Below are 144,179 nucleotides of genomic sequence, written 5' to 3' on the forward strand. Positions count from 1 at the left end.
ATTTTCTTGACATGAACTATTTTATATTGATTCGCATCTATAGTGAGGGATGGCAAGTATGGAGAATTTATTTTTAGTGTGTGTCCTAATTATACAGTAATATCTGGAGAGCACTTCTTACAGACAGTATTTCGTTTTAAAGGTATAGACCAGTTTTGGAAACGCCCCCATCTCAAAAAATGAAATGAAAGCTCTTACTACCAATCATGTGAAAGAATATGGTTTGACTAATACGTGATGATACAAATTTTGCTGGGAAACCGCCTACTAATTGATATATTTGGTAAATTATTATATCTATCCGGAATGGATAGATATCTCGTAGTCCCATATACATCTTTCTGTGTACAGTGCTTGTAATTTTACCAAGACTGGGCCAAATTTCTTATCATTTTGATGATTCCAGAACCTTGCAGTACACACCAATACTTATATGCTAGATGATCAACCTTTTCTGATTGATTCCACAACGTTTCTTTCACAATGCAATTGCATGACCAGAACTGGTCTATACCTTTAAGCGCTATGTAACTCCAGATTTATTAAATATTATGTGACAACACACCCTCTGCCTGCATAATTTTAGGGCAGGATTTCAAAAAATATCCTGACAGCTAAACAACTACAAGAGACTAGTTAATAAAATATAGACAAAATACTTGTCCTATTTGAAAGACTTGGGAGATGGGAGGTACTAGATAAGGAGGGAAGACAAGAAGCAATTGGGAAAAAAACCATGACGTTATACAAAGAAGAAAAAAAAAAACATTTTGACATACGTCGATAGAATTGGAATTGCAAAGGAGTGTGGATAAATGTTACAATTAATCTCCAAGAAGGGAGAAGATACCATGGTAGAGAGATAGATAGGTCAATGGATGGATGGATGGATAAAGAAATAGATAGACAGACAATGAATGGATAGATAAATATGATATTTGCCATTGAGCCATTCTCTTCCATAGCTGAATTCAGATCCGTTCATGTTCATAAAGAATGTATTGTTTACACATGTATTCATTGTCCAGGTTAAGCAGGAAAAGCTACCAAAATGATGGCACTAGCATTTATCATTTCAATATCCATCTGCACCAATCAAAAACATTAACTACCCAATAGACTGATGATGCAATACAGCTAGGTGCTGTACATTACATGTAGCAGTATTAATTACTCCATGTAATCTATCCACTTTCATTGTCCAATTCAGAACAGACGAGGATCAGAATTTGGAACGTATTGCAAACGATTTAAAGACATGATGGTTGACGCTTTCTATTCTTGAACTTCATCAAAAATTGGAGACATTTTAAAAAGTTAATCATGCATTCGCCTTTAGTGCTGAATTCTGAAATCTGTGTTGCTTTAACATGGCAATGTCTATATCATTCACTGTCATCTACAAAAGACATTACAAAAAAACATGATGGAGATTAACACTATTCATTCTTCAATTTCATCAGAATAGTAGCATTTGGTGTTAATCCATTCCCTTCCAGTGTCAATTCTTTCATTGTCAGTTACAAAATGGATGAAGACAAGCAAGATGTGTTTGGTGTTATCTCATCTTCAATCTCATCAGAACAGTAGCATTTGGTGTTAATTCATTCCCTTCCAGTGTCAATTTTGTCATTGTCAGTGACAAAATGGATGAAGACAAGCAAGATGTGTTTGGTGTTATCTGATCTTTAATTTCATCAGAACAGTAGCATTTGGTGTTAATCCACTCGCTTCCAGAGTTGACTCCAGATCGGTGTATGTCCTATTAGGGAATGTCGTCACCAGAATGTAGTCAGGGGAATGTGGTTTCCTGTAACAACAACATTATGGAGGGAATTTACAGTGCTGGTATACACTTTTTTTATCTAATCTTACTCCGTAATTCAGTAACCAATTGGGTCAAAGCACATACACATGAACAACACATGCAATAATGCGCTAAAGTCTCATTCAGATATGAAGCAGCCCCCCCCCCCCCCAAAAAAAAAAAAATAATTTTGTTATCTCCTAGCTAGCTGATGACATACACAATTCTGTATGTTATAGCACAGAGCTCAATGAATTTGTGTAGGACCTTTGTTGTATGCAGTTGCCATTAATTTACACATAAAATAATAATAGCAGGGTTTTTTGGAGGGGAGCTGTTTCTTGCTTCATATCTGAATGAGCCTTTACTCCCCCCCCCCCCCACCCTATCAAATGACAAAAAATATGCAAATAATGAAAAAAATGTAATCCTAATCAGTGGTTGGCTCCCTTAAACCCACGTTCTGTAAATGAAATACACATGCATTGTGAAGCTTACTCTAACAATAGATAACACTCAAACTTTTAAATTACAAAAATCTCCTTCAAGGCCTGTCGACTGTACTAGTTTGGCCAGGGAGATTAGACCTCCCTGCAAGGTCACTGACAGGTGGTTATCTCATCAAATCAGCTCTCATTTAACATAAGAAAAAGGGGATCATGGGGGACAAACAGGCACCGATTTATAGGTATTTTTTACCCTATAGAGGGCACAAGTAGCTATCAGTAGTGCAGTGGGGCTTTAATACCTTTCTACCTCAACCCCAGTCTTTGTTAGCTAAATCATATTCTACATCATACAAGGTCACAATCAAAACATGCTCAATCAAAATGTTATTAATTTGGATATTATGTAAATCTACCTCTGTTTATCAAGATGTATCCTCAGATCTAAAGTAACAACAATTAAACAGTTGATGTTGTATATCATGTCATATCAAACCTGTGAATTAGCCATAACTTTATTAAGTTATGGCTAATTCACAGGTTTATTGTTACGTAGAGATCTGGTTGGATTCCTTAAAGATACATAAAAGTGTGGCTAGATTTGAAATTCACAGAGGATGTGATTCAAATAAAGGATATTTTAAACTTAAAAACTTAAAATGTTGTTAAAGGGAGAACCGGCCAAAAAATAGCATGAGAGCTAATTCAATATGGTTTATAAAAACATGCAAATAGTAGTCCAAGTACTTTTTGTTTACAGTGTAAAAAGTGGTCATATAATATGTTCACTAATTAAAAAAAAAAATAATAATAATAGTTTTGTTAAGTACAAAGTCATTACAAACAGGTGGTCTTTATAGAGAGTTGGCCACTGAGACAGGTTTGATTATATTTGCACTATGAACTTCAGGCAAGTAAAGATATTTATAAATAAATATACAGTGAAACGTGAGGCCACCCAAGGGAAAAAGAGAAAGTGACCACTGTAGACAGGTGGCCTAGATAGAAAGGTGGCCACTAAGACAGGTTTGATGGTATTTGCAGCATTAATGGAATTATTTTTAAAAAATGATTCTTTAGATCATTATGAATGTTATAGATTGGCTGCTAAGATGTGAAAGAGCATTATCTATATGGAATTCATTCAGCACTTTGCTGGCCCTTATCAGAAAATATATTGATCATGTTACACGACTGTGAAGAAATTAAAATTCATTGGAGGTACATATACAAAATTATCAGTTAAATACTCTGATCATACAGAACTCAAATTCCTGTGAAATAATATTGATTATTACTAAACTGGGGGCTTGGTTGTTTCTCTTAACTTGAGTGGTCCATGCTCCTGACTGACAGGTGGTCCACTGCTTGCCATACTGGTGGCCTTATCCAGGTTAGAGGGTACCAGTCTCGATGGCCCATCATTGCACCCACCAACGGCTAGGCCAGTACCAGGGAAGAACTCCCGGTTACTTTGGTCTTTAAAAGCCACATCTCTCTGATCATCCACCTTGAAAATGAGGGAATAAGAGATTTAAGAATACAAAATATAACCATGCATTTAGTGTACCTTGAGGGCAATGCCCCTAAATGAAGTCTTATGGTTGTATGATGCATGCTCCGATTTCAACATCCCACATTCACCAATTTTGTTTATCTTCAATCCTGAACCCAACACGACACCTGACCTAGTCCACTGCCTGAACTGCTTCCGTGTCCTTCGTCTGATCCGCTGAGAAAATAACTCATCCTCAAAGCTCAAAATGGAGACAGTCCTTTCATTCACTCATTCACCAGGTGTATTTTTAGTGATCGTGCAATTAATAGTAAAGACATTTCGCTCTGTGTGGGATGCGTGACAGGAAGGAGAACAAAGATGTTTGATGATGATGATGATGATGATGATGATGATGATGGTGACGATGATGATGGTGGTGGTGGTGATGGTAACGATGATGAGGATGGTGATGATGATGTTGGTGATGATGATGTTGGTGATGATGTTGATGTTGATGTTGATGGTGGTGGTGGTGGTGGTGGTGATTATAACGATGATGATGAGGTTGGTGAAGATGATAATGGTGATGATGATATTGATGGTGCTGGTGGCGGCAATGATAGTTTTGATGATGATAGTGATGATGATGATGATGATGTTAGTGATGAGGAAGGGGATGATATTGGTGATGATGATGATGATGGTGATGGTGTTGTTGATGATGATGATGGTGATGAGGAAGGGGATGATATTGGTGATGATGATGATGATGATGATGACGACGATGATGGTGATGGTGTTGTTGATGATGATGATGGTGATGAGGAAGGGGATGATATTGGTGATGATGATGATGATGATGATGACGATGATGATGGTGATGGTGTTGTTGATGATGATGATGGTGATGAGGAAGGGGATGATATTGGTGATGATGATGATGATGGTGATGATGATGATGATGATGATGACGATGATGATGGTGATGGTGTTGTTGATGATGGTGATGATGATGATGGTGATGGTGATGATGATGATGGTGATGATGATGATAGTGATGATGATGATGATGATGACGATGATGATGGTGATGGTGTTGTTGATGATGGTGATGATGATGATGGTGATGGTGATGATGATGATGGTGATGATGATGATGATGATAGTGATGATGATGATGATGATGACGATGATGATGGTGATGGTGTTGTTGATGATGATGATGGTGATGAGGAAGGGGATGATATTGGTGATGATGATGATGATGATGGTGTTGATGGTGATGATGATGATGATGATGATGATGGTGACGATGATGATGGTGGTGGTGATGATGGTAACGATGATGAGGATGGTGATGATGATGTTGGTGATGATGTTGATGGTGATGGTGGTGATTATAACGATGATGATGAGGTTGGTGAAGATGATAATGATGATGATGATAGTGATGGTATTGATGATGATGAAGGTGCTGGTGGTGGTAATGATGGTTTTGATGATGATGATGAGGAAGGTTTTGATGGTGATGGTGTTGATGATGATGATGATGATGTTGATGAGGATGGCGATGATGATAATGAGGATGGTGACAATGGTAATGATGATGATCATGATCATTAAGTTAAACATCCTTTTGCATATTGGTATGCTCCCCAAGGTTATACAGATATTGAAAAATGACATGATGCATGTTCTATTTACCCAGGGTAGCTATATAATTATTATTGCTTTTTTGCAGGCCCTGCACTCATATTGACCCAGCTTTGCTATACGTACCCTTTTAAAACACCTGGGTCAAGAGAGACAAATGTGGGCAAAACATCTTGTCCAAGGATGTAAGCACCATGTATGCAAGGATCAAACCAGGGACCTCTCATACGAGAGTCAAGAGCCTTTTACCAATATATACCACAGCGCTCCAAGTCACTGCAGACACAGATATACAAAGCTTCACTTTGGAACGATACAAAAGAGAAAGGGCTCACCTTGATTGGGACACCATCAGGATATCTAGACTGCAGCTCAGTTGGGAAATAACCACCTGTAAGATCTTGCATGCATTGCTATGACCAGAAAAAAGAGATAGGCATAATAATCATCAGGTGATCAAAATTGAAAAAAATACCTCTTTCAAGTCAAGGCCCTTGTCGATAGCTTTATTTCACAAGTTGGCCAGAAAAAGATTACAACTTCTATTACTGACACTTGCCTCTGGACTTTTGTTGATTTAAAAAAAAAAAAAAAATGTTGATATTTGGATAGTTCAAATGCACCACAATTAAAAAAAAAACACACCAAAATATACAAGTAAAGTTTTATATATTCAAGATCGCCCTTCTTGTAATAATTCATCATCGCTCATCATTTAGTATCTGGAAGCTTTGGAATAGAATGGTATTATGACAGATTATTGTGGTTGATAACAATTAAGGCTTAATGGACGGAATAATGGCATGGTTTCAAACCCAGAGCTTCCCCTGCACTGCTCTATACCACTGAGTCATCATGCTTCCTTTAAAATAGATATTGTTACCTGTGTTTCTGGTTCGTCGTACGAACGGAATGGTCCGTTGAACATGAAGATCCCGTTTGCGTACAGGATGAGGGGAATGCTATCGACCGTCTTGAAACGTGCTCCACTCACAGTGTGCTGAATCTTCTTCTCTCCTTCTCTAGCAACGATGTTCAGTTCCTAGATGTTCTTCAGCACCAGGTCAAATTTTGGAATGCAATTCTCTGATGACCCTGAGGAGAGAGAGAGAGGCGTAAGAAGGGAGGGACACTACTCTACAAACAACAAGTATTATTTCAAATGCTATAGGTATACTATCGTAAGACAGTGACTTCAGAGGACACAACTTTACAATTTTTATATTCAACCTTTTCATCACCATCTTCTACATCAAAATATAATTACATGCATCATAATTATCAATGGTATTCATAAATATTGTTTTGATTTTGCACACACATATTTACTATCATTATCACTATGAACATAAACATCACTATCGTCACAATGACAATAATCAACATCACATTATTGCCATCATCAACATCACCATCATATAATCATCATCACCATCGTCGTCATAATTGATATGAGAAAAAAAACATCATCACTATTAGCATTATCCTCCTCATCATTGTCATCATCATCAACAACACCACATCATCATTGGTTTGTTGACAAACCAGGAGTTAGCTGAATTATTTTCCTTTTAGTTCAGAAGACACCGTAGCTTATTTTACGTCTAGCATAGCGCGTATGGAATTTATGCTAATGCTAATCAGAGCAACGTGTCAGCAGATGCCATGTTTCTTTCGTTAGGAAAGGACGTTCAGGAGACGAAAGTCTTACTATGTTGTTTTAGTTAGCCAGGAAATGTCGCCACAGAAGTAAGTTTATCTTTAAAACATCATGTTTTTCATTTGTGGTGATTTAAGAATGTGTTTTGGTCAGGTTGTTGAGGTAAAATGTACGGACTACAGTGTATAAATTGCTATGCACAAAACTGTATAGTGATAGGGTCTACGTTGTATGAGTTACATTGGAAGTCTTATTGCTTTTTAGAAATGACAATGCATAACATACAGACGCGATGTTAAATATCGCTTCATCTATGTAGATATGTTTGATACCATGTATTCAGGTGGTTTAATACATGATTTAAGCTGGGGCTTCTTGTTGGCCATTTAGAGTGATAGTTTAAAGCTTATCTGCCATAGTTTACAGGAGGGATTATACAGCCCTGCAAGGTCACTGGACAGGTGGTTATCTCATCAACCCAGCTCTCAGTTAACATAAGAAAAAGAGGATCATGAGGGACCAATGGTCACCGATTAGGCATTGTTTGTTATATAGAGGGCGCAAGTAGCTACAAGTAGTGCAGTGGGCCTTTAATTGAGAAAGTTGAGTTAGTAAATACATGAATGAACAAAACAGAGTAAGCTTATAAACTGGAAATGTTTGCTCTATAAATGGAAGTTTGTGAGTTATGATGTAAACAAAGGACTAGGGGTTTAATCTTACATTTGATTAACGAGATGTTATTTTGGTGATGTTAGATTAGTATTCGTATTTAGCGGGGAAGTTTCCTTAGTCTTAGTGAGTTTGTTATAATGAGGTTACACTACACATTTCAAAAAGTTAAAGTAGTATTTTGATTTGATTTCAGTTTCAGAACAGAGCATAGAAACCGCACTGTCAGAAACTTCTAGATTTGTTTATCTGTTGATTCATCAATGATAGTAATACTATTAGTATATGTTGAGCTTGAAGTGGATACAGTTAATTTGATGTAGGCATTTAGCTTTATTAACTTAATTGATGTTTGGATATATCAGTCTTTATTTATATGTGCAAAGATTGTACAAATATTTATGATCCTTTTAATTCCTTTTCTTCAGTGATCCAATCATCATCACCTCACCTTCACTATTGCCAACATGAATTGCACGGTTATCATTCATAGATCACTTTCAAAATAAAATAAATTACAGTATCACTATCAGTCCCATGTATTCAGGTGTGCCCCAAGGGTCAGTACTCGGACCCTGCCTCTTCCTTTTCTACATAAATGACCTGCCAAACCAACTTTCAACGAAAGTCAGACTCTTCGCCGATGACACGGTTCTGTACCATACCATCCAGACACCTGAGGATGCAGACTTGCTACAGCAGGATCTTGATCAGCTTTGTAGGTGGTCAAGCAAGTGAATGATGGCACTAAATCCAAAGAAATGCCAGGTCATAACTGTCTCCAGGAAGAAGACCAAGTATGTCCATCATTATTCACTCAATGGAGAAATCTTGGAGTCTGTGTCAGCTGCCAAATACCTTGGCATTACTCTCACTGCTGACCTCAACTGGACACAGCATGTATCTGCCACTTGCAAGAAGGCAAACAACACCCTAGCCTTTCTTAGAAGGAACCTGCGTGTCAACTCCACTCGGCTTAAGACTACTGCATACCAGGCTCTCGTTCGCCCTCTTCTTGAGTACGGGAGTGCTGTCTGGGATCCACACACCATCAGATGTGTAAACCAGTTGGAGATGGTCCAGAGACCAGCAGCGAGATATGTTCTCAACCGCTATCATCATACATCTAGCGTCTCTGACATGCTGAGTCAACTTGGATGGACCTCCCTCCAGAAGAGAAGAGAGCATCAACGTCTCACCTTACTGTACAAGATGCACTACTCTTTGGTTGACTTTGACATCCACCACTACATCCAACCGGCAACAGTCGTAAGAACTACAAGATCGTCTCGTCCTTACTGTTATCACGATAACAGTTATCATGCAGTCACGAACAGAGCAACATATTCACTCCTTCTTTCCTCGCACTGTTCGACATTGGAACGCTCTACCTCTTGAGGTTGTCCTGGCTCCATCAGTGGAAGCCTTCCAGCGACAACTAAAGACCGGGGGGAAGTAAATTCTGGCAATGTTTTTTACTGGCACTATGTATATATATATACACCTCTCACCTGCACACCTGGACATCCCCATGTCGTCACACACATGCACTCGCACACATCTGCAAGAATCTTCAGCAGTGAGGGAGGCAGATTATTTTGAAGAAGAAGAAGAAGAAAGAAGAAGGGGAAAGAAGGGTATTCATCTGCAGCGCGAGTGTGCATGTATCATGTTTCTAACAGATACCATCAGTACAAGATGGCAGATTGACCCATTAAAGGAGTCTCTTCCATACCTGGCCTCCATACGCCTTGGCTTTTGATAAAAGCATCAGAATCTAACTGCTCATATACCTTGGAAGTTCTAGCTTCACCCTCCTCGTGTGTACCACCTACCCACACCATGCCATAATCTGATAAAAAGTCCTGTCAAAAGAGAATCAAACATGTTTAAGTGGCCAGCTCTCTGATAACTTATAATGTGTCTTGAGGAAAACATATTTGTTGGAAAAGCCACCTGTCTATCCAGTGTGAGTCAATAAAAAGTTTACACCTAGAAAATTGCTAATTATTTTAAGAATCATCTATGAACAATAAATTATAAGCTCTTATGAAAAAGTGTTTTATCCCAAATCTTTTAGTATCATTTTTGTGTGGTATGTGTTCACGCCTGGATGAACAGGAGGCATTGTTTACGAGAGTGCAAAAGTCGACTTGCGCCAATGTTGCGTATGTGATGTTTGAATAAAACAATTGGGATTTCGGTATTAGCTCGGTCTTTGTTAATCATGCCACACATATCAAATATCGAATATCAACGAACATTTGTGCGCACGTGTGTGTGTGTGACTTTGCTTCTGCAAAAAGCATATGCAATGCATTTCATTTGATACATTCAAACTAATCCCAACATAATACATGCTGTGGGCATCACTTTGGCGCAAGTCGAGTTTTGCACTCTCGCAAATGATTTGGGATAAAACACCCTTACATAAGATTTATAATAATTTACTATTCATAGATATTTTTTTTAATAATTAGCAATTTTCTGGGTGTAAACTTTTTTTTGACTCACACAGTAGGGGTCACTTTTCTGTTTGAGTTGTGAGGCCTCTGTAGACAGATTCACTATATCTAAAAGAAATACAGTGAATCCTGTATATAAAGACCACTCACAGGACACATGAAAAGTGGTCTTTACAGGCAGGGGACTGCCGAGAACCGACACAGTGTACGACCATGTTCTTCCTGTGGATTTCCAATCCAGCGGTACTTCGGGCCATCCCTCGGCCGTGTCTCTGGCAGGGGACAGCCAAGAACCGACAGTAAACCAATATTCTTCGGAGGATAACCAGGTCATCAAGACCCCAAGTCTATCCTCGGCCATGTCTCTGGCGGGGGACAGCCGAGAACCGATGGTAAACCAATATTCTTCGGAGGATAACCAGGCCATCAAGACCCCAAGTCTATCCTCGGCCGTGTCTCAGGCAGGGGACTGCCGAGAACCGACACAGTGTACGACCATGTTCTTCCTGTGGATTTCCAATCCAGCAGGACTTCGGGCCATCCCTAGGCCGTGTCTCTGGCCGGGGTCAACCGAGAACCGATGGTGGACCAGTGTTATCCGAACCCAATCCAGCAGGACTCGAGGTTAGACCTCGGCCGTGTCTCGGGCAGGGGACGGCGAGGCACCGATAGTGGCTCAGTGGATCTTCGAGAGAGTCCCCTCCCTTACATATACTTCACGAGCACGAAACCCCCCTTCCATTTTTGCCCCTACAACACGCAAGTCAGTGGGAAATTTTCATTGAAATTTGAAAGTCAAGGCCTCCAGCGGGACTCCGGGTCATCCCTCGGCCGTGTCTCAGGCAGGGGACTGCCGAAAACCGACACAGTGTACGACCATGTTCTTCCTGTGAATTTCCAATCCAGTGGGACTTCGGGCCATCCCTCGGCCGTGTCTCTGGCAAGGGACAGCCAAGAACCGATGGTAAACCAATATTCTTCGGAGGATAACCAGGTCATCAAGACCCCAAGTCTAGTGTCCCTTTATAGAAGAGTTACGACAACTCAGAATTTGACGCCATGTTGTTGCCATTGTTTGTGCCGCGCTCTAGCGCACCACAGCTGTGTGTGTATAAACTGTGCGCGCGCTATACGATTTATAAGTTACACCGTCTCCGAAGCTTTTGATACAATCTCATCTTGGTCCAAGATGAAAATCTGATGATTTTGTTTATTATTCGATACTAAATGTTTGTTTTGCATAGAGCTAGAGGAGCGGAGAGAAGGAATACAGGAGAAATGATGCAAACCACACTGAAAACATCGTGGCCATTGGAAATGGCATGCAGATATTCATGCATATAATTCTGTTTCTCCACATCTTTCATTAATTAATTTCAATCTTAGTTGCTTCCTTCCATGTCTCTCTCTTTGTCAATTTCTGAACTAACCTTGCTCTCCTGTATAACTTTCTTGGCTCTCAGTCTTGTGTCTTTCTTTCTGGACTACCATGCACATCCCAATTGCATAAATTATCATAAATATGCAAATGAGTGATTTGTTCCAAAAATTGAAATTACCATATTATTCTATACACTTCACTTGACATGCACACAAATTTTTGTGGCGAAAGGCTGGCCAACTATTAGCATGATGCTCTACAATATTAAAAAAGGGGGCAAATTTGATCTCCCTGAAATTGATCTCCATCAGGAAATAACAAGCAGATTCTTGCTCAGTATATTTTGCAATTAATACATGAATGGTAGATTTCAGCAGTTACATAACATCCACATAATTCAATCTTTTTGTGTGTGTAGTCCTGCGGGTCAAGATAGACAGTATGCGTGCATGCTCCTAAAGAAGTTAGTTTAATGCTATTGAGAAAGAAATACAATTTTCAAGATTCAATATATCATAATGTGATATGCGCTATACAAGAATGGGTTGTTATTATCATTATCATCATCATCCTCCTCATTATTATTATTTTTATGTAAATCTGACCCGAGAAATGAAATTGCTTTTTTTCTATACAATTTGGGGCAGCATAGCTCGGTCAGATGGTCAATTTTTTCTTCTTTCTTTTTTTATAATTTTCTTCAAGAGCAGCTTGCCTATTCCTTTGACAATATTTGGTGTAAGAAATACAGTTGAAGTTGGTTCTCTAACCAAGTCAGTTGATTTAAATGATGTTTTGATTGCACCGATCACATTGAAGGAAGTGGAAAGAATGAATCTATAGAGTTTCTTAAAGCTAAAGTGGTAGAGTTTTGATGCAAATTTCTTTTTTTTAATTGTCCCAGGGGAACGCTCAACAAAATAGTGAAGTCTTTAATGTTGTACTGTAGAGTGGCTTTGTTTTCTGAGAGGGGGTCAATAGAGTCTATATATTATCTTACCTTATTTTATCTTACATTATTTTTTGATCTTGCTCCAATTTCTTTCCAGAGAAGTCCCTGCATCATATAAGATTTTGCGGAGGTGTGAATAACGAGAAGAAAATCTCAACTTACCTTGTGAGGATTTGTTTTCTACAGCCTTGGTTATGAGCTCCTTATTTGTTTGGAGTCTCTCTGCAGCAGCTCCTACTCTGGCTATCTTCTTTTTCTTCCTCAGTGGAAGATTCGAGGGTGATGGCCGGCTCCTTTTCTTTGATGCTGTGTTCTTAGGTGGGTCCTCAACTAAGCCACTTTCATTCCGGAGCTTCATTTGCACGATTATTAGGAGCAGGCCCAACTTGTCGTCCATCATGTTTAGTACATCATCTGAACTCAAGTAAGTTAGGTCTCTCAGTAGGTCTACCTTTTCCCTGCACTTAAGGGCCAATTGCTTTTTTGCAGAGGGCAAATGGCCTCGTTTTGGAAGTTCCTCCAACATCGTGTCATCAGCTGGCTGGTCTAATTGAATGGGCTGATGGTCTCCCAAGTCTATACCTTAGTCGGCAGGCACCTCAAGAAAACCGCAAACTTCTGTGTCCAAGGTGTAGAGTGGAGAGTTGCGAAACTTCTCGGGTAGAGCAGACCAAGTTGTCCCTGGAAGTAGCTCCAACACGGCAAACATGTGTTTGCAAGGGAGGTGAGTCCAACGCCAGTCCCAGCATTCACACTTGGGAATGCCATTCTTAGTCTGAAGATGAACATTGTATGAAGTTCTTGGCCATGTCGTCTCACTTTTCACCTGTATAAGATATTTTGTTGGTAAAATGTGAATACTATAAGGTACTTGATCTAGATATTCCTCTGTCTGTACCAGTTCCTCTAAATACAATGTACCTATCAAAATTGATGCATATCTAATTGAATAGACAACTTATGGTCCAAATTTACAAAGACGGTTTATATTAACATATGGTAGTGAAGTCCTTCATGGTTTGTTTTAAGCGTATATGTGCAGCGTATATATTTTCATTTAAGCGTATGCATCAGTCATATGTGCTTATCGACCCAAACCACGTATACACATAGAAAATATAAATATTTGTAATTTCACATAATAAAATACAAAAGAAAAGGTGGGTTTATGACATCACCTGCCCACTCATTTGGACACAGCCTCGTTCGCACTTTTATGAAACAATGCAAACTTCAAAATGCTGTAAATTTCTATAATTCATCCAAATTTGATAAAATTATCAATATTTTGATTGTTTAATTTTACTCTATTTATTGATTCAAATCAATTTGATCTCAGGGTGGACAATCCCTTTAAGTGGTCAACTGATTAGAATTAAAATGAGAAGTAATATGCTACCTGGAAGCAGTGCTCTGATTTTCTTATGACATCATCCTTTGTTAGCGTCCCTGCAATCTCAATTTTCCTCATGCAATGACGGATGAAATAGGATGGACGATTCTGCAGATAGGGTGGGATGGCATCATCACATGTCCTTCCCAGTGAGTCGATTGCTGTCAGATTTTCTCTGATATATCTGGGGAAGCAAACATATCGGATTTGAATTAATCATATTTCCACATAGGTTGGCAATTTACGATCGTTTTATAAATTAAGTATCTAAGATTCCTACCCGGTTTAGAGGAAATACTAGTAAATACTGGAAAATATCTAGTCTTCCAAATTACTGATGAAATTGCTTATTTTGGGAGTATTTTCTAGCTACCGGTATCTCTTTGATTGCATATACATGTACCTTTTCAAAGCACTTATAGTATCCCATAACATGAAAGAGATATTATTGCTCTAGGTGTTTAATTGTTTTTTCCTCCATAGTCTGGATGTTTGGCTCAACTTTGCTTGCGAGAAATATTCTTAGCAAGGTCAATATCTACTGAACATTACTTTATTTTAACACAGCCCTAAACCCACATCATATCCATGACCCCATCTTACAAAGAGTTACGATTGGTCCAAATCAATCGCAAGTCCTCCAACCAATCGCAAGTTTGCAGTCTTATATCTCTTATTTACATAGTTGCGATTGAAATCAATTGCAAATGTCCTATGTGAGTTAACTCCTGCTATTATAACCATAAAAAGTTGGAAAATACAGCAAAGAGGTTATCAATATTTTGCTTTGACATGGAAGTGTGAAAATATAATTCATTAATAACAATTAATGCTATATTACAACTACAGCTTATTATAATAATAATAGTGAACATTTATAATGCGCCATGTCTGTCAAAAATGACACTCCTGGTGCAGTTGAGTGGAAGTTGTATAATTGTGGGCAAGAATTCAAGAAAGAAAGTAAAATACACATAAATTACAGTTTAACATACTTCAGGACATAATTTGCAATAATACAATACAATACAAAGCATATTACAGTAAATCAAGTTATATAAGGGTAGTACAATGTAAGACATTATACAGGCCTTATATTTCAATATTTTTAGGGTAAGGCCACTTTTCTGTAGGGCACATTCCTATATTGCAGAACAAATAGGAAGAATTGGAAAGGGCACAAAAAATCTCCAAGGCCATTGAGGCCAATCAAAGGGGCATCCACGGCCATGGCCTTGGTGGCCTTGGATTAATTCAAGCCCTGGGCATAATTAAAGAAACTAATATGTTGAGAACAGAAACGTTTTTAACAAAAACTTGAACTGTGAGTAGGAGTTCTCATTACGGAGGTGAGGAGGGAGTGAGTTCCACAGTTCAGGGCCAGAACTTGAAAATGAACGCCTTCCCCAGGAGTGCCGTGAACGTGGGATGCAAAGAAGTTGGGTGTGGTTCGTAGAGGTGTACTAGGTCTTGTATGTATGAGGGTGCAGTGCAGTGAAGTGCTTGATAGACGAGAAGAATGACTTTGAAGATGCGTTGGCGGACAGGAAGCCAGTGCAGTGCCTGAATGATGGGTGAGATGTGAGTGGTGCCTTTAGTGAGCGTTACAAGTCTGGCCGCGGAGTTCTGGAGTCGTTGGAGGCATTGCAGCTGGTAGTCAGGAAGATGTATCAGAAGAGAATTGCAAAAGTCTAAGCGAGAAGAGATGAGGGAATGAACCATGGTTTCAGTAACCTTAAGTGTCAGGAATCTTCGGATGTGCGAAAGATTGCGGAGTTGGAATCTAATGGCTTTGCATGTGTGAGATACATGATGATTTAGAGTCAAGTTCGAGTCGATGACAACACCAAGGTTCCGGCATTTAGTTGATGGGCTGATCTGATCATCACAAACTGTAACGAAACTTTCCGGGATCTTGTTCAGCATGACCTTCGAGCCTAAAATCATAAACTATTAGCTTAATATGTAATACTATACCCAAGATCACTCAGACTGGATGTCTGGAAAATGTGTGTTACCCCAAAATCCGATTGCAGTTGACATATTAAAATATTAAAACGTCTTTTTCATTAATTTGTACAAGTCATTCTGAATTCTAGTTTCAGTTAATTATTTACATCAATAAGTTTCACTTTTTGTATTTATGTTGTAGGACCCAGCTAGTGTTCATCAGTAACCAGTGATCATGGAGTCACCCTATATACTAAAACAAGACTAATATCAGTAAATTAATAAATAAACAGTAATAAATGTTAATTACCTGTCTATAAAGACGTTGAGACCACTAAATGTGGCCACTGTATATAGACGGGTTAAATACCACACATATCTTGGGAGACAAAATGCATGGCCACTATAGACATGTGGCATTTATAGAAAGGTGGCCACTAAGACAGGTTTGACTGTATTTAGACATATTGATCCATATTCTGAACTCCAGTTTAATGTAAACTGTGGTCTAAATCTGTGGTTTAACAATGGGTAGCCAAAAGTGATACAAAACTGTAACAGTACTGTAAAGTGTTGTACACTAATTATGATTTATAATAAGAGTCTTCTTGAGGCTGGATTTTGTAGAACTCAACTAAGAACAACTTGTTCTATTTATTAGATGTATGTGAAGCCGCATTACAATCTGCGGTAGCAATAATCATGGGCATATGATATAGGTCATTTGTTGAACATATATACATGTAGATATAAAATGATATCATATCACAATCCCTCTTCTCAATGAAAACTTAATTTCATATTTAGATCCATACTGTTTAAATATCTTTTTTTTAATTCTTTGCTTAAGAACATTAAACTTGTGCTAATATGAACTTACAAATTCTTCCCTTTCTTCGTTTGTTTTGTTTGTTTTTGTTTGTTTTTTTGTTTAACCAAAAAACACAATTAGAAAATTCTATCACATTTGTTTTTCATTTGAATGCGAATTGTTTGCTTATTTATCTAAAATGTTTTGATCAGACTTCAGTTATCATCTTGCTTTATAATGCTATAAACTTAATTAATAAACAAAACATGACATATTCAATATGTCTCTTTAATTCTAACTACTCAAAACCTTGTAAACATTGTTAAAGAAAGCAAAAGACAAAAATTATTTGACTTATCTCCAACCATATCAATATTGTACACTTTGTATCTCTCTGATTTCTTAATAGTACGACCAGATCTGGTGGTGTATGGTTGGTGGTGGTTCGATGGTGTGTCTGGTTTGCTTTGTGTTTGTTCTGTTTGTGCATTCTGCTGGTCGTGTACATCATTGTGTCTATCACTATATGCATGTTGACGGTTTTGTACCATGCTGTCCCTCTCTTGGGTTGGTTTGATGTGCCTACGATTTCGTCGTAGAGTTTGACCTGATGATGTCTCTACCTCATATGACCTTGGTTCTGGTCTCCTGTTTGTGATCTTTCCTTTGTCCCATCTACCAGTCTCTTGATTCTGGATTCTGACTTCTTGTCCTTTGTGTAGTGGGGGAAGGTTGGTAGCGTGCTTGTCGTCAAAGTATTTCTTCTGGTCATCCTGCCTGGTCTGCAGTCTCTGGTACATGTAGATGTCATCCTTTTGGGGTGACTGGTTCCGAATTCTGGTTGGTATGTTGGTTTGGATCTTCCTCCCCAGTAACAGCTCTGCTGGAGATGGTAGATGGCTGTCCAATGGAGTGGCTCTCAGGCATTGCAATGCCTTGTTGATGCCTATGTTATCTCTCTTAGCTTTCTTCATGGTGTTCTTGACAGTTTGTACTTGCCTCTCTATAAATCCATTGGATTGTGGATATCTCGGGCTGGAGGTTACATGTTGGAAATTCCAGTCTCTGGCAAACTCTATGAATATGGCACTATTGTATTGAGGTCCATTGTCGCTCATTAGTCTCTCGGGGGTTCCTTGTTCAGAGAAGATTTCCTTAAAGTTGATACTCTAAGACAATCCCAAATACTGAGATAATTACATAAATAGAAAGCTTTTAACCCCCATAATAACACCAAATGGTGTCCACCCGACAAAACAAGTTTAGAATAATGAAATTATTCGAGTAAACTCTACCAAAATATCTAAGTCTGAAACCCGGAAGTGCACGTAGAGTCGGGCCTCTATCCGTGACGTCACGAACGGGAGTCATGGGCTCAGTGAGAGTGAATGGCAGTGATATCCCTACGTAAATGCTATCCTGTCAGAGCTTAGATTTGTTGTTGTTAAGGAGTACATTTTCCAGTCGCTGATTTCTTTTTATATCCTCATATTCACCAATTGGTAGAGATTTAAGACTAGTTTACTGCTTAGGAATTAAAGTTAAATCGTGCATGTATGAATATAGGCGGATGCATTATATATTGTCATCAGATAAGGTACAGGAGCAGTTTTGTAAAACGAATAGGTCTAGAACTATGAGAGTACTTATCATAGATGTGTGTGACTGCCTCAAAAAAGGAAACAGTACCAGTTAAACATTTTATGCTGTAAAATATCAAACTTGAACGAGATCATGCAAGCGCGCTTCCTCTATAATATTTTGGCGAGTGATGCGGCTCTTGCATGAACGTTCGTGAAGCGAGCAGAATCGGGAGGTAAGACCAAGCCGCTGCTCTAGGCGCTGCTTGCTTGTGATGGAACGTATGTGCGCTAGTTATATGTTTATCGGCAATTGCAAGAGAATGAAAGCGACGTTGCCAGCTAAGAAAAACAACTAACAAAGACTTGCTCCTGACTACCGGTGTCAGAATTGGTAGATGAAGGATCTTCAGGGCCAAGGAAGGCGAAAAACATGGGAAAAAGGAAGAAGAAACTATCGGGAGATCGCTGTAGTGTATGGTAATGAACTGTGCATGGGTAGACAGCTACTGTTCACTCCGTGCCTGGGCCGATTTCAACACCAAAACAAAATTTACATGGTGAAAATATCGACTAATAGCACATCGTTGGCATGTATATGTCATAATTTTAAAAAGGGGAATTGATATTAATACTATGAAGTACTAGGGGAAGGTAAAGAATTGTACATAGAATTATGATTTATTAGACTTTTCAGCCTTTGAAACAAAAATATGCAGAAAATCGTATCACTCTGCACATGTTTGCTATGGAACATCCGGGTACATGAATATACTCTTTCCCGGACGTGAGGTCATAAATAGTAGACCAGCGCCGTGACTGATTTTCTATGCAAAGAGAGGCGGATGTTTTCGACATTTCAATTAAGGATTTCGAGTAGACAGAATTTTTTTGTGATATACTAAGTAATTGAAAAACTTAAAAATAACATATACTTGCCGTAGGTAACAAATTAAGGGACATTTATTTGCTTAGTGTATCAACTTTAAGCAGTCTGATGACAGCACTACTTGTTGCTTGCTGTGGTAACTGCTTTACAATTGGATACTTTGAGTACACGTCAGCAACAAGAAGGTACTCTCTTCCATCAAGTGTGAAGAGGTCAGTTGTGACAAATTGCCAAGGTCTGATAGGAATTTCATGTGGCTGCAGAGTCTCTGATGGCAGGGAGTTCCCATATTCTTGACATACAGAACATTTCTGTACCATCATCTCGATCTCCTGATTTATGCCATTCCAGAAGATACAGCTCTTTGCTCTCAGTTGGCATTTGATGATGCCTTGATGTCCCTCATGTAGCTTGTTCAGGTATTCCTTTGTCAGGCATTTGGGGATGACAATTCTTGAACCTTTCAGGATAATCCCGTCTTCAATGGACATCTCGTCCCTGTATGGCCAATATTTGATCAGGCTTTTGTCAAGTTTACGCCTTTCTTCTGGCCATCCCTCTAGGATTACATCTCTCAGGATGCAAAGTTCACAGTCCTCTGATGTTGCGGTGCGGATCTCCTGTAGCTTCTTGTCTGAGAACATTACAAAGTCAACTTTCATGTGCATTTCAGGAGACTCAGGAGGCAGAGGATTGAGTCTCGACATGGCATCAGACAGAAGCATCTCCTTTCCAGGTTTATATTTCACTGTCATGTCATACCCTTGGAGTCTGAGTAGTAGTCTTTGTAGTCTTGGGGGTGCAGCTCCAAGGTTCTTGAGAGTGATCATCTCTAGTGGTTTGTGATCTGAAAGGATAGTAAAACTTCTGCCGAAGACGAACGTGTGAAACTTTTCACATGCGTAGACAACTACCAGCATCTCCCTCTCAATGTTGGCGTATCGCTGCTCGGTGTCCGTGAGGGACTTTGAGGCAAATGCTATTGGTCTTCCTTCCTGTGTGAGGGCTGCTCCAACGCCTTTCATCGATGCATCTACTTCTAGGACAACAGGTTTCTTTGGATCAAAGTAAGCAAGTGTGGTCTCCTTGCAGATCATATCTTTGATGGTCTCAAAAACCTTCTGATGTGATTCAGTCCAGCTATATATCACATCTTTCTTCACAAGTTCCCGAAGTGGTGCAGTCAGTGAGGCAAGTCTTGGAATGAATGGTGACATGTAGGTCACAATGCCTAGGAACTCTCGGAGTTCTGTCACGTTCTGTGGTGCGTTCAGGGCTGATATGGCTGCTGTCTTCTGTGGATCTGGTTGTACTCCATCTTTGCTGAAGACAAGGCCGTAGAATCTCACTCGGTCTTGCTTGATGTGGCATTTGTTCCAGTTCAGGACGAGTCCATGCTCCTTTGCGACGCGCATCAGGTTGTGTAAGTTGGCGTCATGTTCCACTGCCGTCTTTCCTACGACTGCTATATCATCGGCCATTCCTATGACTCCAGGACATTTCTCTAGTATTTGGTTCATTCGTTGCTGGAACACGTCCTGAGAAACACACAAGCCAAAAGGTAGTCTTTTGAAACGGTAACAACCAAAGGGACTATTGAAGGTCGTCAAATGGCTTGATTCTTCATCTAGCTGTATAGCCCAATATCCATGTCTGGCATCCAGGGTACTGAACACTGTTGCTCCTTCAAACTGGTGCCGGACTTCTTCAATGGTTGGCATCGGCATATGGCTTCTCTTGATTACCATATTCAAGTCTTTTGGGTCAAGGCAAATTCTCCATCTTCCATTGGGCTTCTGGGTGTATGCCAAGCTTGATACCCAGTCTGTTGGCTTAGTGACACTTTCTATCACTTCAAGACTCTCCATCTCATCAAGTTCTTTCTTGATGTCATCCTTTATGCCTATCGGGCATCGTTGAGCTGCATGTATTACAGGAGCCGCATCTTTGTCGATCACGATGTGGTATTTCCCATCAAATCTATCGGGATACAAAGTCTTCAAATGCTCTCTATCTTTGATGGGACCAGCATGGCTCTCCATCAGACTGCAATTCAAGACTACTAATCCAAGATCCAGGCACAACTCAAGTCCAAGGATGGCCGGTCTTTGAGTCTTCACCACAAAGAATTCTGCATTTGCTTGTCTGTCCTGGTGGTTACAGCTCAGCATATGTAGGCCTACTTGTGGAATAACACTCTTTTCACCATAGCCTGTTATCGTTATCGGTGACTTTCTTAGCTTTCCTGTGATAGGTTCCCCATTAGAGTCCAAGTGATCAGGGTACATCTTCTGATAAATGCGTAATGGAAGAATGTTCCCTTCAGATCCTGTGTCAACTTTGGCTTTTAGAGTTGCTGGTCCTCTTCCGATCTCAACTCCGATCACAGCGAAGGCTTCGTTCTTTCTGATCTGGTCTACACAGATGGTCTCAAACCGCATGTCGTCAGTTTCTTCTGTTTCTTCCTCTTCTTTCATCTCATGGAGTCTCTTTGATCTCTGTGCTTGCGACCTTTTCGGATATGTCTTTGTACCTTGTTTCCTTTGCCACTGCTGTTTAGATTCTTGTTCCTGTTTCTTCAGTCGGCAGCATTTCTCCCAGTGATTCATTTTATCAGTTTCTGCATTTGGTGCCATAAGCAGGGCACTTCCTCGGTGGATGGTTCAGTCCACAGAATGAGCACTGTTTCTTCCTTTGGATATGTTGCTTCGTCATATCAACGTTGACGGCTTGACCATGAAGGAGTCTCATATCCGCCTCAGTTGCCTCCTGGGTTCTGGCGATGTCCAAAGCTGTATTTAACGTCAGTTTCTCATCCTTGGCCAACAATGTTTGCTGTACCTTCTTGCTTGAGGTGCCAATCTGGTGACGAGGTGACGATCTGTTCTATGAGGCGACCTTCAAGTTCAATGTCCGCAAACTTGCATTTTTGTATTTTGCATCTGGCCATGAAGTCGTCTATGGCTTCGGCTGGTTCCTGTGCCAACTTCTGCAGCTGAAATCTTGCCAGACGGAAATTGGTCTTTGGTTCGAAATGTTTTATGAAAGCTTTGAAGACCTCAGCTGGGGTCTTGAAGTCCTTTCCCCAGGATTTGTGAATCCTGATACCCTCTTGACCCAGCCACAACAGGATGTATGTACATTTCTCTTGGTCAGACTTCTTGTTAAGCGGCCCTGAAAATATCAACTCACAATAGTATTGAAAATTTCTAAATTCAGTCGGCAAATCTTTGGATGCCCAATCCATGCAGGGAGGGTTGATTCCTGTCATCTCTCCCATGTTGTTTGTTTGTGTGTGTGACTTTGTTAAACAGCCAATAAAATCTAATATAGCCTAGAAGTCTAAGTCACATAAAAAAACTAGATGGAATTTTGACTGCGCGCAGTCGAAAATGATGCCTCCGCCATAGAGCAATTTAAACAAGTTTGGAGTTTAAATCTCCAGTGGTTCTTGAGATATCATGATAACAATCTCAATGTATGGAATTTCATAAGTTGACCTCTGTGACCCTTGACCTTTGACCTATGTGCTCCAAAATCTAATCAGATTGTCTTCCTATGGTGATACACACTATCATTAAGTTTGAAGTTTAAATCTCCAGTGGTTCTTGAGATATTATGATAACAATCTCAATGTATGGAATTTCATAAGTTGACCTCTGTGACCCTTGACCTTTGACCTACGTGCTCCAAAATCTAATCAGATCGTCTTCCTATGGTGACACATACTATCCTTAAGTTTGAAGTTTTTACATTTCCAGTGGTTCTTGAGATATCATGATAACAATCTCAATGTATGGAATTTCATAAGTTGACCTCTATGACCCTTGACCTTGACCTACGTGCTCCAAAATGTAATCAGATTGTTTTCCTATAGTGATACACACTATCACTAAGTTTGAAGTTTAAATCTCCAGTGGTTCTTGAGATATCATGATAACAATCTCAATGTATGGAATTTCATAAGTTGACCTCTGTGACCCTTGACCTTTGACATACGTGCTCCACAATCTAATCAGATCGTCTTCCTATGGTGATACATACTATCCTTAAGTTTGAAGTTTAAATCTCAAATGGTTCTTGAGATATCGCGCTAACAAACTCAATACAAGGAATTTCATAAGTTGACCTCTGTGACCTGTGACCTTTGACCTACGTACTCCAAAATCTAATCAGATCGTCTTCCTATGGTGATAAATACTATTCCCGAGTCTTAAGTTTAAATCTTAAATGGTTCTTGAGATATTGTGATAACGGTCAAACGGGACGGACGTACGGACGGACAACCCGAAAACATGATGCCTCCGGCACCACCTTCGGTGGCGGAGGCATAAAAAACTACTACTAGTACTACTAGATCTAGTCATATTCAGCCTTATACATAAAGGAGTAAGGTCATATAGTGTGCCTTATCCTAAAATTCATATAGGAGTAGGGTTACATTAAAATTCACACCCTATCCTGTGTTATCAATACTGCAATGAGACAAAATATCTATGGCATTCGTTATACTGCATCCCAAAAAACATCATCAATAATACAATTCTAAAGCAATTTATTCCTTTGCCAGTCCAACTCTTCCATAAACTGAGTCTCTATTAAATATAAGCCGGTCCTTCAATACTATCCATGGATTTACTCACATTAAATGATCTTGGTCAGGTTGGTGATTAATCAACTACCGTAGACCTATTCTATTCAAACATGTGCAAATAATGAATTCAGCAAAGCGTCCATTATTTCAAAAATGTTGAATCTTGATTAAAATCTAGTGTCTCTCAGTTCAAGTTCATATCTTATTCCACGGAGATCTGTATTCCCAGGTTTCACTCTCATATAGGTCTATGTAGGTGTCGAGGTGTCCAGCTCCAGCGACGTCGTCGATCCTCCCGATGAGCTCCGAGTCCGTGTGGCTCAGTTCCAAACCAAAATGCAGGGCTGGGAGTATAGCGCCCTAGCTGTACTGTACTGTTCCCGGTCCCGGTCGAGCCTCTAGGCTCTGCTCCTGGCGAGCCTCTAGGCTTTGGTTCTGCCTCCGCATCAGTTCTGGTCCTGAATGTAGGGCAAATAATCACTTCTCGATCAGTGCTGTGCTATCGGACGGTAGGCCTATTATGGTGAAAGTCACTCGGTCTCAGTTCGTATGGGGTTTAAAATCTCATATTTGCGACTCACCAAATAATCAGTGTCATTTTCTGCAGTACTCAAACGTCCCTCAAATATATCGCTGACCTGTTCAGAGCTTCACCTTTCTCAGTTCATAATTCATCTCAGCGGAATATCAGTCCAAATTCGTTGTAGAGGAAAACTAACTTGGTCAAATCGCGAAGTTTCCGTCATTCACAATGTAAACAATCGACTCACGTACTGTTCAGTTCGAAATTCCTCCGCGGTTAGTGCGCATAATTTCTCGTACGTGCTAGTCAGTTCCATACCGCATATTTACACACGAGCCAAAATAGCACAGGGGGTCGATGCGCGTAAACGAAATCCCAACCTAGGCCTGGCCGGTAAACGGTGCTTAAATTGTCCATAAAATCCAAATCCGGGCTCCACCTGCACTCAAAACGGTCTAGCAAAGTCCTTGCACCGCTGCCACCATGTAAAGTGTTGTACACTAATTATGATTTATAATAAGAGTCTTCTTGAGGCTGGATTTTGTAGAACTCAACTAAGAACAACTTGTTCTATTTATTAGATGTATGTGAAGCCGCATTACAATCTGCAGTAGCAATAATCATGGGCATATGATATAGGTCATTTGTTGAACATATATACATGTAGATATAAAATGATATCATATCACAAGTACGTAGATGTTCAAATTTTCAGCATGGAATGATAACTACAATAGTTTTATTCACCATTAAAGCATGAGAAAAGAGCCCAGCAAACGTAAGAAACATACATTTTTGACATTTTGGGCTTCCCATAATTTTAGCACATACTTAACTAATTAATTAAGTTAAACCAGAGTTCAGAATACGGGCCAATAAGATCGTACTTTCGAGAGTTTAACCCATTCACAATAGGGAGGGCAAAAGATTTACATTGTAGTTGTTTTGAAGCCAACTAGATCTTTAGCATGATTTCCACTGCTCCATATGCTCTGCTCCCCTCCAGCTTCATTTCCTTATCAACACCCCTAAAAAGTAGCAGTCACTTTAGGTCTAAGATTTTCAAATTTATTTTATATTCTCTCTTAGTTTTTTTCTGTTTGTATACCTTACCTGCACATGCTGTTAAGCAGGTATTCCAAAATGAGAATAGAAATCATTCCAGAAATACTGGTGTCGTTCTTCTTTTCCAAGAAGGAATATTTGAATATCCCATTCTGCCTCTCCAGTCCGTTGTTGGTGTTGACCTGAACTCCTTTGTTGCAATGTTTTCCCCATACCCAGCGCTGAAATATAAAACGGATGTATAATCAATTTGTTGTCTTTGTTCAGGAAATAATTATATCATTGATGATTTTACTTTCATGTATCCAATAGGACAAAATAATTTCATGCATTCTTTACAACCCACTGTGATTTTAGGCCTGTGAACTACTTGTGAAATTACAGTAAGATCGTCTTCCTATATATATGATGATACATAGTACCGATTTGCAGTTTTTACCTCAGACATGGTTCTCAAGATATCTTGTGAACAAAAAGAATGATGGACGGACAAGCCCAAAACATAATTTCTTCAGTACAATCTTAAGTTGGCAGAGGCATTAAAATAGCTACATGTATTGGTTTGAGTAATGTGATTAAAAACGTAATACTTATATAATATTGACTGGCCTTGAGGGGTATATCAGAAATATTGACCAAGCTCAGATCATATTGCCCCCGAGTCGAAAGACGAGGGCAATATGGTCTTAGCGCGGTCAATATTTCTGATATCCCCTGAAAGTAAAGCCAGTCTATATTTGTATTGTTATCCAAATCAGACATCTAGAGCAAATACAGAAATCCACCATGACAATCTCAAGAACTGAACAAACTTTGTCAAACCAGCACTGTGCATCTAGTGCTTGACACAATTTTCGATACACTGCAAACAGTGTGCATTTGGCGGGATTATTACGTCACAATAGAGTGCGCGCAAAGTGCTCAGGTTCTCGTACGCATAATAGATGCGCAATGAAAATGACAAAATACGGCGCGGTCAATACAAGATGCCCGGATGCGAGACCGTGGAAAATACCAAGGTATATTTTCACTCGTCTCTACACGCAAAGTCAATACGCGCAGGGAGACCAAGGAAAATACAAAGAATATACCCCTCCGTTCCCACTGCTAGTGAAAACTAGGGCAATACGGTTTTGTAAATGACTAGCTCAGATGTCTGATACGGGTAATAATGGATCATATCACATTCCACGATATTCCAGTTTGAAACTTGGCACCACCAGTTTTTAAAAGATAGAATGAAACTGTGTGGCAAAAGTTTCATAGAAGGACAGACACTGCTTCTTTCTTACCTTAGAATGCGGAATCCACTGTTTGGTGAACCACTTCTGTAGTTTCGGGTTTTCCTGCCATTCTTTAGAAGCCTTGAGGTATTCCAATGCAGCATTGTACTCTGATGGCTCAGTGGCATGGGCACATCTTCTCAGCATGGAGAGCACTTTCTGCTTGCACGAAGCAACACCATTTTCTATCTTCCGGACCCATCGTGTCCATGCTTGTTCCCTGTGAAAATCACAGAGAAAGACAGTGCATGCTGCAAAAAAATAATAAACAAAACAAAAGTACATCGTTATAATTGAGTTAGCGAGATCACAAAAATCTGAAAGAAAGAAATAAGAAGAAGAAAAAGATTCTGACAAAAACAAGAGGTGATCTGCGATAGTAAAATAAAACAAAAGTACATCATCTACATATGTCTTGAATACAAACAAATCTTATTATGATTCAGTAACCATTTTTTGTATTTTATGACCATGCAAAGAGATTTCTAAATGCATCATCAACACATATATAGGGCCAGTACAATGTTATTGCTGAAGAAAACCCTGATAGACAATGCATTTAAAATTGATGGCATATCTTATCACTCTACAGATTTAAAGATTTTAATCATTCAGTATAATTACATTTCAATTGATCCTTAAATTGAACTTGTATTTTCAAAGACTGCAACAAATATTGTGAAGAAACGTACAATACTTTTATCATTGCTATTACCTGGAAAGATCTGTTCGATGGCATTGATTTCACGTTCTGAAAAATCCGTCATAAAAAATTACAGATTCCATGCAATGCCTTCCTCAGACATCCATTTCTGGATGGTACACAATCCCTGCTTGATTGCTGCAGTGGTCTCAAATTGTACGACAAACTCCCCAACTACACTATAACCGTAGTTGGTTTTCACCGCCAAAAAGAACAAGGGTAGTGCGTACTTCGTGGTGCGATACGTTGCATCCAAAAGGCACAAGGTGTTTCCATACCTATGATGAAGAAAAAACACAAAGAAAATATTACAAAAGCAATGTTCAGAGCTGCCAACCTCCAGCACAGAAAATCAGTAATCACAAGGCTCAAAATCAGTAATTTGGGGTATAAATCAGTAATTTCCTATGCGGCACTATGAATCTATAAAAAAAACGGCACGCCAATACTGCGCGGACGAATGGGCGTATGATTATCTGACATTTTTGGTGATTATACTCACACAAAGTTGTTAAATATTGAGTTTCAAGTCACCGTTTTCCATGAAAAATGGCTTCTATTAAGAGAAAACTTGATACTTTTCTGTCTTTCTCAGCGAGTTTCTATAAATCATATTTGAAAATTAAAAAAAAAAAAAAAAAAAAAAAAAAAAAAAAAAAAAAAAAAAAAAATCATTTTTATTTTTTAAATCCGTAATTTGAGACAACATTCCGTAATGGTCGTTAATTTCCGTACCAATTACGGGAAATCCGTACTAGTTGGCAGCTCTGAATGTTGAATGTGTTGACAAGATATTTCCAAGCACTTTCCTTACAATGTAACAAAAATAATTAAGAAATGTTACCAGCATTGCATGCAGGATCTTGACAAGCAAATATAGACTCAATGCAAACATTTTTTAGTTGCATTAACCATGAAATTCCATTTTTTGCCACTCCTTTCAATGAAGCTTTTTTTAAAAGAAAGAACATATGTACCATCCCCCCCCCCCCAAAAAAAAAGGAAGATTCAAGAAAACAAATATTTTGGAATATTGTAGGACCGCATATGCGTCCAATATGTTCATTTGAACCAAATTCATGACCCCATACCAAAACTTTGTATTACCTTTAAGAAGCAAATTAGATTAATTTACCAAGAAAATTTAGCTAAATTTTCTAGCGTTTATAATACATCCACAACGGCATCCAAATATATCAAAATTGTAAAGAATCACTATCCACCCAATTTCAAAATTTCCCAAAACTTTGTATTACCTTTAAGCAGGTGGTATCCTGAAGCAATGAGCATTGATATGCAACATGGTATCATAACTGACATTAGCATAAATGAATTGGTAATATCTGGTTATAGGACAATTACCCCTAGGCATTCACCTCCCCCCCCCCCCCATGAAACACTTCTCCCCTAATATTACCCATAAGGACAATTAATCCCCTCCCAAAAAATTACCCCGTTGACAACCACCCCCCCAGGACAATCACCTCGAAGAAAATTATCACCTTAGACAACCACCACGTGGATAACTATATCCCCAAAGATAATTATCTCAACAACACCCATGCCCACGGACAACTATCCCCAGATGAAAACCATCCATGTGAAAATCTATTTCAGGGGGTAATTACCCCTGTAGACATTATTAACCCCCCCCCCAACCCACTCTGCAAACTATCTATGAAAAAAATAGATACCCAAGAAAGGATTTTTTAATTTATTTATATTTGTTATGTTTGGGGGTGTTTGTTAGTTTTTCACAAGATAAACAATATTTTCCTAATAAATGTTTCTTTTAAAATTGTCTTGCTGCACCCTGATTAAATCCCTACTCTAAAGTTTAAAGGTAATACAAAGTTTTGGAAAATTTTGAAAATTGGGTGGATAGTGATTCTTTACAATTTTGATGCCCCTGTGGATGTATTATAAGCACTACAAAATTTAGCCCCTAAACTACTTCTGCTTTCGAGAAAAATTGAAAATAAAAATTACCGATGCTCCCAGTAAATTTTGATAAATTTCAAATAGCGCCTACGGCCGTACAATGGTAGCTGCGATCATGAAAATCTCAGAATATGTAGTTGTGATATATAATTTCCGAACGGGAACAACTTATCGGTAGATTTTAGTCAAGAAACATTGTTTTATAGCTTAAGTTATATCCTGACCTTGAGAGGGAGCTATACAACATAAAGAGTTTATTATTTACAATTTCATAACTTTAGACTCGATTTCAACCACGACAACGATCACTGAATATTGTAGGACCGCATATGCGTCCAATATGTTCATTTGAACCAAATTCATGACCCCATACCAAAACTTTGTATTACCTTTAAGAAGCAAATTAGATTAATTTACCAGGAAACAGATATTTATTTTATGTTTATGTGACTAATGAACTTCTCACGTATCATGAGGGTTATTGTACATGGAGGCGGGGGGGATAATTGTCCACGTGAATAATCATCCTCAAGGGTTTAATTGTCCACAGGGAAGTTTGTCCTTGGCAAGTGAATTTCCTTTTCCCTGGGGACAATTTTCCAAGTGGTATTTGTCCTTGGGGGTTCCTGGGGTCGGTTTCCTGGGGTGTGTGGCCAGAGGGTAATTGGGCGACGCCGGTAATCTGTATTAAAACACAAAAATCTAGACATCGATCAAATTATTGTAACATTAAAGGTAAAGACCAGTATTGGAAACGCCCCAATTTCAAAAAATGAAATGGAAGCTCTCATTACCTATCATGTGAAAGAATATGTTTTGACTAATACATGATGATAAAAAATTTACCGGGAAACCGCCTATTAATTCATATATTTGGTAAATTTGTTTCTCTCATGGTCTGTGAGAGATACAGGGTAGTCCCATATACATCTTTCTGTGTATAGTGCTTGTAACTTTACGAAGAATGGGCCAAATTTTTTATCATTTTGATGATTCCAGAACCTTGCAGATGCTAGATACTAGATGATCAACCTTTTCTGATCGATTCCACAACGTTTCTTTCACAATGCAATCGCATGACCATAACTGGTCTTTACCTTTAACCTGTGTAAGAGATGACTTGAAACTCTGTTTGGTGGCAGAAGAAGAAATTTGATGATGCAGAGTGTTCAGGCAATGGGAGAACTTCCTCATCCTCTTCCCAATCTTGCTCCATGGATACCTCAGTATTGTTTTGCATAGAGTCTAATTCTCCAGAGGGAGCTGAAGATGCTAGGTTGAGTTCGAACCTGTCCTGTGGATTCTGTTCTGCCCATTGCTTTACCTGCATCTGGAGGTTCTCTTGATCAAGTTTTGAGTACCTGGATGAATCATATGAACAATGTAGGAGATTAGGAGTGAGATTTTCTTCATACCATTCCTCACTTTTTATGGCAGCATCATCCTAAAATGCAGATGTATAGATTGTACCATTCAAAATTTGAAAGAAATCTGTCAGGAAATATGACCTGCAGAGCAGAGCGCACACTAGACACCCACAAAAATATGACCTTTGACCCTATAATAGTGCAAACACTAGTGGCAGCATCACCAAACACTACAGATGTGAAGAATTTGATCAAGATATACCTCCATACAAGATTTGAAGAAAATTTTTCAAGAAATGTGGCAGTATATACAGCGCACAAAAGGGACAAATAACCTTGGTATATTTTTGTTTGAATTCGGCATATAAAAGTGATATCGACTGCTTTAATACTCGAGGAATGGCTGTTTCTATACTGGCTCTGGGGGATATTTTCATCCGTTGCTATCACCCCTTGTCGCACCGTCCACCCAGCCGCACCTCATCAGGGTGATAGCAGCAGATGAAAATTTCCCCTTGAGCCAGTATAGAAACAGCCAGTCCTCGAGTAGCAGTCGATATCTCTATACTAAATAGGGTTAAGACAATTACACCAAAGATTAATAACTGCTGCAACAAGAACGTAGCCCCTGTGAAAAAACATCTTTCACATGAGAATGTATATGCATTTTTCTCCTAGGATTAACCAGAGAAATTTCCTGTGTCGTCGCTTTGGTGGCAATTGTCATAGGGGTAATTTAATTGGAGAGCAACGATAATGACTCGATCTTCATGGACATGTTTTTAATCATGTTCAAATTTCAAAAAAATATTAACTTAAAGTGAACTAAAGCACCTGATCTGAGAAAGTAATGCGAGTTTAGTATGTGTATACCCCTCCCCACATAAACTCGCACACACACACACACACACACACACACACACACGCACACACGCACACACAGACACACGCAAACACGCACACACACACACACACACACACACACTCACTTTTATAAAACCCTGGATGGCCAGATTAGCTACAGTCGAAATTAATACCTCCATAAAATCATTTCCACTCCTGTGTGCATACATGGGCTATCATTTACTTTTATGAAGCCCTTATTATTGTCACATAAACAGCTTAAATCCATATATCGGTATGTGTTTGTCAAGAGAGGGGGGTTGCAACCACCCATCTGCTTTTTAAAAGAATAAGTCCAAAAATATATCCCGGTACCTACATTCTACAGTCAAGAGTTTCAAACTGTCGTTGAAGACTACATGGTGATAGTTATATGTGTCAATTGATGAAATTTTTAGCAATTTTGACAAATGACTTGTGCTAAATTGAAAGAGGTCAATTTAGACCAGCAGTCTAATAAAAAATTCTCCCTATTCCAACAAATTTCCATTTTGCATAAATATATGCATATGTTCTGTGAGTGTAGGAATTACTTTGTGTCACTTTTAAATTTAACTTTATAATGTTCGAATGGGAGTTCTTATTCCAACAGCTGGTTTAAATTTTCCCTCTTCTTTCAATTTGGCTAGAGTCATTTTTCACACTCTAGACAATGAAATTCAGTGATTGCCAAAGCATAACAATTATATTTTAATTTAAACGGCACTACATGAGAGTATTTGGGCATCTATCGACATGAAAAATTGTTGATATATTTCTAAAAGTGATTTTGACTGATTAAAAAAAAAATAGATATACACACACACACATGTATAATATACATGTCAACATACATAATGAAATGGGGTCCTTATCAAAATGTGTAATCGGGTACTGTGACATGCTATCAATGGAAAAGGTTATATAGTCTATGAAGACATAATGATAAAACCGCATGTTTCTTATCCTGTAAATGGACTGATGAAAAATAACCACTACAAACAAAAAAAATGAAGAAAAGAGAAAATTGGGAAAATTTGCAGTTATAAGCAATTTGAAAGAGAATTGAGTGATTTCAAGTTTAGTTTTTAAGGTTTGGTGTTAGTGTTTAATAAACACTAGCACCATGCCTAAACACCGAAATGGAAATCAGCTTGTTTTAAGGCTTTGACCTCTGAATATCATCAACTTCCGGTAGCTTATAAATAGTGTTATTGATTTTGTAAAATTGCCGTCTGCTGAACCGACCTTTGCTACAAATGTCCTATTCACTAACACTAGCCCCTAGGGATTAAGTAAATGTTGCTTTCCAGTTCGGTGTTAGTGTTAGGCTATCGATATTGATATCAGTATCATGCTCTTAATTTCATTAACAAATTTCTAGCCTGATTTAATTAAGAGCTCTTGACTGCTCTAAACACTAACACCAACACCCAACTTGAAATCATACACTCATTAAACTTTATTGTTTGTCTGATTTAAGCCACAGACAAGCTACTATATAAGCACTAAATTTGCAAGCAAAAATATAAAAAATAAGTTCACACATGCTAGATAATCTGTAATCTTAGATTAGAGTCACTAAAAAGCAAGCAATTGCATGTAGATTTTTGCAAGCTATTTCTAACCAACAATGTAGTAATTGTATTATCTGCTAATTCTAAAGGCAAGCTGTATAAACTTTTACACAGTTCAGGAAGACAAGAAGAGGATGCTTTTATAGAACTTAGCACTGTGCAGAAGAAAAGGTTGTTCAGCAGAAAATTTCATCAAAAGTAGAGCTGTCAACTTCCCAAAATCATATTATTCATAATCCCAAGTACAGCTGGGATGATTTCTCCAAGGGGATGGGGTATGTGTCATTGTGAAATCTTCAGTCTTAATTTCAGATTTCAGAACACTAAATTTTCAATGCTACAATCATTATTTTTTCATTTAATTTATTAACTGTTAAAACATCAAGAATGCCAAAATTACACATGAAATATCAATCCCTTTGTCAACAGTTCTTTTACTGGAAAGTGTTCTTTGGAAAAATTGCAATATACAATTTGTATGATCCACTTTCTTTATTTAAAGGGGCCTTGTAAAGGTGGTTATACAAAGTTTATACAAATGACAAAGAGTGTTTACTAAATGATTGTGATTATAACTACTTAAAAGCAATAGTTGTTTTTACCTCTGTCAGTCCATAAACAGTGAAATGTTGACAGAAGAATTATATAAAAGATCTAGTCCACATAAATTAAAATCTAAACCACCAAAAAACAGATACCCCAAAACCAGAAAAGGATGCAGAGCTATAGAGGCATAAATAATCAGAAAAGCAAAAGCATACCAGGGCATTAATTTCCAGCATTATAAGGACATATTGTTCACAGACTGATTTGTCATTTAATAAACTCTTTTGACATGACTCTTCCGAAAGACTTTCCAGGGTAGAACAAAGTTATTCCATGAATTTTATTTTTACACTCTCAAGCAACATTTTTCATGCCATCGATTGCCCATCTCTAAAATGACATGTTAAGATAAGGGGTTATTATTCAAGTAAGCAAAGTTCAGAAGACGTGATGCAGAAGAATGAGACCATATAGAGCACGGCAAAACTTGATTAAAGCTGAAGGCATGAAACTTTAAAACTTACACTTTGTCACCACAATGCTATATCCTTGTTGGCTGTGCTAGTAATATTGATTTGAGGGTATAAATTTTGATTAAAATTCAGTTACATAAGAATTATTTTTTTATATTGATGAATGAAAAGTTTACCAGCATTTCTGCAAAACATTCAAGCATCTATATACAGATAGCTGGTAGTTGAAAAATTAAATAATTATATTAAATTCATGAATACCACTCTATACAAGGTGTATTAATTATTAAGGTATATATTCCTCTTAACTCAATACAAATCCCACAGATGCAATCTTAATATGGCAAAAAGGTAATATGAAGAAAAACTAGATGGATTCTCGACTGCGTACAGTAGAAAATTATGCCCCTGCCATTGCCAGATCAGAAATATATTACGGTACACATTTAACTTCTGAAATTTTCAAAACCTTTCATAATATTACTGTTTTATTTGCAGTTTCCCAAATTCACTTCCATTGATTAACTTTGTATAATTCTGGTATATTTGTAGACATGTTTCCATTTTGTGTGTGTTCTCTGTATATATTGTATATAATCTTTTTTTTATGTGTTTTTTGTGGATATTAACAAATATTCTTTGCTTGTTCATCTCATTCTACATAAAGAAAAGTGGTTTTACAAAGATTTACATGCATTCTACATTAATAAGTGAACAAAATCCTGTAATCTACATGATGGTATAAACACACATACAGCTATCAATAAATGACTACATGATTTTGACTAGTACACCTTGTGCATGAACAGAATAAATACAAGTCAGCAAACATCACAATATCTATAAATGTGTCTTTCAATTCATGCACATGGTTGTGTACTTATGTGTAGTTACAGAAATATGCACAGTACATTAGACTGCATTCATGAAAGCATCCATGTTTAATTTAAGACTAAAATAGTAGTTAGTTCACTAGTTGATGGAAAGCCACATGTTAATCTCTGCATCTCATAAACTAATCTTAATTCTGTAACTACAAGAAGAAACAATTAAGAAATTGATTTATCATTTTCATTTCACGGCTGGATTCATTTGTTTTACTCGTTGGCCCGAATTCACAAAGCAAGGTTTGAGCTCAGACCAAGGTTTGAGCTCAAACCTCCTTTTGTTTCGCCAAACCTCCTTTTGTTATTTACAAACCTGGTTTGTAAATAACAAAGGGAGGTGTGGCAAAACAAAAGGAGGTTTGAGCTCAAACCTTGCTTTGTGAATTCGGGCCATTGTGTTTAATACAGAAACAAAAAATGTGTATGAAATAAAGAGCATAACACATAGCACTACATAATCAGTGGACTATGTTAAAGGTACTTTGTCCCATTTGCAGGCCCAAAAAATGAAAAAGTTAAATTCCAACTGCATTTGAAAGATAATATTAATTTAGAACTGCCCTAAAAAAGGTGAGGCTTGAAAATGTCTTCAAGTTGGAAAATAATGACTATTAGTTGTCAAATCGACTTTAGGGCTATAGAGCCCAAAAGTAATAGTCTTGATTTTCAGACAATTGTACCGAATGGTCATACGTTTTATGCTGCGCAAAGATTCAATCAGTTTAATCTTGGCCATCACAAGAAGTGAGTTATTGATGTAGAAAAATGCTCATGTACCCTTTACAACTCTTTTCATGTTATTACCAAAGAAGAAAAAAGCCAGTCAGTCACTCAATAGTGTCTGACAGTGAAGTCTAGCAAGTAAACAGGTTTCCTTGCATAATTTGAATATGAGGACACTGCTAACATTTAAATTTCACAGATAGGACATACATGACATATTCATAATTCCTGCAAAGTTCTACAGAATTTGAGGTTGGCTGCAAAAGGGACATTGTACCTTTAAACCAGGTTTATTAAACTTAGTACATCTTTAAAAGAATATAAGCCATTGAATAAGCCATCCTCTGGAACAAATTGCCAAGTGACCTTCAAAAAAAATTCCATGCTTAGAAACCTTCAGAAACATGGTAAAAAGCTTTTATTTTATACTCAGAGTTACTAATGCTATTATGTTGTTAAATTCTTGAGAAAGATAAGTGTATTTTGTTTAGTATAGCGTCTTAAGTAAGATATTAGACAAGTGTGCTTCATAAGCATTTATTGTTATTATTATTATATTTTACAGCTTCAATATGAGAACCTCTTCATATTCTTTCAGTCAATTTGAAATAAACTGAGTCAGGAGTAAATACACTTGTACATTATCCTCTCTAAACGTCCCGCTTTACTGCCCTGAGCAAATGTTGCAGGAGCAAATGTCGGATCACAAGGATATAGGTACATGTATCTTGTTGAATAGCAGTAAGTGTTATTTTTTTTAATTCAAAGAAATGAAGCAGTTTCACATGAACACAATTATGCAACTGATACTATAACACCTCATCAAAAGTAAAAGTAAGCCTTGGAATATAAGCTTAAGATCATGGAATAGTAAACATGATTCTTCATACTTTTCTCTATATACATGTACAGTGTATGCTCTTGAATTGGAACACTTTTCCTATTCTACTTAATTGTCTCCTTCAATTTGTTCCCCCTTTTTTACAATTCTTTTTCTTCTTTCCCTGGCCCCATTTCAAATTTTTCTCCATTTAAATATCTTTTATTTTCCTCCACTTACAAACTTTCTCTTCTTTCTAGATTTTCTCTTCATATCTGATAAGCAACAATCTGTACTGCTCTTCTATGTAATCTACTGTGTTTCTAACCTTCAGACATTTCCCAAAATCAATAATATCTTTACTCTCAACTCTCTACAAATGCATGATACAGTGTACACAGGCAACATAACATGCAGAAAAGACATGGATGTAAGACTGGATTTCAAACCTTGAACAGTGGTAATGTCAATGGTAGAAGAGACATTGGAGACGCAAGTGAGTCCTAGTCAACGATGGGCCAGCAGTGGCAAGTAAAACAAAGTCATAAAGCCATTTTATTTATTACTCTCTAGTCTCTCAATAAAATCTTTAAAACGTTTCTCAGAGCGAGATATACATTATATTTACCATGCTTATAATCCCTCTTTTTTGCAACATACAGGTACAGGTATATGTTGACTAATGACAGCTACAGTTATAAATACTAAAATACCTGTACATAGATGCATAAATTCACCCTTTTAGTGATGTAGGTTATCATTTTATAGAGGATGCTAAATATATTCATATATGTAGAATCCATATGTAGATATTTGGCTGCACCAATTTGCATGAAAGACGTAGGAAAAAGACTTATCACTAAAAAATGAAGAGTTCTCTGAGTATCTTGACTTAAAATAAGATAAAAGAAAGAACATGAAAAGACAATTTTATGAAGTTCTAAACTAAACACATTTTACTGTCAGAAAACATTTCTGTACAGATTATCAATCTTAAAGGGGAAGTCCACCCTGAAATTAAGTTAGTTTTAATAGGAGTAGAAAAATGAGAGAAACAAGTCAGTGAAAGTTTTAGCAAATTCCGATTAAAAATAAGGAAGTTAGGAATTTTGAAGTTGTGATCAATCAAACACAAATTGGCAACTCTATGACGTATCATGCGAGCTCAACTTCCATTTGCTCAGTACTAAAAAAATCTAAAATTTTCATTTTCCCTCAAGAAAAATTTCAACCATACATGCACCCTAAATATAATAATTGCAAATATGTTTCTATACTCCCCCTGCAAGGAACAAATATATATTCCGTCATCAATAACGAAGAAAACATGATTTTATGGAATATTATGCACAAAGCAAATGAAGGAGAGCTCGTATAATAAGTCACAGAGTTGCCAATTTGTATTTGATTGATCACAACTTCAATAATTCATAACTTTCTTATTTTCATTCAGAATTTGCTCAAACTTTCACTCACCTGATTTTCTTATTATTCTGCCTCTATCGAAACAAACTTATTTTGGGGGTGGACTTTCCCTTTAAGGATTTGATAAACATACATGTAACAACAAAAAAGATATATCAATTTATCAAATCTCTATCTTATACCATTACATGTCAAAACAAGTATATGACTAGGAAACAAACTATGATGGGAAAAAAGAGTAAGAGGGAGAAAAAGAGTAAGAGATGGAAAGTGTACCTGTGACTCAAAGAAGGAGAGCTTGCGAAGTGATTCAGATTCTTCATCCTTTTGAGTGTAGCAGGAATACATAAATAGAATCAGTATATTATATCAAGTCTGTTTTTCACAAATTAGAGTGAATTTGTACTTACATTTCAAAACCAAGGGTTAAATGTATACCCAAGTCACACCACTAAATCGACCCAAATCTTGCTTTTAATCCACAGAATCTTGTTGATTGTGTGGGTAATTTTTTCTTCTCCTGTCTACTGTCTGCCTGGTGTTTCTCCCCTCGATGTGACTGGGGTATTACTATTCAGTGATGTAAAGCGCTGGTCAGATTTTTTATTAAAATGTGAATCATGTACGGCAGTCATTCTTTGTTTTATTTCTACAAAATGTAGCATGTAAAAATGAGAGAGTGGACACATATACCCTGCCCCCTCTCTCAAAAAAATATTAACAAATGAACTCCTATTAAAGTCCAGAAATTGCCAATTTGAATCTCTTCTTGCCCATCTCATGTCAAAAGGAATCATGTGTATTTTGCTCTTACAATACAAATGTACTTCAAAACAACATGGTTCAATGCCTGGAATTCTTCAAAAACATAAAAAACTAGATGGAACTTCGACTGCACGCAGTCGAAAATGATGCCTCCGTCATAGAGCAATTTTACAAACCAAAACAGAAGAAATTTTTCAAATTCAAGTTCAATTGTAATCCATTAACAGGTTCTCAGAATATCGTGATTACAAGCAATTTCTCATATACATATATGACCCTTTGATCTTTGACCTCATGACCCTAAAATCTACTCAGTTCATTGGCTCTGCAAGATGTCCCGAGTTAAATAGTAATCCATGTGTCAGTTCTAATGAGAATGCGTTCACAAGCTATTTTTGCATACATAATGAGCCCATGACCTTTGACTTTTGACCTTATGAACCAAGAATCTAATCAGTTCATTGGCTCTGCAGGATACATAAATGATCTAAGTTTGGCAAAAATCCATCAATCTGTTCTAATGATAATACGATCACAAGCTATTTTTGCATACATAATGTGCGCTGTGACCTTTGACCTCGTGATGCCAAAATTTAATCAGTTCATCGGCTCTGCAAGTAACATACATGACCTAAGTTTGGCAGGAATCCATCAATCGGTTCTTCAGATAATGCGATCACGAGCTGTTTTTGCATACATAATGAGCCCTGTGACCTTTGACCTCTTGACCCCAAAATCTAATTAGTTCATCGGATCTGCAAGATACATACATGACCAAAGTTTGGCAGGAATCCATCAATCGGTTCTTCAGATAACGCGATCACGAGAACGGGACGTACGTACGTACAGACGTACGTACAGACGGACGGACAACCCGAAAACATAATGCCTCCGGCTACTTCGTAACGGAGGCATAAAAATAATGCAATCTTTATCTTTCAATAAAAATGTTCACATACATAAATATCTTTAAAGCACATAGAAAGATTCTTATTCAGTGCTATATTATTACTATCCATGTATAAGTCTCACCTTTAGAGGAATGCCTTTGTCTTTCCTATCGTTGTACATGTCACGCATATCAATGATCTTATTCTTGAGCTTCTCCACAGACCAGATCTGTGTTCCTCTGTCCTTACGCTTCACCTGAATGGCCGGCTCACTCACTATGGCTCCTCTCTGACCAATCAAATCAAAGGTTAGAAAGATATAAGTCATCTATTCATCGTAATGGGAATGCTTGTTTATAAACTCTGAATTCCATTTTATTTACATTTTACAATAAATATTCATCACTTATGTATCTACTAAATATACTGTCATTTATCATGCTAATCCTTGCACTGCTTTCAGTAACATCCATCCAACATAATAATAGAAGTGTTAAAAATGAGAATTTTGATAGACCAATTTTACAATTTCTGGAGGATCTTTGTTGGAACTACCTCATTTAATTTTATGCTGGTCTAAAATCATCACAAACTAATCTGCTGCACTGCATCTCATTGTTGCACAGATTCATGTAGATTTGCATTCAATAAAGCCACATGTATAGGGCATACATTTTTGGAACAAAAAATAATATCAGGGCCAAAGGAATAAAACTGATGCTCCTATGCCTTTTCTACGTTTATGATTATTCAGTGGGTTGATGACACATTGTACAAAACTTTTTTTGTCCTATTCTTTTATTAGTACAGGTTTTTCTGTGCTTTCTTGAGTGATCTCAGCCAAAAGACATTTTCGTCCAAATTGCATAAACTGCAAAAACAATTACTTTCTATAGCATCATGAATGAAGGAGTAGAAGCAAGTGATAGGAGAGCTACCTTTCTATTTGGAGTAAGGTTACAGACAGGTATCTGTAGTGTGACTCTGAACTCTGTCTGTTTGCCCATTTCCTCCCCCAGGAAGTTGGCCTCTCTGATCAGGGCGTTTGCCTTGACAACGTCTTCTCTCAGCTTGGCAAGACTCTGTCTGAACATATCATCCCTAGGGAGAAAAAGCCATTTAGAGTTCATCAACTGACTTAGCAATGACAAGTACTTATAAAGTGTATTTAATAATAAATAAAATATTACAAAATTGTTGACACACACACATGCATACTTAGAAGAGTCACTAGCTCAGTAGGCAACAACTATTAGGCAATTCAGGGGTGATAGTGAGCACTAAAAACAAAAACAAATTTTTTTTTCCCCCTCTTCCACGCCCCCCTTGAGTAAAAAAAAAAAAAAAGAAGAGAATTTGTGGAAAAAATGGCACTGAACATCATTCCCCCTTTTTGAGTAAAAAAATTGGGAAAAATTAGGGAACAAGGGAAACGCTCTCGGCGGTCTCGCCTGCATAACGCAATTCAATATGATAAACCAGAACGTCAATGAGGTAGCGCTCATCGGCAGCTCGTAACAACAAATATCGTAAATTTTATGTGGTACACTTTTGAACTGGTCAAAAAATAAAAATTTGATGCCCTGGAAGGGACATCATTTCATTTCATTTGCATCAAGTACCTTAAATAATCAATGGAGCAAAATCTCACAATTCTGTGTAGAAGTTTAGTGTTCCAAATTTAGCTCTACCAGATAAGGCAAACCAAACCAAAATCGGTCAAGAAATGAGGGAAAAGAAGCAATTTTTGTTATTTTTGGAATAAATTTGCATAAATTACCATAATTAATGAATTTCACGATTCTGTGTAGACATTTTAAATCCCCCTCCTAGCCCTATCATATGAAACAATCAGAATCAAAATCGGTTGAAAAATAACGAAGAAGAAGCATTTTGAAAATCTTGATGTTGATGCCACAACAAAGTCTAAGTTTGTTGACCTTAAATGACCTTTGATCTTAACTTAGTGACCTGAAATTCTACTCACACGATTGGGGAGACTTGATAACTCTATAGTCCAAGTTTCATTGACTAAGAACTTATACTTTCAAAATTATATCAAAAATTCAAAAACTTAACCTTAGGTTAAGTTTTCGATGATGATGCTACAACATAGTCCAAGTCTGTTGACCTGAAATGACCTTTGACCTTTGACCTTGACTTTGTGATCTGAAATTCTACTCACATGATTGGGGATACTTGGTTACACTATAGTCAAAGTTTCATTGACTAAGAACTTATACTTCAAATATTATATCAAAAATTCAAAAACTTAACCTTAGGTTAAGTTTTTGATGTTGACGCCGTCGCCGTCACCGGAAAAGCGGCGCCTATGTCTCGCTTTTTGCTACGCAGGCGAGACAAAATAAAAAAAAAAATAAGGGAATAATCAGGAAAATTTGGGAAGAAAAAAAAAATCAGTAAAAAAATCAAAACAAAAATCAGGTAATTATCAGGCCTGGCAATTGAATGCTGGTGCAAAGCAAATTTCCACAATTGGGGGCAATGAATGAAGTTGTCAAGTTATCATACCAAGTTTAATACTCATTCATATTAGAAATACATACCAAATGAAGGGGGAAGTCTTTCAAACATTTAAGAAAATTTAAGAAAATTTAAGAAAAACCATTTATTTTTGCATGAACATGCTAATTATCCATCTTATGTGAGTACATCTTTTAACAACTACACAAATATTTCATCACCTAAGATCTATCTTCACTGACCTGTCTTCGCTCCATTCCTCATAAGGCTCCACCCCTAGCGACGACCCTATCCCTAACGATGACCCATCACCGCTCTGGCTCTGGGTCCCTTCATCTTCTATCCTCCTATCCTCCTGTCTGCTGTTGGGTTGGTGGTGACCTGAGGAGTTCTTGGGAACCAGCTGTTGCTTCAGTGCGGCCAGCTCCTGCTCGTAAGCCTCCCGCTGCTTGAAAAGGGCGCTATCTTTGTCCTTCTGGTGCTGGACTTCTATGAGCTTCATGGCAGCTTGTACAGGGTCTAGTGAAAGAGGAGATGTATATGATTACTACAATTACAGAAGTTATTCAAACCCAATTATGTCCATCTAGGCCAAAACTGGATTTTTATCCATTTAAGAGAAAGCTGTACAAAAAAAAAATCTGCATTTCTAGGCAGAGATTGAAAAATGGAAAATAATGTAGATTGACTACTAGTACTTACAATCAAAATATACATGCTAGTAATTTTCTGTCAATTATCATTCAAGTTGATTTACAGAAGTCAACTTCTACCTGATTACACTACATTGTATATGTAATGAATTTCATACAGCCCAATATAACACAATTAATCAATGGTTAAATATGTACAAAGGTAAAATGTATGGCTTATCCTTTTATCAAATCATAGTTCAATAGAAATAATCCATACAATTTTGAATGAGAGTATTTTATTTTGCAATTGTACACTAGCAGTTGGCACTTGACAGGTACATACATTTACTATTTTGACTTCTGTTTTATTGTGCTGTTTACCATTGTGTAGTTCTTGCATCATGACTTCATTCTGTGCATAATCAAAGTCAAAGCTTTCTGTCACTGGCTGGGCCACAGGCTCAGGGGTTGTTGTTCCACTTGATCCTAGAAGAAAGAAAAAAGAAATAAAAATACAAAATAATCATGAACATTTAAAACCATCAATTGATTCAGGTGGCCATGCTCTGGCTTATTTTGTTCTTGTCATCTATCTAACAATTTGTTCATCCTTCAATTAGTCAGCACTCCATTAATCACCCATCAATAAATCCATTATAATCGACCCATTCCCTACATCCATTTACTCTCCAATACTTTATTCATTCCTCACCATATCTCCATCCATCTCTTCCTCTTTCTATCAATCAATCCATCCATCCATCCATCCATCCATCTTTCCATCTATCTATTCATACATTCATAACCTATTCATTGCTCCCACCCTCTCTCCATCGAATCATCCATCCACACATCTGTTCTTCCCTTCATCATCCCCTCTAACCGCCATCCATCTTACCATCCATCCATTTACCTCTTTATCCATCCATCCATCCATCCATATATATTCATCTATCCATTTAATGCACACACCATCACACATATACCATCATTTCTTACCAACTCCAGGAGCTCTTGGACAGTTTATCCTTAAGAAATGATAGTTGCCTAGAAGTATCCTGTCTCCATGCCTCAACGATGTCTTACTTGTCACAGCACTTCCATTGACATATACCCTTACAAAAACAATAGAAGAAAAAAAAACACATTACAATCTCCCTCTCTGCCTTTCATCATTCAGTGGTAGCCTCATATTTTCCATGTACAACACATAGATCCCATGGATCAATTTGTTTTCATTATTCATATTGTCCATTCTAAACCTTGCTAGCTTGAAGAGTGAAACTGTAAAAGGGAATTTAAGAGAGATTTCAAATTCATCAGATTAAATGGCTCTTAAATCATTTAAATATAACAGAAGATGTCAAAGCAATTGTTTAATTTGAAATGAAAAATTAATGTGATTGCAACTTCGATATGCCTCTTACTACATTCACCTAACTTTTGATCACTTTCTGTCACTACTCACAAAAGAAATAACATAAAATTTGAGCAATGAAACTCTCCTCTTAACATTATGAATCAACTTATTCAAAAATTGGATTGATCGATTGAAACATGACCTCTAAAAACCATGAACTACTTTTGTGAAGCCCCTAACACAAAGGTCATGACTTGAGGAGTATGTAACAAACTACCCTTCCTGTAACAAACACTCCTTCCTGTAATGAACTACACCCATCCCAATCCCACATTCCAAATCAATAAGATTGTAGATTACACCTCTACACCTGTCATTCATATTGTGAATTTCAGTCCTATATTTTTAATTCAAATTCCAATGTACAGATTGCTTGTTAATATCCATCAATCATTGTACATTACAAGATTGAATTTCTCCCATATCAATCATTTTACAGTCTTTTTTTTCTTCTAAAAGGTTATTTGAAACTGCAACACAAATCGGTGTAAAATGGATACATTTTGTTTTCTCTTGTAATTTTCATTGCTGTATACCAACTATATAAACCATGATCTGATTTCAAAATTCATCAAATGTGTTGAAAACACATACAGTTTTCTAAAAATTGAATAATTGAAAAGATGTTTATTTGTTTGATATTTGTGAATGAAAAAAAAAAAAGAAAAAAAAAAATATATATATATATATTTAAGTTACCATAATAGCAAAAAGTTGGATAAACTGAAGAAAAATCTGATGCACTAAATGCAAATCTTTGACTCCTTGAATAAAATAATAATACACTATCAAACATTAAAATAGACGACATATAACAAGACTGCTGTTCAAGACAGCCTTTTAAGATGGCAGAAAATCTTTGAAACTAATCAATCTTACTTGGCATTTTCACATGGTGAGATGTAGACATCTATGTCATTCTCTACATCAATGGTACAATGTCTAGGCATGATACCAAGCCCATTTAGCTGGATATCTGTTTGTGTCTCCTCATCAGCCCTCCCAGCTACATTGTGATCCTACGTAAAGACAAAGAAAAGTCAGAAAGAAAGGAAAGAAAAGAAAAGAAAAAAAAAAAAAAGAAAAGAAAAAAAAAAAAAAAAAAAAATCAAGTTTTTCGCAATGATTGCCACTCACTTGTAACAGCCACAAAGTACATTATGATCCTCAACTGTACATACAACAGAAAAATTAAAAATTGTGAACTCTTTAGAAAATGCCCACTATAATCCAAAATATGACAAAGAAAATTGAAAATCTATAACACTCTTAAAAGTCCAAACATGTTTGGGCCATTGTCTGATTACATTTTGTAATATTGAACAGCAGCGTAAAACTCCACACATACAGAACGAAATAATTTATTGAGATTAGTCCAGTTCCTTTAAGATTATTCTGATTATATCATGGATGGATAAAGCGTGAAGATCTGCAGTTCTTACCTTGAGGTAGTAGACAAACAGTTCGTTGAGTGAAGGGTCAGCGTTGAGATTGACCAGGAAACATTTATTCCTCTCTACTTTGATCCCTGATGTCTGCACTGAGATACCCATCTGTTCTAGTGCTGCTTGCCTCTCCTAAAATCAAACATATATTTACATATTAGCACCTGAAAATAGACCAGTTCACGGTTAGCACATGTCTCAAATGACCACAATTTATCCACAGATCTTCAAAACATGAAGAGGTCCCACTTTGTACATTTTGAAATAATCACTACTACAACGATGGAGGTGCTACATAAATAGCCTTTGTTTCCCCTTTTCAAAGAATACATTGTACTTCCACCTGTGTATCATTTGGTCTGCAATGACCTTTATCTGATCATGTTCAGACTGCAACTATGAACTGACTTATTGTCATGTCATGTATACGCACTGTACCTATTGTAAATTGCCAAGATTTCTGAATGGTTTCAGGCAGACTAAAATAACTCTCCATGGGGTAATACATTGTTTTCAGTCAGAATCAAATACATTTTTGCACATCAACACTTGAAAATTTCATTACATGAATTGTAGCCATTTAGTGACAGTACCAAATGGAAAATTGCCAAGATTTTTTAAGTATTTCTGACACATAGAAATAATTGTCTATAACAATACACTGTTTTCAATCAGAATCAAAGTGCTTAACTAAGATATAAATGCAATGAAGATCAAAAGTGTTACTTTTCAAAGAAATCAGGGCTCCATCTCACAAAAATTGTCATCAGTGACAAATGACAGTTTTTGTTACAAGCTAGTGAAATCCTTGCTTCTGATTGGTTATCAGTAGATTTGTCACTGATTTTTGCATTTGTCATTGAAAAGAGGCTTTGTGAAACGGGCCCCAGATCTTCCCCAAAGAGGAAAGTTATCAAATGTTCTCCGAAAGTAACCTGAATGCATATTGATATCAAGTCAGCTGTGTAATACTGAATGGCTTGATGTCCGAAGACTTGTACTTCTCTTCTTTTTTTAATATTTTTTTTTAATATATTTTTTTTTTTTTTGGGGGGGGGGGGGCTGCAATTGAGATTTGTACACACATTCATTTGGAATTCTACCACATCCCAGGTGAACAAACACATTGTGTTGGAAAAAAAAAAACTCTCAAATTTAGCACTTTATATCGAACTACTGAAGAAGGTAATGGGCTTACTTTGTGTATTCTTTCTGTGTTGACAAGTTTCTCTTCCCAACTCAGAGACATCTCTTTCATAAGCATCTCTGATTCCTCTAGTCTATCCTTCAGACTATCTGCTTTCATACTCTAAGAAAAAAAGATGGAGAAAGCAAATTTTAAAATAATATTTGTATAAAATTTGTATAATACGTGATCATACAAATTTTGCAGAGAATTTGGTCAATTATTATATTTATTTTGACCTGATAGATATAACGCATGTGTCGCGCAAGTGTACGTAGTCCCATATACATTTTTTCTGTGTACAGTGCTTATAACTTTACCAAGACTGGGCCAAATTTCTTATCATTTTGATGATTCCAGAACCTTGCAGTACACACCAATACTTATATATATATGCTAGCTGATCAACCTTTTCTGATCGATTCCACAATGTTTCTTTCACAATGCAATCGCGCATCATTAAATTAGTGCAAGAACAAGCAATTTTCATGTATATAATGACCTCTGTGACCTTTGACCTTGTGACCCCAAAATCTAATCAGATCATTGTCACCCCCATATGCATACATGTACAAATTGGCCAAGTTTGAAGTTGATCCGTCAAATTGGTCTTTTTGTTATGGCGACAACGAGCCACTTTCATGTTTTTCATTTTCATGACCTCCTGTTACCCCAAAAACTAATCAGATCATTGTCCGTCCTATATATGCATACAAGAGCCAAGTTTGAAGTTGATATAGCGAACAACTCGTAAGTTATCAGGAGAACAAAAGAGGGATGGACGGACGACCCCAAAACATAATGCCTCCGGCAAGGTCGACCTTCGGTGGGCAAAGGCATATCAAAATAATGGATTCTGAATCTTTCAACTGATGTGTCTGATGACAAAGGTGACTCATCAGATGGTTATGAGGTCAACATTTTGTTTTTTAATTTACAAGAAAAACTTCATTTAGGTATTTATATCATATTGTGCTAACAGTTATTGCAACACTGAAATAGTTACCTTAGTTTCATGCGAGCAGCATAGATGTGGTTACGAACACATAGGTCACTCGGATAGTAAACCATATCATTTGAAGTTGGTCTAGACTTTGGGTTTGGGAAGAGAATGGTGTCAACAAAGACTTTCAGGTGCCGCTTCATCTCCTTCACATTGGTCACACCATGGCCAACCAGTTCTTGAACTTTAGTTATGAGATCCTTATTTAGAGGATTAAGAAACCTGGTGAGCTAAAAGAAAGAAGAAAAAAAGAAAAGAACAGAAATTAAGTTAAAGAAAATTAGAAAATAATTAAGATTACAAAAAAATAATGGAAATATAATTAGAAAATTGGATAACAAATAATATAAAACTGTAAATTCACTATATCTAAAAATAATTCTTCTACACACTGCAGTTGGGATAAGACCTTTTTCTCATTTGGAATTAAAAGACCTGAAAGTGTTCAAAAGGATCTGAGTTTTGTAAGGACCCAAACTTCAAGGTCGACTTATGTTGACAGACTGTACATTGTTATGTCATGCTTTAATTCTAAGGTGCCACAATAATGTGAAACCTGGTTTGACTCCTCATGGAACGGGATTAAATCATCATTAGTGTTAACAGATTGTGATACAATGTATCACATATATTCAAGAGCTTCTTCATTATCACTCCAGTGACCTATAGAAATTGAAATATTTAAAATTTCATGAAATAAAATACATAGGGAAAAGTGAGTGTGTGACATCAAAGGATCACTTATTTGCATACAGTCTATGTATTGTATATTGTTGTTTTGTGAAACTGCACAAAACTTTAAAATGTTGTAACTTTATTATTTTACATCCTATTTTGATGAAGTTTTCAGTCTTATTTTTGTTTGATTTTACTCCATTTATTCTAATCATTCTTTAACTGCATTAACAAAAAAGTGAGGGTTTTACCATTCCAATAGGATGTTTATTCTTGTGATCTTCATCTTTAGGCACAGATGTAGATTCGATGTTCAGTCACTAACTGTGTGCTACTTCTTATCGCCTCTCGTACCTACTAGCTTCTTCTTTATTCAACTGGAAAGAAATGTAACCATCCGACGTTCAAAATCATTACCCAGATTTTAATATTTTTTTTAAAACTTCCATGTAAAAGTCAAGGTTCAGTTTTCATCATAAAGTAATTTAGCTGATGTTGTGTGTCTGTCCTTCCGTTTGTTTGACGGCACTTTTCTCCATGACGGGACTAAAAAAATAGATAGTAATTCACTGTGAATTGTATCATGTAGATCAAAAATAGCACAGTGGCAGTCCATGGACCCAGACTAGGCCTCGGCTAGATCCAAGACTATTGTGCAATGTAGATTTAAACTGCATATTTAGATTTCATGAAATTTATTACACTACAATATTCTTTTAAACAAATAATGCACAGCTCTTGCTCGAGCATAAGACAAATTCTTCAGACTCTTCTAAAGTGAAGCATATGCTTTAATAAATGCAATCACAACTGCATATTATTTGTATAATAATGCATTGTAAATTAAAACGACCACCCTTCAAGCAATTTTGACTTGGCATTTGGCATTTCTGAAAGACCTGAAAGACTTCTACAGAACTGAAAGAGGGAACAGGAAGTACACAAATAAGAAATGTAAATTACCTGAAATTGAGGAAATCTAAGGACTTCCTTCATGATGATCTGAGCAGGGCATCCTTTTTTTCTTGAACCTTGGATCTTACATCTTCGTTTGGTGGTTCCTGGATGATCACTCTAGAGAGATAGATTATAAACAATTCTCATTTGTAAGAAAATGCTTTTTGTCAAACGTCATGGAATATGCATTCAGCAACCCAAATTGTCACACTATGAGGTGGAGGAATCGTTTACATACAACATTGCATGTTCATGTCAAATAATCTGAATATTGTTTTTCCACTGCAATTTGGAAAAAAGTACAATTTGGTTGAAGCTTCATGTACTTAAATGGGAAACTTAAATTTTAATGGCCAAGTCCATATCCACCTGACGCATTCGATGACTGTACTGATGTCTTGATCTAGTTGCTGGTCATGCCGAACATCTACATCACTGCAGTCATCGAATGCGTCAACAATGGTGACGCATTAATCATTTGTAGTCGAGATTGTATCAACCATAGACACTGTATTTGTATAATGTCTCCATAAATCTGAGAAAGTTTTGAAAGAGTTACCGTAAATCTCTGTGTATAAGGCACACTTTTTTGCCGCTGAAAAAATTTGAAAGTCGGGGGTGCGTCTTATACACAGGTAATTTTTTTTTTTTTTTTTTTAGTTTCGATTTATGGTGCTATGCCTGGCAATGTCTCACAGCTCAGAAATCAGTGTGTTGACTCACCACTCGGAAACTACAACAACACTCAAATTTGTCTGTCATCTTGGTTTGAAAGTAATCTTTCTAATAGATCTCAATATGTAGTTTATAATAATAATTCCTCAATTTTTTTTGATAACAAATGGTGTCCCACAAGGTACTCCATTGTCAGAAATTTAGAGGATGCTATTCATATCATGCATGACTATTGATGTTTGACATAGAACACAGTGCTTTTGCTAGGTGATATGATGAGGCTGGTGTGGGACACTTGGTATTATGAAGCCTTAGCGTCTGGACCTGTTTTTAATTTACATTAATGATCTTACACATTCTTCTACAACGACATTGTTACTATTATTTGTGACAAGTTCACAACTTCAACTGCACCTCGATGTAAAATGAAGGTCCTTCCCCGCGTGGGTTTTCGGCAACAAAACAACAACAAAACAACAGAGCTGCCATAAGAAGGGAATGCCTCCTCCACCAATGTCGTGATGGCAGCCGCATACACTGCAATTGGCTCCTCTGGCTTTCTCGGCCTGGCATTAATACATGTCTGAAAAGATGCCAGATAATCCGACTGACCAAATACCGCAGACAGCTTCTTCTTCATTGACTGAAAATCCTTTTGCTCACTAGGGGGGAGACTCTCCCAAACCGTGAAGGCTGAGCCGGATAATCGGGACGGCAACAGAATATGCAGCTTGTCAGCAACACTGGAATCCGCTGCAGCAGCTATCTCAAACCTTTTGACCCATTGCCCAAAGTCCTTCTCATCCTCCCCAGTAAAAAGTTCGGGCAATTCTATCCGGAACATGGTAAGTAGACTGCCGTTTACAGCAATATAATGTACAATAACTATATGTAGCAAACCAATAACCTACGCTAGGTGACGGTGAAGAAAGGCTGGACTACGAGGTAAGTATAGTACATGTAGATGTACAGGGGTGCGTAAAAAACTCACTCCCGATTACGTGTGAAAATATAGCTGCTCTATCAATTCCAACAACCAGACGAAGACTTAATTAAATAAGCTTGTGAAAGGTAGTACCTGAAGGAGGAAGTATGTACAACAGACAAACAGTATCAAACTGATGAAGGATGACAACATACACATGTACAGGTGGTGTACATGTAAGTTACAGATGGAAAAATGAAGATTAACTTCAAAGCTGGCTCAACAGGATCACTGCAGGAAGAATAACTGCGACAAGGCGAGCAATATGAAACGAGGTAACCCACAAGTAGTACAGTAAGACTGATATTCAAGTGGTAAAAATGAGTCTTGTACATCAACAATTCAAGAAAAGTCAGCATAACCCACATTAATGAAGAAGGGAGAACCTTGTAAAACAACAAGTATGTCCCAATTGATGAAGTAGGGTGAACTACACTTAATTATCAACTAGTGACTCACCAAAATAATTGTAGAACTACGGCGAGCTTGAAGTTGAAGAAGAGGATGTATGATGATATAGCTTGCTAATTAGCACCAAGCTTGCTGAAGGAGGGTGAAAACAGAAGCAAGGTACAGGCAAACAGCAGCAAAGATATGAAAACACGACATGGCGAAATTGGTCCGAAATAATCTGGATAAAACACAGAAACACCGCGGCCACCAATTGTAACGTGTTAAAACCGAGGGAAATTATAGCTAACCAAAATCAATCATCGACCAACTCACTTTAATATACAAAATTATAACATGTCTCTTAGTACAAATCAGGCATCATAACAAAATAAACCAATCAGGGGAAAGTCATGTGATAAGAGAAACCAATGAGGTGAACAGGCTAGATAGATCAAAGGTGAGAGGCAAAGAGAACGAATGAGAGAAGAGAAAGTGCATGTTGCTAGGGCAGGAAAAGGCAACCATGCATAGAAAATGAGAAGACAACAAAGGGAATGGGTTTGCAGGAGAGAGAGGAAAATAAGGTGTGGCAGCTAGTAGTGCAACTGAAAGACTGTGCTGTAAGAAGGTGAATGAAATGGGAACATGAGCTGGGAAAATGAATATGCAAATGAAGAATGCAAATATATAAATGAATATGTGATAATGGATAAGGAAGAGAGAAGAAATTTACTAACTGAAATATAAAGACAAATTCAAACTCTTACACTGATCCAAGTGGTTACTGGTTTATTTTAGACTCACTATGAACATCACAGACAAAGAAAGCGGACAAAATATACAGTTCCTCAGGTAGACAAAGGAACATCCCTTCACTGCTATTATGTACAAAAGGTGAATATGCATGTGACACCTGTTCTACACATTTTTACATAATAGCAGTGAAGGGATGTTCCTTTGTCTACCTGAGGAACTGTATATTTTGTCCGCTCTCTTTGTCAGTCATATTCATAGTGACTGTGCATTTAGCTTTCCACTCCGTTATGCTTCAGCGCACTTCTGACCTACATTCATTCTCTCATGTCTGCTAGCTCTTGGCTTCTATTGTTCTGTCCCTATTCATTCATCCTCATTCACATTACCTGCCATAGCACCACACACACACACACACACTCTTCCTATCTATTGCCTATTCAACCCAGCATACTATAGGCACATGGCACTTTACCTTTACAAGCTTTTCTATTGGTTAGTTACTTATTGTCCAATCTTGTGATTGGTTATTATTGTTTGATGGACTGGATGTCAGCCATCTTGGCAGCCATTTTGTGGTTGTATTAAAATCCAACAGTGCAGCTCAAGTCATCAAACATGTAAGACTACCTTTGTCTTGTGTGGGTCCTTACAATAACATCAAGTTGATTTAAATAAATTAAACTATCATAACAAAGAATGTATGATAAGATTTAAAATAAGATGGCCTTTTAAAATTTTGCATCATTTCATGAAACAGTAATATGCAAAACATATGGGCGTCATGCAGATGAGTGAGCCGATGATGTCAAATAAAAGGGAGCAATTCTTTATAATCACATATAAATTGAATTATATATACCTCTCTTTAGAAATTTAGCCATCTGATTGGTCAAAATTGGAGTTGTGATTTTAGCCATGCCCGCCTACCAGTCAATAGTCTTTAAAAAAATGCCCGCATACCGGTCAATAGATTTTTTTTAAAGATGCCCGTATCTAAATGGCGCATAAATACATTTTGCTGAGATCCCCATTGGTTTATGTGTAAAAAAATTCTTTGAGCGAGCGCAGATACCATACATTTTTTTTGGTGTGATCTTCCTCTGTGCAGATTGATGTTTGTTTCTTCCGTACATACAATTTAGTACATATGTACCAAGAATGATGAACGGAACACCATCATTTGGAACAATGGATGAGCCGGACTTCGTTGTGAAATTGAATCTTACACAGTGAGACTTCAAGGCAAGACCTTTGAAAGAAAGATAAGCAAAACAATAATTATTGGCAAGACTTCATTGCCCGTACAGAGATCTAAAACCAATAATTATTGGCGGGACTTCATTTCAGATACGAAGATCAGAAAACAATATATGTATATTGACAAGACTTTGTTGTCCGTAAGGAGATCAGAAAATGATAATTATCTGGACTTCATTGCCCGTACGGAGTTGTAAAAAACAGTAATTATTGGCAAGACTTTGTTGCCCGTACGAGATCTAAAATCAATTATTAGTAGTTAGATTTTGTTGCCCGTACAGAGATCCAACAAAAAAAATTATTGGCAAGACTGCGTTGCCGGTACGGAGATCTAACAAAAAAAATTATTGGCAAGACTGCGTTGCCGGTACGGAGATCTAACAACAAAAATTATTGGCAAGACTGCGTTGCCGGTACGGAGATCTAAAAACGATAATTATTTGGACTTCATTGCCCGTACGGAGAGCTAACAACAAAAATTATTGGCAAGACTTTGTTGCCAGTACGGAGATCTAAAAATAATAATTGTTGAGGCTTCGTTGCCAGTATGGAGATCAGAAAACAATAATTATTGGCAAGACTTTGTTGCCCGTACGGAGATCTAAAACCAATTATTATTGGCAAAAATTTGTTGCTTGCACAGAGATCTAAAAACGATAATTATTGGCGGAACTTCATTTCCGATACTGAGATCAGAAAACAATAATTATTGGCAATACTTCGTTGCCCATACAGAGAAGCCCTAACGAAGATCAATAAACAATAATTATTGGCAAGATTTTGTTGCCCGTACGGAGATCTAAGAAACAATATATATTGACAAGACTTTGTTGCCCGTACGGATATCTGAAATCAATTATTATTGGCAAGACTTTGTTGCTTGCAGGGAGATCTAAAAACAATAATTATTGGCCGGACTTCATTGCCTGCACAGAGATCAGAAAACAATAATTATTGGCAAGAATTTGTTGCTAATACAGAACTCCTTGCCGATACAGAGATCTGAAAACATTATGTCTTTATCGAAATGACTGAATACTTGAGAATTTAAACACATGTAAAAATATGTTAACTAAGTGCATGCTTATTGCTCTTATACTTATTTAAGACATTTCTAGTGTCCTTTTAGGACTTAAAATTGCTATGAAGGTAATTTTAGACTCCTAAATGTGTGAAATATAGCCAGTACGATCATACAAATTCAGCTCTACTTACAAACAAAGAATGACATAAGAGAAGGTGAAAGAAGGAAGATACAAAGAATAACATAAGAAAAAGACAGAAAAAGAAGGTTATAGAAGGAAGAAACAAAGAATAACATAAGGAAAGACAGAAAGAGAAAGCGATAGAATGATAAAAACAGAGAACAACATAAGGAAAGACAGAAAAAGAAAGTGATAGAATGATAATAACAGAGAATAATATAAGAGAAAGTGAAAGAAGCAAAAAACAAAGAATAACATAAGGAAAGACAGAAAGAGAAGGTTATAGAAGGAAGAAACAAAGAATAACATAAGGAAAGACAGAAAAAGAAAGTGATAGAATGATAATAACAGAGAATAATATAATAGAAATTGAAAGAAGCAAAAAACAAAGAATAACATAAGGAAAGACAGAAAAAGAAAGTGATAGAATGATAAAAAACAAAGAATAATATAAGAGAAAGTGAAAGAAGCAAAAACAAAGAATAACATAAGAGAAGATGACTGAAGAAAGAAACAAAGAATAACATAAGGAAAGACAGAAAGAGAAAGTGATACAATATAGAAGAAAATGGAAAGAAAGAAGAGAAGATGAATGTTAGAAAAACAAAGAATAACATAAGGAAAGACAGAAAGAGAAAGTGATAGAATGATAATAAACAAAGAACAACATAAGAGAAGATGATAAAAGGAATTACAACCACAAAATGGCTGCCAAGATGGCTGACATGCAGTCCATGAAACAATAATCACCAATCACAAGATTGGACAATAAGTAAGTAACCAATAGAGAAGCTTGTAAAAGATAGAGTGCCATGTGCATATAGTGTGCTGGGTTGAATAGGCAATAGATAGGAAGAGTGTGTGTGTGTGTGTGGTGCTATAGCAGGTAATGTGCATGAGGATGAATGAATAGGGACAGAACAATAGAAGCCAAGAGCTAGCAGACATGAGAGAATGAATGTAGGTCAGGAGTGCGCTGAAGCATATTGGAGTGGAAAGCTAAATGTACAGTGCAAAATAAACAAGTAACCACTTGGATCAGTGAAATTAAAACCTTACATAATATTCCATCTTCACAGAAAAATGTCCTCATTTTAAAAGATACTTTGTATGAACATGCATTTGTTTCCGAAGAAAATGAGTCACATAAAACTAGCTTGAAATACCTGATCAAATCAAATCATGTAGTTTTCCTTCTGTACAATTCTCTCTTTTTTTTTTTTTTTTTTAAAGAAACAGCATCTATTCATATTAGGGAAAATTAAACTGTTCAAAATGAAAGGTCATACATATAGCAAATACAAAATAATGGTATGCTTTCATCAAAGAACATCTTCGAAACAACTTCCTAACTTCAACGGGTCCTATCCTTTTTCACCCTGAAAATTCCAGTCTGATGATTTGTAGACATAAACTCTAAATAATTTCCTTTTTTTCCTGTTTCTGTCATAAATGACAAAATATCAAATATTTCATACCCAATTTGGCAATTTTCGACAAAAACTATAAACAAAATACATAGCAATGTCTTCACCTAAAAAAAAATATATCACTGTTTCGTGAATCACTGTTAATTTTTTTGTTTTTTTTGTTGAATAAGTTAGCCAATTGAATAATGAAATACAATGTACACAGAGAATATGCATGCTTTCCGACATAACTCTTTCCAAACTGTCTCAGATTTAAGGAGACATACAAATACAGTGTCTATGGTCGATACAATCTTGACTACAAATGATTAATGCAATGAAAAAACACATCGTATGAATTCATGTATCGAGAATCTGTTTTAAATCCAACTATCTGAAAACATTAATATAGGTCAAATGACTAAAAATAATGTTCAGAAAATAATGTACCCATGTACATAAACACACATTGACTAATTACATCAATTCTTTTGACACATTTATATAGTCATCGTTGTAAAATAATTCAGGTCAACCCTGTGACCAATACAATCTGAATCTCACATTTTTTTTTTTTTGGTATCTTAAAATTCAGCACAATTGCAAAATTGCAATCAAAATTGACATTTTAGTCTTTTTTTCTGTAAAATAAAAAATAGGAGCAAAAATGAGTTCACCCAATTGATGTGTAACTAACAAATTTGATGGAAAAACACATGACAAAATGTTTGACAGTTTGTCTTCTTCTTTTTCCCGTCTAAACATTAAAAAACCATTTAATCCTATCGTTACGGACAATTCCTACAAAAAATATCATAAACCTTCCAAAACGTTCCCAAATCAACAATTCCCTCAATAACATATTGTCACAAACAATGTAGCAATGCAAGGTATGACAGAGAAAAGTTAAAATCAGCATGTCTTCCAATTATCTATCACTATTGCAAACATTATTTCTCAAAAGTCTTTACAGTTCGTAATCTTGAAACTTGGCGGGTACTTTAACCTGTCGACCAGATCTCGAACGTGCGGATGAGGACGGCTGAGGTTGGGGTTGGTTAGCGGATGAGGATGGCTGATGTTGGGGTTGGTCAGCGGATGAGGACGGCTGATGTTGGGGTTGGTCAGCGGATGAGGACGGCTGATGTTTGGGTTGGTCAGCGGATGAGGACGGCTGATGTTGGGGCTGGTCAGCAGATGAGGACGGCTGATGTTGGCGTTGGTCAGCTGATGAGGATGGCCAAAGTTGGGATTGGTGAGTCGTCGACCTCAGTTGATATTGGGGTCTGAGTTGAAGTTGGCCAACCGGCGAGGACAGCTGATGTTGGGTTTGGGTAGTCGGCAGGGATGGCCTAGGTTGTTGCTGAAGTGGGGCTGAGTCAATTAGCCTGGATTGGTGGCTAGAATTGGTTGGCTGGTTTGATGCTTGTTGCTGAACAGACAAACTTGACCGTGATGGTTGGTCATGGTCTGACTGTCGGTGATGGAGGATGCGTTCTGTGGAACTGGTTGGCTGGTTTGAGGCTTGTTGCCGAACAGACAAACTTGACCGTGATGGTTGGTCATGGTCTGACTGTCGGTGATGGAGGATGCGTTCTGTGGAACTGGTTGGCTGGTTTGAGGCTTGTTGCCGAACAGACAAACTGGACCGTGATGGTCGGTCATGGTTCGACTGCTCGTGATGGAGGATGCGATCTGGTGGTCGAGATGACCACGTGATATAGGCTGGTCCATGGCTACTAGGTTGATTTGACTGCACCTTTCTCCTAGACTCGTCTTCTGCTGGGGGACCTGGTGGGTACTGTGTTGTTGTCCTCTCAGTCCCATGTATTGACGTAGGCTGTGGGGATGGTGGGGATGGCGGAGGTGACATCACTTGTGGGGCTCTAGCTCGATGAGGTCTCAAACGATTATGATGGATCGCTTGAACTTTTCATCATGGACATGAACTATGTCATAATTTAGTCCATCATCTGATGAGGAAGATACTCTGAAAGGACCTTTCCAGTTTGGTTCAAGTTTGTTCCTGATGTTGGTTGGGTCATGTAACCGAACAAAGTCACCTGTGTCATACTTTGAAATGCGTTTCTTCACATCATACTGTCGTTTCTGTTGTTGCTGTTGCTGTCGTGTATTTTGTATGGTGTACTCCCATGCTTTTCTCAATCGCTCAGACAGGTTGGTTGTGTATTCGAGGAGTGTCTTGCCAGATGACGATGGAGGGGAAGTTGAACAGGTGATGTTCGCAGGTGTACGGACTTCCCTGCCATGCATGATGTAGTATGGCGTCAAACCTGTTGAGGCATGAGTACTTGTGTTGTACGCTAACTGGACTTGATTGATGTGAGTGTCCCATTCTCCTCCTTGATGAGAAATGTACTTCGCAAGTTGATCTTTGATGGTGCGATTACATCGTTCGACTATGCCAGCTCCTTGGGGATGATAGGGTGTCGATCTAGACTTTTTGATGCCCAATTTGCTGCATAGTTCTTGCACTAATCTCGACTCGATCTGTCGACCTTGGTCTGTGTGCAAAGTCTCTGGAATATACCATGTTCTTTCACATATTCTTCAAACAGATGTTTGGCGATGGTTGGAGCAGTCTGATCTTTCATAGGGAAGATATTGACATATTTGCTGAAATGATCAGTCACAACGAGTATGTAGCGAAATCCTCGTCTTGTAATTGGAAGCTCAGCAATGTCGGCAAAGACCATCTCCAAAGGGCGAGTAGTGGTAATGGGACGTAAGGGTGCTTGATGCTTAGGGGTTGGTAACCGGAAGGACTCACAAGCAGTGCATGTGTTGCAGAAATCAGTGATTTCCTTGTTCATGAAGGGCCAATAGCACATTGACTCAGCTCTCTGTATTGTGCGATGAGCGCCGAAATGTCCGGATGATGGGTCACCGTGTAACTCTTGAAGTACCCTTGGAATGAGGGAGTTTGGTACGACAAGTTGGAATGAGAGATTACCAAGCTTGTCTTTCTTCTTCCTGTAGAGTATACCGTCTTGCAGGATGAATTTGGGATACTGCCACAAGAGACGTCTTACTCGGGGGTTGTGTCTACGGATCTGTTGAATGGTTGGCCGCTCACCATTGTTGACGCATTCGATGACTGTACTGATGTCTTGATCTAGTTGCTGTTCATGTTGAACATCTACATCACTGTCAAGGATTACACCACGGTAAAGATGAAGGACGTTTGATGCAGACTGCCTCGTTGCATCATTGGGAGTAGATGTGTTTGTTGATGAACGAGTCTCAACTGCATTACACAGTGAATTGGTCACCATGTGCTTGAGTAGCTCATCCGTCAATCTTGGAGTGACTTGGCTCTCTTGACTCGGGCGTCTAGATAATGCATCTGCATTTCTGTGTGATTGACCTTTCTTGTGAATAAGGCTGAACGTGTAGGAATTGAGTTCCAATATCCATCATGTTCTCTTCCCAGTTGCATCGTCTTGAATTGGGAACTTCCTGAGAGACAAAAGAGGTTTGTGGTCTGTCAGGATAGTGAAGTGTTGGTGTCTCAGATAATGACGAAAATGGCGAACAGCTGTAACAATTGCCCAGAGCTCTCGATCATAGGTAGACCATTTCTTCTGCGTAGCGCTGAGAGTTTGGCTGAAGTAGGAGATTACACGTTCTTTACCATCTTGAGTCTGTGAGAGGACAGCACCAACTGCATGAAGGGATGCATCCGAAAATAGGATGAACTCCTTTTCAAAGTCTGGATAGGCGAGGAGAGGTGGATTGGTTAGAGCTTCTTTCAGATGTTGAAAAGCCTTTTCACACTCTGCTGTCCATACAAACTGTTGACCTTTTTGTGTAAGGGTCGACAAGGGAGTTGCAATCTTAGAGAAACTCGGCACAAAACGTCGGTAGAAAGATGCCAGGCCAAGGAAGGATCGGACATCAGTCGGTGTCCTCGGCTGAGGCCAGGACTTGACTTTCTCAACGTTATTCGGGTCAGGTTTCACTCCTTCGGTGTTGATTATGTGGCCAAGATACGTAACTTCTTTCTTGAAAAAGCTACACTTTGAGGGTTTGAGTTTGAGTCCAGCGTCTCTGAATCGTTGCAATACTTCTTGGAGGTTCTTGCAATGATCATCAAAGTCCTTGCCCATGACTATGCAGTCATCAAGGTATACAAGGCATGTAGACCAGTGGAGGCCATGTAGAACGGCTTCCATGAGGCGCTGAAATGTCATGGGAGCGTTGACCAGTCCGAATGGCATGACAGTGAACTGGTAAAACCCTGTGCCTGTGGTAAAAGCAGTCTTCTCTGTATCTTGGGGATCGAGCTTGACCTGCCAATATCCACTTGATAAGTCCATGACGCTGAAATATGCTGAAGAAGAAAAGGAGTCAATTGAATCATCTTGCCGTGGAATAGGGTGAGAATCTCGAACAGTTACTGCATTGAGTTTTCTGTAATCCATGCAAAATTGGTATGTGTTGTCCTTCTTCTTCACCATGACGATTGGGCTCGCCCATGGGCTGAAGCTCTCTTCAATGATGCCTCTTTGCAGAAGTTCATCCACTTGCTCCTGAATTTCCACTCTCATTGCTGGTGAAGTTCGATACGCCCTCTGTCGTATTGGAGTAGCTGTGGTGGTGTCAATGTGGTGATGAATAATGTCAGTCTGACCAATATCCTGAGACGTCGTGCTGAAAATATCACTGTAGGTCTGAAGAAGATGTTCAGCTTTCTCGTACTCTGTCCTCATGAGTTCTGAAGAAGGGAAAACACCAGCAACTGGTGACTTGTTTGTCACTTGTGGATCAGCGTCAGTAGTTACGCTCATGATCTTGTATTCCTCTTCGGTATCCCCAGTAATGGAGAAGAATTGACCAAGGTAGGTGTCTGCAGGTAAATCAACTGCTTCGTCAGAGGGATTAATGAGGCGTACTAGAATAAGACCATCTTGAGGCTTGAACAGAGATCTGGCACCAATAACAGGAATGTGATCTTGCAATGTTGGTTCAAAGTAGCCATCGTAGTCTCTTGGTATGATGTCGAACTGTGGCGACGACAATCTTCCCTGGACGTGAGTTTCGCAGCTTGGGGGAATCCGAGCTTGTCCAACAAGAGAAACTTTACATTTCAGCGGGGCTTGGTATTGTTGACGACCGATGAAGGGAATAACATTTCCAGGCATGTTGAACGATGTTGGCGATATGCAGGCATTCTGGCTGTCAATAAAGTCCCATCCAAGGACAACCGAATGAGTGATGTTGCGTGCAACAACGAACTTGTGTTGTGTAGCCTTGTTCCCTAAGTGCAGAGATAGTGCAGAGATGGTACGATTGTTCCAATGTTGTCTACCAGCCCACCTGTGATAGTAGATGCCATGGATGTCAACTTTTCCGATGGGCTCCTTTGCGATGCTGGAATGGATGACAAAAATTTGGCACTCAACAGAGATATGAATGATCCACTATCTACGAGTGCCAATACATAGACATTGTCGATAACGATAGGGATGTAGGGCGATTTCTTTGGCGAAATAGGTGCTATTCGTATTGGGACCTTGGTTTGTGTAGTTGATGAATGGCCCTCTTCCTCAACTACCAGAAGTTTCCCTGCTGCTGGTCTTCGAAACGAACTTGACGATAGGGAGCCTGTCTATGGGAGTTGACTTGATAACCTGCAGTGGAAGGATGCTGCTGATTTCGACTGCTAGACGATTCATAGGGCCGTCTAGAGGGTGAAGTCCTAGATTGATTTGCGTAGCTCCGATTAGGGCTTGGAGATATGCGTCTTGCATATTCAGGAGATCTGCGTCCTGCATATTCTGGAGATCTCTGTCTTGCATATTCCGGAGATCTGTGTCTTGAATATTCTGGAGATCGGTGTCTTGCATATTCTGGAGATCTCTGTGTTGCATATTCTGGGGACCTGTGTCTTCGATAGTCACGGCTTGGTGACGGAGACCCACGACGTTCCATGTGTCTTCCCTTATGGGCACGTCCTGAAGGGCTTCAACCACGTTGCTGAGATCTGCTAGGCCTTTCAACTGTCTCTAACTTTAAGGACATCCTGTCCAGCTTCTTTTCTAACTCGTTGAGTCTTGGTAGTAGCAGTCGTAAGACTGATGATTCTGCAGGCGTCTTGTCCTGGACCCGATCATCTACAGCTGCTACTATACCAAAATCGTGTGCTTGGTGTGCTCTTTCTACACGAAGTGCAATCTTCAACGCCTCGTCAAAATCAAAGCCTCAGAGCTCGTGAATCTTCACTAGAAGCAGTTTGTCTACCCCGGGAACAAATCGTCGAAATCTCTCACCACCTTTTGCATTGTCATCATAAGATGGGAAAGCCTCTCCTACTAAGGAAGCAATGGCTGATGCAAACACTTCTAAAGGCTCACCTGGTTGGCGAGTTCGGGCAGTAATACAAGACTTGAATGTGTCAATAAACTGTGTCCGGCTGAAAACCTGAGAGAGTTTCTCTTTCATCTTCTTGAAATCCTTCTTGTCCGAAGCAGACAAGCTCTCCCACACGATGAAGGCTGATCCTGCTAGTCTTGCAGGAAGGAGGGTGGTTAAGTTGATAGAAGTGTCCGAAAACGCCTGTGCGGCAACCTCAAATCGGCGTATCCATTAACGGAAGTCTTTGCCGTTCTCTCCCGTAAACACTTCTGGCAATTCCATGCGATAAGACGCCATACTGTAGGAGTTATAAGCAATCGACTCAACAGATATGATCATCAACAAGATATCAACCCAGTAAAACTTACTGAATGAGTCAATGTGAAGGAAAGGGGGGGGGGGGGGGGGTCACTCTGAGTGCAGATGAAGAAAATGCAAACCCAACAGGTGAAATATCTGTGGCGAGCGGCTATGATGGAAGGAGGGTGTATTCTGCAACTGGTTATGTTGCTACGCCAACACTATGTAGAATATGCAGGTTGATATGGCAGAATGCTGTAATGTACGGCAGCCAAAATCAGACAACGGTATACATGCAGACTGAATGTGATAAGTTGCTTGAAAAATACAGAACTGTATGAAGGGTGAAGAAAAAAAACCTCAGTCACCGATGAAGGATGAATGTAGGAATACACCAAAATACAGCTCCAGTATGAAGAAGGGTAAAAGAAATCTCACTCACCGATGAAGGATGAATGAAGGAATTCACAAAATTACTGATGTAGGAAGAAACCAAGGCTCAAAAAGTCAAGATGAAACTTCAGTAATAATGAAGGAGGTTGAATACACACAAACACTAACTGCCTCAGCTACATGAAGGGAGGTCAATCAGTGAGAAGAAGGGTGATATCATGCTCTCAAACATTCACATTCATATACAGATGGAGGGAGAATTTTACTTTGCAACTCACCACTAAAAACACTGCAGGAATTTCTACATATGAAGGAAGGCTGCAATGACAGTTTAGTGCAGAAAAACCACTGCTGGCACCAGTTGTAAGGACCCACACAAAACAAAAGTGGTCTTACATGTTTGAGGACTTGAGCTGCACTATTAGATTTTTATTACAACCACAAAATGGCTGCCAAGATGGCTGACATGCAGTCCATGAAACAATAATCACCAATCACAAGATTGGACAATAAGTAAGTAACCAATAGAGAAGCTTGTAAAAGATAGAGTGCCATGTGCATATAGTGTGCTGGGTTGAATAGGCAATAGATAGGAAGAGTGTGTGTGTGTGTGGTGCTATAGCAGGTAATGTGCATGAGGATGAATGAATAGGGACAGAACAATAGAAACCAAGAGCTAGCAGACATGAGAGAATGAATGTAGGTCAGGAGTGCGCTGAAGCATATTGGAGTGGAAAGCTAAATGTACAGTGCAAAATAAACAAGTAACCACTTGGATCAGTGAAATTAAAACCTTACATAATATTCCATCTTCACAGAAAAATGTCCTCATTTTAAAAGATACTTCGTATGAACATGCATTCGTATGAACACTTCGTATGAACATGCATCCCACCGCTGCCACCAGTTGTAAGGACCCTTAAAAAATAAAATTCAGGATTGCCGGTAGTACAGCCTAAAGGCTAGATGGTTTTAAGACAAGGCATTGTGGCGTGACCCTGTCATCCAGCTTACAATGGAAGTTACAAACTGATTCAGCATAGGACGTTTAAAGTCGGTCCTCAGAAGTAAATAATCATATCTGATTGATACACGTCTGAAAAAGTTAACCCAATACACACAGACACACACACACACACAGACACACACATACAAGTGGTCTAGCCTTTGGGACCAGGTCTACATCTAGGCCTAGAATCTAGAGTAGACCAGTCTAGATCTAGACTGTAGACGTAGGGTTAAAGCTTACCCTAACCCTCACACTAATCCTAGGCGGGCTGGATATGATCTAAATCAAGTATATAGAAAGATATAGCCTACTACTATACTAGGCATACTTTACTCTTCAACAAAGGGGCAAAGCCCCCCCCCCCCCCCCTAAAAAAAAAAAAAAAAAAAAAAAAAAAAAAAAAAAAAAAAAAAAAAAATTAATAAAAAAAAAAAAAAAAAAAAATAAGTACAACAATTAAAACATATATGAATAGAATATAAATAGATTCAATTAAATTTTAAAAAAATATTTAACAAAATTTCCCCTAATTTGATACCAGTGATTTACAAACGTTGCTGAAAGAACATGATTTTCTGTTTTCAGTTATTGCAATGACGACCTTCGTCATTGCCTTGTTTTCGTTCACATTCTTCTTATTAATACTCTTACTTCTTCTTCCTCTTCTTCTTCTTGTCATCCGGAATCCCATTCGTTTTGCACGTAGTGCTTGTTATTCCTATCTAGGTCCTTTTCTCTTGCTCGATTTCTTTCAAACTTCGTAGGCGTAATCTCTGATATCCAATCTAGGTCACCTACTTTTTCGTTTTCTGAAATCACTCATGCATAAACGTCCAGGCGCCATTTTGTCCGTTTCTGGTCCATTTTAAGACCTTTCTATCTTCCTTCCTATCTCCACTATCCTAGATCCTACAAACTTCAAACAAATTCCTCTAGATAGTCTAAAAGATGTTCTTTTATCTGCGACGTATAACCTGACCTTCAAAATGCCATCTTCGTACTCAAAATTCAAATCTGAAACCGACTCCGTCAAAAATCTCTCAAGTTCTTAAAAAATTGACCCCTAAATAATCTAAAACTGCCATAACTTTCTCATATAACTTCCGTTTTGCATCTAAATCTGACAGTATCTTTATCTCATAATTGCACATAGCCATGCCAAATTTTAGGCTCCAATGGCTTTACAAAACATAAATAGCGCCCTCTAAAGTTCTGGGAATTGGCTTTCTTTCTGTGGCCGTATCTTTATTATGGCTTGGCAGACCCGTACCCTTTTTGGGATTTAGATACTTGAAGATATGCCCTTTCAAGCCATATACAAAATTATATACCCTAACACTGACCGACTGTAAGAAAAATGCCCTCTAAATTTAGAGTTTTAAAGAAAATTGAGAAATAACTTCAACTTGCTCTAAAATGGCGATCTTTATACGTACGTCAATGAAACTTAGCAGACACATGTATATATACGAGACAACTGTCTGCCAAGTTTGGTAAAATTTTATAACGTCAGCGCAAAGTTATCGCCAAAAATGATGAACTTGCTATGCATTACGTAATAGCGCCTTTAATGCGTGCAGTACATTGCGCGCAGATGACAATGGTGTCAAACTGACCGCAATGAAGTGCCCTTTCAAATGATACCAAGGATGGTATATGTTCACACAGACAATTTTGAGTAAATCACATTTGAACAAGGGTCACTATACAAATTCCGCTGAGTTTCCGCCCAATTATAACACGTATCGGCTATGACATCATTTTTTCAGACTGCTTTTCGCTCCCTAAACGTCCTTTTCTTTCCTTGAAATTTTGCAGTGACATTCCGAGTTGCAATACGCAGGGAAACTCGTGGCCGGATTTATAAAATTGGTCAAGGGGGCCATTTAAGACGCCATTTTGTCCTACTGTATAAATCTATTATACATGTACATCACCTGTTTCGATAGGATTATCATAGAAAAAAAGAGAGTGGTTTACAATAACAACCATGAAATTCTCTTTCTAATGATACCAAATACGGCCCATAAAAAGACATAAAGGGAGAGAGAAAAAACAAATTGACTCGTCTTAGTACAGATCCTGAACGTTTTCCGCCCATGCATTACACGCATTGTCTACGGGGCATACCGGGTTCACTCTTGGACCCCCAGAACAATCTTTATTGCAATGACGAACATGCACCAAATCCCATTGGTTTTTGCACGCAGTGCTTGCGAGCCCTTTCTAGGTTCTTTCCCCTAACCCAATTTCTCTCAAACTTCGTAGGCATAGTCAGTACCATCCCATCAAGGTCACTGTTGAGGCTTTTCTTTCGCCCTACCTATCTCGAATATCACAGAAGCTACAGACTTCGTACAAATTGCTCGGGATAGTCCGAGAGAAGCTCTTTCGTTTGACACGTACAATCATGGCGTCATTGCACGCACATCGTTGTGACACGATTGCATTTCTAGTTGCAATGACGACCTTCGGGGTGATAGAAGGGCCGGTGTGAACACCATCGAGGGAGTGGTAGTTCCCACCATCATCCGAATACAGAGCAGTCCATATTTGTTTTATATACCTCATCCTTTTTATTGATTCATGATTAGGTCTAGCTGTAGGTCTAGATCTAGCTCTAAAAAACAGGAAACGAGATCAAGAGGAATTTACTCACCAGAATAAGAAAAATCCAAGGCAAGAGTATTGAATTCCTACGCGCTGCGCGTAACCGCGTGATTGCGGTAGCCTAGCAACTCAAAAATTTGTGTGCGCAACTAAGTCGCGGGAGGGGTTAGGGGTCCTATCCCAGGGTTTGATAGTAGCTATCAAACCCTCTGACGTAATGATACTTGATAGATCGAAATGCTCCTTGACATGTGATATAGTTTTGACCAATCAGTGAAGGACAATCTATGTAATCTCTAACATCTCATCAAGGTCACTACATTCTTCGATTCTCGAAATCACTCATGCATAACCGTCCAGGCGCCATTTTGTCCGTTTCTGGTCTATTTTAAGACCTTTCTATCTTTCTTCCTATCTCCCCTATCCTAGATCCTACAAATTTCTAATAAATTCTTCTAGATAGTGTAAGAGATGTTCTTTAATCTGCGACATATAACCTGCCCTTCAAAATGCCATCTTCGTACTCAAAATTCAAATCTGAAACCGACTCCGTCAAAAGTCTCTCAAATTCTTGAAAATTTGACCCCTAAATAATCTAAAACTGCCATAACTTTCTCATATAAATTCCGTTTTGTGTTTAAATCTCACAGTATCTATATCTCATAATTGCACATAGCTATGCCAAATTTCACGCTCCAATGGCTATGCAAAACATAAATAGCGCCCTCTAAAGTTCTGGGAATTGGCTTTCTTTCTGTGGCCGTATCTCCATTATGGTTTGGCAGACCCGTACCCTTTTTGGATTTAGAAACTTGAATATATGCCCTTTCCAGCCATATACAAAATTATATACCCTAACACTGACCGATTTTGCGAAAAATGCCCTCCAAATATGCAGTTTTCAAGAAAATTGAGAAATTGAGAAATTGAGAAACTTCAACTTGCTCTAAAATGGTGATCCTTATACCAGACCTGCCAACCTCTGGAGTTCAAAAACTGTATTCTTAAGTGTCAAAAGTTGTATTTTACTGACAAAAGTTGTATTCTTGAAAATAAACATGGACTGTTACGCGGATCAATGCCTCTTACAGTTTCTACCTACAGGAAGAATTTTTTTTTATTGATCACTGGTTGAATATGCATTATTTCGTCACGACTGGTGTGTTCGATGAACCGATAAACATCCCCAAATTGCCGATGTGAGATGATTGTAGGATACTTAACAGGACAGAATGGACATTTTGCCATTAAAAATGGCGGACGCACACACAAAATATTAATTTAAAAAAAAAAAAATTAAAAAAAAAAAAAAAAAAAAAATCATTTTTTGTTTTGTTTTTTGTTTGTTTTGAAAATCATATTTCATTAAGGAAAATCGTACTGTCGTATTTGCTTCTAAAAATCGTACGAAATACGACTAAATCGTACTGGTTGGCAGGTCTGTTATACGTACGTCAATGAAACTTGGCAGACACATGTATTCATATACGTGACAACTGTCTGCCAAGTTTGGTAAATTTTAATAACGTCAGCGCAAATTTATCGCCCAAAATGATGAATTTGCTATGCATTACGTAATAGTGCCTTTAATGCGTGCATTATAGGCGCTGACATTACGCGCAGATGACAATGGTGTCAAACTGACCGCAATGAAGTGCCCTTTGGAATGATACCAAGTATGGTATATGTTCACACAGATAATTTTGAGTAAATCACATTTGAACAAGGGTCACTATACAAATTCCGCTGAGTTTCCGCCCAATTATAACACGTTTCGGCTATGACGTCATTTTTTCAGACTGCTTTTCGCCCCCTAAACCAGAGCTGCCAACCTCTGAAACCAAAATCAGTAATCTGAAAGCTAAAAATCAGTAATTTTGGATGGAAATCAGTAATTTCAAGCGCGGCGCTTTCAACGTCAAGAAGACTGCATTTGCACGTACATTGTAGAGCTGCACACAACACCACAACACAAACTACTAGTACCATGGTAATAGCATCACTCTGAATGACAGGACTTGAAGTAAAAACAAGAACATTCTGTTTATAACATCATTTTAAGTGCTATAAAAAAAACAATGGTTATTAGAGGATTGATGTATCATTACCCTGTTTCACTTACGTGTGTATATTCACTTCAGGTTTTTACAATTGCAATTTTACTGTCAGGGAAGGCATTTTTGACAAGTTGTGAAAGGTGGTCTGCTGCTGAAAACGCGATGTTGTGCTCTATCAAAAATTGAGTAAACTTCACTTCGGCGTTCGTGACAGAATTGTCCTTTGCGACGAAAAACTGGGCGATGTCATGACTGCGGGAATTGGAACTTGCCTCCGCCGCTGCAGTCCGGTGCTTCACCAACTTCAGATGTACCTGGATATCGTTCGAACCGCCATGACCAATTCCAAAATCGGATGAGCAATGTGTACAACAGGCACTGTTTGTATTCCTTTTCGACGGAACAATGCATGACCATTTCACCTGAGAAGGTTTGCAGTTTTTTAGAACGCTTCTTCGATGAAGTTGAAGTCATTTTTCTCCGTCGGTTACTCGAAGTTTGACGCGACCACGGCCGACCTGCTGCACATGCGGTAGTGTAACACTCGGCCAATGCATATTTCGCCCAGATAAATATCGTGCCACTTGTTTCAGCACATCCACCATGCATGCGCTTTCGTATCGGTCAAAACTTTGTGTGTCAGCTCATTCAAAATTTATTCGTGTATCATATTTTGTTATCAACAATGAAAAGGGGTATATGAATAAAATGAAATGAATAAACATGATCCAACAAATAATGTGAAATAAAACACAATGACAATAATTGTTGAATATAAATTCAAGTTTAATCAAGGAAGTACATTCATTTTCCTTATGACAATTATCATCATCATCATCATCATCATCATCATCATCTTCATCATTAGTCGAGTCGTACTTTTATTATCATAACAATGAGAACCCATCACTAAGGGGAAAAAAATTGTAGACCTGCTATAAACTACACATGGACATGGTACCGTACGGGTTGGTTTGCAAGGTGGCTAAATGGACTTGGGACGAGTTTGCCGTCTCCCCGATATATATTGCATGCTGAAAGCTAGCACACGCAGCCCATATAGGCAGGGCGGTGTGCATATCTTTCGATGGTAGCTACATGTGTGTGCAGTGGTCGTGGCTGAGGCGCGGATGATATTTCCGTGCGCTCAAAAGTTAACCACCGGGCCGAGGCCCGGGAAGTATCGCGATCATTACCGCTAAAACACTCGCATATGCATAATGCATTGTGTTAATACATAGGCATGTCCAGAAATCGGGGAATCCGTAATTTTTGAAGGGGTTTCCGTGCTTCCGTAATTGCCGTTGATTTCCGTACCAATTACGGAAAATCCGTACTAGTTGGCAGCTCTGCTAAACGTCCTTTTCTTTCCTTAAAATTTTCCAGTGACATTCTGAGTTGCGATATGCAGGGCACCTCGAGGCCGAATTTTTAAAATTGGTCAAGGGAGGCATTTAAGACGCCATTTTGTCCTATAAATCTATTTAAAATCACGTGTTTCGACAGGATTATCATAGAACAAAAGAGAGTTGTTTACAATAACTACTATAAAATTCTCTTTCCAATGATACCAAATGCGTCCGATAAAGAGACATAAAGAGAGAGAAAAACAAAAATTAAAGTCAGGTCATAATGCAGATCCTGTACGTTTTCCGCCCATTACACGCATTGTCTATGGGGCATATCAGGTTCACGCTTTTTGCCCCTGGAACGATCTTTATTACAATGACGAACATGCACTAAATCCTATTGGTTTTTGCACGCAGTGCTTGCGAGCCTGACACGATTGCATTTCTAGTTTATACTTCGGTACCATGGTACGCGTTTGTTGGAAAATCAAAAATTTCCAAATTTATAGTCGAGCAAAAAAAAAAGCATATTTGAAAGCCTTCATGTCAGGGCCTGCAGAACGGTGGGGCTTGGGGGCTCGAGCCCCCCCCCCCCCCCTCCCCCTTTCCCCACTAAAAAAAATTATGTTTAAGAGAAAAAGAAAGAAAGAGAAAGAAAGAAATTAATTACCTGCCAGTGTCACAAATCAGGTATCAAAATATGCTCATCTGACCAAAATTAAATATCTAAAACCCATGAGCTTCCTGGGAGCTCTGCCCCCTCGACCCCATCAAGAGCCCTACAGCCCCTAAGGCAGGACCCTTGATACTCATCTGACTGTAAAAAAATGCCTAAAACCCCTGACCTGAGCTTCAGGGGACTCAGCCTCCTTGACCACCCGCCATTTTTAGCGACGTGCCAATGGCACAAATAAAGGATCAAATATGCTCATCTGACCTTAATTTGATGCCTGTAACCCCCTAGCTTCCGGGGCCCGCTCCGCCCCCTGGTTCCCATCAGGGGCCCCTTAGACGGGCTCTTGAATCAGTGAATGTTCCGACCATAATTAAATGCCAGAAAAACCATGAGCTTCATGGGGCTCAGCGCCCCGCACCTCTAGCCAATTACTAGTGACCTGCCAGTGACAAAAATAAGGTATCTAATATGCTAATCTGACTGTAATTTAATGCTAAACCCCCTCAGTTTCTGGGGGCTCCACCCCTTGACCCCCTGGAACCCACGCCAATTTATGCTTTGCTATCCACAGTAGTACCTGATGGTTAAATAATACTCTGCAGGGCATGCATCAATGCATATGTTACATTGTAAGAGTCAGAGTGGTGGTAATATTTTCTTCTGCCTCCCAATTAAACACCACTGCCCCTGAAAGATGATCCTCCTGAACTGTCCACCCCCCCCCCCATCTCTAACTGCTTCTGACACACCCGCTCTTTTCTAATAACTAGTACTAGATCTAGATCTATAGTACACTAGCTAACACTAGTAGTAGCCTAAAGTAGGTACTACTATAGACCGAAAGCTTCAGTCTCTATACCGTCGGTTGTTCCACTGAGACTACGTCTGGCTCCACTAGACCTAGACCGAATTTTCCGTCTCTTTCGTTCGTTAGCCTCTTATTGGGGTAGGGTCGGCCGGCTCTCTCTGTAGAGACGGAAACCGTCTATACACATTCCCTTGATAACGCCACGGCCATTTCAGGTCGTAGCGTTTTGCCCCCAAAATCCCCCAAAATGTCATTTTACCTCGTGCATTTTATATTGTAAATTAGGCCTAGGCTATAATAAATCAGTTCCACTTACCAACTTGACTGAAATAATCAGTTTAATAGTCCCTTTTTAGGAATTTATGGGTCAAAATCGAAATCCATGTTGAAAAAGATTTTCAAAATGGATTTCGATTTTGACCCATAATTTCCTAAAAAGGGACTATTAAACTGATTATTTCAGTCAAGTTGGTAAGTGGAACTGATTTATTATAGCCTAGGCCTAGGCCTAATTTACAGGTGGATATGCACGAGGTAAAATGACATTTTGGGGGATTTGGGGGGCAAAACGCTACGACCTGAAATGGCCGTGGCGTTATCAAGGGAATGTGTATAGACGGTTTCCGTCTCTAAAGAGAGAGCCGACCCTACCCCAATAAGACTTAAGAGGCTAACGAACGAAAGAGACGGAAAATTCGGTCTACACTAGATCTAGACCATAACCGGAGGTCTAGTAGTGGAGCCAGACGTAGTCTCAGTGGAACAACCGACGGTTTAGAGACTGAAGCTTTCGGTCTAGTACTACTAGTACCATGTGGCTGGCATATGTATACTAACTACTACTAGTAGTAGTACTAGAACCTACTAGACTCTACTACTAGTACTACTAGCAGGCATGATACTTTTACCAGTTTACTAGTAGTCTAGGTCTAGGCCCTACTACGTACTAGTCTAGTACTAGTAGTACTAACTTTAGACCTAACTAAATAGGGTGACTTCTACTAGATCTACTAGCCCTTCATTGCAGCATGTTGACACTTACCATCGGAATCCTTTCCATTTGGAGGCCGAGCCGAGTTTGGGATGGATCGCAGCTTCTTTGATGACTATGTTGCTTCCTTCATCTTCAGTCATCAGCGTTGCCTGCGGCTGCGATGTGTCATGAGCAGCAGGTACCGCGTGGCAGAGTACCGGCGCTACGCCAGCTGCATCATCAGTGACGTGATCATGAAGCCCAAAATTTGAGCTTTTCTTATCCCCAATATCGGCAAAAGAATGAACCCAACCTGTCTCCCTTGAATCCGAAATTGGGGTCCAGACATCATCCATCCAACTCGAAGCCGAAGGAGGAGTGGAGTCCTCCATGCTGGTTTGGAAGACGACTGGCGACTGACGTATGAAGGGGTGACCAAAGTTCGCGGACATTTTAGAACATATTACAAAATGTGATATTCGAATTACGATTTCTCATATTCTACACAAATTTATTGATTTCAATTATAACCAAAGGGACGGCGAAGTTTTTAACTACAGATTAGTTCAACTAGAAAATTTTATCGTCGAAGGATTTCGGAGATATCGCGATCTAAAAATTCGATGTCCGATCGTTCGTGCGCGCTGCATCTAAAAAAGTCATAAAAACAACGAGACCTAACTTCACGCACGGGGGTTTACAGTTGATTTATCAAAAAGTGTGATCCATCAAAAATAAGGTAATATCATAATTTGCAAGGCAAGATATCATACAATCAGTTAGTACCACTCTTTACTTACAATTTTGAGGAAATCTGCTCTCAAATTGAAGATTTTCAGACCCTTATCGGTAAGTTGATCATTTTTCGGAACGGACGCAAAATATTGCAAAATTTGCCGATCTTTTGTCAATATTTTCACAATTTCGTACCCAATTCCAAAGAAAATTTCAATTCTGGGTGATTTTATGTTCCTCTTTCCATTGGTGATATCAGATTTTCGTAATCTTACTGATTTTTTGAGATAGCGAACTTAGGTCACGCGCGAACTTTGGTCACACCACCATACGTAGGCTACACGTACATACTCCCCCGCCCCCCCCCTTCTCCTCTCTCTCTCTCTCTCTCTCTCTCTCTCTCGTCTCTATATCATCCTCTCCCTCTCTTTCGAAACCGTAGGCTTACATGAATTAACATCAAATCATTTCTTTCTTTTCCTTTCATATTATAGAAATCGAATCATACCTCATCGAATACGGGGTGCAAAAATTCTAGCAGCCGACAATAAAAATGTCTTATTTGAGCGCATATCTACGGAAGCGTTAAAGTGCCATTCTACTTGACGACATGACGAGATATTTCATCTTGTCAAGTCGACTTAATATCCACATAATATCCACATGAACTTTTTGTGAAGTCGACTTGGCAAGATAATTTATTTCGCCATGTCGACATTACTTTTTGGGTAGTCGACTTGGTAAGATAATATATGTCGCCATGACGACATGTATGTTTTAGAAGTCGACTTGGTAAGATAACTTATGTCGCCATGACGACATGAACTTTTTGTGAAGTCGACTTGGCAAGATAATTTATTTCGCCATGTCGACTAATAAAAGTTGATAAGTCGACATGGTAGGTTAAATATCTTTACATGTCGACATGTTATGGATATTAAGTCGACTTGACAAGATGAAATATCTCGTCATGTCCTCAAGTATAATGGCACTTTAACGCTTCCGTACACTAAAAATATCGACCAATGTCCAGAACAAACCTAAACGTTTGGTGCATATAACGTCTAGAGTATATAAAAGGGGGTGGGGGTTAAAACATTCGTTGCTAATTTCCCATTTGCTTTAAATGTGCTGAAACCCACATGTTATGTAGATTATTATATACCTCATCGAATACGGGGTGCAAAAATTCTAGCAGCCGATATTAAAAAGGTCTTATTTGAGCGCATATCAACCAATGTCCAGAATGGGGTTTCGGGCTTTTATACTTTCGCCGCTTCACATGAAATGTAGATTATTATATACCTCATCGAATCCGGGGTGCAACATTTCAAGTAGCCGACATTAAAAAGGTCTTATTTGGACACATATCAACCAATGTCCAAAACAAACCTAAACGTTTGGTGCATATAACCTCTATATAAAAGGGGGTGGGGGTTAAAACATACGTTGCTAATTTCCCATTTGCTTTAAATGTGCTGAAACTCACATGAAATGTAGATTATTATATACCTCGTCGAATACGGGGTGCACAAATTCTAGCAGCCGATATTAAAAAGGTCTTATTTGAGCGCTTATCAACCAATGTCCAGAACAAATATTTTCGTTAATAGCGAATAACGTGGAGAGTATCGGTGAATGGGGTTTCGGGCTTTAATACTTTCGCCGCTAATCCCCACTTGCTTTAAATGTGCTGAAACTCACATGAAATGTAGATTATTATATACCTCGTCGAATACGGGGTGCACAAATTCTAGCAGCCGACATTAAAAAGGTCTTATTTGAGCGCATACCAACGAATGTCCCGAACAAACCTAAACGTACATGTACAGTGTCAATACAAGTTTTAAGCCTGGCGATTCCAACTATTTTAGGGGTATATTTTGTACTACATTTTATTTCAGAACACTACATAATTATTTAATCTAACATCAGTTTAAACAAATCGTCATCTCATTTTCCCTTTTTCATCATTTTCTATGATTATTTTAATACTTCGCAGAGGATTGGAGCCCGTCATAGAGTTTTGGAGCCCGCTTTAGCTGTACGTACAGTGTCAATAAAGGTTTTAAGCATGGCGATTCCAACTACTTTAGGGGCATTTCTGTACTAAATTTATTTTAGAACACTCGTAATTTATATAACATCAACTACAACACATTTATATAACATCAATTACAACTCATCGTCACTTTCTTTTCCTTTTTTCATCATCTCTATGATTATTATGATACTTCGCAGAGGATTGGAGCCCGTCATAGAGATTCGGAGCCCGCTTTAGCTGTACGTAGATCAATACAGTTTTTAGCCTGGCGATTCCAGGCGCGGATCCAGGGGGGCCGAGCGGGCCTTGCCCCCCCCCCCCCCCCCCCCCCGCAAAAAAAAAAAAAAAAAAAAAAAAAGAGAAGAAAGGAAAAGAAGGGAAAGGGAAAAAGGAGAAAAAGGGAAAGAAAGAAGAGGAAGAAGAAAAGAAAAGGGGGGAAGAAGGAGATCGGGGGGGGGGGGCGAAAGGGCCTTGCCTCCCAGGCTGTAAATCCCCCCCCCTCCCCCAAACAAATTTCTAAATTTACAGCCAGGCAAAAAATATGATTTTTGAGATTCCTACATGTCAGGGCCCGAGGTACGGCGGGGATCGAGAGCCTCGAGTCCCCCCCCCCTACTTTTCTTGAAAAAGTATATTAAGAGAAATAAAATAGAATGAGAGCAAGAAAGTGAGAATAGTTAACTGCCAGTGTTAACAAAATAATGAGGCATCAAAATATGCTCATCTGACCGTGATTAAATGCCTAAAACCCCTAAGCTTCCCCCTTGCCCCCTGGATTCCATCTAGGGCCCTACGGCGGGCCCTTAGATGATCATCTGACGGTAATTTAATGCCTAAAACCCCTGATTTTTGGACCTGGACCCCACGCCAAAAAGTGACCTGCCAGTTTCGCAAAATAATAAGGTATACAAAAAAATATGCTCACCTGACCTTAATTAAACGCCTAAAACCCCTGAGCTTCCGGGGCCGGCTTCGCCGCCTCGACCCCACCAGGGGCCCTAACCTAAGGCGGGCCCCTGAATGCTTATCTGACCGTAATGTATTGCCTTAAACCCCTGAGCTTGCGGGGTCGGACAAGGTATCAAGATGTGTTTATCTGACAGCAGGCGCGTAGCCAGGGGGGGGGGGGGGGCGGTCAATCGGAAGAGGACGTAGAAAGAAATAGGAGCAGACAAAAAACATCTTTGAAATTCAGACAAGGATTAAGAGTATAGAGAACGGTACAACGCATCGTTTTCTTTCTCTAATAATAAAAAACTTCAAAGCCTCGCGCAGGAGGGGAGGGGGGGGGACTGAATTCAGACTAGGATTCAGAGGCGAGAACGGTAATACGAATCTTTAATGATTTAATGAAATGTAAAGGCTTCTGCGCTTCGTGTGGGATGGAGGGGGAACTAAATTCCGATGAGGATTATTTTCGAGAACGGTACAACGAATCGTCTTCTTCTCTAATGATTAAATGAAGATTAAAAGCTTCTGCGCTTCGCGCGGGAGGAGGGAACCTGAATTCAGACGAGGATTAAGAGTCGAGAACTGTACAACGAATCGTCTTCTTTCTTTAATAGTTTAATAAAACGTCAAAGCTTCCGCGCTTCGCGCAGGAGGGGGAGGGGGGAACTGAATTTAGACAAGGATAAAGAGTCGAGAACTGTACAACGAATCGTTTTCTTTCTCCCATGATTTAATGAAACGTAAAAGCTTCCGCGCTTCGCGCAGGAGGGGGAGGGGGGGACTGAATTTAGACAAAGATTAAAAGTCGAGAACTGTACAATGAATCGTCTTCTTTATCTAATAATTTAATGAATCGAAAAAGCTTCCGCGCTTCGCGCGGGAGGGGAGGGGGGGAACCTGAATTCAGACGAGGATTAAGAGTCGAGAACTCTACAACGAATCGTCTTCTTTCTCTAATAATTTTATAAATCGTAAAATTGTCGGCGCTTCGCGCGGGAGGGGAAAAACTAAATTCAGACGAGAATTATTTTCGAGAACAGTACAACGAATCGTCTTCTTTATCTAATAATATTATTTAATGAATCGTAAAAGCTTCCGCGCTTCGCGCGGGAGGGGGGGGGGGGGACTGAATTCAGACGAGAATTAAGAGTCGAGAACAGTACAACGAAACGTCTTCTTTCTTTAATAGTTTAAGAAAACGTCAAAGCTTCCGCGCTTCCCGCAGGAGGGGGAGGGGGGGGGGGACTGAATTTAGACAAGGATTAAGAGTCGAGAACAGAACAACGAAACGTTTTCTTTCTCTAATGATTTAATGAAACGTAAAAGCTTCCGCGCTTCGCGCAGGAGGGGGAGGGGGATTGAATTTAGACGAGGATTAAGAGTCGAGAACAGTACAACGAATCGTCTTCTTTATCTAATAATTTAATGAATCGTAAAAGCTTCCGCGCTTTGCGCGGGAGGGGAAAAACTAAATTCAGACGAGAATTATTTTCGAGAACGGTACAACGAATCGTCTTCTTTCTCTGATAATATAATGAAACGTTAAAGCTTGGGAGGGGGAAACTCGCCCCCCCCCCCGCATTACGTCACTGTTGGTCACCATTACGTACCTATATTTGGCTCGCATAATTTCAAATTTTGGCCTCCCCCCTAAGAAATCCTGGATCCGTGGCTGGGCGATTCCAAGTATTTTAGGGTATATTTTGTACTAAATTTTATCTCAGAACACTGCATAATTTATATAAGATCAGTTTCAACAAATCGTCACCTCATTTTCCTCTTTTCATCATTTTCTATGATTATTTTAATACATAGCAGAGGATTGGAGCCCGTCATAGAGTTTCGGAGCAAGCTTTACCTGTACGTGCATTGTCAATACAGGTTTTAAGCCTGCGCGATTCCAAGTATTTTAGGGTATTTTGTAGTGAATTTTATCTCAGAACACTGCATAATTTATATAAGATCAGTTTCAACGAATCGTCACCTCATTTTCTTTTTTTCATCATTTTCTATGATTATTTTAATACTTCGCAGAGGATTGGAGCCCGTCATAGAGTTTCGGAGCCCGCTTTAGCTGTACGTACAGTGTCAATACAGGTTTTAAGCATGGCGATTCCAACTACTTTTGGGTCATTTCTGTACTAAATTTATCTCAGAACACTCGTAATTTATATAACATCAACTACAACACATTTATATAACATCAATTACAACTCATCGTCACTTTCTTTTCCTTTTTTCATCATCTCTATGATTATTATGATACTTCGCAGAGGATTGGAGCCCGTCATAGAGATTCGGAGCCCGCTTTAGCTGTACGTACATTGTAGATCAATACAGGTTTTTAGCCTGGCGATTCCAGGCGCGGATCCAGGGGGGGGCCGAGCGGGCCTTGCACACCCCCCCCCCCCCCCCGCAAAAAAAAAAAAAAAAAAAAAGAGAGAAGAAAGGAAAAGAAGGGAAAGGGAAAAAAGGAGAAAAAGGGAAAGAAAGAAGAGGAAGAAGAAAAGAAAAGTGGGGGGGGGGGGGTGGAAGAAGGAGATCGGGGGGGCCGAAAGGGCCTTGCCTCCCAGGCTGTTAAACCCCCCCCCCCCCTCCCCCCCCCCCCTAATCAAAAAAAAAAATAAGAGAGATGGAAGAAAGGGAAAGAAAAAAAGGAAAAGAGGAGATACTGGCGTACTGATAGAGGGGGGGGGGGGGGGCTTGGGAGAAATAAAATTCAAACGTGGTTTATTTCTAATTCCACAACGGTGGATTACAAATAATGCTGAAATGACATAATTTCCGAAATTTTATCCTCACTTTTTAGTCTATTTTACGTTTGTATGTGTTTGTTGGAAAATGACAAATTTCTAAATTTACAGCCAGGCAAAAAATATGATTTTTGAGATTCCTGCAAGTCAGGGCCCGAGGTACGGCGGGGATCGAGAGCCTAGAGCCCCCCCCCCCCCTCCCCCCACTTTTCTTGAAAAAGTATATTAAAGAGAAATAAAATAGAATGAGAGCAAGAAAGTGAGAATAGTTAACTGCCAGTGTTAACAAAATAATGAGGCATCAAAATATGCTCATCTGACCTTGATTAAATGCCTAAAACCCCTAAGCTTCCCCCTTGCCCCCTGGATTCCATCTAGGGCCCTACGGCGGGCCCTTAGATGATCATCTGACGGTAATTTAATGCCTAAAACCCCTGATTTTTGGACTGGACCCACGCCAAATAGTGACCTGCCAGTTTCGCAAAATAATAAGGTATACAAAAAAATATGCTCACCTGACCACGCCTAAAACCCCTGAGCTTCCGGGGCCGGCTTCGCCGCCTCGACCCCACCAGGGGCCCTAAGGCGGCCCCCTGAATGCTTATCTGACCGTAATGTATTGCCTTAAACCCCTGAGCTTGCGGGGTCGGACAAGGTATCAAGATGTGTTTATCTGACAGCAGGCGCGTAGCCAGGGGGGGGGGGGGGGGGGGGTCGGTCAATCGGAAGAGGACGTAGGAACAAATAGGAGCAGACAAAGAACATCTTTGAAATTCAGACAAGGATTAAGAGTATAGAGAACGGTACAACGCATCGTTTTCTTTCTCTAATAATAAAACGTTAAAGCCTCGCGCAGGAGGGGAAGGGGGGGGGGGCTGAATTCAGACGAGGATTCAGAGGCGAGAACGGTAATACGATTTATTTATTTATTTATTTATTTATTAAAACATCTTTTAACAGGATAACATTAATCAGCTCGCAGGCTGTTTTACATAATGGTCCTGCATAAGGATGGAAAATACAGATACAGACTGACATTAAGAGTAGTTACAAACAAAATAGCAGTTTTATACAAATGGTAAAAAAACGAAAACAACACAAATAGGAAAAAATAGGCTTAGGGAAAACGAAAAGAGGAGACAAAATATAAAATAATGCAATATGACATTTAGATTATGACATTTTACATTAGAATTATATACAACAATGAAGTTAATAAATATTTTATGTCGAGCTTAAGCCCAATGAGTTGTAAATATGGTTATATTGCATAATTATAAAAAAAAATGAATATCAAATTTAGGACGTAATGTAGGTATTTGAAATTTCTAGGTAATTGGGTTAGCAATCATTATAGGTTGTTGCATATAATGTTGTAGTAGTGAGGAGAAACGGCAGTGAACAAATTTTATCCATTAAAGGAATATTTTTATATTGATATTTAAAACTCTCTACTGAATTGGCATTTTGGATATCATTGGGAAGCTTATTCCAATTAACCGCTCCAGCATACTTAAAAGATTGTTTGAATAAGGTTACGTTGGGTTTTGGCAATACTACATTAAGGGAGTTTGCATTTCTTGTGTTTAGGCCATGGCGGTCGAAATACATTTCTATTTCATTTGATAAACGAGGTGGAGCAATGCCCCTTATACATTTAAACATAAGCGTAGCCAGAAAATAATCACGGCGCTGATCAATAGTTTGCCAGGACAGTTTTTTTATCAATGTGTTGCCGCTTGCAAGTTCATAGTCAAAGATACCAGTTACATATCTAGCAGCTCTTTTCTGTAATCTCTGAAGGGGCAGCTTGTAGCTGGCTGGGCAATTCCCCATACAGATATTGCATAGTCTATACAGGGTTGGATTACACACTTATAAAGGGTGTTCAATAGTTCTGGGATTACGAATTTACTCAGCTTTCCTAGAGAATAGATTTTATAGGCAATAGATTTACATAAGTCTCTTAAGTATACATTCCACTTCAAATTTTCATCAATCACTATACCTAAATATCTAATAGATTTTACCTGTTCGATCAGTTCATCTTTTATGTATATATTTAATACTTCAGAGGATCTTAATTTTATTAACATTGTTTTGGTTTTACTTGTGTTAATGCGTAATCGATTTTGTTTATACCAATTATTAAGAGCATTAATATATTTTGTAATTTCTTTGTAACATCATCTATCTTACTATCTGCAACAGTGACTACAACATCATCTGCAAATATGTTGCAGACGCCTTCAGTTATACATTCAGAAATATCATTTATGAATATAAGAAACAAAATGGGGGCCAGGACACTGCCCTGTGGTACTCCGATAGAAAGCTCTCTTGTATCAGATAATTTTCCTTTGGAGTATACCACTTGCTTCCTATTACTTAAGTAGTTTTTGAACCATTTGAGCCTGTTTTCATTTATTCCATATTTTTCAAGTTTGAATAGGAGAAGCTCGTGATCAACACAATCAAAACATTTAGAGATGTCTAGAAAGCATGCACCGACCATTTCTTTCGTATTTAAGGCTTCGTAGAAGTCATCTATGACACGATGTAAGCATGTTACAGTTGAATGGTTTGGAAGAAAGGCGTATTGATCGACATTAATCATATCATGTTTTTGAAGGTAGGAAAGTAACTGTAATTGTACTTCCTTTTCTATAATTTTGGGAATATGACTAGCAACCGAAATTGGTCGATAATTTGTTTTTTCATTTTTTGAGCCTTTTCCTTTGAAAATCGGTGTGGTACGTGCAATCTTCCAATCATCAGGTACTATTCCCGTATCCTGACTTGCATTAAAGATGGCACATATAGGGATTGAGCAATATATGGTGCAGCTAATTTGAGTAATTTAGTGTCAAAGTCTAAGACATCTAAATTGCTATTTGAAGCTAAGTTAGTTAAATGTTTTAGAATCTTGGAACTAACAATTGGTTGAAAATAAAATTCATAAATACAATGTGGATGATTCCATTTCGGTTTTTCTTTAACAAATGATCTAGAGATATTGTTACCTGTATTAATAAAAAAATCGTTCATTTCATTACATTCAATATTACAGCTCTGGTCCTTAGACTTTGTCACTCCAGAAATCTTATTCAATTCTGTCCATAATTTCTTCGATTTATTCTTATGTTTATTATGTACATCCCGAAAATATTCCTGTTTTTGTTTTCGTATGATACAGATAATATGGTTTTTTAGTTTTTTATACTTTTTATCAAAATCATTTCGAATTTCTTGTTCAGGAGAAGACACGGACTTTCTTTTAAGAAAATCTCTGGTGTACATAAGTTTTACAATTTCGGGAGTCATCCAAGGACAAAATCTGTCTTTTACCCTAGTTGTCTTGATAGGTGCATGTTCGTTACTTATTTTAAAAATGTTTCTTTCCAAGTATTCCATGTTACTTCGATTGGAACATCGTTAGTTAATTGAAATATTTCAGCTGATTTTATAGAAGCAATAAATCGATTTTCATCAAATGATTTATAATCACGAAAACGACGAGTTTTATGTTGCTTCCTTTCCAGGATAGTGTTAATACAAGTATAAATCATATAATGGTCACTCATGGAAATTTGTGCAACATCACATATAATGTGCTTCTGGGGAATTGAACTTAACAAATGGTCTATACAAGTTGACGATGAAGTAGTTACCCTTGTTGGTTTATTTATCATTTGTGTTAACAGGAAAAGATTTTCTATGAGATTAATTTGGTTTTCATGGAGTGATTCGTCCATTTTATAATCAATATTCAAGTCCCCTAATATCAGTAGATCAGATGGTTCATCAGTTGCTTTTTCAAATGCATCTAGCATGTTATTAAAGTACTCAATATTCGAGTCAGGTGGTCTGTACAGGCAACATAATAATAGTTTCTCAGATGAGGGTAACATTAACTCAATCCATATTGCCTCCAATGAGGTATCACTGAGATCATAACGTTCAATACACGATAATGTGTTTTTTGCATAAATACAAACGCCGCCTCCACGGCGACCATCTGATCTATCCCGCCGGAATAGTGTATATCCGTCTATTGAGATCAGATTATCACTTGTAGTTTGAGATAGCCATGTTTCTGAAATACACAGTATGTCAAGGTTAATTTTCATCAAAAGAAATCGCAGTTCATCCAATTTCTATACATACTACAAACATTTAAGTGAGCTAATTTTAGGCCGTTGCATTTTTAAGTTTTTGAACACAAATATCATATTCGTTGTCGTCGGATATTGAAGAATTGTTTGAGTCCGAGCTAGCTGTATCATCGTCATTAGTGAATTCATTTATTGGAGTTTTGGATGGTTCATTTCGCTTATTCTGTTCAATGTCTTCCAAGAGATGTTGGTTTTCAGGGAAAAGCACTAATCTCTGTGACTGTTGAGGAGTCTCCGGGCTGTTAGTAAACAATCTAGCCAGTCTCGTGGGAAAACACGGTCGGACGCTTTCTTGCGGAATTTCGCTTTGCTCGTCATCTGAAAAGACGGAGTATCAGGATATTGAGATTGGAGCCAAGGATGTTTGTTATCCAAACTAGCCGGATCACAAACAGAAGCAGTGGCTGATGGAAACTGGTCACGATGAAACGCAGGGCGGGATCCTCGAAGATATGCGATGATTTAATGAAACGTAAAAGCTTCTGCGCTTCGTGCGGGATGGAGGGGGAACTAAATTCCGATGAGGATTATTTTCGAGAACGGTACAACGAATCATCTTCTTCTCTAATGATTAAATGAAGATTAAAAGCTTCCGCGCTTCGCGCGGGAGGAGGGAACCTGAATTCAGACGAGGATTAAGATTCGAGAACTGTACAACGAATCGTCTTCTTTCTTTAATAGTTTAATAAAACGTCAAAGCTTCCGCGCTTCGCGCAGGAGGGGGAGGGGGGAACCTGAATTCAGACGAGGATTAGGAGTCGAGAACTGTATCGTCTTCTTTCTCTAATGATTCAATGAAACGTAGAAGCTTCCGCGCTTCGCGCAGGAGGGGAGGGGGGGGGGCTGCATTTTAGACAAGGATTAAGAGTCGAGAACTGTACAACGGATCGTTTTCTTCCTCTAATGATTAAATGAAACGTAAAAGCTTCCGCGTTTCGCGCGGGACTGAATTCAGACGAGGATTAAAAGTCGAGAACGGTACAACGAATCGTCTTCTTTCTTAATAATTTAATAAAACGTCAAAGCTTCCGCGCTTCGCGCAGGAGGAGGAGGGGGAGGAACTTAATTTAGACAAGGATTAAGAGTCGAGAACTGTACAACGAATCGTTTTCTTTCTCTAATAATTTAATGAATCTTAAAAGTTTCCGCGCTTCGCGCGGGGGGGGGGGGGGGGGGGAAACTGAATTCAGACGAGGATTGAGAGTCGAGAACAGAACAACGAAACGTTTTCTTTCTCTAATGATTTAATGAAACGTAAAAGCTTCCGCGCCTCGCGCGGGAGGCGGGGGAGGCCGGGGGGGGGGGGTACTGAAATCAGACGAGGATAAAGGGTCGAGAACGGTACAACGAATCATCTTCTTTCTTTAATAGTTTAATAATACGTCAAAGCTTCCGCGCTTCACGCAGGAGGGGGAGGGGGAGACTGAATTTAGAAAAGGATTAAGAGTCGAGAACAGTACAACGAATCGTCTTCTTTATCTAATAATTTAATGAACCGTAAAAGCTTCCGCGCTTCGCGCGGGAGGGGAAAAACTAAATTCAGACGAGAATTATTTTCGAGAACGGTACAACGAATCGTCTTCTTTCTCTGATAATATAATGAAACGTTAAAGCTTGGGAGGGGGAAACTCGCCCCCCCCCCGCATTACGTCACTGTTGGTCACCATTACGTACCTATATTTGGCTCGCATAATTTCAAATTTGGGCCTCACCCCCTAAGAAATCCTGGATCCGTGGCTGGGCGATTCCAAGTATTTTAGGGTATATTTTGTACTAAATTTTATCTCAGAACACTGCATAATTTATATAAGATCAGTTTCAACAAATCGTCACCTCATTTTCCTCTTTTCATCATTTTCTATGATTATTTTAATACTTCGCAGAGGATTGGAGCCCGTCATAGAGTTTCGGAGCAAGCTTTACCTGTACGTGCATTGTCAATACAGGTTTTAAGCCTGGCGATTCCAAGTAAATTAGGGTATTTTGTAGTGAATTTTATCTCAGAACACTGCATAATTTATATAAGATCAGTTTCAACAAATCGTCACCTCATTTTCTTTTTTTTTGAACCCTTGGTCCTTTCCTCCTCCTCAAACTTTGGGTACTTTAAATATAGGTGCCTAATGAATACATTATGGTGTGCTAGCCTGGGGTGCCTCAGCCAAATCCTACTTAAATAAAATTCTGCTCATTCAAAAGAGAGCAGTGAGAATTATTTCGGCAGCTGATTGGCGCGCTCACACTAGTCTGCAGGCACAGACCCTAATTGACACTTTAAACAAAAATCATTGTGCCTTGAGAGAAGTCTAGCCCAGCTACCTACTGGCTGTGTCAATATAGTGTCAGGAGCAGCTACAGTACTTGGCCTATGGTAGTCTTATAGTGCAGACTCACTTTTACGACTGACCAGGGTTTGTGCTTGCAGACTACGCTCACACTGACAAGCTATTTTACGAAAATAAAATGCTGAAGGTAAAAGATATATACTTTCTATATATGGGATATCTCATGTATCAGTTGGAGAAGGGTGAAGCTCCCATGGCAATAGCATCTATTTTTGTAAAGAATAACCAAATACACTGCCTTATACCATGTATCATCAGCTAGAACTCAGCTTAGGATTAATACACTTGCACATACTGGACCAAAGTATTGGAACTCTTTAGACTGTTCTATTAGGCAGTCTGTAAGCTCTTCTGTCTTCAAACGTAAGCTGAAATTTCATCTACTGTACACCTGTTTCCGTACGTGCATATTATGGTGTACTAGTATTATGTGAGCGCGCACGGATCATGTAGAGAACAGTCCAGGCAGTGGACTAGTATAGTTCCGGCCGACCATTGTTTTAAAATGGTGAATTTTAAACTTTCTGTGTCTTTACGGGAACGAGCGCCGTGAAGGGCTGACAGGTTCGGTGGGGGCTGGGTATAGGCCCATGGCTGGATGGCTGCTGTGAAGTACGGTGTTATATCTCTCGTGAGTGGATGTGTTTTGTTATTTGTGGCTAGTTTTAATACTAGTGTGGTGAATGTCCTGTTTTATGTATGTTTTATGTTGGGTGTGATGGAATGATGGATATCAACCTGGTGGCTTTTAAGCAGGATGAGATGGTCAGCCATGTTGAATGTTTATGGAAGCATTCTTATTGAATGGCGTGAATGTGATTTGTAGAAGAATGGATGATGGAATGTGGGAAACATTCCAGGAATAACCGAGGGGGATGGTTGTATCCCCAGCTGGGTTACGTTTTCCCATTCATATCCCTTCGAGCGTGAGTCTCGACAGGAGAACGGAATTTAAGATTCGCACGCACACGTTCGCTGGAGGGGATAGACCAATCAGGGCGGCGGAATTTCGCTCACCCAGATTTTCCGGAGTACGTACCCATTCGCTCACGAGTTGTGGTGTGGAAGTTTCCATTTCTAAACACGTGCACGTGCGAGAGTTCGGGGTTTCTCGGAAACAGCTGGGTGAGAAGTTACGATCTATTTTTTGCCTCGACTGTCACAAACCATAGACGTAATCACTCAACGACGACTAAAAAACCTTTGCTCCTGCAAAATCGTAAACTTCTTCTTCAACTTCAAGTATTTACACTGCTTTAGGAGTTTGGAGAGGTAGGATTCTCGTGGATTGTAAGGTAGGAAATCCTTTGCTTTTGACTTCTAATCATTGTTTTTCTCCTTTAGACTGATTTTGTCGGGCTTTTCCTTCACTCATTTTTTGATACGTGGATTGCCGATTGGCTGTATACGTGTGTGAGTGCTCGTGTTACCAGCAGTTCCGTGTAGGCCCACCTACCCGCTTGGCGGTAGGGGGCTTCGTAGCCAATTATTAAATAACCGAGGGGGCCGGGATGCGTTATTTTTTTATGCGGCACAGATTGGGGCTTTTTTTAAAAAGGGTCTTGATTTACAGACTAATACTGGTCGTGTGCGTACTAGACAGTATAAGTAGTAGAGGTCTGTTTTAATAGTGTTACATGTAATCCACTACCGCATGGAAAATCATTACATCAACAATTAAAATCAAATTGGAAATCTGAAGAGGAGGCAGCACGTCAATAAGGAGAACATCACAATAATTAGTCAATAAAACTTAACTAACTTAAACGAAGAGGAATGTTATCTAAACACATAGTTCGCGATGGATATACAAACTTCTTCGCAGCGCTAATGCGCTAGCGAACATGACTAGTCTCACGTACGTGCAGACACTATTCAGAAGGGAAAGAACGTACTTCCCATAGGTTTAACACGCGCCATGCCCCAATCTGTGCCGCATAAAAAAATAACGCGGCCGGGATGGTTGTATCCCCAGCTGGGTTACAGTCAGACCGCAGGTCGTATGCTAATGAGCAAAACCGGCCTGTTTTATTTCCAATCCCGCGAGCGCTCGCTCCTGTCATCTAACGTCTCGCGAGTCACGAGATTTTTGTACCGTGTACTGCGAGTGCAGTTTAAGAGAAAACCAAGCTTTCTGCGGTCGCAATGTGTAGGTGAGTACATAGTCCGTTTTCTTGTGTCTATTATCGTTCTTTTTCTGTAAAATTTGAGTAAAATTTCGTATAGAAAACACGTCATAACCACACGCCTCTCTTTAGGAACTGTTTTTGCAAGCCTCTAAATGTTGCTGGATCCTGACCCTGTCATAAAATGTACGATTTTAATTTGTTTTTAATTGCCATCTGCAGATGTTGACGATTCCATCGATGTATAATTTGTCCCGGCTCACAAATTAACAATATGAGTATTTGCCCCCCTAAAGTTATGAATATTTAATGAGTTGATCGTCTTGAAACCATGAACGATGTGCACAAAGTCACGTGTTACCGGAATCCGAACTTAAGAGGCCATTTTCGATGAACGGTCAAGTTTTTATAGTGTAGTCCCGCGTACTTACATTTTTGTGTTTAAACCACTCGTTAGGTAACCAGTCGCAAACATTGAAAGAAAAGATCGTAGAGTCGAATTCATGAAGCAAATATGTTATGAATTTATCAAATTTACATATATAACCGTAAAAAATATATGGTTAATAAAAAGGTCTTCCAACTTCTATATATTTTTGCTAGATCAAGGTAAGGAGATTGATGTAGATTGTGTCTTGACTTGACTCGAGACTGAGAGTTGAGTGATCAGTGATGATGTGATGTCTGATGGTGATGGAGCCAAATTTGCACTTGGCTACTTGCAGTTTTAAACGTCTAGTAACAGTAACTTATCATGACATGGGTGAGAATCTATGATGAAAATCAAGCAAGACCCAGTTTTTTATTATCAAAATCAGTTTGTAATTAACTTGGGTCACAGCATGCAGCAGCCTGTGCATCTGACATGTCTGGGCGCTGCGCCTGCGGTGACTATTTAGACTAGTTTATCCTATTCTCAAATTCTTTCAAGTTTCATATCTCACTCTCAGATTCAAAAGTTTCAATTGTCAGAGCAAGGTCATTAGCTACCAATCTTGAAAGTTGAAACAGCCCTAGAATTCCATTTATCATGGTGATATTACAGTGATCCATTAAATTGAGCTGTGTTGAACCGAGATTGAAGGCACTTTTGCCCCCCCCCCCCTGAATTTTACCAGTCTTTCTGGTGTAGATTTAAACGTAGTTAAATTTCTGCTTTTTTTATCAACAGTCACTCATTCTTAGTTTCTTTTGTTTCCCTTTTTTTCGTTCCATGTAGGAGATGGCAGATTCATGTATATGGTGACTCAATTGTTCGTGGTGTAAGTTTTGATCAGGATCAGTTTGGTGGCAAAATATTCTGCTATCCGGGTGCCACTGTTAGGAATCTTCGACAGATAATTAGAGCACAAACAGACTTTGACTCCACAGTGGATGCAGTTGTAATCCATATTGGAACTAACAATCTTGGCAATAGTGTCTGGGAAAGAACTGGAGGACATTATAGAGATTTGATTTTTAGTGTACGTGAGAAGTACAGAGAATCAAGAAGCTGTGAGAATGTAAAAACAACACATTTACAGAATCCTACCTCTGTGTCTTTAATAGAATCCGATAACAGTGATGATTCTGATTATACATCTAGTGATGAAACTGATTTGGAAATTAATGACAGAGATATGCACGTTGATGATGATGTACAACTGTACATGTCTTTGAGACCTCTGAAGGTAATGTAAGGGAAGCTGAGATAACAGATTTTTCTGAAGATGAAACAGAATTGGCTTAAATACTGACTGATATTACTTGTCGGAATGTTTAAGAGTTATTGCTCGGCATTTGTATTCTATTTTATATATGTTTGTATTCAGAGTTTTATTTAGTTATGTACATGTACATGCTGCCTCATTGACGTAATTACTGGTTATTACAACTTAATATGTATTAGAACTTTTGTTACATTACTGTCAGCTTTTTATCAAAGAGATTTACTAGTAGAAATGTTGTCTTCATATCCATGCCAGGTGTTTTCAGTTACACCCATATTTATAGTGGTTATTAATTCTAGATTGTTTCTGGAGCACATGCATGTTCATTATTATATTATATTCTAGAGTTGAAGGAAGGGTAAACAAAATGTTACACTGCTATCTAGTATCTACATGTATCTTGTATTCTGCTTTTTAAAATAAGATGAAACTTGCCAGCTGACGTTTTGAATGCTATGGAGACACTTTTTTTTCTACTAGCGTTTGTACAATCTTTCTTTTCTTGCCAAAGAAGGTTCAATCTTTTTGTTTGAATATACTCTCTGAGATATTTAAATACCGGTGATCTGTATGCAATAAGCCAGTTTCGTAATGTAACCAAATTTAATGCATACGTCTTTGTGAAGTGCCTCAATACAAATTATTTCATTCACCTGATAAGAATAATAGTATTTCAATAGTCAGAATGCAACTGCATATATTAAGTTGTTGCCAGGTTGGACAAACATTATGGCTTGACCTACCTAGCAACACTTAATATATGCAGTTGCATTCTGACTATTGAAATACTATTATTCTTATCAGGTGAATGAAATAATTTGTATTGAGGCACTTCACAAAGACGTATGCATTAAATTTGGTTACATTACGAAACTGGCTTATTATGTTTATGTTTGGATCATGGTATGCTTTACTTTTAACACATGTTTTGTTTGCATTTGCTGTCATGGTGATAAGTATTGGTCACAGGGAGTCTTTCTTTATTTTGTCATATTGTACAACTCTGCATATATGTATGTATTTCCTAGATATGTTGTCTTCATATACATGCACGGTGTTTTCAGTTACACCCATATTTATAGTGGTTATTAATTCTAGATTTGTTTTCAACACATGCATGGTCATTATTATATTTTTTTCTAGAGTTGAAGGAAGTGTACCGGTAAACAAAATGTTACATGTACATGTATCTTGTATTCTGCTTTTAAAATAAGATGATACTTGCCAGCTGACGTTTTGAATGCTACATGTATGGAGACACACTTACATGTACTTTTTTAAATTTTTATTCTACTAGCATTTGTACAATCTTTTCTTCTCTTGCCAAAGAAGGATTCTATATTTTTGTTTAAATGAACTCTTCAAGATATTTGAATACGGGTAGTCTGTATGCAATCATGTTTATGTTTGGATCATGGTATGCTTTACTTTTAACAAATGTTTTGTTTGCATTTGCTGTCATGGTGATATGTATTGGTCACAGGGAGTTTTTCTTTATTTTGTCATATTGTACAACTCTGCATATATGTATGTATTTCAAGGAAGTAAATTATTTTCAACATTGTTATAAAAAAAGGTCATGTCACTACTACGTTACTCAAATTGCCATTTAGCATAGATGGATCAGGAAATGCAATTTGTATTAGTTCATTAGTTATTCATAGTACTGTAATTACTTTGTTTATACTCTTGCCAAAGAAAGTTATCCGGGTAATAAACCATTATTATAATCATGTACACATATCACTTGATTATGGTTTATGAATATGGAAATCAAAAGGAATTGTGAAATATTATTTTGTTTTGGGAACAAGGCAGTTGCTTCATCTCCTTGACACATTTGTATTGTATTTTCACATTTTTTCTTTATGGTGGTAGATGTCTATTTCAACATTATTGTTGTCAGTTTTTTTTGGTACTAGACTTTCAATTTTGTTGATAAAAAAGACCTTGCCAAATATTTGTGTGTGACTTAAGAACAAGCCTATTTTATGTGTGTGATGTTTTTTTCACATGATATGTATTTTTAAAGATGAAACCTGTACATATGTTTTTATATTAAAAAGCCTTTCATAAGTTAATTTTTTCTCATGCTCCTTGTAATTCTGTAAATATTGTTTCAAGAATGAGCGGTACAGAGGCCTACGAGTAAAAATGAGTGGTAGGTGTTATAGTTGGAAGAATAAGAGCGAGATGGATGCGAAAGCATGGAATATGAAAGGGAGAAGTAATGAAGTGATCAAGGTTAATGACGATACCTTTAAATTCCAACAATAACTCCAGCAGTGCAGTCATTAAAAAATATATATATTATTTTGTGATTTTGGAAGATGAGTGCTGTAAGTCTAGGTTACTGTTAGTATAATTAGACTCCAAAAAAAGTCCAAATAAATTAGAGTCTAACCCACTCGATCTAGTAATTGCTGAGCAGCAACTTGATTTCACTAAGGGCAAATAAATTCATAATAATGACAATATCTTTGACGGAATAATTCACGTAACTGCTGCCTGTGAGCTGTGGTCCCATGGTCCTTACTGAGTGACTGCGACTGAGCTGAGATTGATGTGTTCACGCCATTCACGCAGTTCTGAACAGTACACACATTTAGTAGAGTGGGACTGATTCGGTCACATTGGTGTCGGTAAATTCAAGAGATATATTTAGCCTACGGTATAAAAATGTATTTCTTTTCGAAGCACCTCACTTTTTCAATGTATTATCCTGATTTAAATGAGAATAGTTTGTAGGTGAAATGCACAATTACATGGAATAAATAGCGGACTGTAGCAGACAGATTCGTTCCGGACCGTTCTGAGTGAATTACGTCATTGTAGGCTGCTCGCTCAACCAATCAGGGTGCAGGAATCGTTCGCGAGGGCTCGTTTTGTTCGAGAACGTCTTTTGGTGAATTTTTCGGGGACAATGTTTAACATTTTGCTGGATCCTGACCCTGTCATGAGATGAATCATCAAATATTTAGGTTCATTAGAAAGGTGAATATATGTGGATTCGGAATATTTATATGGCAATTACGTCTCAGGGGTTTAAACAAAAATTATAACGGTAAATATAAAACCTTGTGATTTGTGAATGTTTGGCAATATCTTATTACAAATATGAATCCTTTCCGATAACCAATTTCATTAAAAATATATATGTACAGAAATGTTGGGGTTTCATCTTGTGAAATCTAAAGACAGAAAGAGAAAAAAATAACTAAGAGCGAAACTATGAGCGTTTGCAAAAGTGTGTTTCACAGCGGCTTCAGAGGTCAGACGAAGGTCACGAGATCGTCGCTGGAAATAAAAGAAGCACATTTTTTCGGACATGCGGACTGACTGCATATTTCTAAACACGTGCGAGAGTTCGGGATTTCTCGGAAACAGCTGGGTGAGAGAAGTTACGATCTATGTTTTGCATGCCTCGACTGTCACAAACCATAGACGTAATCACTCAACAACGACTAAAAAACCTTTGCTCCTGCAAAATCGTAAACTTCTTCTTCAACTTCAAGTATTTACACTGCTTTAGGAGTTTGGAGAGGTAGGATTCTCGTGGATTGTAAGGTAGGAAATCCTTTGCTTTTGACTTCTAATCATTGTTTTTCTCCTTTAGACTGATTTTGTCGGGCTTTTCCTTCACTCATTTTTTGATACGTGGATTGGCTGTATACGTGTGTGAGTGCGCGTGTTACCAGCAGTTCCGTGTAGGCCCACCTACCCGCTTGGCGGTAGGGGGCTTCGTAGCCAATTATTAAATAAAATTAAAAATAAAGAGGGAATAGGAGACAAATAAAATTAGTGATTATTTGTTGAAGACAAGCTGTTTGGATTTGTTTAATTTGTTTCGGAGTCGTAAAGCTTACTGATAATAAATCTACATTTATTGAATTGAATTGAATTGAATTTATTTACCACTTTCATAAAAACATACAAAGGCAAAGAATACAATACTTTTTTGCAAACATAGAAAAACCACTAAAATGGAAAATACACTAGAAGTCTAAAGGAAATTACGAAGTGGTTGGATCATCAAAAAAGTTACAAAAACTTATAAGTAGATGATCCTAAAAAAGTACACAAAAAAAAACTAAACAAAAAGGGGACAAAGAAAATACAATACTACAATGGTAATTACACACATAAAAATTGCGTTTGTCAAATTCAAATTTGCTGTATCAGGTGAAGTTTTAAATGATGCTTAAAACTGTTTAAAGATGCACACTGTTTAAGTTTAGGGGGTAGTTTGTTCCAAATAGTGGGTCCTTGGCATAAAAAGATACTATTTGAAAATGAAGAATGACCATATATTACACGAGTACGAGTGTCTGCTGAAGTCCTGGTATTATATCTATGAATATCGTTATTGCTCTGAAATATATTACAAAAGATTTCTGGTAATAGATCTAGGTTATGATAATATGAATACATAAAAACACAGAGTTGAAAATCATGTAATAATGATATTGGGAGAATATTCAGTTTCAAGAAAAGAGGTCTGCTTGGACTTAAAAATGGCTTGTGGCAAATTATACGAACTGCTCTTTTTTGTAGGAGGAAAATACGATTAAGTAAATGCTGTTTACAAAAACCCCATATAATGTTACAGTAGGATATATAAGGCAAGATTAGTGAGTTGTATAACATTATGAGAATTTTGGTTGGCAAGATGTCTTTAAGTTTACTCATAATTCCTATTGTTCTAGACACTTTACGTAGAACTTCATAGACGTGTGTTTTCCATTTAAGATCTTTATCAATATTAATGCCTAAGAACTTGGTTGAATTGGTATGTTCAATCAGATTTCCATTCATATATATTTTTACTTCACTAACACACGTCTTTGGAAAGTTAAATAACATAACATTGGTTTTTTCATAGTTAAGTTGCAGTTTATTTGCTTTAATCCACTCACTAACCTTTAAGAGCTCAGTGTTTAGATTTTTGGTCAGGCATTCAACATCTTTATGCTTATAAAATATATTTGTATCATCCGCGAACAGTATAAAATTCAAAATGGGAGAGACTGAATGTAAATCATTTATATAAATTAAGAAGAGCAGTGGGCCTATAATTGACCCCTGCGGAATACCACAGGAAACTAATTGTAAACTTGAATTTTTAGAATTGAAAACAGTGAATTGTTTGCGATCATTTAGATAACTGCGAAATAATTGAAGAGTAACACCACGAATTCCATAATAATAAAGTTTTGAAAGGAGGATATCATGGTTAATTGAATCAAACGCTTTTTTAAAATCCAAAAATATACCAACAATGATTTCTTTGTTTTCAATTGCCTTTGATACTTGTATTAAAAAATCTAAAAGAGCATGATCAGTTGAATACCTGGCCCTAAATCCAAACTGCTTATTATAAAGTATACTATGTTTATCAAGAAAACCGTGTAGTCTGGTATAGATGCATTTTTCAAAGATTTTAGAGAAGAGTGGAAGTAATGAAATGGGTCTGTAATTTGAGAATATATCTTTAGGTCCCTTTTTATGAATGGGAATAATTTTGGCAATTTTCAGGTCAACAGGTACAACACCTTGCTCAATACATGAGTTAAAAATATTGCACAACGGTTTACATATGACATGAATAACCTTTTTCACTACAGAACAATCAATGGAGTCAAAACCAGGAGCTTTACCATTTTTGAAAGATAGAGCATTATTAATTATTTCTTTTTCAGTGATGGGTAAGAAATATGCAGTATGAGGAAAATTGCTATTTAAATAAGAGGTACAGTTAATATTCGTTACGTTCCTGTTCATACTAGCTAATTTATGACCAACATCTTTAAAATAATCATTAAAGCTCTCAGCAATTTCTTTAGAATCACTTACTACTGAATTGTTACACTTAAACACAGAGGAATTTTTCTGATATTTCTTTCTCTGGAGAATATCATTAATAGTTCTCCAGGTTTTATTAATGTTTCCTTTAAATGTACGAAACTTTGAAAAGTAATAATTTCTTTTGGCACTACGAATTTGGTTTGTGTAAAGATTACGGAATTTGTTGTAGCAATCTTTTCGGAGTTCAGTAGGATTTTTAATGTACTTTTTGTAAAGGTAATTTTTTCTTGAACACATCCTTTTCAGTTCTTTAGTAAACCATGGTTTATGATTTTTCTTATAAATTATTTTTTTGAGTGGAAAACAAGTACGATAGATCTCAGAAAAAACCTCCATAAATTTCTCATACATCAGGTTTGGCTCCTCATGATAAACAGAAAGCAAACAGGTAAAATCAGTTGTAGAGAGATCTCTAAGAAAACAGTTGACATTCATATCATTAATTTGATGTTTGAATACCGCTGGTTGTTCTTCATGAATACCTTTAAAATCAAAAACTCCAAATATTGGTAAATGATCAGATATTTCAGAGGTCAATATACCAGAAAAAATATTGCAGATACTATTTGTAAATATATTATCTATCAAGGTTGCTGTGGAATCTGTTATTCTTGTTGGCTTTGTAATTAGAGGAGCAAAACAAAACGAATAAAAAAGTTCCACCAACTCATTACACAGGTTTTGCACATCTAGTTTCATCAAGTCAAAATTAAAATCTCCAAGAAATATACACTCCTTTTTCTCTATGTACACTTTGCACAAGATGTTCCTAATGATATCAATGAAATTAGCCTGTGATTGATCTGGAGGTCTATAAAAAACGCCAACAATAACATTTTTACCTGGCTTAAAAACTTCTATAAAAAGACTCTCACAAAGAGGGTTAAAGACCGAAATGTCATTGCCTACAATGTACCTTATGTCATGCCTAATTGCAAATGCAACTCCTCCTCCTCTCCTGTCGTTACGGGATTCACTCTCCACATTATAGCCTTCAATATAAAACTCCTTTCTTACCTTAGTATCTAACCATGTTTCACTAAATGCTACAAGACCAAAAGAGTGTTCTAGAGTTGAGAGTACAGATGTTATGTCATCATAATGTTTAGGCAGGCTTCTGCAATTTATATGTAACAATGAAAAAGCATTGCTTTTGGTTAAATCTTGATTCAAAAATTCTTCAGGAGTCATATACATTGAGCCATTTTCTACTTCTTCCATCAAAATACTATTGACATTATCGAATGCAAAAAGAGGGATACATATAATTAAAACATAGTTTAAAGTTCTCCAAGGAAAGGATAGTAGTGACAACCAGCATGCTTATTTGATTGCGGATAATAATAGTACTGAAACAAACACAACTTAATGAACACATATCAAATGAAAAAAATCAGAAGAACAAAGCTGGGGGGGGGGGGGAACTAAGATAATGAGTTGAGTTATTGAAATACACACATTAATTGTTGCCAGGAGATATCTAAATGGTACAAGTTAAATGTACATGTATAATATATAATGGCAGAGATAAAGATAAGGACAAGAGTCAAATAAGTGAGAAAAATCACTTCTTCAGGCGGGCAAGATCTGTTTCTGATGAGATGATAATTGAGGTCAGTTTTCCACCTGTCGCTTTGACTTGCGCAAAGATCCTGCCATCACTTGTCCATGTGCTCTCCAAAGAAGGAATCAATCTTACAGATTTGTACACTTTTTGATAGAGAGCTTGATTTCTCACTGTGAGATCTTCCTGGATAGATATTTTAGTTCCTTTTAACTTCCTACGTGATGCAATGACCTGCCTCCTTACGCGATAGCTACAAAACTTAACTATCAAAGCACGATGCTTATCCGAAGCCATCTTTCCTACGCGATGGCATCTTTCGATGTTAGCTACGGAGATGTCGAGATTTAGATGCTTCCTGAAGACATCGTTGATGACAAGTTGATCTGGATCTTCACCACGATGTTCGGGTATGCCAAAGATCCTCACACAGTTGCGGCGAGAGTACTGCTCTAGATCGTTGTTGGTTCTCTTCAGTGTATCAAGCTGTTCCTGCTGTGATTCAACCAATTTGTGAAGCTTCTTAACATCCTTCTCAGCCTCTTCCATATTAACTTTCAAGTCGTGAATTGACCCTCGATTCTCCTCACTGTAGTCCATTAGTCGTTGATACGTTGCATCCACAACTGTTTTTACCATGGATTTGATAATTAGCTGAATTTTGTCTAAGAAAGTGGAGTTAGCTAGTAGATCATCCATGACCTCAGCTACAAGAGACGCTGCAGCCCGTTGATTCTCACCCTGGCCCTGGCAGGTCGGTGAGTACGAGTCTGAGGTACTCTTCTCTTGGATTTCACTCTGACTAGACGCTGATGCACCCCTTGTTACCACCATGATGAGAGTGCGAGTATACAAGATATAATGATAGTCTAGTAAGGAGTATGGCAATACTAATCGGCGACCTTAGAAACAGACAGTAAATTGGTCTGATCTCGCGGAGCTCAGTAGTCTACTGTCTCTAGTGATAAGCAATAGAAAAAACGAGCACCCACAAAAGTCTACACATGGGACAGCCTTTAAAAAAGGACAATCAAGTAAGGCCGCACAAGCATCAAAATCACATATGTTCGTACCTGTTGTTGTTTGAAATATCTAGGAGTTCCTAGACCTCTAGATCTAGTGGATATTGTGGGGGTTCTGCTCCCATGAGTTCTGCTACTGTTGTTTTAGTTTTAAGGGCGTGTGTCATTCAATTATGAATATTTACGCCGAATTCAAGTTTTTTAATAATTTTATATAATTTTAAATGGAAGCAAAACAAAAAGGGGAAAAAAAAATTGACGCTGTTCAATTTTTCGCATTTTGCGGAGATTCCAGACAGGCTGTCGACATAGACTAGAATCATTTAACCGTTTTGTGCGTATTTTCTGGCCAGCCCGGTTCGGTGCATTGAACAGGCTTCTCGGCTTGCATGTTCTATGCGATGCCTGTCGGTGGGATGTCTCCTTTCCGGGAAAAAACAAAAGCAAACAAAAAATGAGAAAGAAATAGATCTATAAAACAAAACCATTACTTAGAGTCTATAATTTAATTAGACTGAAAAACAGTTTTTGAAAATCTCAAACTATGTAGATATTTCGGGCTTCTTGTGCAAGGTGCAGTTAGTAATACCTTAATCTTAATGAAGTACGATACGTTACCTACGACCTATATATATATATATATATATGTGTTTATATATATATATATATATATATATATGTGTTTATGATTAAATAGCCTACTATAATAGGCAAGACCAGTTTTGATCTACATGACATAATGAGGTATGGACGGTATAATTTAATTTCTTGATTTTGGGCTCGCATGAGTGCAGGTCGCTCAACAAAATACAAAACACACCAGGTCCTTGAGTTGCTGGGTAACTTGCCTACTGGAAGGCCATAGGAAGCACCGACCAAAGACAAGCCAGACTGGGTTTCACCCCAGTTGTTGACCACACGGGGGATGACCACTTCCATTGGCCCCAGTGCCCAATTTCCTGTGCGCATGTAGCCTACCTGTGAAGTTAGCTGCATTGTAATGTCTCGCTGTTTTATTTATTTATTTACATTTTTATTTATCAATATGATTTGAATTAAGAAAGAAAGGAAGAAAAAAAAATCATTATGGCCCTGCAAATGAAACCAAGGCATATCCATGTATACTATTTACCAAAACATATTTGATGGAATAGAATTTAAATAGTCTATAATAGGCAAGACCAGTTTTAACTTCTACATGACACAAAATAATACGGTATAATTTCATTTCTTATACTGAGATGATTATTTTGGACTCGCATGAGTGCAGGTCGCTCAACAAAATGCAAAACACACCAGGTCCTTGAGTTGCTGGGTAACTCGCCTACTGGAAGGCCATAGGAAGCACCGACCAAAGACAAGCCAGACTGGGTTTCACCCCAGTTGTTGACCACACGGGGGATGACCACTTCCATTGGCCCCAGTGCCCAATTTCCTGTGTTTGAAGTTAGCTGCATTATAGTTTCTCTCTTTTGTTTTATTTATTTATTTATTTACATTTTTATTTATCAAAATAAAAGAGAAAAAAAATGATTTTAATAATCATCATGGTCATGATACAAAACAAAACACTATAGTATTGTAATTTTATGTCTTATATCCTTTTGTCATAATAATGTACATAACTTAATGGACATGTAATAATTCCTTTCTCTCTGAACTATTATCTAAACTGGCTTACATAAAGGGAAATCTTTGTGTTCTTCTTACGAAGGCCACTAGCGCTTTTTGGTGTATATTCTCTGATGAAGTCGGCAGTCTTTCTATGTTTCTTTCTTCCTTACGATTTATTTCAACTAAAAGCATTGATCTTTCTATGATGTATCTGGGGCATTCAGCAAGAAAATGTGTTGTGGTTTCTGGTACTCCACAATTGTCACACAGCCCAGTGGCATGCTTATTTAGAAGGAGGAGGTTCTGATTAAGGCCAATATTGTCCATTCTTAAACAGTGCAGGATGGTCTCACCACTCTTGTGGTTTACAACGAACTTAAAAGTCGCTGATACTGATTTTTTGATGCTTTTTAGTGGGGACACTGTTTCGTCCCATCTTCTTTGCCATTTGTGCATGTAATATAATTTTAGGATACTATTTGATTCATTTTTATTCAGTTTGTTTTTAATTTCAATTTGAGTATGTATTAAGGCGTGTTTGGCTGCCTTATCTGCCACCTCATTGGCCTGGATCTCACAGTGGCCTGGGATCCACTCAAAATATACTTGTACTCCGTTATAGTGGAGTTGTGTATACAGCATCAATATCTCATAAATGAATTGCTCTTCCTTATTGTTTTTCAGCGCTTCCATAGCACCAAGAGAGTCGCAGAATATTACTGCTCCTGTATAAAGACTTGGTAGTTGGTTTAACCAATATAATGCAAGGGCAATAGCTGCTAATTCTGCCCTGAATGAAGAAGTATTATTTTGCAGCCTTTTGGATTCTACATATTCGTAGTAAGGTACGAAGAAAGCCGCGGATGCGTTTCCTGTGTCTGGAAACTTCGAACCATCAGTGAATATATGTAGGTGATTTGCCCATTTCTGGTTTATTAGTTCTAAACTTCTGTCTTTGAAACAAAGCATTGTCACTTATAGAAATAATTTGACTGAGTTCCGTAGACACTGGAGCTGTGTCGTAATGCCAAGGGGGATGGGGGTGGTAGTAAAGATTTCTTCCACATCATAGGTAAGAATGTCTGGCAACTTTATTACTCTCTGACCGAATGGTTGTCTAGTATTCTTATCTTTATAGATGTTAAATTGCCAACAATCTGTGAGATCTTCTGCCAAAGGGTGATTCGGGATGCTGTCTATACGCCTTTTTTTTTTTATGCTAAACATTTCCCGACGTAAATCCAGTGGCATTTCCCCCAGCTCTACCTGCAAGGTTCTGAGAGAGGTTCCCTTTTTCGCTCCTGCACAAACTAATAGGGATTGATATTGAACAGAGTTCAATATGTTCTTTACATTTGTTGATGCGGAGTCAAATGCTTCGCAGGCGTAGTCCATTATGGAACGTATGATAGCTCTATATACTTGCAGAATTTCTTGAACATTGTTGCAAAATTGAGCGTGAGCAATACATTTCAGGATATTTATTTTTTTCTTGCACCTCTGAACAATGTTTTGTATGTGCGGTTTCCAAGTTAATCTACTATCAAAAATGACACCTAGGTATTTGTGTTCCTTTCGAGGAGCGAGTATATTTTCGTTAAGGGAAATCAGAAATTGTTCTTCTCTGGTTGAGCAAGAAAACAACATAGGTACGGTTTTCTCATGGGATATATTCAGTCCCCATGATGAGAACCATTCGTTCAATACGTTTAAGTAGTCCTGTATATGTTTACTGGATTCTCTTAGATCATTTCCAGATTTCCAGATTACACAGTCATCTGCATATAACAAGTTATGTACAGCAGGTGAGACAGGAATATCATGACGCATAACATTGAATAAGATTGGACTAAGGGTACTACCTTGTGGAAGACCGTTATTGATTTCCATAGTGCAAGAGAGTTGTCTTCCTATTCGTACCTGAAATGTATGTCGTGATAGAAGATTGTGTAAATAGAGAAGTATGTGGCCTTTGAGTCCCAAGTTACTCAGTTTGACTAAAAGTCCTTTTGTCCACAGAGAGTCGAAAGCCTTCTCTAAATCTATAAATACTGCAAGAGTTTTTACACTAGTTTCTAAGTTCTTCTGTATATCATTTTCCAGCTGTATAATATTATCTATGGTACAGCGTCCTTTTCGAAATCCGTTTTGTATTGGAGATAATATATCATGTTTTCCAAGAAAAAAACTGAAGTCTCTTTTTTTACCATACTCTCCATTATTTTCATGAAACATGATGTTAAAGCAATGGGACGATATGAGGTTGTTTTTGTGGGGTCCTTATTTTGCTTCAAAATGGGAATCAGTATTGAATGTTTACAAGCTGCTGGAATTTCACCGGTTTCCCAAATTTGGTTGATTAAATTGAGCATCTTTTTTTTAGCAGTCACTGGGAGGTTCTTATAAACCTGGTATCATATATTGTCTTCACCAGGGGCTGAAGAATTTTTCGTCTGTAAGACGCTTTCTAGTTCCTTCATTTTAAAACGTTCATTGACTGCTAGTTTCATGTGTCCCGTTTCCGTAAGGGGGAGAGTATTGAATTCTTTAGCAATTTCTACATCTTTTCTGCTATGGGTTTTATTTGTCCCAATAGAATTAAAATGGTGTGTGAATTCTTTAGCTTTCTCTTTATCGTCTGTTATAAACTTATTACTAACGGCCAGAACTGGCATATTATTGGATGCTTTCGTTTGCACACCATTTAGTTTTTTTACAAAGCGCCAAATGTGTGCAAGTGGTGTGAAACGATCTAGTTTAGCGCAATAGGTTTGCCAATAGTTTCGTTTTGCCTGTCTAATGGTCATTTGGGCTTCTGCTTTCTTTTTTCTGTATATTTTTAGGTTTTCTTCACAGAGAAATCTTCTTAACTTGTTTTTGGCTTTATTTCTTTCCCTGATTTTGATTGAGCATTTTTTCGTCCACCAAGAGACTGGATTCTGTTTATGCTTTCTGCTTTGTGGAGCAGATTCATCAACAGCAGCTATAACACATTCCATGAATTGGTCATAGGTTAAGAGTGTGTCTAATTTGTTAAGGGAATCCGGTTTGTGGGTTTGAAAGTGTTTTTCACACACTTTTGCAAAATCGTTCCATTTCATATTTTTGAAGGATCATTTCTTATTTGGATAATAACTTGGGTCACTAGTTGATCGTTGTTTTCTGAGATGCAAATCTATTCTAACAGGGAAGTGATCACTTCCAAATTTATCCGTTAAAACTTGCCATTCGCATTTATTTGCTAAAGATGAGGAGGCAATGGATAAATCAAGGCAAGATATTTTACCTGTGTGTGGGTCCATTCTAGTCCCAGAGCCATCATTTAGGATGACCATGTTATTTTGCATGAGAAAGTTTTCAATTAAATGCCCATTGTTATCAGTCTTTACACTACCCCATAACGTGTTATGTGAGTTAAAATCTCCTACTATTAGTAATTTCGTGGTGTCCTTTACTTGATGCAGTAATAACTTCATATCATATTCTTCTAATTTTTTACATGGGTTGTAGTAATTGATTACCGAATAGATAGAGTTATCTAAATGTACATTTATTAGTTGTATTTCACAGTTTGTGTCCATAGATGGGTAATCATAGTTTAAGGAATCGTGAACATAGAAGGCGCATCCACCTCCTCGATGGGTCTTCCTGCTTTTAGAAAAACAGGTATAGTTGGGGATCTGTACTGCCTGGTTACCTGTGTACCATGTTTCCTGTATACATATTAGATGTATAGTTTCATTTTTTTTAGAATTTAGATAACTTATGAGTTTTTCCCCGTGCCCAAACATGCCCTGCGCATTCCATTGCAGAATGAGGAGAGCGAAACTAACGAGTTGGATTAGCTTGCTTGCATTGGGTTTGGAGGCGCATTGAATTTGTCGGCGGCTGTCCTGATAATGGTTATGACATCCGCCTCTGATTGGCTAACAAAGTTGACCAAGAGCTTTACAAAAAATGTGATTAGTTCTTCATTGGTGGCTGTTGTCAGAAAATTGTCTTTTTGTTGAGTTGATCGCGTAGCCCTTTCTTTCATCGTTTTCTTTGGAGTTGGTATTTTCGGAAGTTTTAGCTCGGTATGGTTGGATGCTTTGTTCGCTTGGTCAATGATTGGTTCGGGATTCCTATGGATTTGTGCCTGTACTAGGGTTTGGGTTCTTCTTTTGTCTATGGTAATCCTGCTATCTTGATTTGGAGTTGGGATTGTGGAAGCCTGTTCAATGTTTTGTTGATTTTCAGTGAGTTTTTTAGCTGCCTGTGCATAGGTTAATTTGTTTACAATCTTTATTCTTTGAATTTCTTTGGCTTTCTTAGCCTCTTCGCAACCTTGATAGGCGGCTGAATGTTGTCCCCCACAGTTAATGCATGTTGGTTTGTCTTTGTGTGGGCAAACATCGAAGATGTGTTCCCCCCCCCCCCCCCCCCCCGTACCTAACACACCTTTGTTTATCTCGGCATGTGGCTACCGTGTGGCCAAATCTTTGGCACCTAAAGCATCTTTTGACATAGGGAATGTACGGTTGAACCTCTATTTTTTGAAAACATAGATTGATTTCTAATGGAAGTGACTTCAATTCGAATGAGAGAATGACACTGCGTGTTGGGGTGGCGCTTTCCTGCGTTTCCATATCAGATTCTGATTTCTTTTGACTTTTTCTTACGATCCTTTTGACTTTAATACCTTTTGGCCTTTCAATTCAATCTCGATTTCCTTCTCTGTCATTTCTGTTGGGACCCCGGATATGACCCCTCTTAATAGGTTCGGTTGGTTGTTTATTTTTTACTGGTATGTTCCCGATCAATTCGATTTCAGTGAGTCGTTTGTGTTGTTTGGCGTTAGTACATTTACCCAAAATTCCGGTTTGGGTGGGTTTTATGAATTCAGGGGGTGATCCGCAGCAGTTTTTGATAGATTTGGCGATGGTAATCAAACTGATATTTTTTAGGGATTTTTCCCTGTCGATTGGGTTGACGAAGACTTTCAGGTTTAGTATTTTAGTATCGGCTGATGGGGTGCAGAAGTCAGTAACGTCTTGATATTCATACTCAGACCCAGAGGATGAGTTCGCCCTGAGAGATATATTCTCGACGCTAAGGCTACCCTCGCGTGTTTTGCGTTTTTTCGGGCGTCTTCTAGACGACCCTACGGTTTGGAAGTCTCCCTCATAATCTGTATAAGGAGTGTTCGATTCAGAGTCGCCCACTAGTTCGGAATACAAGACATTCGACGCCATTATTGGCCCGTGCCAAATTTGGCGGAAAATACGAAATGAGTCGATATATCGGGGTGTTAGTTGTGCAAATCTATAATGTGAGAAGAAAGCCCAAAATATTTGCTCACCAATATACGTATTCCAAGACGGAAAAGGGGAAGCAAAAGGGTGGATCCAGGATTTCCTCTCCCATTTGAGCAAAAAAATTTCAGAAAAACACCACAAGGTCCAAAATCAAGTTCAAAATTCAAGGAATTGGAGAGCAATCGGACAGCACGTCTTGACCGCTTGACCGCTATACTGTGGAGGGGTGATTCTAGTCTTCTTCGCAGACTTGGTTAAGTTAATTCTATTCAATATTATATATAACTTAATCAAATTGTAGTGTGTAAACAATTTCCAATAATTAAATAGTTCTTAGCAATCCTTAGGTTAGTTTAGGGCAAATACTTCAGATTTGTTGGACTGTTTGTTTAGTTGGTGGAGGGAGTTGTTGTATTTATATTTCCCTTCGCGAATTAAATAGAACCTAGACATCTAGGTTAGGTTACTTATATTTTTATTATTGAACTGGCTGTGGTTGGAATTTGTATTAATTGTGGTGGTGTTCTGGTGAATCTATAACTGGAATTGCTTTTGATTGTTTGTTTATCTTGGTTGACTGTTTTAACTCCGTTGTAGGGGTGTTTTCCAGGGAACAGAAGATATTAGATAAATAGATAGCACATTTGTTACCGTGGGTGAGGACTTTGCTCGAGCTCTGGGAGTTTTATCCCAGGGTAGTCGTGAGTCTTGGCGGTGCGGAGGTGGGGCTTCTTCTTCTTCGCAGTTGTAGTGTTGGAATATTAGGGCATCTATTGCATTATACAGATACAATTATAGCATTTGTTATTTCTTATATATTTTAGGACAGTTTTAGAATATAAGAATAAGTATCGACTTAGAGATTAATACTATTAGGGATTAAATTTAGTAGGACGTTGGGTTTATTACAGTCAGTGCCTGTCTCTGGTGTGTTGGTTAGGGCCCAAGGTGGGGTGTTACTCCTTCTTTTATTCATCGAACCTCTCAGGTGGGGAGCAATAGCTCATTCTTGAGTTAAGTAGGCTCCTTGTCGATATTTTATATCGGTTCGGTGAATTGATCTAAGGGTCTTTGTAACCCTGTAAGTTGGGGCTCTGATCGGATCGGAAGATCGGAGCGACACCCTCGCACCTTTGATCGGTATCGGATCGGAAGATCGACAAAAAAAATCGGCTGATTTTTTTTTTTTTTTTTTTTTTAATGACGAAAATTTTCAAGTTTTTGGCTATCAAATGCTTAAAAAAATTCATGGCTGGGATTATTTTATCATTTAGAGTTGTTGTAGACCTTGTTTGTTGATATTTAGTGCCTTTTCATGACTTTGAATTTAATAATGTTGGTCTAAGAGCAGATGCAAAACATGCGATTGGATCTTTGATTATAATGTAGGTATGCATTATAATCCAAGATGGCGGCCCGCATGTTTTGCCTCTGCTCTAAATTTTGTATGTTGTGACATGACCTGGCTGTTACAAAAGCCGGTCTTAGCGGGTTTGAGCCACTGATTGTGGCACCCGAGTTTTTTTTGAGGGGTTAGGTTCTCCCTGGGATGAGTTCTTTAAAATGGGGGGGGGGGGGGGGGGGGAATATAATAGTTTATGATATAGACTACAAGCACGAAGCAGACTACATTAGCAGACTACGAGTGTAGCAGAGCATAGCAGTCTACAATAGCCACCCTCACCACTAGAGGGAATTTAAGATTCGCACGCACACGTTCGCTGGATTTGAGAAAAAGTCATCTCCTATAGGGATTAAACGCAAAAAGTAATGGATTAAGTGAAAATGAGGTAATAATAAAGTAAATAGGGTTGTTTATTACATTATTTGCGATTCTACGTGTTTTAATAATCAAAGGAAATGGTACAGTGAAAGGTCAAAAAAAAAAAAAAGTGAAGACAAATATTGTTGGAGACACCCGGACTTGAACCATGGATCTCGAGGATGGAAGTCAAGTGCGTTACCGATATACCAAAACATTTCTCAAATCCTACTTTGCAAGTGAAATATGAGCATAATCCCAGCATCTGATCGAAAAATAAAAGGCACACGTGTGTTAGCTTATTCTCTCAGCTACAACATATTCGAAGCTCAGCGAAAACTAAGCTAAAACAACGGATATTTTGCTTGCGAAAGACAGGAGTGTAGAATCCAGTTTTGAGAAAAAGTCGTGTCCCGTAGAGAATACACGCAAAATGTGAAAAATTGACATGCCTCCTTTAATCGCAAAAATACGCCATGATGCCTTTGTCAAAATGAAAAATTGTGGCAACTATATTTGTAGAGAATTGTCTCAGCTAGAACATATCAAAATTTGAAAGAAAATCGATCAATATGTACAGAGATACAATCAGTTTTCCAAAAATATGCTGACGTCATAATATGCAAATTGAAATTTTGAGTTTGGAGGCCATTATGATGCATTAATTGAGGGTCAAAAGAGACATGAAATCATATTTCCGACTCATGATCTATCTAAATATGAAAAAATATTGGGAGTTCCTATCTATTCTAAAGAGTTACAAAGAATTTTGTATAGGCATGTTTTTGCTCATGTATTGTGGATAAAGATAACGCAGGCCCATGCGCGCCGTCAACTTTGACGGACGCTCATTGCGTTATTAAAAGATAACAAGTTATCAAAATGCTTGGAAAAATGTGCCAAATATGATGATAGAGAAAATTTGGCGATTCTATGTTGCAAAATGCTAGTACGCGCAAAAAGGGCGCGCGCATGCACGTGAGCGTGATTTTTTGTCAAATGCTCCATATGACCTGAAACGTATGCAAAAAAAATTTGGGGATGATTTAGAGCATTTTAAATTTTTGCGCATTTGCGCACGTTTATTGACCTGAAATTGACCGGACGGATATTGATCTTAATCGTGATAATTATGAATGAGAAATACTTTTCCGTTATGAAGATATGATCATAAGTTGATTTTCACAAAATGGCGCCTGGATAATGTCACGATGACTTTGAGTCTTTGAAAAGTCACGCAGTTCTAAGTTAGACTAAGATCTATCATCATTGAAAGTTTCATGACAATGGCTTTATTCAGTCTTGAGATATCCTGCGAACAAATTTGAGGAAGAATAATAAAAATTAAAAAAAGAAAAATGAAAATCTTGACGAAATCAAAAGGTGTTACGTAGACTTCGTACGTATCACCTAATAATACCAGCCTCACAGCAAGCATGCAGTGCTAGAGGTCATTACGCATTAGCATTGACTCTCTATGCTTTGCTGGAGTGGGCTAGCCTAGTCTATTCCAGATAGCCTTAAACGGCTCCCATAGGGTCTCATGGAGAGACATATAAACAACACCTAAAATGTGTCCCAAATCACACTTTCCCCGCACCCGACCAATATTGGACAGTGGCCTTGATGAATTTTGTTGGACTTTTAGACCTAGTCCTAATTACCTCCTGAATTCAAAAATACGCCATGAAAATCGATCAATATGTACAGAGATACAATCAATTTTCAAAAATATGCTAACGTCATAATATGCAAATTGAAATTTTGAGTTTGGAGGCCATTATAATGACGTTATACAAATAACGCACGTCCCAGAGTGCAATAGCGGTGAATGCAGTACGCGCGAGGTTTCTTTAGATTGGTGCCGCTCTGTGCAACGAGCCGCTTGCGGCGAGTTGACAGTGCGAACCATCTGAAGAAACCGAGCGAACACTGCATTTACGTTTCGCACAACAGGGTCAAGTGCGTTATTTGTTTTATAAAATAGCGACACAAACAGCAACAAACAAAAGTTTAGATCTTAAGTATACGAGAGTTCGATCTAGATCTAGATTCTAGAGTTATGTTGGTTCTACTAATAAAATGAGGGTCTAAGACCTTGCAGGCTTACCAAAAAGTCCACGGGATTCATTGTTTGATTAAAAATAAAATGCATAGGGTGTCTAGAGACGAGTCTACATCAGACAGCTGAAATTCCTGGTTTCATTATAAAATCCAAAAGTCAAAACGGGTCTAAATCCAAGGCAAAAGTAAAATAAAAATTTGCTTTCTAATAATACCCCGCTCTAGCTAGCTAGAGCTAAGCTACGCGTATACGCTGCGCTGGGGATCATGGTGGAGCGTACAATATTAGCTACGCGTAGCCTATAGCCTACAGTGCACTCGAGGGAGCGTACTAGTACTACGCGTACGCGCGCGCACTGGATCTCCATGGTCACGTGCGCCGTGCAATATAACTTTTTGTTGCGCTTTTTCTGCACTCATTTCTGCAAAATCGTGCTTGCATCAAAAATTTGTCAACGTCATGTGACGCGTATTGACCAATCACGATGCTTAAAATACTAGAGCCATTTTATAACATGAGTTATTGACTCTCTATGCTTTGCTGGAGTGGGCTAGCCTAGTCTATTCCAGATAGCCTTAAACGGCTCCCATAGGGTCTCACGGAGAGACATATAAACAACACCTAAAATGTGTCCCAAATCACACTTTCCCGCACAATTTTGTTGGACTTTTAGACCTAGTCCTAATTACCTCCTGAATTTAAAGGTAAAGACCAGTATTGGAAACGCCCCAATTTCAAAAAATGAAATGGAAGCTCTCATTACCAATCATGTGAAAGATTATGTTTTGACTAATACATGATGATAAAAAATTTGCCCTGAAACCACCTACTGATTCATATATTTGGTAAATTTGTTTCTCTCATGGTCTGTGAGAGATATAGGGTAGTCCCATATACATCTTTCTGTGTATAGTGCTTGTAACTTTACGAAGAATGGGCCAAATTTCTCATCATTTTGATGATTCCAGAACCTTGCAGATGCTAGATGCTAGATGATCAACCTTTTCTGATCGATTCCACAACGTTTCTTTCACAATGCAATCGCATGACCATAACTGGTCTTTACCTTTAAAAACCGGAGTTAAAAATAACGAAATAATTGCAAATTTCTTACCAAAACGATACGGCTTAACTCCCTTTTCAGTGGAGCATGTGACTTTACGATCCCTACACAATGGTGTTGATCTCTGACTGGCACTTTGTAATGTGCTGCTGCCGTATAAAGCGCTGAATAACACTCATACAGCGCATCATACGGAAGCAGCACAATTACGGAAGTGCCAGTCAGAGGTCAACCCCATTGTGTAGCGATCGTAAAGTTAGGGTGTCTGAACGATTTTTCAAATTTCAATTTAGGATCGTTTATCACCATTTTTGTTTGATATTTGAATTAAAAATGTAATCAGAATGGTACATTTCAAATTTCAAGTCTCACTGATGTTCTATCAAAAGATACAGCCCCTCTGAAACGCTGCAATATTCATAGCAGTTTTCGACAAAAAAGACGTACATGCAGAGTTATGTTGTTTTACTAAGTTTAGCCAAACAGCTGTATCGTGTAATATGCAAACGTACGCAAATGCGTAACTTGCAGATTGAGCCACGTTGTTTCCGCGATGAAAGTATGGATAGCCGTTCGCACACACTATACGAGCAGATGTTACACAATGTAACCATGGTTTGGACTGAGCGGAGCTCACGCCTCCCTTCCCTAATTTGCTGATTAAAAAAATGTGGGAAGGGTATTTTCAAACTGTTACGGCGAATGATCCCTTGGGGCTAGCGAAAAAAAAAGCACCTGGATATTATCCTTACGTCTAGCCTTACTTAAGCTGCAGGGGCGCGGCTCAGGAAAGTGGCAAATTTTGGAGATTTGGTTGATTTTGGGTGAGGGCTACCAGCGTTTGCCGCATATTGTTTAAAGTTTTGCTAACTTCATTTTGTTTAAAGTGTGGTATTTGATGTAAAATGTTATTTAAAGTGCGGGTTCATTGAAAATCTCAAATACGGCAAATAGCGTATTACTAGAAACTGTTAAGCTAACAGATGGCCATCATGCAAGTTTTAGGTCAACTACATATCGGGTGATTTATAAAAATACAAATAAAACAACCTCCATAGCATCTGGGATATGCGAGAGATTCGCAGGAAAAATAACGATGTTTTAATGCCGTCACAATATGAACCAACCCTGCGCAAGCAGACGACATCCCATAAAGAATGAACATAATTGCAATGCTTTTATTTCTCAAATTATATTGAGTTTAGTGTATATAAATGTGATGGAATTTTACACCATTCAAAAAGGGATATGACCCCCATTCTTATAACTAAATTCTTTTTTTTTGTAAATAAACAGGATAGGGGTTAATGAACAATCAAAGAAACCACACTTTCAAATTAAAAAACCTCCGGAATGATAGCACGGACGTCATTTGTTCCCTCTTGAAACGCCGAACATGCCGCGGTGTATGCAGCTGAAAATACAATGGCGTCTTATTTTGTTTACAAGCGACGGATTCCCTTCTTTTTTTTATCCTTGCATTTTTCATCAAAATAATACCATGCACAGGGTTTAGAGTGAGGCAATAGATTAAAAATTTCACCTGAGGGTGTTGAATTAAGAGAAATAACTGAAGAAAAGATGACAAAACAGGCACTGATATTGTTACATGTCATGGGACATCGTCTGCTTATGCACATCATGTTCAACATGTGACGTCATATCTCAGCAGCGACTGGGGAGCCTTTTCAGGTGCTATGTCGGGGCTACATCTGAGCGTTTTGTAAATGTTAATAATCATTACTTCAAATGTTTCCAAGCATTGGCTTTTGATAACCTTGGCCAATCAAAGTGTCACCTTTGCAATAATGACATTAAAGTTAGTTTTTTAAATCAATGAACCCTCTCTTTAAGTTGGTGCTAGAATTTCTAGCACCCTTTATGACCACAAATTGAGAGTATTGTCTTTACCTTAGCTGTTGGTGAGGTGTCGTGATCCTTACCTTTTCACCATATTCTGAATCTTCTCTCCCTCTCCCCTCCTCCCCCTCCCCCTTTTCCATCTCTCTCTCTCACTCTCCCTCTGTCTGTCTGTCTCTCTCCCTCTCCTCCCCTTTCTCTTCCTTCCCCCTTTCTCTCTCACTCTCTTCTCTCTCTCTCTCTCCCTTCCCCTACTCTCTTCCCTCTCTCTCTCTCTCTCTCTCTCTCTCTCTCTATCCAGCCTCTCCCCTTCCCCCTCTCTCACTCTCCCTCTCTCACTCTCCCTCTCTCTCTCTCTCCCTCTCTCTCTCTCCCTCTCTCTCTCTCCCTCTCTTACTCTCCCTCTCTCTTTCTCTCTATCCAGCCTCTCCCCTTCCCCCTCTCACTCTCCCTCTCTCTCTCTCTCTCTCTCTCTCTCCAGCCTCTCCTCCCCTTCCCCCCTCTCTCACTCTCCCTCCTCTCTCTCTTACTCTCCCTCTCCTTCCTCCCCCTTTTTCACCCTCACTCACTCTTTTCTCTTCTTTTCTCTCTTTATCCATTACAGGCCATGCTGCAGAGGAAGAAACAGCTGAAGATTGCAGAAGAGAAGAAGATGGAAGGTGGAGAAAGCTAAGGTCATTGAGGTCAAGGTCAACATGTGGATTGAGGAAAGATCAACTAAAAGGAGCAGGAATCAAGTAAAGCCAACTGGAGGCTAGAGAAGACAAAGAAACAACTTGAAGCAGAAGAGAAGAGGGGAGTCCAGGAGAAAGCAAAGGTGAGTGTTAAAGGGGAAGTCCACCCTGATATTAAAGGAAACCAAAACCTTCATACTAAGTTACTTTTATTGTAAAGTTAAAGATATTTGAAAATTATCAGTGAAAATTTGAACAAAATAGGGCAAGGAATAAGGAAGTAAGAGTTGGTTGGTTGGTTGGTTCTTCGTTTAGATGGCGCTCTTCAATCTCAAAGATTATTTGCGCCAGTCAATTTCGTGTATAGCTTTGGCGTGGGCTTCGGAAATCAAGCCCACGAGCGACTTTCCTTGGTGAAATGAAATTAATAGTGATATGGTTTTATATGAAAAAAAAAAAAAAAAAAAAAAAAAGCTGCAATATTAAAATTGCATAAAATGCACATAAAAGGCGAGATGGGAGTTATTACAGGATCGATATAAGTTAAGGGGATCCCTGATAGCTTTAAAAGCTATCTAAAACGATTAGTATCGTATATGTAACCCAATAATTCACGAGTAAAAATTGGGTTAGACATCAATAATTGTTTCAGATTGGGGTTGTTCAATTTAATCCTTTCTTTTAAGAGACGTCTATCTTTGTCGTATTTTGTACAATAGAAAATAAAATGTTTAATTGTTTCATCTTCTTGACAAACTTCACAAAGACCAGTATCGTGTTGGTTAATTTGAAAAAGGTAATAATTTAAACTACAGTTACCTACTCTTAGTTGTTGTATCAAGCATTCTTCTCTGCGAGATAGGCCTTGTCTATGTATGGGCTTTGAAACGTCGCTATGCAAAGCATATAAAAATCTACCGTGTTCTGCATTGTCCCATTCTGCTTGCCATAATTTGTTATAATGGATCAAACGAGAGGCTGCCAATTCACTTCTTGTATTTGGTATAACTATGTCTATACACCTTTTCATGGCTCCTTTTTTGGCAGCCCGATCTACGATCTCATTGCCCCTAATATCGCAATGTGACGGAATCCATTCAAAAGCAACACAAACATCCTTAAACTGCAAAATATTAATTATGGATAAAATTTCATTTACAATAGCACATCTAATAAAGTATGAATCGATCATTTGTAAAGCTGACAAAGCGTCGCTAAAAATTACCACCGAAGAGGATTCAATAAATGTATTAATCCACTCTAGTGCCATTAGTATGGCCACTAGTTCTGCTCTCATAATACAGACATGGGATAATCTAAAAAATTTCACCACATTATAATGAGACACATAAAATGCGGCTCCTGTCTTCCCATCCTCGAGTTTAGAACCATCTGTATATATATGTAAAAACCCATTCCATGAATTTCCAATGCTATCTAGAACAATCGATTTTATTTCAAATGGAGGCATTTCCTTTTTTTGCACTTTGCCATGGTGTTCGAAAGACACTTGTGGTCGTGCTAACCGCCATTCTGGGATTTTCGGCAATAAGTTGGTTTGCCCTTCCACCACTACTTCGTCTCTAAAGGATCGCAGTTTAAAAGGTCCTTCTCCTATCTTCCATTCTAAGTTATTTAAATCATAGTCATCACCCAATACTTCTTTTGTTGGGTGGTTTAAAGTACTAGACAGTAAATAAACTCGAAAGTTATCATTTAACAACCTTCTACGATATCTCAGAGGCAGCTCCCCGGTCAAAACTTGTAACGCCTCCAAGGACACATTGTGTATTGTGCCTGTAATAATTTTTGAGGCTCTGTATTGGATAGAGTCAAGTTTTTTTGTTAAAGATATACAAGCAGAATCATACATTTCACTCCCATAGTCCAAAATGGATAGGATAAGTCCTTTATAAATCATCATCAAAATCTCATACTTACTTCCCCAGGGGGTGCCGGAGACACAACGTAGCAAGTTTATTCTTTTCTTACATTTATCAATGATAGAATCTATATGGACAGACCAAGTTAAATTGGAGTCAAACCTCACACCAAGGAACTTATACTGCTCGCATATAGGCAGATTATGTCCTTTTATTTGTAGAAGAATATCTTTCTTTTGTTTGTTGGTAAAGACTAATACTGCAGATTTGGTAGGGGAAACGTTTAACTTCCACGTCCAACACCATATCTCAAGCTCATGCAGGGCCTCTTGTAATTTCCTGCGGGCCAGCTCTAAATCCTTATTTGAACACCAGATTGCAATGTCATCAGCATAGCAAGATAATTTAACATCACTTACATTTATCTTGAGATCATTTAACATTAAAGTAAATAATAAAGGACTTAATGAACTTCCTTGCGGGATTCCATTTTCTAACGTGTAGTGGCGAGACATATAGTTATTTATCCTCACATTAGAAATCCTACTCAATAGAAATGCTTTTATAAAAAGTAACATTTTTCCACCAATGCCTAAGATAGATAATTTTCTTAGTAGACCTGTTTTCCATAGCGAATCATATGCTTTTTCTAAATCAAGAAAGACCGCTACGGTATATTTTTTACTTTTCAAGGATATATGTATGTCCGTCTCCAATCTCACTAAGTGATCTTTGACATTCCTATATTTGCGGAAGCCAGATTGAATAGGATTTAATAGTCTGTTTTTTTCTAGATACCACGTCAGGCGATTTTTTATCATTTTTTCCATAATTTTAGAGAATGTTGATATCAACGAAATCGGCCTATAAGAGGTCACTTGAGTCGGATCTTTTCCGGATTTCAAGATTGGTATTTGAATAACCTCATACCACTGATGTGGAAAAAGTGAGATTTTCCAAATGTCATTATACAAGTTTAATAAATACACGAGTGCCTTGTTCGGCAAATTCTTAATCATAATTAAATAAATATCATCCTTACCGGATGAGGAGTTTTTCATCTCCTTTAAAACATTCCCCATTTCACTCATGTTAAAGTCATCATTGATACAATCATCATCATATTTTGTTGAAGAATTATTGTACAAGATATTTTCGTTTTCATTTTTAGTTACGGAAAGTGATTCATCAACCGATTTAAAATAGGTTGCCATTGCATTTGCTTTTTCCTCAGATTCTTTCAAGATATTTCCGTCTACAAATAGATTGTGAAAGATGTGCTTGTTCATTGTACTGTCCCGCATTCTTTTAACCTGTTCCCAGACTTTCCCAATGTCTGTAAATCTATTCATTCTACGGCAGTACTCTAACCAATAATCATATTGAGCTCTCCTGATTACCTTCTGAGCGACAGCTTTCTTCTTTAAGTATTTCTTAACATCCTTTAGATCATAATACCTTCTTAACCTGTTTTTAAGACGATTTCTCTCTTGCACCGCCTTCTTGCAGGCATTGTTCCACCAGGGATTTACTTTTCTTCTCTTGGCAATCTGCACACGCGGAATGCACTTGTTCGACGTTTCCTTGATCACCTTAACAATCACATTGTATCTGCCTTGAATGTTTAGTTCTGCACCAAGATTTTCATATCCTTCTTTTCTCAATGCCTCTTCAATTTCTTCTCTATACTCTTCCCAATTAACCTTTCTAAAAGACCATCTCTGTCCCATATTCTCACCCCCTGGTCTATTGTACACATGTTTAAAATTTAAGCAAACCAGATTATGATCACTGCCAAAATTATTGGATAGTACTTTCCACTCTGTATTACGTGCTAATTCTTTCGATACTAAGGACAAATCCAGATTTGAGTATGTACCATAATATGGGTCTAACCTTGTAGGAGATCCATCATTTAATAAAACCAAATCATTATTTTCTATAAAAGACTCCACAGTTCTACCGTTTGTGTCTAATTTGTTGCTCCCCCATAGAGGATTGTGACTATTAAAGTCGCCTAGAATCAAATACTTCCCCGGCACATTTCTTATCATGTTATTTAGATCTATCAGTTCAATCTTTTTACACGGATTATAATAGTTGAAGATTGAGATAACTCCGTTTTTACAAAAAATATCAACTTTTTGGTATTCGGCGTTCCTGGGTGTATCCATCGCCTGAAAAGTGATGTCGTTTTTTAAATACATCACCAAACCACCTCTTCTGCCGTCCGGCCTGTTTTTACAAACACAAACGTAATTGGGTATAGACAAAACATTAAAATCGTTAAACCAAGTTTCTTGGATGCACATTATATCTGGGTGAATACCTAACAAATTGTTATCAATAAGGGAAGATAAAAAGTTTGCGCCATGCGCCGTCAAGCCTTGTGCGTTCCATTGTACAATCAATAGGTCTGATATGGACTTATTAGTTATATGAGGCGACTTTTTACCATTTCCATGGTAATGTCTACCTTCAAAATTTCTTTGCCTGCTCTAACTACCGCTTCCAAGAAATTATCATCATTACTGGACTGAGGCAACTGTCGTACCACAAACAGAATAAACATAATCAAATCAATAGATGTCATATTTACTGGAGTTTGGGTTGCAGTTTCCTTCTTTGTTTTTCGTACTGGAATTGGGATCTGGGAATGAGATCTGGGTATTGCCCTGTCCCTTTCTTCCTGTCCCTTTCTTTCTCGTACTGTGTGTGGGGTATGGGCCTGAGGGTTCGGATTGGCTCTCTGAGGATTCGGATTGGCTCTCTGAGGGTTATTTGGCCTTGATTCTGTGTTATGTTTTTTGGCAGGTTTGTTTAGATTTGCACTACCCATGTCTTTCTGATTATCCATGTCAGTAACGGCATTTTCATGTATCTGTGCACGATGGGCCTTGGCCGCTTGGGCATAAGTGAGGTTTTCCTGTAATTTTATTTTTTGAATTTGCTTCGCCTCTGCATAAAATTTACAACCTTGGTAAGCTGCAGAGAGGTTTTCACCACATCTGAGGCATTTAGGGTTCTCCTTATTAGGGCAATCTTCGAACTCATGTTCTCCCCCGCATCTAACACATCGGATATTGCCTTTACAAGTTTGCCTAATGTGTCCGAATAACTGACATTTATGGCATCGCGGCACAGGAGGGATATAGTCATCCACTTGCTTTACCTCGTACAGAAAATGTATGGACTCGGGTAAGTTTTTACCCTTGAAAGTGAGGAGAACGGAAGGGGTTGCTACCATTTCTCCTTTGATCTTCTTCATAAATCTTTTAGCGTTCACTACATTCTGTTCTTTCAAAACTTCCTCTATTTCCTCGTTACTGATTTGGGGATCAATCTTGTGAATAACTCCTTTAGTGGTTGATTGGCTCCCATCGTATCGTGTAACTTTCACATTAATGCCCGCCAACTGGGTTAATTCCAACAGTTTGGGTATTTGGTTTTCGCTCTCACATCTCACAATCAACATGTTTCTTTCTTTTACCATATCTTTTACTCTGCCTACAAGATCATGAATTTGTTTTACAACCTTCACGGGGTTGGCTCTGCACACATTCTTATTCTCCAATCCAACAATAACTACTTTACCCTCAGAATGAGTTGGTGTCGAGCGGGAGAATTTGGGTATTTTGTTATTCTTTTCATGTAACACTCCATCACTATTGCTTCTAACCCTTGGCCTCTTTTTCGATTTTTTGCGTACTGCCGTTTTCCATGAACAATCTGCAATGTCACTATCTTCCGGGACCGTAGTACCGTCAGAAGATATACCTTCACCTAAATCATGTACATCGTCCCGGTATTTCTCAGCAACGGCCGTCATATAATTCTCTTCCCCCGAAGATAAAGAGGAGAGAGAAATCGACGCCATTCAATTTTCAAACGCGCATAATTAAGATTAGTAGGATAAGTGAAAATTCTTACCTTTCAAGGCTGTGTTATTTAAGTTGTTAATCTTACGTAAATGGAGGGATGAAAATGAGTGCAATAAATCACCACAGGATTGCCACTTAGGGTCACCTCCTAGACCTTTGCCTTGACTACAGTGACGAACGAGTTAAAACGTGAAGATGTGTTCCAACAACGAGATTGCTACGGCGAAAGCTCGTATAGTCCGATGGGCTGGACACGGTACAGGATTGACTCAGCTGCCGTCGAGTTCAGAGGGGTGCGGCTGGTTCGAAATTCCCGCCAAAATTCTATATAATACACGCCAATTAGGAGCTTTTAGAGAAAGCGACCGTCTCCGTTGATCGCATATATGCTTTTTTAAATGACTAGTCACTAGAGGGCGGTATCAGAGATGCCAACTAGTACGGATTTCCCGTAATTTCTACGGGAAATCGGCCGATTACGGGCGGTACGATTTTCATACCATAAATTCCGGATTTTGCAGATTTTGCCGATTTTCAAAATTAGCACTTTAAGGTTTAGCACGTTTAAGGTTTAGCACGTACTTTTGACTATTGCAGCGCAGCCATCCTTGAATCCATGCATAGAAATTCCACAGGGCTTCCGATTGGAAAATTTGTTATCTAGCACACCCCTTTCAGTGCATACATGTGCATACAACATGTGCTTCGCGAGCGGGGGCCGGGTGAAATACCTCTCTTGGCCGCGCCGCTACCGCCCGCCCAGCGCCAGGCCTCGCTACGCTAGCGCCGTGTACACTGTCGGATTTCTCACAGGCTGTCACAGCGTTCGTCGATTTTCGTCGACAATCTGAACTCATGTTGGTTGGATTTAGATATCAATCATCATGTCTTCCACAACTAAGAAGCGTGGCAAGAAGTTACAGACTTTTAAAGAAGAATACAGTAAGAAATGGAAATGCATCGTGTAACACCAACTAATGAACAGGTATGTTACTTTTATTTAACTTGTTGTGCTATCGCGCTTGCCTGCGGGAGCTGCGCTTGCCAGCGTGCAGAAAAATTTGCGTCGCGCAGAAAATTACGGATTTTGTCTCCAAATTACGGATTTTTAGCCTTATGATTACGGATTTGTGCTCTGAAAGGTTGGCATCCCTGCGGTATTCAATTTGATGACATCATCTGTGAACAACTCTCCATGCCTTTTGTACATCAAATTTCATGTTTTTCCTTCTTTCTTGTGATTGAGATAATTTACTCCCCCGAAAGCAAGATATAGAATGCAAAATGATATTCTACTTCACATGTTATGAAGTTGGATCAAGAACACAAATAAATACGAAGAAAACAAAAAAATTGTGAAATTTTATGTACAAAAGGCATGGAGAGTTGTTCACAGATGATGTCATCAAATTGAATACTGCCCTCTAGTGACTAGTCATTTCAAAAAGCTCTTACTTCCTTATTCCTTGCCCGATTTTGTTCAAATTTTCACTGATTTTATTCAAATCTTTTAAACTTTACAATAAAAGAAACTTAGTATGAAGGTTTTGGTTTCCTTTAAGTTGCTTTTAATAAAAGCAGGAAAATGAGAGAAACAGGTCAGTGAAAGTTTGAGCAAAAACTGACTAGAAATAAGAAAGTTATATATTTTCAAAGTTGTCATCATTGAAACACAAATTGGCAACACTGTGACATATCTTGCAAACTCCTCTCCAATTTTATAAACTTTCGTTTTTCTTACTGATTGGTTAGGGAAAATATGATTCATACAGGGGTTGTATAAAAACATCTTTGAAAAATTGTATCCCCCGGCAGTATGCCGGTGGGGTACTTTGGATTCAGCAGCGTTACGCCGCCGCCGCGTCATATTATTTTATTCTTGTGTGCGCTCTAACTGCATCATTCCTTGACGGATTTCTTTCAAATTTTGTATGGAGGTGTATCGTGGTATAATCTACACACATATAACTTTTGGTGATGCTGCCCCCAGTGTTCCGTCTTCTATAGGTTAAAAGGCCATATTTTTTTGGATGGCTTGTGTGTGCTCTATAGGCCATATTTTTCAAGGGATTTTGTTCAAATTTTCAACAAAGATATATCTTGGTATAATCTACAAGCATATAGATTTTGGTGATGCTGCCCCCAGTTTTCCGTCTTGTATAGGGTCAAGAGTTCATATTTTTGTGGGTGTCTAGTTTGCGCTCTGCAGATCATATTTCATGATGGATTTCTTTCAAATTTTGTATAGAGAATTAGAAATGTATCTTTTTACCAATCGACACTTTGGGTGAAGCTGCCCTCATTGTTCCGTCTTTTATATGGTCAAAGGTCAAATATGTCTTTAATGCGCTCTAACTGCCACATTTCTTGACAGATTTCTTTCAAATGTTGTATTGAGGTGTGTCTTAGTACAATCATCTACACCTTTTTAGTGTTTGGTGATGCTGCCACCTGTGTTCCGTCTGTTATAGGGTCATATTTTGGTGGCTGTCTTTTGTGCGCTCTAACTGCCACATTTCTTGACAGATTTCTTTCAAATTTTCTACAGAGATGCATTATACTCTAATCTACACACATATTGTTTTGGTGATGCTGCTCCTAGTCTTGACAACAGTCTGAGCCACTAGTGGCGATCTCTACGTCATCCTGTTGTTTCAGGGAGGGGAGAGGGGATCTTTATCCCTCCTTCAAACATAAGGATGACACAAAATTGCTGCCACTGCCGGGGGATACATTCGCATTGCGCAGCAATACAGATTGCGATATTTCTAGTTATATTTAGGGTGAACGTATCATTGCAAATTTTCTTCAAGCCTATCTGCACTAGTTTGGCCAAGAGGGATTAGACCTCCCTGCGTGGTCACTGACAGGTGGTTATCAGCTCTAAATTGACATAGGAAAAAGGAACCAACTGTCACTGCGCATAGGGACTTTCATGGTGTTAGTGATATGCGCTATACAAATAATGTTCATAATTATTATTATTACTGCTTAGGCATCGTTTGCTATATAGAGGGTGTGAGTAGTGCAGTGGGGCTTTAACAGAAAGTATAGATTTTTGAAATTTTTAAGTACAGGGCAAATAGCAGGGGAGCTTGAAAATAAATGCAAAATATGGCATAGTGTTGCCAATTTGTTTTGCAACTTCAAAAATTAATATCTTTCTCATTTTTAATCAAAATTTAATTGAAACAAGAGACTAACCTTTGTCATCTCCCATTGAAAGATGTCACTTAAAATGAACCCTTGTGATTGTATTATCATTCTTTGTAGTCTTTAAAATAGTTTTGTTTAAATCTGTGAGATTCTGTTTTCTGCAATTGCCAGAATAAGAAATCACCTTTCATCTTCCCTTTACTTTGAAGGAGAACTATGGAGAATGGAGGAGCAAGAAGAAGGCTGCAAAAGAGATGAAGGAGAAGAAGGAGAAGGAAGAACAAAGAGCTGAAGAAGAAGCCGAAAGGAGGAGGAAAGAAGAGGCGGAAGATGCATACCTGAAGTGGAAAGAAAAGGCCAAGACGAGACCATTTCCCCTAGCTACTCAATTTGGCTTTCCTCAGGGCTCTGTCAAAGGTAAACCAATCAAAGTCACTGCCCCTTTCACAAACCCAACTTAACCCTATTTAGCCCGGGGGGGGGGGGGGGGGGCTTTAGAAGCCCCCCCCCCCATCGACATTTTTAGTGATAATTTTTTAATGCAAGACAATCTTGCACTGAAATTTTGTGACTTTTTTCTTTCGAGTCTTGCGCATCTTTTGAAAGAAATTTTTCGAAAATCGGACCTACCATTACAAAGTCACGTGTCCTTTTGTCTTTGCATGTCAGCCCGAAAATCGCTCATTTTTGTGATTTGTGTACAAAACATAAGGAAATCTCATTTTTCAAATAAAGAGATAAAACATTGGTTATTTGGTCTTGTTTATAGTTTAGGTGTTTATTTTGGGGTCAAAATAGTTGAATTATAGTTGGAAATGAAATGAAAACAACAAAAAACAATAAAATACATAAGTTAAAAAAACAAAGAAATACATAAGAAATTATCAAAACAATAGATAGGTTTTGCATGCCTCGGGACGAAAAAATCCCAAGTATCATTCGTTCTGATTGCAGATCATTCTAAAGGTTTTCCACTTTCTAAATAAGTTGTTTGAAATCTCTAAATGAAAAATGAAAACTCAAAGTAGTACCTGAAAGAGGATGGCTCTCGCATGGCAACAGATATTGCATGCCATTCCAGCCGCGATTTAGAGATTGCATATATGCGCTGCCGATCGTAGCGCTACCCGCACGCGCACAATTGTCAATAGAATTATGACAATGGTAGCTCGGGAACCGGACAGGGAGCTGAGAGGGCCTAGGCCTAGATGGACAAATCTAGCTCTTTCATGGCTCTTTGACATTACATGTCATTACATGTCAGTAATAATGTCAAAGAGACCATGACTGTTTTACAATGGCAAATAATGCATTTGAACACATTTGCCATTCAAAAATAAAAATGGATGGAATATGATACTTATAATTGAATATCAAACAGTATTATTTCATAAACCATAATCAATGCATTCAGTCATGTGCTGTTTCACAACAATGTACTGGCAGTCAGGCACACACATTGTCTTGTGACTTTTGAATCAGGCCATTTTGTCTTTAATCTGTGCTCATTCAGCTATACAGTGATGAATATCTCTGATTTGCACACAAAATGCACCAGTATTGTGGTAAGATGACATTGTGATACATTGAAAGGTACTATGCCACATTTGCAGGCCAAACCAAATGAAATGGTTGAATTTCAACTTCCCTTCAGTGTGTATCTATGAATATTTACGCCATCACTTAGGTAATTGCGTTACATTTTTGCAATCACTTAAGTAATAGTGTGATTTTCAAACCCTCGTACCGAATGGTCATATGTTTTGTGCTGCGCAAAGATTCAATCAGTTTAATTTTGGCCATTACAAGAGTTGGGTTATTGAAGTAGACAAATGCTCATGTACCCCAGCTCATTTCATGTATGTTACCAAAGAAAAAAAAAGCCAGTCAGTCACTCAATAGTGTCCGACAGTGAAGTATAGCAAGTAAACAGGTTTCCTTGCATAATTTGAATATTAGGACACTGCTAATGTTTAAATATCACAGATAGAACATACATGACATGTTCATAATTCCTGCCAAGTTGTACATAATTTGATGTGGGCTGCAAATGGGACATAATAATAATAATAATAATAGTACCTTAAAGAGTTTTAAAATTATGAATGGTTCTTTAGGGGGGTACCGGTAGTACATTTTTGTGCTCTATTAACATGTATGTGTAAATGTAGTGTTACTACCTTCAAACAGATTGGCTCATTAAAATCATTTTTCCCTTAGGCAAATTTCAATTTAAAAAAGAAAGAAAATGCAAAACAAATACATAACTGATATATTTTCACTGTTTTTTATCCTTTTTGTGAGGGGGGGGGGGGGGGGGAATGGGCTAATTTTAGTATAGACTGCATCAAATCACCTAAAAATAAGAAAGGATTTACACCCTATGAAAAACAACCTCTTCAAAATACACTATTATAATATAAAACTCTTACACATTCATTTGTGTACATTCGGTTTAGGATCACATTCACCAACTTCTTTTGTATATCCCTCTCACAAAGTAAAAGGCCGTCAAATGCGGTGCTTTGGCGAGTATCTCCAATGACAGTAAACAGGATAGTGTTGAGTTTCTTACCCTGTCAGAGTGGTTGGTCCAAGGCCACTTGATTTCATGCATGATATGCAGGGTTTGTGACTGGGTGCTTTTAAAAGTTATGTGCAGGGCTCTGATCAAGGGCACCTAAGTGTTACATATGAGGTGAATTTTAAAAGTCAATTATATACTGTGGCAACATTATTTTTGTAATCTGCAAACATTATGCAACATATAGCTAAAAAATCAGACCTTAACAAATCGCCGTTAAGTTGCAATCAGTAGCTAAATATCACATCATCAAAAATGTTACGTACATAACTCGGTGTCCACTTCATGCTGATATTTCCCTTATAATTTTAATTTTTCTGACAAAGTACATTGGATGTTAAAACATACTGTAAACAAAACTTAAAACCATTGCCATATCAATTTTTTTCAATTTAGTTATTAGAATATGGCCAAAACAAATGTGGACACCGAGTTATGTACAATACATCTTATTCTCTACATGCTTTCTCTTTGCCTTATTGTCAGATATGGTTTTGCATTAGTCTAATAATGACTTCAATTGAATGAATGATGTGTTTCCTGAATGAAACATAATTTGCAATGTGTAAATAGTTTGTAAACTACTGAAATGTAAGATTTCTGTACTTACATGTAATCGTACATAACTGTGGACACCAAAAGTAAGTAGTTCTACATTCAAATAATATTTAACTTCTTGTTCCTTAAATTCAATAAATGTTTGTTTAAATGAAAATACAGAAGGGTGCAATTCATGCTGTATGGAATAAATAAATTTATTTATGATAATTATTTCAAATTTTTGATTGATAGTAACGTACATAACTCGGTGTCTTTTCATAATGGTGTCTTAGTTATGTACATGACATGAAAAAGTTCAAACTGCAATATTTTGTAATATTCTTCTCACCAAATCAGATGTGTGTACATGTCTTATACATTTTTTACTACCTTACCATGACAAATAACTAAATATAGGTGGTCTTATTGGAAAAACAAAACATGGAATACGTACATAACTGTCACGTACATAACTCGGTGTCCACATTCATTGTTGATTAAATAACACATACAATCTAAAATGCGGAATCCAATGTTATCAGTGCTCTTCATTCACCTATATACACCATTACATTGTCATTTTGAAAGTATACAATATGTTTTTGTATAGATTCTGGTGCACTGGTTTGTACATAACTGCAGGACACCAAACATTTTCCATTTACAGACATCTAAATATTTTTAAAACCATGACCCAGAATGAGATGATCTGATTGGAAATCAAAGATAAAGTGAAACTTAACATTATAACATTGCAAGCTTGTAAATAAATCAATTATTTATACACCATTCTTCAGTTAGTAAGGTTTGAAATTTGCAGGACACCAAAGTTATGTACATATCACAAAACTTGTATCACATGTAAATAGAATAAGAAAGTAAAATAATAGGAATTAACTCAACAGAAATGTTAATTATTACATAGATTCTACATCAAGATAAAAAAAAATCATAAGTTTTGCATCCCATTAGTAAAAAATCTGGTAACCAATTAGTGCATGTTTTGAATGTAACATTAAAAGTGCTGAAAATGGCCTTTTTACATCATAAAATTGCTCTAAAATCTTTAATTTGAACTCAATGAAGCTGAAACCTTGTTTGGAGCTTCCCCCAATGGTACTTTCTAATATAAAAATGCTAATTTGTGTCTGGGTCTCATGGTTTTGGATAATTAAACAATTTCCCAGTGTTCAATCTAAGGGTACCCTTGATCTGAGCCATGCACTTATACATTTTGTAGAGATGTTGTGGTCTAGTGGATAAGTCTCCAGACTGTGCACCACAAGGTACAGGGTTCAAATCCCTGCCGAAGCTCTAAGCTTCTGTAGCAAGACATTTATCTACATTTGCCACACTCCACCAAGGTGTACCTGGCCAGATTTATTCCTTGAATGCACCGATAGAGCTGCCAACCATTATGTTTTTCCCATTTTTTTTTTTTTCTTTTCTCGAAAACTATGTTAGTACGTTTGTTTCTCTGTGTGTTGCATATACAAAACATTAATATGGTAAAAGATTAGTTTAATATCATCTTTTTTAACATGTGTACACTGAATGTTTGCAAGAAATGTTTGCTTTAAAATGAGTTTTAGAACGTTCAGAACCTGATTTGAATGAACAGCATTTTGACATAGAAAAATAAAAAATGGCAAAAAAAACAGTGCAATGTTTGTACCGAGCTTGCAATGGGCAAACACCGTATAAGTCGCCATTTTGGTTGAGTTGCCAAGCAAAACGGCGTTACGTGCGTGTGTGTTCCATTCAAGTGCGAGTTTTTGGACAATTTATACATGAAAATATTAGTATTTTCTTGTGCTGAATGCTTTAAATAATTTTTAAATTAATATTAATGATGTTACAGTTGGGAAATACTTCCTGAAAATATCAAAGTTAAAGGGCAATCCAACCCTAAATAGTTGATTTGTAGGAAAGCAGAAATATAATAAAAACAGAATGTCAAAAGTTTGAAATGAATCAGACCAATAGTAAGGAAGTTATACATGTATGAAATACATGTATGACATCACTATTAAAGTCTATACGAATCTCAAATTGGTATTTCGGTCAGTGGATTGTGACCTACATGTAGGACTTGGATAACTCTCCCATTTGCTGTGTACAAAAATATCATTTCTGTTTTTCTTGTAAGTACCTTCTCCCTTGGGGCACTACTCAAAATATAGTTTAGATATTTATTTATATATTTATTTATTTCTAATCTTTTGTCAGGGTAGCCCATTCACCAATAAGTAGTGGTCTTCCGTGGGGCCCTGAACGAACAAGAACATATTTACATCACAAAAGCATAACGTTTATACAGGTTATTCCTTATGTATTTCCTTTTTCATTTTTATTTGTGTTTTATTGTTTTAGTTGTTTTATTTTAATTCTAACTTAAATTCAACTATTTTTAAACCCGAAATAAACACCTAAGCTATAAACAAGAACAAATCGTCGGCGATTTTACGAACCGTCATAAACCTCTTTTAAAGGCATAACTAAACTGTGGAGAAAATCGCTTCAAAAGTTAGGGCATATTGCCGACGCTCGTTACTTAGAAGTTTATAGAAACCTTCCGTTTTGTTTGATATCAATTTAAAGCGTAACTTCTCTAGTTTTGTAATATTGCACCATTTTTTGCATGAATTCAATTTAATATTATGATAATTGTAGAAAAACATATCACGGCATTTCAGCAACTGCTGATTTTCTCGCAATAAGCATTTAGGTCACTTCGTAAAATCATAAATTGAATGCGCGTGATTTGACGGTGTTGCAACTTAGGTTTAGGACGCTTCGTAAAGTCACTTAGTTTATGGTAATTAAGTTTATGGTAATTAATGCACGAATAAATATACTATACTCCTAATAATAATGAGTATAAGTATAATTACCCCCCAAAAAATGCTCGAGAGAGTATTTTATGAAATAATAGGCCTCTCCTGGTAATTTTCACATGCGAATAAATGCATATTTAAAGCAATCTTTATATGACATTTCCCGAAAAACTAGACTTCATATTTTCTATTTTGTTTTTCCTACCCCTTACTTTTTGTCTATCTTTAAATTATTTTATCTATATTTTCTACATATTTAATCTTAAATATTTCCGTTTGGTTAAAACTTGATTCATCACTTAAAGAAATACTCGTCATATCTATTTAATTGTTGAAAATTCCAAAGAATATATGCTGCAGCTCCAACTGTCAAACTCTATGTATATGACAAATGACAAGATTTGGGGAAAGTTCATATAACTTCACACAATATTCGGCTGATTGAAACGCACGATTCATAATTGTTTTGTTTTTTAAAGATCGTCATTTATTTACATATTTGAACATATATATTTCTAAACGCTACACTCTCACAAGTCATCCTCGACAGCCCTCTCATGATAGTGTTCCAATGACATCATGCCTTAAAGGTACTATGTCCCATTTGCAGGCCAACAAATGAAAAAGTTAATTCCAACTGCTTTTGAAAGATAATACTAATTTAGAACTTCCCTAAAAAAGGTGGGGCTTGAAAATGTCTTCAAGTGAGAAAATAACGACTTTTAGTTATCAAATCGACTTTAGGGCTATAGAGCCCAAAAGTAATAGTCTTGATTTTCAAACAATTGTACCGAATGGTCATACGTTTTATGCTGCGCAAAGATTCAATCAGTTTAATCTTGGCCATCACAAGAAGTGGGTTATTGATGTAGACAAATGCTCATGTACCCTTTACAACTCTTTTCATGTATGTTATTACCAAAGAAGAAAAAAGCCAGTCAGTCACTCAATAGTGTCTGACAGTGAAGTCTAGCAAGTAAACGGGTTTCCTTGCATAATTTGAATATGAGGACACTGCTAACGTTTAAATTTCACAGATAGGACATACATGACATATTCATAATTCAAGCAAAGTTCTACAGCATTTGAGGTTGGCTGCAAAAGGGACATAGTACCTTTAATGGTCAATTTCTGTTCTTTCGTTATTCTTCCCCCCCCCCCCCCTCATACCCCCAAAATCTGACTCAAACCATGACACTCATTGCACTCTCATTTCATTTCATTTCATTTACTCTCACACCTCTCCCAGCATACCTTTGCTCATTAACTTCAAAGTGAAAAAAACATAAATTTCAGTTTTGATAAAATGCTTAATTTATTTACAGTTCTGAATTCACAAGTTAAAGTATAATTTTTTTGCAGTTTCAATATATATATTAATTCACTTAACGGCCTTGTACTATGCAATTTATCCATGAATACTGAAAAAAGATTGAACATTCAGTGAGTCATACTAGGAGCAACGCCAGGGTATTTTGTTAGGGAGGGAAAAACAGTCACTTTTTTATATGAGAATGGAAGAAAGGAAAAAGAAAAAGAGACTAGGTTACCCCTAGCTCTGCCGGGAGGTGAGGAATATTCTTTTCAAATCTCAGATACAAGGTATATCAAGGAGACCTCTGCCCTGCTTACCCCCTGTGTTGCTGTTTCTGTATCATACAACTTTCTTTCTATCTTTTTTTAAGAAAGCACTGTCAAATTTAATTTCCCTTATATTCTCAATTTACATCAAGTATCACTGATAAATGCACGGGCCTTCATTCAATGTCATTTAGAGAACATATATTTTCTTTGATTTCAAGATATAAGCCAACATCTAATTTTGTAGATATACAATTATTGATAATAATCCAGAATAATAAATACAGCATTTATTTGGAAAATGAAGTTGTGATTCAGAGACGCACTGCAGAAAGTCATACCTCATACAACTTTTAGAAAAATAATTAAAAATCTTCTTACATCCCAGTCATATAAAACATGTATACAACCAATAGTGTACTAGTACAGCGGATAAGCTCCCCATATAACGAGAATTGTGCACTTTTTGATAAAAGCATGAAACTTCTAGCATAGTTAGTTTAGACCATAAGATTCATTTCCAGATGTGGAGGGAAGTCAGATTTGACCTCTGATGACCCTGAGAGGTCAAATTCAAAATGGCCGCCAGTCCGCATGGTCTAATGTACAAACGCACTTAACTTTTGAACCAAAATAGTCCAGAAAAACATTTAAGGTGTCGTTTCCAACTAAATTGAGGATGCCAATGCATTTGGTAATACTTTTGAGATCGCCAGATTTCGGGGTTTGGCATTTAGGTCAAGGTTAAGGTCAAAATTGACTAAAAATAGCAAGTTTTCAATGTTTACAACGAAACAAATCCCATTTATTTGTCATTTGTTCGCTCCTATGTTCTCAAATTTCTTTAAGAGTGGTTCCCCTGCAGACCATGAGATTCATTTTCAGATGTAGAGCGAAATCAGATTTGACCTCTGATGACCCTGAGAGGTCAAATAAAAAATGGCTGCCAGTCCGCCGCATAGTCTAATAATTGTCCAAACACGCTTAACTCTTGAACTAAATAGTCCAGAAAAACGTTTAAGGTGTCATTTCCAACTAAGTTGGGGATGCCAATTCATTTGGTAATACTTTTGGGTACGCCAGAACTCTGGGCTTTGCATGAAGTCAAGGTCAAGGTCAAAATTGACTAAAAAAAGCAAGTTTTGAATGTTTACAAAAAGTTTGCCCATTTATTTGTCCCCCTATGTTCTCACATTTCTTTAGGAGTGGTTCCCCTGCATAGTCTCCATCGTAATCCCTATCAGTTAGTTTATTTCACTAATTATATAGCACCAAACCAGTAGTTGTCTTGTAACTGACCATATGCATAGCATGGTCAGTGGGCAGCTAGGCAGTATACGGTACAAACCTCAATTCAAGTCAGGGAAACTGCTCCTTTCCGTTACTGCTCAATAATACTGGTAAGATGTTCTTTAAGTTACTTTGTGTTTTATTTTGTTTAAGTAATTTAAATAATCGCTACAGAGTTTGAGGAACATGCCTTAAAGCAAACTAACGTTTCCGCTAACACTATACAAACATCACCTTGACCAGCAACCTGGAGTGCAGGCAGCATTCTTGAGGGATGGGAACTTCTGACAGTACTGAAAGAGATGGGGAATCCATCTCTAGAACAAAGTCAAGACATACTAGTCATTGGCACAAGCGACATATCATGGACATCCAATTGGCTGAAACGGGGAGAAGGATTGAGACCCTAGGTGAGCAGTACCCAAAGTTTGTGACAGAAAGGCTAGAGCAGTGTACGACACCTAGCTGTCACACAAACACTTCATACGAACAAGTTGCCATTTTTCAGTCGGCAGCCGGCGAAGGTTATATATATGTTAAAACAGAAGGCACAGCTTGCAGCACTTAAGAGTGACTGTGGTCTCTTTTTGAGGATTTACATCTCGTGTCAGACAAGGGATGGAGATGATATGGACAATTTCTTCTCTCATGAAAACCAGGCAGTCCCGCCAGCTTTGTTAACTGGAGGTAAATGCGGTTTGGAGTTAAAGCAGATCTACTTCGCTGCCTGGAATCAAATCTGCTCGAAAACAATAGTGCACCTGTGGCCCAAGCAATAATTATTGATGGTGAAGCTGTGGTTCTAATGCTCAACCCTGGAACATCAAGAACATTTCAAGAGTATGGAGAAAAAGTGTTTGCCCCATACATCTTTGCTCAACTCGAGAAAAGCATCCGCATCGACCTTGGCTATGGTGTATACTTACCTGCTAGCCTGAAAGCCTCAATAGGGCAGGAAAAGGGAAAGGGCACCAGGAAAAGGGTGGCTCCATCTATTTTGCTGCCAGAAAGCTGGAAGGACTTCCTTCGATTCAATGAGAACAAAACCGAATTGTTTGTCATGCGAAGCCGTTTACTTTCCTCTACCACAGGGCAAGGAACTGTATATATGGAAGTGGAGTACTCTGCTCTCCTGCTGAGTCACAATTGGCAGGCCTTGTCCCATGGGTGTAAAAGGGTATCCATACGTATTGTTGGTACTGATGCGGTTGAACTGGCCGTGGCTTCATTCAGCAAGACAGCTCCTGATGCATGCTGGGGATCGCTTTTGGTTTCAGATCAAGCTTTCGGTACAAGGCTTTTCATAAAATCATGATAGTTGCCACCATGAGTCTGACACAATGTATGACTCTTCCAATCTTTCATGCGTTCACCGGGTGTCACACTGTTTCTACATTTACAGGAAAAACTTAGAAGTCTTTCCCAGAGGTGAATGATTCCTTCAATGAACTCCTGTGCATGCCTAGGGAGGTCAGTGAAGGATCAATGTTACTGCCAGAGCCATTTGTGGTGCTAATACGACCGAACCAGTGAGAGCATGATAGTGAATGATGCCAGGAAACAGCTCTTCGCACAGAAGTCTAGAAACCTGGAGAACTTTCCTCCATCCCAGGCAGCACTCAAGCAGCACCTCAAGCGCACTTGCTACCAGGCTAACTGTTGAAACCAGATATTGGCCAAGAATCCAGAGATGCAGAGCCATCTGACTTGGGCTGGACAAACGAAACAACCGGGTGGCAGCCTCTTTGGACCACTCTCGATCCGGAAGCATAAAAATTGTGGCATGAATAATCCACTGTCGCTGCAAGAAAGGATGCACTGAACTGTGATCTTGTTCTATCTGGAGACTGTTAGATTTTGATCGTTACCATCATTGGGATATGCATAAGTTGTGGACAGTGCTAAATTCATGTAGATATCTATAGCTGTGGTTATGAACAGGTTTTAGGTCGTATTTGGAATAGCTTTTTTTTGTCTTCTGGGTCCAATTTTATAAAGCTGCTAACCGGTAAGCAAATTTTCGTGCTATAACTGTAGCAGACAAATTTGTACCTTGTACGTTCACAATGGGTTGCATCGTTACAAAATTTATTTTCGTCCAGTAAGCAGCGTAAGGTTAATGCATTTTCGTGTGCTTACGGTTAGCAGTTCTTTGAAGTAGAAACTAATACGTAAGCACAGAACCAGCCGATAAGCAGCTCTATGAAATTTGGCCCTGGATAGTCAAAGTGGTGGTACACGGGTCTTTTTATTAATTTTTAAAATAATGAAACCTTAAGTGTCAAAATAGAGGCAAAGTTTATTTAAAAAAAGAAAACAACACTTTTTTTTTAGCCTAATATGACCTTTAACTTGACCTTATTGCAAATCCCTGAGTTCTGGCGATCTCAATGTATTACGTAATGAATTGGCATCCCCAAGTTAGTTGGAAATGACACCTTAAACGTTTTTCTACACTTTTTGGTTCAAAAGTTACCACGTTTGTACATTAGACCATGCGGACTGGCGGCTATTTTGGATTTGACTTCTAAGGGTCATCAGAGGTCACATCAAACTGTTAAATAAACTAACTGAAAAGGATTAAGGTGGAGAACTCTGCAGGGGAACCATTCCTTAATACCCAGGTCGAAAATCCCATAGAGACCAATAGAGACCATTAGAAAAATTCTATTGGTCTCTAATGGTTTCTGATGGAGTCTATTGGTTTCTGTTGGACCCATAGAATTGAATCCAATAGAAACCATTCAAACCATCAGAAACCAATAGAAACCAATAGCACCCATAGAAACCAATAGAAATAGAAACCAATATGACCAATAGAAACCAATAGGACCAATAGAAACCAATAAGACCAATAGAAACCAATAGGACCAATAGGACCAATAGAAACCAATAGGACCAATATAAACCAATAAGACCAATAGAAACCAATAGAACCGATAGGACCAATAGGACCAATAGAAACCAATAGGACCAATTTAAACCAATAAGACCCATAGAAACCAATAGAACCGATAGGACCAATAGAAACCAATAGGTCCAATAGAAACCAATAGAAACCAACAGCTAAATCTATCTCATGCATATTCATGATTACTTTATACGTGTTCACAGAAAATTAAATTTATCATAATTTGTTAAGCAACTTATGACAATGTACATCAATTTTGTGATTTTTATTTTCTTTTGGCAGCTAATGACCAATAGATTATTTGTTTAATCATGTTACAATTTCATTCACGTTTTAGCAATAGATATATTGATTATAATGATTACTATAAATACTAACCAAGAAACAATTCATGTATGTTTATTATATAGAATAGTACAAGCATTCTGTTAAAGTAAAGGATATTCTTAAACTCACTTCAAGTGATCTATGTGATGGAGTTAATGCAATTGAGGTTAGAATATACTTTTTTTTGGTGGACAGTTGCTAAAATCGATTTTGATTTATCATTATTGATTTACCAATAGAAGCCATTGGCCTATGGGTTTCAATAGGGAATTCAGAATATGGGACCATTAGAAACCCATAGAAAAATCTCTAGTGGACCAACAGGAACCCATAGAAAATATCTAATGGACCAACAGAAACCCATCATAGAAGAACATATCTAATGGACCAACATAAACCCATAGAAGACATGGGTGGATGCTGGTCCAATAGAAGCTTTCTGTTGGTCCATCAGCATTTTTTCTGTGGGTTTGTGTTGGTCCAATAGATAATTTCTAATGGTTTCTGTGGGTCCATCATTTCACTTTCCCTATTGAAACCATTAGACACCAATAGCTCTAATGGTTTCTGATGGTCCATTAGGATCGGATCCTAATGGAATTTCGACCTGGGTAAATTTGAGAACATAGCTAGGGAGAACAAATGACAAAATGGGGATTTAACCTTCTGTAACCATTCAAAACTTGCTATTTTTAGTCAATTTTGATCTCGACCTTGACATAAATGCCACACCCTGAGTTCTGGCGATCTCAAATGTACTACCAGATGAACTGGCATCCCCAATTTAGTTGGAAATGACACCTTAAATGTTTTTCTGGATTATTTGGTTCAAAAGTTACTGCGTTTATACATTAGCTCTTGCGGACTGGCGGCCATTTTGGATTTGACCTCTCAGGGTCATCAGAGGTCAAATCAAACTGAAATAGACTACCTGAAAATGATTAAGGTGGAGGACTATGCAGGGGAACCATTCCTAAAGAAATTTGAGAACAAATGACAAATAAATGAGATTTAACCATTTGTAACCATTCAAAACTTGCTATTTTTAGTCAATTTTGACCTTGACCTTGACCTAAATGCAAAACCCTGAGTTCAGGCGATCTCAAAAGTATTACCAAATGAATTGGCACCCCCAAGTTAGTTTGAAATGACACCTTAAACGTTTCTCTGGACTATTTGGTTCAAAAGTTAAGCATGTTTGTACATTAGACCATGCGGCCTGGCGGCCATTTTGGATTTGACCTCTCAGGGTCATCAGAGGTCAAATCTGACTTCCCTCCACATCTGAAAATAAATCTTATGGTGAAAGCAAACTATGCTAGAAGTTTCATGCTTTTATCAAAAAGTGCACAATTTTCTTGCTAAGCCGCTGCACTATACCTTTCATGTATAGAATGCTTTTAGATTGTCACTTCAGTTATTTTGTTTGTTAAACTTTATACAAGATGGTAACAACTAGAATAAAATGTACACAATTTATAATTTAATTCATCATATCCATTCTCTCCTGAAAAGACCTGCTATCTATTTTAATTGTGAATGCGTAAGAATTAGTCAAAACATCAACTACTTCCATCTCCACTATAAATGTTAGGTACTAATTAGTGATTTGCAATAGGAGTGATCTATTCATATATACAACTTTAATTTCATTTCAGGGATCGCCATCACCACAGTGACACCATCACTTATATTGTTATGAAGAAATAACAAATTGGTTATAATCTGGCATGTTTTCCCTGACATACATTGTCTTACTCAAGAACAAAAGTATGCATTCTAGTAATTAGTTTAGGGGGAAAAGTGCCATACTCTGGATCTATTCTGTGACTGGTAATACAAGCAGTCCATAATTCAATGACCATCACTGTGACAGCACAAGTCCTGCTAAACATCGATATGGAATAGTTTTAGAAAACAGTAACAGTTGGCCTTAATCTGGCAGTTTTCCAAGACCAAAGTAGATAAATGGTCTTACACAAGAACAAAAGTATGCATCCTAGAGATTTGATATGTGAATGTATCAAAATGATTTCAGCATACAGTCCACAGTGTGTCATTCAGCACTTTTACTGTAAAAGCCTGGTTTAAGTGTTAATAATTAAATATTATAATGTCTCCACGTAACCTGTCAAATTTATGAAAATTTATTGCTCATCAATTCATATTTCTCAACAATAAAAGAAAAGGTTTTTCGAAGCATATCTAAAGATTGATAGCGGAATGAACTTCCCTGGTTACTGTAATGAGAGGTGCTGTACCGGCTCTGGATGCATCTTGAAATTTCTGGAAGAAAAGACACAAGTAATCATTATCATGGCTTTTTTCTAAAAATATAGATCAATTGTATTACTCAAGAGCAAAAGTGCCATTCTAGGAATTTGATCTGTAACTGTATGAAAACAATTCTAGCATACAACCTACAGTGTCACATACAATGTGTGACGTGTAATGACTGTGGAATAAACGTCCCTGCTCAATTTAGGAGGAAAAGTGCCATACTCTGGATCTATTCTTTGACTGGTAATACAACCAGTCCAGAAATTAATGACCATCACTATGACAGCACAAATCCTGCTTAATATTGATACAACTTTTTTTTTTTACTGGTTGTTAATTTACCTGACTGCTAAGAAAGCATAAATGCTTGTTAGTAAATAACCAACCAGGGGACCGACGGCTTTAGGTCCTCTCGTTTCTACTCAATTAATGCATCTTAAAATTCCTAACTAAGTAAGAGCATAACAAAAGTGTGCATTCTAAAGATTTGATATGACTGTATCGAAACGAGTTCTGCATGCAGTCCACAGTGTGACATTCAACACCTTTCCTGTAAAAGTCTAGGTGTAGCTGTGTTAATAAGTAAATGTTAAAATGTCTCCAATTTACCTAAATTTACTGCTGATCAATTCATATTTTATCAACAATAAAAGATTTGTTTTTTAAAGTATATCAAAAGACTGAATGTGGAATAAACTTCCCTGCTTATAGTTGAAAGGGAAAAGGGCCATACTCTGGATCTATTCTTTGACTGGTAATACAACCAGTCCAGAATTCAATGACCATCACTGTGACAGCACAAGTCCTGCTTGATATTAATATGGAATATTGTTCCTTCATGCATCTTAACATTCCTTTAAGAAATGACACGATTAATTGCTAACTGGCACAGTAAGATTTACACAAATGAAGCTTTCAAAAAGCCATTCATGCGGTTGCAAACCATGATAGCAATTGCAATCTAAGTAGTACACTAAGAATTACTGACTGCACATATCAGTCAGGTACAGTAATGTGATTCTAGTTAAATTAAATAAAGACAAGAGATGCTGGACCATTATCTGCAAGAAAAATAATTGCAATCGTGACTACAGCATAGTTTGTTGCCTGTGTTAAAAAGAAAAAACCTAATACACATGTATGTGAATAAAGTTACTTAGCTTCTTTCAGAAGTATGCCTCGATCACCTTCCTTGTGATGATTTTGGGGGAACCTGGGACATTTTTCAATGAGGGAGTTCTCTTCCAGCTGAATCTGGACTACTGTAAAGGGATGATCGGGCTGGACGGCACAGCCTTTTCTACCTTCAATCGACTCTGTGAAGACTTCCATTTCTGAGGCCAAATAATATGTTAAAATGAAAAGTGCATAATGAATAGCCTTAAGATCAATTTTTTGAACACAGTTTTGCCCCAATTTTCAAGAGGTTACTTTCAAACCTGGTAAATTAAATGATCATGAGGTATAGTAGTATAAATCATGTATGAACATTTTATTTCAATGTACAACTTAATACAAGGAAAACTTTATAAACTTAATTAAACCACGTTCCTTGGTATACCTAATTCAACATTTGTTATACAGGTTGTATCATGTAGCTTGAAGTATACCACAATTTAGATTGCAAAATAAATTCAATGTTATAGCGATTTTCTTGAGGAATTAAGAAAACACAAAAATATAAATATGCATAGAATATCAGATCATACCTTCGATTTGTGGAATGGAGCGGATGCGTTTCACTGTGATATTAAAGAAAATGAAAATAAATGTGAACAAATATTACAAATAGTCTTTATCTGAGCCATGGTTTGAATGAACAAGTAAAAAAGGTTAATTGTATTATTTAGTTAACATAAACTTGATTTTTAACTTTTGAGGGATGCAGCATATTTTGTTCTATTGCATATAAAAAAAAATATAAAAAAATATAGAACAGTTTTTCAAGTATCCCTCCCCCTAAGAAACTAAACCCAAATAATGATTGCTGTAAATCACTCAAAATCACCAGAAGTTTATTTCATCTCATCTTTAACATTATTTGGAATGATGAATGGAGAGTGGGGGGGGGGGGGCAATAAAGAAAAGTGCAAATGTTGATATACATGGATTATTACATTTTCAGATTAAATGCTGCTATAAAGCTGACCGCTACATAAAACAACTTTGGCTGATGGTGTTGTCAGGTGTTAGTTCTATAGGACAGATTCCATTTGTAGAAATAGAGCTTAACCTTTTGGAGGAAGTAAATATGTCACTATATACATCTCAACAATATTGACAACCCTGTAAAGTACAGGCTGAGTACACTAGTCCTCTTTATTATGGCACTGGTTTTTTTAACATATACCAAATGTGTCCACAAAAGGGTCAAAAATGAAATTATGTTTGCTTACTTCAAACGTGTATTTTTAGGATCAGGACTATTCATATTTATGAGAAATGCAAATTTTGGAGCTTAATCTATCTCCTTATTTATTCACCAGATATGAATACTACGAGTTCTTACAATTTTATTGTGAACTATAGCATATCTAATAACTGTGATATAAAACTCATTTGCTATTAACTACACCTTTAAATATGTTGGGTCTTTAAGAATATGTTTCAGAGATTATTCATGCAAATTTTTGAGTTTCTATCTTAAAAAATACAGATTATGTATACCTTGAAAGTGAAAAATAGCTCTAAATTTGGGTTTTGACAATAACAAGTTTTAATTTCAATAGGTAAAATACTTTTTCTTAGGTCAAACTTATTTTATTATAACAACTGATGATATAAGGTAAATACATGCAAAAAAATTGGGAACCAGTGCATTGCATAATAATTTTCATATGTCACACCACTGATGTTTCGGACGTTACACACTGTTAACATCATAACTTTATCCAAGTTAATTGCTTTTCTTTAGGTATTATTGACCTCATTTACATTAATTGTTTGCAGAATAATACTTCTGTAACATTTATGGATTTTTTTCTTCAGTTTTAATTAGTTTAGCACATACCGTACATGTATACCAAGTTTGTCTTCATCGACCACTCAATTTATGTAAGGTATATTATTCATTTCAAGAACGTGTACCGGTATTTAAAAGTGCTTATGTGATCTAACAGTGAAATATGAAGTTTATAGCAATTGTCGACATCAAAACTCCTTAGAAAATTCACTTAGAAACATACTCTTTATTGCATGTTATGAACAACAGTGTGAAATGTACATGCATGCTATGGTTTGTTTCGGATGTTACACAATGTTAACATTTCAATGAGATCATCAATTTCTGTAAACTCTACAATAGATGTTTAATCAGCTTGCTAATGTCCTTCAACTATATAGTGTGTCATTCAATAATATCACTAACACATTCACGTATGTAAGCAAAACATTGACAAATCTTTTTAAAAGTAAAACTATAAAAAAGTACCCCAGTCCTGTAAGTAATACGAAATAGGTGAATCCTAATTTATGTACATCTCAAGAATGAGACATTTCAGATGTATTTTCAAATTGTGGATGTTTTAGGTTATAATACTACTGTAGTAACAATCATTCTTTACCACTATTTGTATTAGGAGGCCGTTTCAAACGACAACATTTTGTAATGCTCTTAAATAAGTATTTATTTATTTATTTACTTGATGACCGATTGATGAATGGATGGATTGATTGGTTGGTTGGTTGGTTGGTTGGTTGGTTGGTTGATAGATCTTAACTCTTGCTGTGCCGATATCACAGGTGACAAACAGTATACAGTGTAGGTTAAACATGTACCGTATTTACCGGCGATAAGGCCGCAGCGCCGCACCCCCAACTTTGACATTTCGTAGAGGGAAAATAAAAACGGACAGCCCATTTATATTTTACACTATTGTATTTTTACACTTATACATTTTGTATGTATGCATACATTTGAGGAAGATACTACCAGTGGTGGATCCAGGAGGGGGGGGGGGGGTGCTTAGGGGCATGTACCCCCCCCCCCCCCCCCGGCCAAAACAAAAATGTTGAAATCAGCCCCAAATTCGCCCAAAATGTACTGGCAAACAGGGACGTGCCCCCCCCCCCCCCGGGCCCCTATAAATTAAAAATAAAATAAATTAGTCTGCACTCCTCCCCCACCCGCCCCACTGAGCGAATTTGCGGCCAGCGCGATTTTCAAATATTTGGGAGCAAAAAAACAAAAAACAAAATAAATGTGCTCTTACCAATCCCCCCCCCCCCCCCCCCCCCCCCCCCCCCCCCCCCCCCCCTTATTCAGCGGCTGGCTGAGTCGTTGCGATTTTTTGGGACTAATACAAAAATATTTATATGTCCTCCTCTACCCCCCTCCTGTGTACCCCCCCCCCCCCCCCCCCCCCCCCCCTCCCGGGAAGAAATTCCTGGATCCGTCTCTGACTATATGTTTAGGATCATGAAATAAGTTATTAATGTAATGTCTTATTCTTTTATAGATGTATGTACTTTCTACATAGATTAGTTACGTGTACTGAGTGCCCTTTTTAAAAGGTATTTTCAAATGAAAATCCATATTTCCCATAAATTTTTAGACAAACATTTTAATTTGCTTGATTTTATCAACTTTATGTACCTGTATCAATACCCGTGTCATGTACATGTACACTGTGTATTGCTTAAGTGGATAATTTTGAGCTTTTGTAACCTACCAAATAGTTTAGATTGACCATACAATCTTTGGTTATATGACATAATTTGAAACAACCTCTGTAAAAATGAAAACCTGATGATTTGCAAACACACAGCAATGTAAATAGCAAGAGGAGAGGTTGAGAAATTGAAATTTGCTATTTTCACATCTATCTTTGCCCCTCATTTGAACTAGTTAAAGTATGAAAAGGTCTGTTAACAGTTTAATGTAACGTCCGAAACGTGCTAACAGCATACCAGAAAGTGCTGTTAAAATGGCTGAATATTTTTTATGAGTCACTTTTATTGAGATTTTTTCTGATAAATTACAATTAAGGATATACTAAAGCAGCCAGCCATGCCTTGCATCACAATGTGTGGCTTCAATATTTGATGTTTTATAAGTCAATTTGCAGAAAATTCAGATATTTTACGGAAAATTTCATTTTTTGCATCATACTTCTTCATATTCTTATATTTAGATCTAAATGAAATTCTCAAAATAGTGTTTTTAACAGGAGTGTGCATTGTGAAACCGTTACTTGCACATATGATCGATAATTACAGTTCCGCCTGCGATCAACGTCACACTGATCGCACGCAATTGATCGCGCTCAAAATGCGCGACTATGAGCGCGATCGCGCGCTCTTGTTATGCGTTATCACTGAATGCGCATACTGTCCTCTACGGCAGAAAAGAGGCGCGATATTCTGTACGGCAGTATTACAAAAGCGCTCGATTCCGTTCAAAACGGCAGTAAAAAGCGGGGGTGTTTTAAAAATATCTCTCCCGTTTCAATTTTGTTTTCCTCATTAATACGTTGATTGTTTTCCCTTTTTGAAGATTATCTAGATCATGCATGCCTGCTTTTTTTAATTTCTACTTCTAAAAACAGAAATTATCAGCAAGGTTTTGTTGCCCCTACGGAGATCTAAAAACGATAATTATCGGCAATACTTTGTTGCCCCTACGGTGATCTAAAAACAATAATTATCGGCAAGGTTTTGTTGCCCCTACGGAGATCTAAAAACAATAATTATCGGCAAGGCTTTGTTGCCCCTACGGAGATCTAAAAACAATAATTATCAGCAAGGTTTTGTTGCCCCTACGGATATCTAAAAACAATAATTATCGGCAAGGTTTTTTTGCCCCTACGAATATCTAAAAACAATAATTATCGGCAAGACTTTGTGGCCCCTACGGAGATCTGAAAACTATAATTATCGGCAAGGTTTTGTTGACCCTCCGGAGATCTAAAAACAATAATTATCGGCAAGACTTTGTTGCCCCTACGGAGATCTAAAAACAATAATTATCAGCAAGGTTTTGTTGCCCCTACGGAGATCTAAAAACAATAATTATCGGCAAGGTTTTGTTGCTCCTACGGAGATCTAAAAACAATAATAATCGGCAAGACTTAGGTGCCCCTACGGAGATCTAAACACAATAATTATCGGCAAGACTTTGTTGCTCCTACGGAGGTCTAAAAACAATAATTATCGGCAAGGTTTTGTTGCCCCTCCGGAGATCTAAAAACAAAAATTATCGGCAAGGTTTAGTTGCCCCTCCGGAGATCTAAAAACAATAATTATCTGCAACGTTTTGTTGCCCCTATGGAGATCTAAAAACAATAATTATCGGCAAGGTTTTGTTGCCCTTACGGACATCTAAAAACAATAATTATCGATAAGACTTTGTTGCCCCTACGGAGACAATTAGTTGTCGCTGATATTACCGGCTTTGTGACAAAAATAAAGCCGACGGAAAGAAATGAATAAAGAAAATTAATTCAAATATCACTTGCGCTATAGAAACAAAAAGTGAGAGAGATAGAAGCGAAACGATTAAATATCGCTGATTTTACCGGCTTTCATGATAAAACTTAAGCCGTCGGAAATAAATAAAGAAAATGAATTGCAATATCACTGGCACTAGAGAAAAAAAGTGAGAGAAAGAGATTGGTGAAAACAATGAAGTGTCGCTGATATTACCGGCTTTCATGACAAAAATTAAGCCGACGGAAAGAAAGAAACGAATAAAGAAAATATCACTTGCGCTAGAGAAATAAAGGTGAGATTTTTTTTCTTCTTCTCCACCTCACTTTGTCACTATGATTCTATTTTGTACTTAAATTTTTAAAAATAATTATGGGTTCACTTATTAAAACTTGCATATTTGTTTGTAAAGTGTATTTTCATTGTTTTATATTCTGTTCTAACAAAACAATGGATTCTGAGTGGGGCATTCTGGCGACATTCCGAATGCCAATTGTATAAATCCGTGACGTAATTAACTATGAGGCCTAAAAAATAAAATATATTGTGCCTTAGGTGCTAAAACATGGGTCGGTCGGAAAATAATCATCTTTTTTCTTCTTTTTTTTCTCGCCCTTTTTGGGCTGATATTTTTCAGTTTTTAATGTGTTTTTTTTTTTTTTTTTTTTTTCTCGCCCTCTTTGGCCTGCTATTTTTCAGTTTTTAATGCTTTAATACATGTGTTTCAGCGACATCATTCCATTCATATCTTTTCACCTTATACTAATCCATGGTTTACAATGTTGTGTTGAGACAACACTCTCTGCTTCCCAGCTGATGAGGTTTTTCAACTGCCTGTAAAACTTGCTAGCAATGTGAAGATTGTTGACAAATTGTACAGGTGGTCCCGGGCAAAAAGTGGTCTCTTTACTAACCAAAGAAAGGACCGAAACTGACACAGGAAAAGACAGCCAGACAGTTTTGCATGCAAGAGGTTCAAATCATAGCCTATCACAAAATTTGTATCTAAACTGGCCAAATTCATAAAATATGCTCTTCATTCCTGTTTCAGTCCTGGGGATTGTTCCAAGTGTATGTTTGTATCCGTTTGTTGAGTCTGAAATGAGTCAAATCTGACCCCAAAAAACAAACAATAATCAAATACATGAATGTTTGAACTCACTGTATCTCCATGTTTTAATCTGAGTTGTACAATTTACAAAGTTACAAACTAACTTACACTTTGTCTTGCTGGAAAACTTTAATAAAGAAACAATATTTGAATAAATAAGCACAAATACATGTGTGTTTTCTCGCTCACATGAGTTTCATGGAACAGAGCGCATACGATCCCATTTGATTGCAACTGATCGCAGACAATTACTGCTTGTTCTGGTAACGTAGAGGCTTGTGGATAGTTCTCAATGTTGTAGGGTAAGTTTGAAGGAAAGAAAAAGACAAAACTCTAACGTTTGAGATTCGAGGAAACATAATATGGGGATGAATGAGTAGTTTCTGTCATGGGCGGAGATTCCTTTTCGAAAGGTTTACAAACGTGTATAGTCTCATTGCAACAACATTCATTTGCGATCAGATGCAATCGCGTGAAGAAAAAAGGGTCTAGCGGTAAAAGGCACAACAATTATAATTTTGGTGTAGAAAGCCCGGTCGACAAAGCCAATTCAAATTTTACATGCAGGTAGATGAAACACAAATTATGTTCTTTGTAAAAATTATATTGCTATGGTGTCCTTTGAAAATCAATCGACGGATCATTCTCATGGCTCCTCTTTGAAAAGACATAACGGAAGAATGTGAACTCATCATACCAGGTGTTTCGGGGTTAAGTTAAACATTTATGCATCCTCAAAAGATTCCCTTTTTCTTTCAAACACAATTCTTGTCGTTAAGCAATATCCCTATTTCTGTGAGAGCATTCGCACTCAAGCAGACTATGAATCTTAATTTTGTTATGTCTCTCCAATGTATATAATAGTTTAAATAAAACGACTATCAATCGATCTTTCCGTACTGTAGCTTTATGCTTGAATTTCATTTTAATTATCCACCCCGACCGCCGCCTATATTATTAAGTGGACACTGTTCAGCTATCGCATCCAAAACAGTTTAATCCGGCCCAGCAAAGATGAAAAATTATAAACGTGGATGGGAGAGAGATGCGGAAAGCTTGAAAATCTTCTATACAAGGAACAGAGCGCAT

General features: G+C 37.9%; 3 protein-coding genes across 4 annotated transcripts; all 3 read right to left on the reverse strand.

Moving 5' to 3' along the window:
• Positions 1-515: 515 nt before the first annotated feature.
• On the reverse strand, positions 516-6,660 carry LOC115928078 (UBX domain-containing protein 11-like). Of its 2 annotated transcripts, none has more exons than XR_004065864.1 (4): positions 6,288-6,659; positions 5,740-5,817; positions 2,670-3,763; positions 516-1,810 (listed from the first exon to the last, which is right to left on the reverse strand). XR_004065864.1 is itself a non-coding variant. In XM_030994777.1 (4 exons), coding segments are annotated over exons 1-4 (336 nt in total). In that variant the 5' UTR covers positions 6,333-6,660; the 3' UTR covers positions 516-1,809. The 2 variants fall into 2 exon arrangements, 1 of the variants encoding a protein (XP_030850637.1); XM_030994777.1 differs by having other exon boundaries at positions 3,552-3,763; positions 6,288-6,660.
• A 5,608-nt stretch (positions 6,661-12,268) lies between these two features.
• On the reverse strand, positions 12,269-27,445 carry LOC115928079. Its single transcript, XM_030994779.1, has 5 exons — positions 27,338-27,445; positions 26,632-26,873; positions 25,388-25,560; positions 13,934-14,111; positions 12,269-13,360 (listed from the first exon to the last, which is right to left on the reverse strand). Exons 1-5 carry the CDS (start codon positions 27,387-27,389, stop codon positions 13,118-13,120), a joined length of 888 nt encoding a protein of 295 aa, XP_030850639.1. The 5' UTR covers positions 27,390-27,445; the 3' UTR covers positions 12,269-13,117.
• Positions 27,446-27,520: 75 nt separating this feature from the next.
• LOC105441484 (kinesin-like protein KIF13A) lies at positions 27,521-52,292 on the reverse strand. Its single transcript, XM_030994778.1, has 14 exons — positions 51,546-52,292; positions 49,433-49,543; positions 48,721-48,846; positions 47,798-48,024; positions 46,804-46,914; positions 45,603-45,737; positions 45,040-45,179; positions 43,740-43,855; positions 43,122-43,226; positions 42,348-42,624; positions 40,560-40,722; positions 39,764-39,910; positions 30,364-30,627; positions 27,521-27,603 (listed from the first exon to the last, which is right to left on the reverse strand). Exons 5-13 carry the CDS (start codon positions 46,909-46,911, stop codon positions 30,613-30,615), a joined length of 1,206 nt encoding a protein of 401 aa, XP_030850638.1. The 5' UTR covers positions 46,912-46,914; positions 47,798-48,024; positions 48,721-48,846; positions 49,433-49,543; positions 51,546-52,292; the 3' UTR covers positions 27,521-27,603; positions 30,364-30,612.
• Between the last annotated feature and the right edge of the window lie 91,887 nt (positions 52,293-144,179).

This window comes from Strongylocentrotus purpuratus, unplaced genomic scaffold, assembly GCF_000002235.5.
Source record: "Strongylocentrotus purpuratus isolate Spur 01 unplaced genomic scaffold, Spur_5.0 spur5_scaffold_21, whole genome shotgun sequence".
Classification (NCBI taxonomy): domain Eukaryota; kingdom Metazoa; phylum Echinodermata; class Echinoidea; order Camarodonta; family Strongylocentrotidae; genus Strongylocentrotus; species Strongylocentrotus purpuratus.

Bases quoted from the DNA above. Each gene is read 5' to 3' on its own strand.
- LOC115928078 (XM_030994777.1), bottom strand. From the start codon at position 6,332: ATGTTCAACGGACCATTCCGTTCGTACGACGAACCAGAAACACAG. The intron at 5,818-6,287 runs GTAACAATATCT...TTCTGGTCATAG, and splicing joins ACGACGAACCAGAAACACAG to CAATGCATGCAAGATCTTAC. The intron at 3,764-5,739 runs GTGAGCCCTTTC...CTCATTTTCAAG, and splicing joins CTGATGGTGTCCCAATCAAG to GTGGATGATCAGAGAGATGT.
- LOC115928079 (XM_030994779.1), bottom strand. From the start codon at position 27,389: ATGACGGATTTTTCAGAACGTGAAATCAATGCCATCGAACAGATCTTT. The intron at 14,112-25,387 runs GTAAGGTATACA...TTGCTTCCCCAG, and splicing joins CTGCTTAACAGCATGTGCAG to ATATATCAGAGAAAATCTGA. The intron at 13,361-13,933 runs GTAGCATATTAC...TATCTTATACAG, and splicing joins AATCAGAGCACTGCTTCCAG to GTGAAAAGTGAGACGACATG.
- LOC105441484 (XM_030994778.1), bottom strand. From the start codon at position 46,911: ATGAAAGCAGATAGTCTGAAGGATAGACTAGAGGAATCAGAGATGCTT. The intron at 43,227-43,739 runs GTAAGAAATGAT...TCTTTCTTCTAG, and splicing joins TCCAAGAGCTCCTGGAGTTG to GATCAAGTGGAACAACAACC. The intron at 42,625-43,121 runs GTAAACAGCACA...CTCTTTCACTAG, and splicing joins GATGCAAGAACTACACAATG to ACCCTGTACAAGCTGCCATG.